This window comes from Periplaneta americana, chromosome 1 (genome assembly GCF_040183065.1).
Source record: "Periplaneta americana isolate PAMFEO1 chromosome 1, P.americana_PAMFEO1_priV1, whole genome shotgun sequence".
In the NCBI taxonomy this organism is placed as follows: domain Eukaryota; kingdom Metazoa; phylum Arthropoda; class Insecta; order Blattodea; family Blattidae; genus Periplaneta; species Periplaneta americana.
In genome coordinates, this window is record NC_091117.1 from 190,889,345 (window position 1) to 191,033,523 (window position 144,179).

The 144,179-nt window shown below is 34.9% G+C and overlaps 1 protein-coding gene and 15 non-coding genes across 16 annotated transcripts; 15 read left to right on the forward strand and 1 right to left on the reverse strand.

Annotated features, from left to right (window-relative positions):
* The first annotated feature begins 27,809 nt into the window (after window positions 1-27,809).
* TRNAV-UAC (transfer RNA valine (anticodon UAC)) lies at window positions 27,810-27,882 on the forward strand. The gene has a single exon. It is a non-coding gene; the product is annotated as a tRNA-Val (tRNA).
* Window positions 27,883-28,095: 213 nt separating this feature from the next.
* On the forward strand, window positions 28,096-28,168 carry TRNAV-UAC (transfer RNA valine (anticodon UAC)). The gene has a single exon. It is a non-coding gene; the product is annotated as a tRNA-Val (tRNA).
* Window positions 28,169-28,235: 67 nt separating this feature from the next.
* TRNAV-UAC (transfer RNA valine (anticodon UAC)) lies at window positions 28,236-28,308 on the forward strand. Its single transcript has one exon. It is a non-coding gene; the product is annotated as a tRNA-Val (tRNA).
* Window positions 28,309-28,374: 66 nt separating this feature from the next.
* Window positions 28,375-28,447, forward strand: TRNAV-UAC (transfer RNA valine (anticodon UAC)). Its single transcript has one exon. It is a non-coding gene; the product is annotated as a tRNA-Val (tRNA).
* Window positions 28,448-28,518: 71 nt separating this feature from the next.
* On the forward strand, window positions 28,519-28,591 carry TRNAV-UAC (transfer RNA valine (anticodon UAC)). The gene has a single exon. It is a non-coding gene; the product is annotated as a tRNA-Val (tRNA).
* Window positions 28,592-28,658: 67 nt separating this feature from the next.
* TRNAV-UAC (transfer RNA valine (anticodon UAC)) lies at window positions 28,659-28,731 on the forward strand. Its single transcript has one exon. It is a non-coding gene; the product is annotated as a tRNA-Val (tRNA).
* Window positions 28,732-28,927: 196 nt separating this feature from the next.
* Window positions 28,928-29,000, forward strand: TRNAV-UAC (transfer RNA valine (anticodon UAC)). The gene has a single exon. It is a non-coding gene; the product is annotated as a tRNA-Val (tRNA).
* A 67-nt stretch (window positions 29,001-29,067) lies between these two features.
* Window positions 29,068-29,140, forward strand: TRNAV-UAC (transfer RNA valine (anticodon UAC)). The gene has a single exon. It is a non-coding gene; the product is annotated as a tRNA-Val (tRNA).
* A 67-nt stretch (window positions 29,141-29,207) lies between these two features.
* On the forward strand, window positions 29,208-29,280 carry TRNAV-UAC (transfer RNA valine (anticodon UAC)). Its single transcript has one exon. It is a non-coding gene; the product is annotated as a tRNA-Val (tRNA).
* A 67-nt stretch (window positions 29,281-29,347) lies between these two features.
* TRNAV-UAC (transfer RNA valine (anticodon UAC)) lies at window positions 29,348-29,420 on the forward strand. The gene has a single exon. It is a non-coding gene; the product is annotated as a tRNA-Val (tRNA).
* A 67-nt stretch (window positions 29,421-29,487) lies between these two features.
* Window positions 29,488-29,560, forward strand: TRNAV-UAC (transfer RNA valine (anticodon UAC)). Its single transcript has one exon. It is a non-coding gene; the product is annotated as a tRNA-Val (tRNA).
* A 67-nt stretch (window positions 29,561-29,627) lies between these two features.
* On the forward strand, window positions 29,628-29,700 carry TRNAV-UAC (transfer RNA valine (anticodon UAC)). Its single transcript has one exon. It is a non-coding gene; the product is annotated as a tRNA-Val (tRNA).
* A 74-nt stretch (window positions 29,701-29,774) lies between these two features.
* TRNAV-UAC (transfer RNA valine (anticodon UAC)) lies at window positions 29,775-29,847 on the forward strand. The gene has a single exon. It is a non-coding gene; the product is annotated as a tRNA-Val (tRNA).
* A 70-nt stretch (window positions 29,848-29,917) lies between these two features.
* TRNAI-UAU (transfer RNA isoleucine (anticodon UAU)) lies at window positions 29,918-29,990 on the forward strand. Its single transcript has one exon. It is a non-coding gene; the product is annotated as a tRNA-Ile (tRNA).
* A 195-nt stretch (window positions 29,991-30,185) lies between these two features.
* TRNAV-UAC (transfer RNA valine (anticodon UAC)) lies at window positions 30,186-30,258 on the forward strand. The gene has a single exon. It is a non-coding gene; the product is annotated as a tRNA-Val (tRNA).
* A 19,816-nt stretch (window positions 30,259-50,074) lies between these two features.
* On the reverse strand, window positions 50,075-116,139 carry LOC138705843 (U-scoloptoxin(01)-Er1a-like). Its single transcript, XM_069834530.1, has 5 exons — window positions 116,048-116,139; window positions 64,617-64,666; window positions 58,175-58,215; window positions 53,665-53,888; window positions 50,075-50,673 (listed from the first exon to the last, which is right to left on the reverse strand). Exons 2-5 carry the CDS (start codon window positions 64,651-64,653, stop codon window positions 50,577-50,579), a joined length of 399 nt encoding a protein of 132 aa, XP_069690631.1. The 5' UTR covers window positions 64,654-64,666; window positions 116,048-116,139; the 3' UTR covers window positions 50,075-50,576.
* Window positions 116,140-144,179: the final 28,040 nt, after the last annotated feature.

Below are 144,179 nucleotides of genomic sequence, written 5' to 3' on the forward strand. Positions count from 1 at the left end.
ATTAATAAAGCAGCATTTTTTTATACGACAGTGGTTACTAGAATGAACGTTAAAATTATTTTAGTGCAAAATATTTCTAGTTCCTGTAATCATTATTTACCGATGATAGTTCTTGAAGTGAAAATAACATTCTTACACTTTTAAAAAACGGGCTTAGAATTTTTATACGAGATAAACCTCAAAAATGCTTTTAATGGACACATCAAGAACAAAGAATAAGGTACAATCATTAGCCTGATCTCTCTTACAATTCTAGAGATGATTGAAATGTTTTTAACTTACATACTAAAGAGAGAATGTTCGATGCAAACTGTTACATTTTAATTTTCAACAAAGTTACCTTGAAAGATCAAATAAGTTTTGTGTATTGTCGGAAAAGTCTTGCACAGTATATTTCACATCCGTGTCTCTTTGATATTTAATTCTAGTCACATAAGTTTTCAACTCAGGAAACGGTTGATAATTTGAAGAAACTAGACTTGGATATGAGATGATTTTGAACAAATTCTACTACACAACCATGAAAGTCTTTGACTGCAACTACAGATATCCGAAGCATTGTAATTACACATTTAATCTGAAGTAAAACAAATAGAGGCAAATAAAAACTGGGAGTTTCCATCGGATATGGAAAATTGAGAACTTTCCAACGAAACTTTTAGGCCTATAATAAACGTAATTATATACAGTAGATATCTGTAGCAAATATTTCTGAAAATGTTGTAGTATTTGTATGAATGTATATTCGGTCTCTACCAATAAATGATATTTCCTACGAGAATATTGAGAATTTCTCCTGTGAAACTTGAATAAGTAATTATGCCTTTTTGATTCCATGATCATGGTACTATGTCGAATACAGCGAAAATTTCCATACAAGTAATGCGTAAAATATTCGGCATATCCAAGAAAAGTGTTAACGTGGATTGGGGTAATTTGGGTATAAAAACAGTCTTTTAAGTTTAGAGACCCATAGCCTGTTGCCATAATAATAATTTTATAGTAATTTTTTTTATATGTTAGCACTGTGACTTTCTACAATGATTCTATCGTATTTTAAAGTATGTTGGCCTCTTCTTATCATAATAATAACCCTAAGTTTAACTATTCAGTTTACCCCATGGATGGGAAAATTTGGATATAATGTGTATTATTGACGCAAAACATACTTTAAGTTGTTATAAAATCAAATTATCCTGAACATAGGTTAATGTATATATTCTAGAACAGAATGCTGAGATTAGGTATGCATTTAAAAATTTTAGTTAGACCTAACAAGATAAAATATTCAGCCAGTACTTATGTTCTTGATAAGGGTTATTTTGTAAACTTAAAATATCTCGCATTAAAATCAGTGACAGAAAACACTTCGGCAATGTATTTGTCTTTCACCAATACATAATTTGTGTACGAAAACTAGATTATTTATCAATTAACCTATAATTATACCCAAATTACCTCACGTTTGTAAATCGTAATTTACTAATAAGCTATTAATGATACATTACTACACTTATTAAAAACATCTTCTGCATGAATTTGGTTGCTGAATCACACCTGCTTCCCCAAAAATATTGCTTTGCGAGTGATGTGTCATTTTATACACTGGTAAATAGAAAACATTTTTTACCCGGTAGTAGGCCTATCAGTGTGATCAACACAAACTTTTAACACTCCATGATAGATAATTGTGAAATAGATAATATGTATTAAATTGACATGTGTTTGAAGATTAGGTAAAGTTTTATTCAGTAAATTGTAACTTATAACAAAATTACCTCACTATATCCAAATTACCCCGACCCCCCTATTGATTCGTCCTCAAATCATCTGACAACTGTTTGTGGTGTTTTCTGTGACTGAAATCTGCATTGTCGCCGAATATTGTAAATGCCAAAACTAGAAACCAACCAAACAACCGCTTCCTGAGGACACCTAGAAAGCTAGAAGTACGCAAGTCGGCCATAGACCATCGAGGAGTCCAAAAACAACATCCTTTTGAAAACCAGCACCATTTCTATTGAGATGGAACGTGACAGGTTTGATCTTCCTTCCAGGCTGCCTGAGTCTCAACGGCGTAAAGTTGATTTCCTGCAGGACATAATTCTCAAAACAAGGACGTAACTGACTTTTTTCACGAATTGCACTATATAAGATTACTAATCGTGTGTTTGAATTTTTGTCACACTATAAATGTAACTTTTGTACTGTTGTAATTAAAACGCCCGGTCTTAACACTATGTATTTTTGCCGTAGGCTATACGAAATCCTAACTTAGAAACTTGATCGTTTCATTGAGTATTATTATATTATATAATTACGGACCAGTTCAAGAGGAATCCAATTTAACACACTCTAATTTGAAACTTCCAGTATGTTATATGAAACATCATTAACAGAATTTGGAGTAATTTCAACAATATTTTGATTTTTCATAGCAATATTAAGCTTTAAAATGTAGGTTTTTCAAAACTTTAAATTTTGAGTTGTTTCCCTTTTGAATTGGGCCGTCGTACAAGAGCAGAAATAACAATATGTAAAAAGAAATAATGATAGAAGTACATTACTCAGAGGATTTATCAAACAATCAGATAGAGTAACAATGAAGTTCAATATATGAATGTTGCAGCAAAATAAAGGTTATTTTATATTCTGAATACTTGTTTCAAAATGTTATTTTGAAAATAATGTTTTATATGTTAATATATGTAAGCAAGTTGTTATGATAAAAAAAAACAAATTGTTAATGTTGTGTTGCAATATATTTCGAGTAATAAAAAACATCCTCTTCCCTTTCCTCATTGAATTGTAGAGGACATCTACAGAACGCCTCGCTTGTACCTTTTAGTCTATATACCAAAATGATTTACTGTTAGTTAATACTCCAGTACTCCCACATTTCTTTAAACTATGGTATCTACGAAATTATGACCATAATATATATTTGAATTAGAACATTATACAGGGTATTTCATAAATGTAGGTACAAACTGCAGGGGTGAGTAGAGAACAAGGAAACAAGGCAAAATGTCCAAATAAAAATCGGTTCGGAAACCAGTTGTTTCCAAAATCTATGGGGTTTTATTATGTCTCCTCAACACAGGTGCTCTGGGGTAACGTAAGTTCCGATATGCACCGGAGGAAGAAACATTGTAACATGTGTTCAACATAGCCAGCGATCATTATAAGGCAGGCATCAGCATTGTTCCTCATCGACGATCGTACAATATACGAATATTCCTGGGGTGTTTCCACTGATTTGACAACCTTTGACACTGGATTCCCGGAGTTTGTTAACATTATCAACAGAACTGAATACACAAAATATTTCAAATAGCCCAAATATTGAAGTCGGGGGACCTAGGAGGCCGTGGTGTTGGTAAGCCTAAGCCATGACCTATACACCTGTTGTGGAAAATTTTGCGTAGGAACTCTGGAACGTTCAAATAAAAGTGGGCCGGCGCTCCGTCATACACAGCTATCCTTCCCGAAGAAGCAAAAGTTAGCGTAGTTTATGTTTGAAAAATAAAGGTACACACGACCAGTAGCTCTGTCAGGTAATAAACGACATTGCAAATGTAGGAAGTGTAGTCACTTGGTGGCCACAGTGATGACATCGAATCCCGGAAACGGTTCGCAGCATTTAGTTTTTTTTTTTTTTTTCAGTTCATTATTGTATTCCATAGATCTTACATTAACAGTGAAACTTTAATATGTGGAACAAGCCAAGAGTTACAAAATTTTTTGACGAGATTAGATGAGGTCGAGGATTCGCCATAGATTACCTTACATTTGCCTTACGGTTGGGGAAAACCTCGGTAAAAACCCAACCAGGTAATCAACCCAAGCGGGAATCTAACCCAAGCCCGAACTTAGCTCCGGATCAGCAGGTAAGCGAGTCTGCCGGCTGAAATACGCTGATGGCTCTACAAAAATATACAATACATAGCAAGTACAGAAGAATATACAATACATAGCAAGCAATTAAACTATACCACAACATACAATAGACAGCAGATTAATTCAATTTACAATCCAGAATTATTCATCAGCCGAGTCATACAAAATTATGCAATATAGGTCTATAGCAAGTAGATTAATTCAATTTCCGAGCATAAACAATTCAATCAATTCAATTATACAAAAATAGACAATATACTGTATATCAAGCAGACCAATTCAATTTACAAGTATAAAGAATTCATTAGTTGAGATATGCAAAAGTATGCAATACATAGCAATCTGATTAATTCAGTTTACAAGCATCATATAAAATTCACCAGTTGAGCTATACAAAAATATACAATACATAGCAAGTAGATCAATTTTCAATTTACAAGTATCGGTATAAACAATTTACGTAAAATATGCAATGTAATAGTAAGCATATAAATTAAATTTAGATTATACACAATACATCAGTTGAGCTATACAAAAATATACAATACATAGCAAGTAGATCAATTTTCAATTTACAAGTATCGGTATAAACAATTTACTTAAAATATACAATGTAATAGTAAGGATATAAATTCAATTTAGATTATACACAATACATCAGTTGAGCTATACAAAAATATACAATACATAGCAAGTAGATCAATTTTCAATTTACAAGTATCGGTATAAATAATTTACGTAAAATATGCAATGTAATAGTAAGCATATAAATTAAATTTAGATTATACACAATACATGAGTTGAGCTATACAAAAATATACAATACATAGCAAATAGATCAATTTTCAATTTACAAGTATCGGTATAAACAATTTACGTAAAATATGCAATGTAATAGTAAGCATATTAATTCAATTTAGATTATACACAATGCATCAGTTGAGCTATACAAAATTGTACAATACATAGCAAATAGATTAATTCAGTTTACAAGCAAAAACAATTAATTAGTTTTGTAGAGGTATGAGTACCGGTATGTAGAAATTTGGTTAATTCTGTTCTGAACCACCTCTTATGACCCTTCATAGCTTTAAGATAATTAGGCAGTGCACTGAAGACCGTAAGATGGAGATCTGATTTGTATCTTGTATTAAAATTATGAGGTTTTTATTTGTACTAAATTTATCTAGGTTTTTAACATAAAACATGATTAGGGAAAAATTTTACCCACAAGGTAAAGTAAGATTTCTGAATTTTGGAAAATCTTTCTGCATGATGTCCTTTTATGCACATTAGCCATTATTTTAAGCTCTCTTTTGTAAAACAAATATGTTTTGCTTTAGCTGAGTTGCCACAGAATATTAATCCGTATTTCATTATATACTATGAAAGTATGCAAAGTATGACATTTTAAGTATGTTTATATCGTCAATAAAAGATAAGGATCATAATGCATGAAAGGCAGAGTTCAATTTGGCAGTAATATATTCTATGTGTGTTTTCCAGTTCAAGAGATTATCCAACTCTAAACCAAGAAACTTTATGTTTATAGATTCTTTGAGATCAGTTCCGTTTAATCTAATATTGTAGGAAAACTGAGCACTAGTATGTGAATTAAATTTGATTGCACTGGTTTTAATCAACATTAAGTGCTAGTTTATTTGCCGAAGTCATTCATTCATTAGATTCAACACTGTATTAGAAATGTTTATAAATTGATCTTATTGTATACTTGAGACACTTAGATTTGTGTCTTTACCTCATATACATTATTTATGGCTAAAAATAAATCATTAACATGAACTCGAGACAATAATGGACCTAAAATTGATCCTTATGGGAACTCCACGTTTAATATTTCTGAATTCTGAGTAAGTAACTTTATGATTACTTGATATATTTATTCCACTTTTTGTTTTCTATTTGATAAGCAAGATGTAAATCAAACCAGGGTCTAATCTTTAATACCATAAACCTTTATTATCTTTTTACTAATAAATTGTGGTCTACACAATCAAATGCTTTAGCCAAGTCACAAAATATACCTCCGATATGTAATTTCGAATTTAAAGAATTCAGTACTTCATACACCAATCTAAAATCAGCATTCTCTGTCGATTCTTGTTTTCTAAACTCAAATTGCTCTAAAACTACTGTTGGATTCCAAATAAGTATATACTAATCTATTACACATCGTCATCTGGTTCGTGTCCATAAGAAATTTAGATTACATATTATTCTTCAAAGAAGAACTTTTGTTTTAATATTTAATCTGTTTGTTTACTATGTTTATTGTATTTTAATTATGTTTCTCTTTTGAGATCTTTCCTGTACTCTTCTCTAATTTCATTTTTTTTGCTCTGTGTGTTAGTAATGCCTTGTCCATGAGACAATCCCGTTATTGGGAAAGGTGAAAGAGTGTCTTTCTAAATATGAGGTAAATGCTTACTTTAAAGCTGTAACAGAAGAAAAAAAACTTATAGAAGGGAAATTACTTCTCCCTTGAACTTGCATTCATTCATTCATTTATTTTATTTCTTAGATCTTACATGAGCAATGAAGCTTTAAGATGTGGAATAAGTCGAAATTTTACAATATTACAATTACAATTTTTACTAATTTTTACAGTTTTACAATTTAGTAATTTTCTACAATTTTTACCATTTTGTGCAATTTTCTACAATTTTGTGCAATTTTTTACAATATTTTGGCGAGATGTAGTGAGATGAAGTGAGGTCCGAGGATTCGCCAAAATATTACCCGGCATTTGTCTTTTGGTTGGCGAAACAAGTTCAAGTGACTGTTGATATTGAAGTAGAAGTTGCAGAAGTTGATATAAATGTAGCATCAACCCTGAAATGGAGATAAGAAATGTGTGAAGGGTAATGTGGGGTTATAACTCATTTTCTTAAAATTTAGTTGGGGTTTAAACAATGTTGAATTTCATTTTTGACATATCGTCTTTTGACCACGATTCGACAAAACTGAGGGCATACAGAAAAGCTAAAGAGTATATTAATTAAAGAATGATTATTGCACTGGATAACGTAGAAAGCGAGAGCGCCTTAACAGGGTTTCACTGTACAGTAGAACTTGGTTATAGCGACCTCGTTTTGTGCGACACCTCGCCTATAACGTCAAATATTCTGTGGTCCCAACTAATTCCCCATAAGACATATGCTCTCCTACCTTGCTTAATACGACAAACGTATATGCGTCTACCTCGCATATAACGTCATTTTCAACCTCTGTTTGGAATAAGATTTTGTAAGAACCAAAATATTTTAAGAAATATTTTGTTGAAATCTGACCCTGACAAATTCTTTACAGTCTCCTTCTGTCACAGACCTCTGGAATGCAGGCGGATTCCCCACCCCATTGTAACCTACCCGAATTCATGCGGTATTAGATCAGTTTCGACAGGAAGTTTTCACTAAGTGCACGCAAGTTTAACGCAGTATGGCCACTAAAAGAAGTGAGTGACGCTTTAGAAGTCATTAGAATTATGAACATGTTCTATGAAGCTAGGGACGGGAGCAGTGAAATTGTAACTGAAATTATGAACATAGAACGTAATTTAGCCCTAGAAAGTGTGTATTGGGCAAGTAGAAGACAACAGAGTAAAATGACTGATTACTAAGTAAAGTAGTTTGGTGAGTACTAAACAAACTGTTTTAATACAGAATACTGTATTTATAATTGTAGACCTACGTGTATTTTATTATGTTCATTGTAGGCTTAAAAGTCAATACATAAATCTAAAATAAGTCTAATTAAGTTTGTTATTTTTCATTTTCCACCTCACTAGATTGATAATGTGAATCTCGGTTACTACGACACTCGTTTATAACAACATAATTTTTAAGGTCCCTTGGATGTCGTTATAACCAAGTTCTACTGTATTTATTATGTACTTATGATTATATGAATTTATTGTGTGACACATTTTAAAGTAAGGAACCTAATCAGAGACAATGAGAACAGAGAGCAATATGAGTAGAAGAATGATGAATAATTTGAATTGCGAACCTTCTTACAGTCGATACTTAACTCGAGTCTCGTAAGTTCATGGTGGTGAAAGCAATAAACTGACAGGCTGAAGTCTCAACACGTAGTTCCTAAAACGATTGCAGAGGCAGCATCGTGCGGAAAGAGAGTGGACCCAACCGAGTTATATGTTTTCCCGTGAGAGATCAGGGCAGTGCTGTGTACAATAGGTGTGGTACAATTGTACGAATTTGGTACAATTTTAATTGGTCTGTACCCTGGTACGTACAGTTGATTTTTTGGTACAATTTTATATAACTTGTTACAATCTGTACGTTGTATTTTAATATAATATTATAGCAGAGAAATAAAAAAATTAAATGTTGTATGTACTTTCAACGCTAAATTAGTACAAGGACATCATTTTATTTTTACTTTAATTTTTATTGTACCTGAGTTTTTTAATGTACTTCACTCCCACCCCCTCTTCTAGTAAGCGTCCAATGCAGTCAAAGTCGCCTTACGGTCATAGTAAACATGACTGAGTTAGTAAGTATAGTATGTTCCAGAAATATGTTCGCGTTTTCCATTGACGAAAGAGCTTTCAATATTGTAGCATATTTTCGCACAGGTACTGTTGTCCGTTTGCCTACGTCGCATCCCGGTTTCCCCCACTCGCTTCTGCTCGCCCCTCTGTAAAGGCTAGTGGATGGGCTGTCTTAGGTCTTTTCTGAAAACATTACTTTCTGTTAGGAATTGGACGTCTACGCACTATTATACAACTGTATAAAATAACTTAAATAAAAGGGCCTCATTAATTAACTGTCACGTGATTTCTCCTCTTTCTACTACCATGCGACAAAACCATTTGGACGGACAGTAGATAGCATGTCCGAGTAATTTCATCTTTTCGGATCGGGCAGGAGTGAAGACTGAATTTACAGTACGTAAGATACTTTTTTGTAGAGTATTTCAACATGAATTACTAGTACGAAGGACGAAACTGGTAATTGGAATTAGGTAAAATAGTCTATAGTGCGATAATATGCACAAAAGAACTGAAGCATGTATCGAAATGAACGGCCACCATTTTCAAAAATTAATATAACTGTTGTATAAATTCTAACTTTCAGCTCTTTGAGAGCAGACTGGATGACAGAAATTTCTCAACCGAATAATAACACTCATTTCTCATATTTATTCTGCGTTTAATTTCCTCCCTAGTGTGAAGATTGAATTTACATTACGTAAGGTACTTTTTTATAGAGTAGATACAGAATTATTTCAACATGAATTACTAGTACGAAGGACGAAACTGGTAATTGGAATTAGGTACAATAGTCTATAGTGCGATAATATGCACAAAAGAACTGAAGCATGTATCGAAATGAACGGCCACCATTTTCAAAAAGTAATATAACTGTTGTATAAATTCTAACTTTCAGCTTTTTTTTAGAGCAGACTGGATAACAGAAATAGGTTACTGTTACTGTTGCTCCAAGATATTTGAATTTTGCCGCCTCTTTAGAGGATAAATTTACAATTTTTATATTTCCATTTCGTACTATGTTCTGGTCACGAGAGTAATTTTTTACTTGGTTATTTAATCACGCTTTATCAACTACTGGATTATTTAGCGTCGATGGAATTGGTGATAGAAAGATGGTTTTTGGGGAAATGAGGTCGAGGATTGGTCATAGATAATCTGACATTCGCCTTACGGTTGAGGAAAACCTCGGAAAGATCCAACCACGTAGTAAGCCCAAGAGGGAATCGAACCCACCTCCGAGCGCAATTCCGGATCAGCAGGCAAACGCGATACCACCTGAGCCATGCCGATGGCTTTGTTCAGTAATTCCTTACCGTCGGAAATAGCTGTAATGGGTTGAAATAGAAATCGTCGAATGTGTACAAGACATGAATTTTCATCAGAAATTTCTGTTCCTGTGACTAATCAATGTTCATCCAGTTCTCATAAATCTGAGTTCTCCATTGTTCTCACGGCAGTATCACCCTCTAGGAACCTTAATTTCAATCCCAATGAATTGTTAATATTTTTTTTTGTTTAAAAATCATACTTAGCAATTTTCTCTATGCAATCCTTCCCTCATTCCGCTATTATACCGTTGATCCATTTGCTACCATCCGTAAACCGTAATAAGTAGAGCCCGGATATTTAGGCATTTATAAAGGTTAAAATAGGCAGACAAGAGAAGGCAATAAAAACGTAAAATAAAAGCACAATAATCTTTGAAAAAGGCATTATAAATCTTAAAAAAGCGTAATATATTTTAGCAATAAATTTAAATTATATCAACATAACTTATATATTTACTTCGAAGGTGACCATGTTGACTTATAAAATACTTTTTTTCGTGATTAACTGTCTTTTCACAAACCTTACATAACAAAACTGTTCCATCGGTTGAAAATACATGGGCACCAAATTCACTAACGAAAGCATGAAATTTACTTTTCAACGGTTTACTGAATTTAGGCATTCTAGCTAACCGATCTTATACCTTCTGTCACCCGACAATAACTGACTGTTCCTCACTCAAATTTCTTTCTCCTACAATAATAAACACGTGTAGCACAAAATTGTAACAGTAAGATTTGAAAGTATGAAAGCAAACAATTGGAAATGCTACGTGACAACTTCTACGAGAACGAGCTTAATATTTAAAATTATAAAGCTGATTGTTGGTACCGTGAAGACATGACAATATTATATTTGTAACTGTGGAATGTTAATGTTATGTTTTATTTAACGACGCTCGCAACTGCAGAGGTTATATCAGCGTCGCCGGATGTGCCGGAATTTTGTCCCGCAGGATTTCTTTTACATGCCAGTAAATCTACTGACATGAGCCTGTCGCATTTAAGCACACTTAAATTCCATCGACCTGGCCCGGGATCGAACCCGCAAACGTGGGCATAGAAGGCCAGCGCTATACCAACTTGCCAAGCAGGTCGACGTAACTGTGGATTGTCGAACATTATTCATATTACACCAATAGTATTAAAGCACGATTATTAGCAGATTAAGCACCGAAATAAATATTGCTTCTATTTACTATTGTTAGTAAAGTTAGTCAGTGCGTCAAATATTTAAATTTCATAAACATTACTTACTTACTGGCTTTTAAGGAACCCGGAGGTTCATTGCCGCCCTCACATAAGCCCTCCATTGGTCCCTATCCTGAGCAAGATTAATCCATTCTCTATCATCATATCCCACCTCCCTCAAATCCATTTTAATATTATCTTCCCATCTACGTCTCGGCCTCCCTAAAGGTCTTTTTCCCTCCGGCCTCCCAACTAACACTCTATATGCATTTCTGGATTCGCCCATACGTGCTACATGCCCTGCCCATCTCAAACGTCCAGATTTAATGTTCCTAATTATGTCAGGTGAAGAATACAATGCGTGCAGTTCTGTGTTGTGTAACTTTCTCCATTCTCCTGTAACTTCATCCCTCTTAGCACCAAATATTTTCCTAAGCACCTTATTCTCAAACACCCTTAACCTATGTTCCTCTCTCAAAGTGAGAGTCCAAGTTTCACAACCATAAAGAATAACCGGTAATATAAGTGTTTTATAAATTCTTTCAGATTTTTCGACAGCAGACTGGATGATAAAAGCTTCTCAACTGAATAATAACACGCATTTCCCATATTTATTCTGTGTTTAATTTCCTCCCGAGTATCATTTATATTTGTTACTGTTGCTCCAAGACATTTGAACTTCTCCACCTCTTCAAAAGATAAATTTCCAATTTTTATATTTCCATTTCGTACAATATTCTGGTCACGAGACATAATCATATACTTTGACTTTTCGGGATTTTCGGTGAATGTTACTTATGTCCCGCCGAATATAGGAGACATAGGCCAGTTTTACACTAATCCCAAACATTTAGTATAACTTGTTGCTTGTGTAGGCAGTCTTTTACATTAGATTTGCGAAAATTGGTTTATAGCGCAACATTGGCAGTGATAAAAGTGTGAAATATTCGGGTGAAACGAGCGTTGAGCGACTTCCGCCGATTTTGGAATAGACACAGACGCACTTGAACTGCCAACATAGAAAACAAAAAATCACACTCAATCGCTTTCACCTTCATCTTGACGGGATAATAAAAGCCTAAACTAACCTAACCTAACCTAACCTAAGTGCGTCCGTGTCTATTCCAAAATCGGCGGAAGCTCGTTTAACCAATATTCGTTCAGTGGGCGGTGGATACTCTACATTGACCGGATTTTCTTCCAAACCTATCCCTTTACTTGCTTCCAGTAAAATTCCCGTGTTTTCCATAATCGTTTGTGGATTTTCTCCTAACATATTCACGGTATCCACATAGACATTTCATTACAATTAATTAGATAATTGAAAATAAACAAGAGATATTGCTTTAAAATGGCAAAATATGCAAAATAAAAATTAGCCCTATCACTTTGATTTACTGCAAATCACATTTCCTATATCTCCTATGCAAATAATGATTTACTTCCACCCAGTAAGAAAGGCATTTTGCCAAACATTCGGGGTCTAGTAATAAGTAGCAACACAAACGCGTCTTGTTGGGCATGGAAGTTTCCAGTCGGCTTGCTTCATAAAAACAGCACATTTTTACTATCACTTGACTGTTAAACTGCCTAATTTATGCTGTTTGGTATGAATTAAGATATCTTGTCTCGCTGGTGGGCACGTCATTGTTGGCACACGTTCCACCCAGAGCACGAATTGTCTGACACGGCACGAAAATATGACGAAAATACGTGTAATTCTCTGTGATAAAACATGGGAGCAGCAGAGAGTATGTCGGCACGTGGCAGCTTTCGCCGTCTGAAAAGGTTTTCACGCCAAGGCAATTCTATATGCTCAGTTGTCTATGATTGAATTTCCTCTCGGTTTCTGTTGGAAGCAATTCGATCAAACTCTTATATTTATTAGGTTTATGATTTAATTAGTAAAATAGTACCAGACTCAGCAGTCAGTAGAAGTCTTCTCATCGAAGGAACTAAGGTTCGAATCTTGGAAGGTACTTTTATATTATGTGGATTATAAACATTTTCAGTCTGTTATTTAATGACGGCATATTGACTGTGTCATTTTCTTTCTATGAAATTGCTGATAGATATTTGACAAGACGGAGTCAAGGATTCAACATAGAATTACCTTATATTTGCATTATGGTTTTGGAATAAACTCAGTCCAATACAGTCAACTCTGGATATAGAGAACTCGGTTATAGTGAACATTCGGCTATAGTGAACCTAAATCGTTGGTCCCGACCCGCATACATTATAATAGTGCATTATGCAACGAGCCTATAATGAAGATAATTAAGAAGCGAGTATGGATATTTATGAAACGAGCGCAAGCGAGTTTCATAATTTTCATACGAGCTTCTTAATTACCATTATAGGCGAGTTTCATACGACTTTTTATGCTCGACCATATTTCTAACTTGATATTATTAATTTTCTTTGTATCTGACCTTGACCAATGTCCCGTATGATGTGAGATGTGCGCAGACGCGAAAGTATTGATTTTTTCCGAGGAACAGATGTGCACATTGACCTTACTAGGCCATAAGAACCTACAGAGATAACATTGAAATAAAATTAGACATTGAAAAACGAGATGACAAATTGAATTTATTTGAATATTATTTACGATTAACGCTAATTATTATAGTAACAGAACATAACCTTCTGCGACAGTATTGGATTTCCAGCCTCCGTGACTTTTCGCTAATTGTCTTTCGATTGCATATCCGAGAATAATCGATACTTGCGATTTTATAACGGTAGAAAGCTGACCTGTCATTGGCTGAACAGTTGTAACCTGAGTCGTCATTGGCTGAAAGACGTGACCTTTAATGAGTAGGTGTATTTTAATGACATGCATTAAAGGTCTGCTACCAGGTGTATAATTACTACATTTCGGCATGGTCGAGCATAAAGTACATTAATATTTCTGTTTATAGTGAACTCTCGCTTCGGTTATAGTGAATCTTCTATCCTGATAAATTCTTATTTGAAGTCAGACTTTCTTGTATGAAATTGAAAGAATGTGTTGAGGTTTCTTACTCCTTTAGTCAAAGGACAAAGGTAGGATCAGTGTTGCCATATTTAGCGATAAGTCGCTAAATTTTGAATCGGTCTCGGCGACAAATTTTCTAAAATACGATTAGCGACTTTTCTGCAGATTTTTATATTCTTCCACTTTTTCCTTTCTTCTAAGTTAAAACATTCAACTGAAGTCGAGCACTTAGTTTTAGAAGAGGCATGGGTGCGTGACTGAGTCGTCTAATGATTCATACGTGAAAGCCCTGATCTCATATATTTGTGATCAGTGATCAGGGGGGTCCACACCTGTGGAGTAACGGTCAGCGCGTCTGGCTGCGAAACCAGGTGGCCCGGGTTCGAATCCTGGTCGGGGCAAGTTACCTGATTGAGGTTTTTTCCGGGGTTTTCCCTCAACCCAATACGAGCAAATGCTGGGTAACTTTCGGTGCTGGACCCCGGACTCATTTCACCGGCATTATCACCTTCATATCATTCAGACGCTAAATAACCTAGATGTTGATACAGCGTCGTAAAATAACCCAATACAATAAAAAAAAAAGTGATCAGGGGTGAAAGATGCTCACGGGTTAGGTCTCTCTCTCAATGCTACTGCTCCAACACCGATAAACGGTGGCAACTTTGATTGACACGTGACGAGCCGCGAGCTCCAGCTAATGTAATCTTGGTTCTTTCCCTCAACGCGGAAATTTTCCACTCCGAACCGACCCGAGGCAGTTGAGTTTTGGAATTTTGTGCCGACATGAGACTGTAGTTTTTGCTGATTTTAATACGTTTTAATATATAAGTTTTAAAAAGTGTTAGATTTCACAAAAAAAAAAAAATGTGGTCAAACACTTGAATGAAAATTTCCACACTTACAATTTGCCAGAAAGTGTAGTGTCAATAATTGGATCAAGTGCAGTGTGTTCACAATCAGCTGTTCCCACACCTTTCACCTCAACATCACAGCCGTCAACAATACAACCAGACTCCGCAGAAGAGGATGACGACGAGGAAATGATATTTTTCCCCCGCATATGTATGTTTCTCTTATTTTTATTTAGTGATATTTATTATTAATTTTTAGCGACATTTCTGGGGATTTTTTAACAAACTTTGGAGAGACTTGGCTACTTTTTGTTGAAAAGTTAGCGAGATTGATGAGCGATATGTTGGCAACAGTGGGTAGGATTAATGATTCGTAGATAATGAGCTGTACTGTAAATCCAGGCGACCTTGCCTCACTCCATCGTCGAAGGGTTGACATTCTGTTCTCAGGCACTCTACTCTACTGTTATTTCTACTCCTCCACCGTCAAAGGGTTGCCTTTTGTTCTCAGAAACATTTCCATTATGACTGATAGCATCAAAACAACGGAAAATGAAATTGCCTTCTTTTATTAAAAGGGGACGAACATTATGTCCAGAGCATAAGTGAAGATAAGATTTCGATGGCTTTCAAACTCCATCAACCCTCTCTCAGTTTCCATTAAGTGAGCCGGGAAATTCCAAGGCTCAGTATGCAGTCACACCATAACAGCGTTTGTCATTTCTATCTGATCTAGTATTCCAACAGTGAATGTACTGTATAAAAATGTCGAAGCGTAAAGTGTTTTCTTTGGAAGATAAGACGAATATTATAAGTGACATTGAACGTGGTCTTTCGCAAGCGGACGTGGGTCGACAGCTTAGTTTAAGTAAATCAACTGTGAGTAACAGTATACAGTGTAATCCATTTCACAAAAATGAAGTATTATATTTTCTTGTTCACAATTTCATTCATTTCTGTTATTTAAGGGTAGGGGAGAGACACTTTGGATATAGTGAACGAAATATGCAAGTCCGCAGAGATTCACTCTATCCGGAGTTGACTGTATTTCGTTTATTTCACTAATTTTTCTAATCTTGCTAAATGTTCATCTCCCCTCTTGCTTAAAAAAGTCCCTTGTGCAAACATTTCTATTTCCCTATTTTGACTATGCTGACATTTTACTGACTGTTCTCTCCAGCGGCAACAAAACGAAACTTCAACGTGCTCATAGTTTGTGAGTACGTTTTGTAAGCAATTTTCGTAAATATGATCATATTACCCCATCCCTGGAAGCAATAGGTTGGCTTAAACTAGATAAGAAAATAAATTTACATTCTCTTCTCTTTCTCTTCGAAATCTTGAACTCTTCTATTCCTTCGTACCTGTCGTCTCGCTTCACTTGCCTTTCTTCCCACCATAATCTGAACACACGCTCTCGCCATGAAACAATACTAACAATACCATCTCATCGCACCTCCTCATACTCATCCTCTTTCACAATAGCCCTGCCAAGACTCTGGAATTCGTTACCTGCTAGCATCTGGGACTGTCGAAATAAAATTGAATTCAAACGCAAACTTACTAGGCGCTTGGTCAGTAATTGATTTCTTGTAAATAGTTTCCTTAATCTATCACAAAATATTTCAATATCCAGTAATTTCATCACAATACAATTTTGTTATTCTAGGTTTAATTTGTAATTCAGTAAATATAAAATATTCTTTGTTTTTCTATGATAAATTATCTAGCTTTAATTAGCCAGGTAATCTTTTCGTACTTTGATTTTTATTGTAATTGTAATTCAGGGGCGGCCCGTCCCTATGTACTACAGTGCTACAGCACAGTGATATTTTTTTCTCAAATAATGTATTTGTAATACCATAGTATCTGATCTGTCATTTAACAATTTCCCGTGGTTATATTCATGACGCATTATCGAGTGTTTAGTCTTCGCTCTTCGTTCTTTGGTGCCTCAGGGGGTTCGTTGTGCTACTCTGAACTTCATATGAGGATGTAGACATTTATGCGCATGTGCGAAGCTGAAATCACTGCTCTGATTGGCTATTTTTACGCTGGAAAGTGCTGTAGTCAGCTTCAGCACAACACAGCTTGGAGATTGCAAAAGTAAAGCGTAACGAAAGAATGCTTGTTTGTGGAAGAACTCGGAACTATTTACAATGTATTTGGTAATTCAAATATCAGACTGCTGCTGACATCTACCTGTAGGCCTATGAGGTTCCTCCTGAATCAGCTAGCAAGCGACGGAAAATGGAATCCCAGAAAATTGATGCCAAGGAAGTATGTGACCGTATAATTCAGGAAACTACTCAGCGTTTCCAGTCTTTAAGCTATCTAGACGCAACAAAATTGTTAAACAAAATTTTTGAGAATTTTTCGTATAATTTTCGTGAACGCGAACTTGAAGTTGCTGTCAACAGCTAGGGTAAAGGTTGGTAATATCGTGATATGAGTAATATTGTGATAGTACTTTTTGAGAATTTATTACAATTTTACTGAGCGAAAGGAAGATCGTTTTTTTGCGTCAACGTATTAAGGGAATGTTCGTGGACAAGTTGCTGCACAAAACCGGTCCTTCTCTCGCTCAGTAAAATTGTAATACATTCTCAAATAGAACTATCACAATATTACTCGTATCACAGTTTACCAACCTTTACCCTATACTATACTGAACAAAAGAGTGTTAAAGGAGTTCTATACGGAAAACTCGACTTCCAAAATATAGATGTCTTTTCAATTGTTACAATACATAGTCTCCAACAATTTACAGGATCCATTCCGTGAAGTAACGAAGTTGTTAAATATTTTGGTTACAACATCAATGGCCACTGCTGAGCCAGAAAGATGTTTTTCTTGCTTGAAACGCATAAAAACGGTTTTTAAGGAACACTATGTCCCAGGATCGTCTCACTGCTCTTACAATACTGTCAATAGAAAAGAGTATGATGTCCAAGATGGAGAGGTTTAACACCAGGGTAATTGACAAGTTCTGCAGTAGGAAGGAGCGTCGTATGGACTTCATATTTCGTCACTAGGCGAGTCTCAAATTAAGATAAATACATATAAGTGTGTACAGTAGGCAGATACAGAGATTGTAGCACACTCATTATTTTGACCACCAGCCGCTACTGTTGTAATTGTAAATTTAATACTAATTGTAATTTTATTCTTCATATTATAGTTGGAATCTCCTGGTAGAGGGGCAGAGAAGGCCTGACGGCCTTATCTCTACCAGGTTAAATAAATAAATAAATATTACTACTGCTAATTCAGATTATTTTTTCTTAATATAAATTATTTTTCCATTGTTGAGTTTATAACAGAAAGCGAAAACAGTAAATATTGTTTTTATGTGGTGAATTTTCTGGGTCCCTATTTTAGTAAGGTCAGTAAAAGTATGAGTAGGTCTAACATTTGCAGCAAGACGTCTTTCACTTTTTGGAGGAACATGAAGGCAGCCACGCGCAGTATACGCCCATTTCGTGCATTTTATGCAGTGGACCCAGTCCTCCCATTACGGTCATCTGAAAATAACTTCGATAAAAGCCCACGTGTCGTTCACGTGAAAGCACTCGCAATTTACTTATAGCGACGTTTTCAGGAAAAGCGTTGAAGTCACTCTTTCAAACCTTTTTGTCAAGAGCGAAGTGAAAGTCATATAAATAACGCTGAGCTTCTCACGATTCTTTAGAGAATTACTGGATCGGAGAAGACAAGTTGACACGTGGGTATTTTGCATTAGCGCAACTTCCTGTTTCTAATTGTTTCGGATAGTTCTTTCTTTGTTTCTTCAGGTTTGATTGAAGTATCACTCCTTCGGTACTAGGAGAACGTTTTAATCGTGCTGTGTGGGAGTCTTCCGACAACCTTTATCTTAATTAACATCAGCAAGTGATCCGAAGAACAGGATATTACTTTATTTTAAACTCTATTTTCCTGTAGTATATCAAGGCTTTAAACTTCTATTTCTCTTTCTATCTCGCCGTCATAACTCGGCTTTGATTCATCTTAAAAATAAAATGGTTTTCGTCTGGGAATTCTAGCATTGTATCCACCCTTATTCATGACCTTCCGCACAGTTCTAACATGAATGTTCTCGCCTACATCTTCCTTCAGCTGTGCTGTAATCTCCACTCCAGAAACCATTGGAGTTTTCTTTACTTGAGGCACTATTTTCCTCTGTTTCCTTGGCTTAGATTCGATGGTCTGCCAATAATTCTGGATTAATTAATTCTTGTATCGTTTAACAATGTTGAACACTGTTGTTTGGCTTCTTTGTACTGATTCTGCGATCTCTGCATATGTTTTGCCCGTTTGAATAGCTTTAGTACAAGTACGATTATTTACTCCTGACAGTCGCCGGCAATGTGCGCCTTGGTTAGGCGAGTCCATTAAGTTTACACCAAGGGATGTTCAGATTAGTCTGTTGCCTGCAGTCAGAGCGATCGGATGTCACGCATGCGGTATAGCGTTGTGTTTCCAGTACAGTTAAGCTGTATTGCATTCCTTTACCGACAGCCCGCCCTTATCTCTATCCGGAACTCTCCTCACTACTCCTATTACTTCCCCTCTTTCGCGTCGCTGAGCTGTCAGGACTAAATAATCGATCTTTTGTACTATAACTTATTTCTAATTTCAGGGCTGATCTTCGTTCCTTTACGTCTCATGTGCACTGTAATCGTTACTGATCGAGTAATGACGAAGCACACTTCGTCTCTATGACGAGGAGACAAGACACCTAGCAACTACTTTGTGTATTAATTCAAGGGGTTTGTTTAAAAACTGAAGGGAAGCGTTCCAATACTTTTGTCCTACCACAAAACAATCATGTGAAAAGGATAATGTTCTGTCCAATAGGAAGGGAGTTTTAGAATACCCTTTTAGACTCGTGTAAAAAAGGAAGAGGAAAATACACTTCATAATCAAACAAACCAATACCTCTCAATCTGTAGTAAATATAATTAAGCATAACTCATTTTCTAAACTCCCTGTTCCAATACTTATGTCCGTGACTGTAAGTATTAGTCAAAAACCATAAACATATAAACGTTATCGTCGGCCTAGTTGGCGCAGTTGGTATAGCGCTGGCCCTCCATGCCCGAGGATGCGGGTTTGATCCCGGGCCAGGTCGATGGCATTTAAGTGTGCTTAAAAGCGACAGGCTGATGTCAGTAGATTTACTGGTGTGTAAAAGAACTCCTGCCGGACAAAATTCCGGCGACTCTGATATAACCTCGGCAGTTGCGAGCGTCGTTAAATAAAACATAACGTTTAACATAGGGTAAACTAGGGTCTGTTTGACAGTCGGGCATGTTGGACACTCTGTACTTTAACGTGTTACCACGCAACTTGTGGGCACCACATTCTGCTAGAAGTCAATGACGAAAGTAGCCCCACTCGTCCCTACTTCCGTCATTGACTTCTAGCTGAATGTGGCGCCCACAAGTGGCGTGGTAACACGTTAAAGTACAGAGTGTCCAACATGCCCGACTGTCCAACAGACCCTAGTTTACCCTATTTATAAACGTTATCAGTGTGGGGAAATTTATTTATATTTATGTAGTATGGGGGCAATGTCAAGTTGTTTAATTTGTTGTAAGGTACTCCAGCATGTAACAACTTAAATTTAAAGCATCATCATTAGGGAAAGGAAGTTCATGCATTTTCATATTAATTGTTCTCTATCGTTATGTGAATATGCTGCAAGATTACCTACACGAATCACAAATTTATGAATACAATGATATTACTTTTGTTGTGGATAAAAGTGCATATTTTGCCTTTATTTATAAAAGCATAATATTTTAACATTTATGCAGGGAACTGCAGTTTATATATGTTTGTTTTTCCCTCATTTTTAAAAGTGTGTAACTTCGTAAAAACGACTAATTTATGTTTATGAATTTTGAACGTAACGATGACGCCCTCATAGGGAGCCTCTCAAGTTAGCAATTGGTATTCCTTTACTGCAGTCTTCATCAGATTTCGGTATAACAATATCCACTTTAACATCAGTTCCAGGAGATGTAGGAGATAAAGTGAACGAGAAAACAGCAAATATTCTTTCCTAAAACCCTGGCTATTATCAACTTCAAGAAATTCAAGATATTCTCGAAGGAAAAACACCCCAAAAACCAACAAAATTTTCTATAGAACAGCTCACAGCTTTTGTGCAAGCCCCTCTTACTTCTTGTGACGTAGAACGAAGTTTTTCGTGCTACAAAGCTATGCTGAGAGACAACAGGCGAAGAATGACAAAAGAAAACATACGTCACTGCTTAGTTGTGAATTGTAAGAGCATAAATGGCAGTGGCGTAGCATGAAATTTTGAGCAGGGGAAGCTAACTCAAGTTGTCTTTCATGCAATATGAGAAAACGTATTACAAAAATACAGTCTTAAAATAAATAGTAGTCAATTTCAAGTCAGCAGTCGAAGATTGGTTGGAACATCGTAAGTAACACCAATAAGGCATGACCTCAAATGATACGTAGTAAAATATGATTTCACGGTTTACACATATCTCTTAACAAATATACACGTATACGTATAACATTAGCTCACTCCCTGTCATACTTAGAGAAATCACAATATTAGTATCATTACGTAAGTATGCGTCTGTCTTTCGGTTGTGTCCTTCATTGACAGCAAGGGATTCGGTCATTTGTTTTTTAAATCACACTTTTGTTCGTAAGTCAGTCTTGATAATACAATTGTCCTAAAAAAAATTCAAGTAAATTAATGTCAGGAACTGTTATTTCGCTCATTATTTATTATATCAGCCACAATGCACACTAACACTTCAACTGAACACAACTGACGAAAAGGCATAACTCGGAAACAACTTATTTTAAATATTAAAGCTAGCTTCTTGCGAGCCTTACGACTAGGGTAGTTTAGTTAGAAAGGGGTGGAAAATCTGCGGGATGAATTACACACAAGAGGAGTAGAAATAGAAGAGAGGGGGTCAATCGTATCTATTCCCTGTTAATCGCTGTTAATTCTATGGCACTGCCACGATGAGCGCTAACATCGCCTCTTACCAACATTCCGTCACTGATTTTAGACTCCTGGAAATGGAGAATGAACTTGCGTGCTCTTGGTTTAAGTTGTTAGTCCTGGAACAATTTCTTGCCGTATTTCAAGAACTGAAGAAGAAGACATATTGAATTTTCTTGCCTAGGCGAGGGAAGGATGGCCAGACGAATTAATTGCGAATATCCGTACTGCGGAAGTAAGAAGAGTAGTCACCACTCGAAATGTTTCTTCAAAATACCTGGGATAGTGAGAGGTGAGTTTTCATTTACAATATATAGCAATGTTATCACTTATAACTAATTTGATATACAAATCAAGATATACTTGTAAATTTTGCTAGCCACGTGCATCATTTTAAATTATATAGGTTAGGTTATCAGATATTAATTCATACACACATATACAGAATTTGTAACATCTAGTTACATATTAACAAACTTTTATTATTATTTCTATTGATAGAATATATATATGTATACAAGATGCATTTTTTGTTTTTATTTTCGAAGCTTTTTATACAGTGCAGGAGAAACTTTGCTGTTTTGCGCACCACACACGGGAGAAAAAAAAAGTTATTTCAAACACTGAATATAACCAATAAATTTGCAGCAAACCACGTCGTGTCGTGTGGAGCTTGGTACCGGAGTTTCAATGTTCCGATAGAAAAAAATAGATTAATAGACCCTTTCCTTGAATATTCCCCGCGTGGTATTATTATTTGAGACTTTTACATATTTATAACATTTATTATAAAAATAATAGTAATATTTATAATAATAATAATAATAATAATAATAATAATAATAAAAGTCTATTTATGATATAATTAAATGTTATATAGGCTATACTGTATATGTGTATGAAATTACCGTAAGCACAGGAACGTGACTTCGTGGCACTTTATAAAATCACTCTAATAGCCTATAAAGTGAAAGGGAACAGCTGCAGTGAGCTATGATGATGTAGCTTATACTTAAACCATTTTATGACATATTTTATCCACCTATATTTTATTTTATTTTTTGTTTCGCCTACATTGTATTTTTACAAATGTTGTCTTTAAATACGAATTTTTTCCTGGACCAAAATTAGGCCTACAATAGAAATGATGAGGTAATTAGTATTTTAACGTGAAGCTGCCTGGAGGAGTTTATTTTAATTTTTCTTGGTTCTCAAAGTGATTTTATTAAGTGTCATGAAATGGTTTTCCTGTGCTCATAATTTATATTTATTTTACACTTTATTTCAATTTTTTTCAGATGCAAGGCATGCCTAGAAGCATTGGGCATATAAGATCTGATGGTTAAAGAGCCCAACAAACTGCACAACAGCTTTCGGGAGCCATACCTTGCAAAGTTGAAGCTATCTCCAATGGTCAAGGTAACTTACTTAAGTAACTGCAAGCCTTTTATATTATACAATTTCAGTGCTTCATATCTATACCTATAAATTCTGTCGTAATTGCAAATTGTGAATGAATACATAAAGAAAAGCCATTCACACAAATAGTGAAGTATCAGGCTAAGTAGATCCCATAATTAAAGCTTTGGGGCGAATAATGGTCTGTATTGCAATCTGCTAACTGGGCAGGAGGAACGAAAATGTTACATCGTCATTCCACTCATAAATAATTTACTATTGGACGGGCAACATACACCGTTATTCCATCAATATGTTTTGTACGCTAAGCAAAGTATAGATTGTATGTTACTGAAAGTCATATTACACATCGGAGAAGTTTATGACATTATGAACAGAATAATAATGAAGACAATGACAAACACAGTTTTTAAATGTTGACTATAAGAGAGTAACACATTTTAAACAGTTCCTTTCTGACATCAAGAGCAAGCTGTGAGCACATCTTGAAAGAATTTCCGCAAATCTGTTCCTGAAACGAAATAACTTGATAACATTCTAAGATAAAGTATAATGGCAAAAATTGTAACATAAACCATTATTCGGCCCAACGCTTCAATTGTAACCTCTATCCTTGGTGGTACAGGACTACTTACTCTTGCTGTCAGTTCATAATTTTAACCTTTTGGTTGTTTTATTTTGTACGGGAAGAAACAGAGGACCCCCGCCAGAGAGGCTGGTGAACCCCCAAGAGAGGAGAGGCAGTGAGAAGAGGCTGGGGAGCCCCCAAGAATGCAAACCACGGCCACACCGATAGTAACACTGAAGAGGAGGAAAATTTTCAGTCTTCGAGTACAACTGCATCATCTGAGAGGAAGAGTCCTCAAGACCACACAGAGAGATCTGAAGATTGACATTGCCCTTGCAACTTTAAGGAAGAAGGTTCCCGGGCCATTATATGAATTGGTAAAAAATAGTGTCTCCTCAAATGCAAGGTATGTACAGAGAGTTCGGTGGTCACCGGAATTGAAAGCAAAGGCTCTTAATATTTATTTACAGAGCCCAAGTGCCTATAGAATGATTAGGAAGTTATTAAATTTCCATTCTAAGGCTACATTGCTTAGAGTTTTGCGAAAGTATACCACTGATGTTGGTTTTAGTGACAAATTATTCGACATACTAAGGAATGCCTGTAGTAAGATGACTCACACTGACAAAGTAGGCTGCCTTATGTGGGATGAAATATCTTTAAAAGCAGTGTTGACAAGCAATAAATGTCTGCAGCAACTAAATGGCTTAATGTCCGTGTTGCACTATTGAACATATACCAGGAGTAGCAGAATTTGCTAAGAAGTAATTCATTACCTGCTTGTAATAAAGACATAGACCACTCACCATAGACACAAGCATCTGATTTGCAGGTTTACCTGACAAGTGTTTTTCAAATCTTTGAAACCCATCAACAAAATCATCATTATTGTTACAAGCCAAGCTGATTTTAGTGGTATTTCATCGCATATGAGACAGCACAGCTCATCTATGTCACTCATTTTGTCACAAGCATATTTTAGCTTATCCAGTGTTTTCTCACAAAACCCAACATCATTTGTATATAAGGCAAACTTTTGTAGAAGAGTGGCTTTACAAGGAATACTCAATAATTTTCTAACAATTCTGTTTCACTTGTACTGTGTAAGTAGATATTAAGGGCTTTACATTTGAATTCTGTTAACCAGGGACATTCCTGTACAAATCATGAACCAGAGGATTGTCTGCAGGATTGTATATGTAAAATAATATTAACATTACTTTTCAAATACAACTTTATCTTCGCTGGCACTCCTCTTCTTCATGTCAACGAGAACTGCAGATGTGAGAAGTTTTGCACCTAATGTGCTTGTGAAACTGGATGCAGAAAAGTGATGTGCACATTTACTGATACTGTGGTATTGTGGCCAAATGAGTATGTTTTCTTTGTGTATTTTTGATTTAAGATTTTTCATGTTTAATTTTAGTTACTATTTATTGCTATTTTGTATTGTTCTTGTATTTTTGTTACATTATGTTTCTTGTTATGATTTGGTATTTTTCTCAAACAAAAGAAACCTAAATTAACTACAATACGAAGTAACTCAAGGCAATAATAATTTTTTTTTCTTGAAATAACATCATAATATCAAACACAGGACCGATGTTGTTGGCATATTTCAACAAAGCCTGTGAAATGTACTGTAGACTCTATTTACCATAATCGCAATGTTGGAACATAAAGTTATTGTATTCTGCACTAGCATTTAGAATATTTTCATATTAAATGACAAATTATGCCATTGAGGAAATAAATACAGTAGTAGGTGCTACATATACGTTGGAATTCTTAAACCTGTACAACTTAACTGAAATCAACAAATGCTGAGTTTTTGGCAATAAACCCATTAACTCTCTTACTCTACTCTCTAATATTCCCCACAGGCAGCTTAAAATTTCATGTTGAAGTTTACAGACAAACTGGCATAATGTAATTAAATATTAATTTTTATTGTTTTAATTTTATGTTTATCATGTACTGTGTATGATTTTATTTCTTCGGTTTGTTATATTTGTGTTTCTCAGAGAAATGGAACTTAAATTAACTAACTACGACATTAATGTTCGTAATGTTTGAACACAAAATTACACTAGTGAATACAATATTTTCCAATATTCCCTACATATAGTCCAAAATGTAATGTAGAAGTTCATGAACAAACTGACATAATGTCATTAAGTGTTAATCTTAAAAAAAATATTTGTGCATGATTGCCTTCAATGTAACCAGAAGACTTTACACATTATAGCTACTTATTTGGAGACAATAAGAACACAGCATTGTAGACTCCAATTTCTACTAAGGGTGATTTGAAATTATTTTCCTTACAACACAATAATAACTAATGGTAGTATATCAGAAAATATCAGAAAATTAAGCGGTTAGCTGACTTCAAAGAGCAGAGATTACTTCATTAATAAATATGTAGAGTGTTAAGAATGTTTAGGTATGATTTTTTTCTTTGTGTAACATTTACTACTATGTTGTTAATATTATATATATAGTACCTATCGTGAGCTCACGATCTTTTCTCTATTACAGTAAAACGTCAAACAGTTAATTTCAATAAAGATCTTTGTGTTTATGTACAAAATGAAATATTGTTAATAAATAAATCTGATACATTCCAACATAACAGATTTGCTTGGTCATGTCTAAATCATTTCCAATTTCACAGTCCATTTCCTACCTATACTACTCTACTTCATGAGATATCTCGTTCTGAAAACACTTATGGTATTGTAATTTACAAAAAAAGGTTTCTGGCTAAAGATCTTAAAACAAAAAAAAAAAGGAATTGTAATAGGGATGGTTACATTTCAAACATTCATGTTAATATGAATGTAACGGGGATGTGCAAAGAAGTATTTTGAAATTCCCGCTATTTCCGGTGCAGGAAGTCGTTTGAAAATACCGCCATTTTTTGTGCATGTGGCGCTCCACTGCTGGTAAAAAGAAGCTTCTTGACAGATTACACTTAATCCGCCTCTTGAGCCCCTCTCTTCTATTCTACTCCTTCTATTCTACTCCTCTTGATTACACAGAAGAAACCAGTCTGCTTGGAAGCTGCTGTGTGCAGGCTTCTTGTTTACTGCTGCATCACAAATCATCCTGAGGTGCCGCATCACAATATTTAACGCGTAAATATAAATTCTATTAAAATTAATAAATAATTTTCTCCATAAACTGCAGGTTTATTATGAAATTATTGTTCACTGGGGAAGCTAAGGTTTTTAGCTTACATTGACGCTACGCCACTGATAAATGGAGAATTCAGCAATGAGGCAAGCTCTTCAAAATCCATAGACTAAACGTAAGTTACCTATGCCTTATTATTCTGTTAAAATAATCTCAAACTGATAATGCATATTTTGTAGCATATTTATCTATTTTTACGGCATAAATGCATACATATTCTCAACGTTTTTAGGACATGAACTTCCTTTCCCTGATCATAATTCAGAAAGTAATGTTAATGAATATGACAAAAATAAACGTGAGGGAGAAGATCGGCGAGTCTATTCAACAACTGAAAGACAAGCTGTTAAGTGCTTCTTTGCATTGCAGTTGCTACAGTAAATTCATTTGGTGTCCATAGGAATTCTACTGTCAATATGTAATAATTTTGAAGAATTATACATACATACATACATACATACATACATACATACATACATACATACATACACACGTATCGTTTCCACGAAATCAGAGTTATAGGACGTCACTGTAGAGTTCAATTGAAGCTTAACACTTATTTTTCACCACTCAGAGCTCTGCATGCCGATGTTCTTAAAAAAGAGCACGATTGCTCTGAGGGAAGGCGTCACAGAGTACTGATCTTGCCGATCTACTAAACAGCTGTGTTTACCTCCGCTCCCAGGATGTAGTGAACGGAGCAGTAACTGGAAATAACCACTTTACATAGGCTATTTACAGCCATAATGTGGTGTCGCTTAGTCGAAAATAGAGAAGGTTGAACAAAGATTAAGTTTGAAATAAGAATGTTGTAACTAACAGCAAGCACTCATCGGTTCCGTGGTGTAGCGGTCATCACGTCTGCTTTACACGCAGAAGGTCCCCGGTTCGGTCCCGGGCGGAACCAATTTTTAACAGTAGTAATAAGTAATTAATTGTTATTACAACGTTGTAACTAACAGCAAACACTCATCAGTTCCGTAGTGTAGCGGTTATCACGTCTGCTTAACACGCAGAAGGTCCGCGGTTCGATCCCAGGTGGAACCACTTTTTTTTTTTAACCGTAGTAATAAGTAATTAATTGTTATTACAACGTTGTAACTAACAACAAACACAAGTCGGTTCCGTGGTGTAGCGGTTATCACGTCTGCTTTACACGCAGAAGGTCCCCGGTTCGATCCCGGGCGGAACCACTTTTTAACCGTAGTAATAAGTAATTAATTATTATTACAACGTTGTAACTAACAACAAACACACGTCGGTTCCGTGGTGTAGCGGTTATCACGTCTGCTTTACACGCAGAAGGTCCCCGGTTCGATCCCGGGCGCAACCGCTTTTTAACGGCAGTAATAAGTAATTAATTGTTATTACAACGTTGTAACAAACACAAGCACACGTCGGTTCCGTGGTGTAGCGGTTATCACGTGTGCTTTACACGCAGAAGGTCCCCGGTTCGATCCCGGGGGGAACCACTTTTTTTTTAACGGCAGTAATAAGTAATTAATTGTTATTACAACGTTGTAACTAACAGCGAACACTCGTCGGTTCCGTGGTGTAGTGGTTATCACGTCTGCTTTACACGCAGAAGGTCCCCGGTTCGATCCCGGGCGGAACCACTTTTTAACGGCAGTAATAAGTAATTAATTGTTATTACAACGTTGTAACTAACAGCGAATACTCGTCGGTTCCGTGGTGTAGCGGTTATCACGTCTGCTTTACACGCAGAAGGTCCCCGGTTCGATCCCGGGCGGAACCACTTTTTAACGGCAGTAATAAGTAATTAATTGTTATTACAACGTTGTAGCTAACAGCGAACACTCGTCGGTTCCGTGGTGTAGCGGTTATCACGTATGCTTTACACGCAGAAGGTCCCCGGGCGGAAGCAGTTTTTAACCTTAGTAATAAGTAATTAATTGTTATTACAACGTTGTAACTAACAACATTAAAACATCGGTTCCGTGGTGTAGCGGTTATCACGTCTGCTTTACACGCAGAAGGTCCCTGGTTCGATCCCGGGCGGAACCACTTTTTAACCTTAGTAATAAGTAATTAATTGTTATTACAACGTTGTAACTAACAACAAACACACGTCGGTTCCGTGGTGTAGCGGTTATCACGTCTGCTTTACACGCAGAAGGTCCCCGGTTCGATCCCGGGCGGAACCACTTTTTAACGTCAGTAATAAGTAATTAATTGTTATTACAACGTTGTAACTAACAACGAAGTGTTATCGGTTCCGTGGTGTAGCGGTTATCACGTCTGCTTTACACGCAGAAGGTCCCCGGTTCGAGCCCGGGCGGAACCACTTTTTAACCTTAGTAATAAGTAATTAATTGTTATTACAACGTTGTAACTAACAACAAACACACGTCGGTTCCGTGGTGTAGCGGTTATCACGTCTGCTTTACACGCAGAAGGTCCCCGGTTCGATCCCGGGCGGAACCACTTTTTAACGTCAGTAATAAGTAATTAATTATTATTACAACGTTGTAACTAACAACGAAGTGTTATCGGTTCCGTGGTGTAGCGGTTATCACGTCTGCTTTACACGCAGAAGGTCCCCGGTTCGAGCCCGGGCGGAACCACTTTTTAACCGTAGTAATAAGTAATTAATTGTTATTACAACGTTGTAACTAACAGCAAATACTCATCGGTTCCGTGGTGTAGCGGTTATCACGTCTGCTTTACACGCAGAAGGACCTCGGTTCGATCCCGGGCGGAACCACTTTTTTTTTTTTAACAGTAGTAATAAGTAATTAATTGTTATTACAACGTTGTAACTAACAACGAAGTGTTATCGGTTCCGTGGTGCAGCGGTTATCACGTCTGCTTTACACGCAGAAGGTCTCCGGTTCGATCCCGGGCGGAACCACTTTTTTTTAACAGTAGTAATAAGTAATTAATTTTTATTTCAACGTTGTAACTAACAGTAAAAACTCATCGGTTCCGTGGTGTAGCGGTTATCACGTCTGCTTTATACGCAGAAGGTCCCCGGTTCGATACCGGGCGGAGCCAGTTTTTAACAGTAGTAATAAGTAATTAATTGTTATTACAACGTTGTAACTAACAGCAAACACTCATCGGTTCCGTGGTGTAGCGGTTATCACGTCTGCTTTACACGTAGAAGGTCCCGGGCGGAGCCACTTTTTAAAGGCAGTAATAAGTAATCAATTGCTATTACAACGTTGTAACTAACAACAAACACACATCGGTTCTGTGGTGTAGCGGTTATCACGTCTGCTTTACACGCAGAAGGTCCCCGGTTCGATCCCGGGCGGAACCACTTTTTTAGCAGTAGTAGTAGCCTATATCTTAAATAATTGCTATTACAGTGTTGTAAGTAACAATAATGATACATCGGTTCCGTGTTGTAGGGGTTATCATGTCTGCTTTATACGTAGGGGGTTCCCGGTTTGATCCCGGGCGGAACCACATTTTAACGGTAGTGCTTCTTAATTATTTCTGTAGAAATCGAGGGCATCATGTCAGAAGGGCGTATCAACAAAACTGCAACTTTACATTAGAGCCGTTTAAATATAGAATAATTTTTGCTATTGTTCTTTATGTATCTAGGTACTTTCTTCGATTCTTCTTCATGCCCATTGTAATTCTCAAACTTTTGCTTTCAAAGTAATTAATTTCTATTAAAATATTCCAATAATGCTGCATTTGGTCTTTTTAGTAGGTTATTTTACGACGCTTTATCAACATCTTAGGTTATTTAGCGTCTGAATGAGATGAAGGTGATAATGGCGGTGAAATGAGTCCGGGTCCAGCACCGATAGTTATCCAGCATTTGCTCATGTTGGGTTGAGGGAAAACCCCGGAAAAAACCTCAACCAGGTAACTTGTCCCAACCGGGAATCGAACTAGGGCCACCTGCTGCTGCTGCATTTGTTGATACGCCCTTCTGGTATGATGTCTTCGTTATCCTAATGTATATTATGAACCGTAAGTAATGCCATTATCATCAGGTGGTTATGTTTTTAGTTATTTCAAACAAAAAAATTTAATAGAATTTTGTTTTTGGAATATAGACTTTCACGGCCGACGTCCTAGAGATCGATGTTATCCGTGCTAAAGGGCCGTGGTCTGTTTGAGCTGTTGCTACCATACGTTTCGTCGTGCTGGTTTTTGCTTCCTTTTCGAGATAAAAATTATTTTATATGAAACATTTCATAGCGTGTTTTTTGAAAGCCATCGATTGAATTAACAATGTGCTCAGTCAATTTAAGAGAATAATGTATTATCATAATAAGTGCTTGAAAGAATTTTAGTCTTGTCCGTGGGTGGGCAACTCTTGCTCTCGAAGTGTGAACATAACCTCAGTGCAGGCAGAACGGACTCTGTACTGTAGATAGGCCTACAAGTTTGCTCGCGTCTGCAGTAATTGGCGGCTCGTTTTAAGTTGAAAACAACATAATCCCCAGATGATTTCCCTTTAGTGAGGAGTCGAAAGAGAAAGATTTTTTATTAAGAAGGGAGGTAAAGCTTGTATTATGTTCTATTATACTTTCTTACGCATGACATTTTATGTTACAAATGAACACAGCGAAGGTTTTAGTAAAGAAATACTGTTTAGATCTGCTTTGGAATAGCTAAAGGTAAAAATGGGATATAAACAAGGCGAGACTGATATCTTGTGCATGTTGTGCGTGCGAATTTCAGAATTTCACGACATATGATCGACTAGTCAGAATTTCCAAATATAGCCTACTCTTTGCTTCCATATATACTGTATGTGCTTGAGGCAGAGTTTAATACAAGAAAGAAGTTTATAAGCTGTAAATGTACAGAAAGAGCGCAGAAATAAGTTTATTTCATCTGCTGTGACATGTGAAAAATATTTCCTTGAATTTGTGATTGTTTGCGAATACAGACTGTTATCTTTCTGAGAACAGAGGAATACTCTTTAATGACTAAAGACTTGTATATTCTCGCGTTCTATGTTTAAAATAAGACATATAATAAAAAATATTAACAAACAATGTAATAATAAATAAGTGTTGCAGCTATATTTGTTGTATCTTGAAAAGGTTGTATTCAGTTTGTGTTTCCAGTACTAAACAAATTTACAAAGTCAGGAAATAATATAATTTTATTGTGTGTGCTTAGGTACAGTTTGTCTATTGTACCATGCGTCATTCTGAAATTCAAATCATGGAGTAGATATCACGACCACCTGCATGAGCCGCCAGAGCGCACCGTGGCAGTGAATTGCTTTTGGAGCGAAATTACAAACAACTTGTAACTGCTGCGGCTAGCTCCGTCTGTCTTTCTCTCTTTCAAGGGTTTTTTTTAGCACTTTGTGAGTACGAGTTGCCCATCCATGGTCTTGTCCTTTAAATGTGCAGAAATTTGATCCGAACAATGTAATATATAACAATTTATTTTCAAAACAAAAAGTTACTGAGTCTCAGTACGTAAAACTGAAGGTCCTGGATTCGATCCCCAGTGCCAGCGCGAATTTTTCTCCGTTAATAATAAATAATAGCTTATGTTCATCATCGTTGCAATCAGTGAAGAGTGAACAAAGGAGTAAGGTAGTGCATTAGGGCCGTAATATTCAACCATCTTGGGTTCATGGTTATTAGACTATATGAAAAATCAGACGATGTTATTTTCTGTAAAATATGTAAGGATGTTTTTTTTTTTTTTTTTTTTTTTAGAAATATCAATTAAAGTTTCGGAGCTACATACAATACATATCTGCTGCATCGTAAGGGAAGGACAACCTATCCGTGGGCTAGGATCCATCTCCAAGAGTTATAGGGTAAATTAGGGTCTGTTGGACAATCGTGTTGTTGGACACTTTTTACTTTAACGTGTTACCTCGCCACTTGTAGGCACCACATTCTGCTAGATTCAATGACGGAAGTAGCCTCACTCGTGGCTACTTCCGTCATTGACTTCTAGCAGAATGTGGTGCCCACAAGTGGCGAGGCAACATGCCCGACTGTCCAACAGACCCTAATTTACCCTACTCCAGGATTGGATCTATTTCATTATATCTTGTCACGATATCTGAAAGGAAAGCAAGAGAACAGAGAAGTTATGTTCGTTTACTTACGAGGTGTTTAAATTGCCGCGAAGTTATTAATAACATATCTTAAAGTTCAGTCAAGTCATATAAGACTTTCATAAACCAGTAGTCTGCGGTGCATCTATGTAGATAGGCCCCCTGCCAGGAAAAAGATTATCTCAAGTTACGTATGTAATTTTGTAATCAAATAAAAAATGGCCTACTGTCAGCAGTCTTAAAATGTAAAATGTTACACTGCAACTTACTGATGTTATATCTCTTCATCTATATACTCAAATACAAATCTCTCCGTTACGCCGTGATTCGGGTGATAGTGTTGCCCGGATTCGATCCCCGGCCAGGTCGTGATGAAATTTATGGTGGACAAAACTCACGCTGCGGTCTGTGGAAGATATAGACCAGGCCTGCAGAACGCGCAAAGTAGGGGAACTATGACGTCAGCCTCACTCCACTTCGATTAGGGATGATCGACTTCCGCCCAGAGAATGAATGTTGATGCAGCCGAGCGTAAAGGCTGGTTCACAATAAATCGGGAACGGAAACGATAACGAGAACGGAAATAATGTTAAAATAAATGTATTTAAGTGTAAGCCTTCACAATAGTTAATTGTGAATTCTCACATTTAAAAATTTGTATTTTAACAATATTTCCGTTCTCGTTCTCGTCGTTTCCGTTCCCGGTTTATTGTGAACCAGCCTTTATTAGAACGCCGTAACCGCACAGGTAGAAAAGGTGGATGGGGTAAAAGAGGGGAGGAAAGCAGTCGCTCTCGAGAGCTACAGTTCTGCAGGCCTGATAAAGACCTTTTGCTGAGAGAGATGCTATTGTATAGGGTGCAGCAGTAGGATATGAAGGCTTTTATAGCCCTGTTGTGGGACACTCAGAACGAATTAAAAGAAAACACGGATACTAGAAGTAATCCAGTGCAATGCAATTAATGTCTGATTACTTTTTAAAAACTACATTTCGTAAGTAGCATCCACGGCAACGAATACATTCCTGCAATCGGATCTAGGAATTCTCGTCATCGGAATGTCGTCATTATATGAGTCGTTCAGAGCCGAAGTTGTGTAAGTCAAAAATGGGTAATAAGGGTTAAAGTAAACATTCTGTAAAATACAGCGCAAAGTAGCAATTAATATTCAGTTTATTTAAACTATTAGTAGTCAGTGGATAGTAAGAAGGACATATTAATTGCTACTTTGCACTGTATTTTACAGAATTTTTACTTTAAACCTCATTATCCAATTCTGACTTCTGAACGGCTCATATCTTCTTGTCACCGATTACATTTCCGGCGTTCTGGCGACTGATTACACTTTGGTCACTGGTGTTCTTGTCACCGATTACATTTAATAATTTATTAATATTTTATTGGAAAAATTTAGGATTTACATAGAAGGATTAGTAGGATCACAGAACGATACCCTGATTACAAAGAAGATGAAGTCCTTACGTACCTCAGAGCCATTGGACACAATTTGGGTGACAATTTTGAAACATAAAATCATATCTTAAATCGTATCTTAACGACAGAATTCAAATAACGAAAATTGATAATTATTCAAGTAAACCTTCAATTATTAATATAGGTGTTCCCCAAGACACAGTTCTAGGCCCTATTTTATTTTTAATATATATTAATAACTTATTAAAAATTGACTTGCAACAATACAATGGTATTCATTATTCTTATGCAGATGACACAGTTTTACTTTTTGGTGGAAAAACCTGGTATAATGCATGTAATAATTCAAATAATGGACTTAAATTAATAAAAAAAATGGTTTGACATAAATTATATTTCTATCACTGAAAATAAAACCATAATTATTCCATTCTCATTATCTGAAAAATGTAACAAACCTCCTACATCTATATTAAGTATTAAATTACATAACTCTAATTGTTGTCTTATACAGTGTAAATGTCCGATCAAGGAGTCCTCTGAAGTTAAGTATTAAGGCATAATTTTCGACAGTTATTTAAAATGGAACCAACACATTAATTATCTTTGTAATAAATTACGTGAAATAATATATTATTTTGTTTTATTGGGGAATTACTTGTTAATAAGTTTATTATGCACAATATACTTAACTTTATTTCAATAGGTAATTATGCATGGAATTAATAGGATGGGGGTAGATTATTTAAATCCAGTTTTAATCTACTTTATTTATTACAGAAGAAAATAATTAAAATATGTCATCATTAACCTATTGAATTTACATCTCAAAAATTGTTTTTAGACTTTAATGATCTTAAAATAAGACACATTTATTATATTATATTAATAAAATTCATACATAAAAATCGAAATAATTTTGTATTGTATTCTCATAGTTATGAAACAAAAGGTATGAATTCTTTAAGATTGTTTGAACCAAAATACAATACTGCTACAGTATTTAATCATAGTAGTAATTTAGGCTCAAGAATATACAACAAATTTATATTTAAATATCCTAATTTTGTCAATTCTAACAGTCCTAGTACTAAATTTAAAAAGTTATGTATGGATTTTATAAAAATTGAAAAATTGTAAATTTAAATTTATATATTCTTATTGCGTAGTAGACATAAGACAAATTGTATTATATACTTCTTAATTTAAATTCAGGAATCCGCTCCTGAGCACGATTTCAACTTTGTCAGGGGCGAGCTAAAGTTTTTCTGTTTATATTATATTTTATGTTATAATTATTATTAGCAAAATAAATAAATTAAATGAATGAATAAATACATAAATAAGTAAATAAATGAATTAATAAAAATCATGTAACATTTTGAATCTCTAAGGATATTATTAGTTTATAATTTCATAATTATGTTCGAATCCTATATTGTGGTATCACAAATTACCTTACATACTTTTAACATTTTTAATACTTTATTTTTGTGTTTTTTAATATAAAATCTCTAGTTAATAAGTTCATATTTATTATCTTTCATAATTATTTACCTCATTATACTACCCAATTCAACATAGGAAGAATCGCTCATTTTTCAATTTTCCTATTTAATTAAATAGACAGAAAGTAATTTATAAATTGCCAATTTCATAAATCCGGTAATCTTTGTCTTGAATTCGTGAAATGAGCAATTTCTTTACTTCTTTCACAAAATAGACACTTTCATATATTCGGCGTAACACATACTTTGATGACGATAAGACGCTATTCAAGAGCAGCACTTCGTGTAGTTTCGTGAAAAACGAGAACTCTATTATAAACGATTGTACATCGCCCCAGATAGGAAAAAAAAACTTAAGTAAATAAAAATTCCATGCATAATGTATTACGACGTCGAAATAATGAGTAGCATGATTCTTCGTCACTTTTCAACACGCGAACTCTCTGTGTGCGTATGGTATAGTCTGTTAATATTATTATTACTTGTTACGCTGCAAGATTGAAACAGATTTCTTAGCTTTCTGATCAAAGCCGTCTTTTGATGAAAATGCCCAAGAGCTATAGAAATCTAAACTTCACACTTCAGCCCAATTCTTTGTATTATTGAACTTTTTAGACTAATTATTTTATGGATCTACTCATTTAAATATTATTAGGTTACCAGTAACTATGATCCCTTACGTGATTTAGGATCAGTATAACAAGCAAACGTTCTGATGGGGGCAGATAAAAAGTTAATTTTTTTCTTCCACGATGTTAATAATGTCAAAAAAGTGCTTATACCAATTTTGGTCACTCGACCGCAATTACGAGGCCGTCCAGAAAATGAATTTCCCTGGGGCCGTTTATAGAAAAGATCGCAATTGCATGGAAATATTTACTGAAACATATACAGAAATTGTTGCGCTATTTGTCAACATATACGCCACTGGAATTGAGACATTTGTCATACCATGGGATCAGTTTTTGTGTCGTAGAAGTCAGCCGCCTCAGATCGGAACCAGCGTTTGACTGCGTCTGCACCTCTCTCTGTCGATCCCATGATAAGAGAAATGTCTCAATTCCGATGAAAAATATGTTGAAAAATAGCTCAACAATTGCCGTGTCTGTTCCAATAAATTTGTCCAATGAAATTGTGTTTTTTCCTGTTAACGGCCCCTGGCGAACTAATTTTTTTTACGGCCCTCGTAATTGTGGTCGAGTGGCCAAAATTTATATGAGAACTATTTTTGAAATTTTTAACATGGTAGAAGAAAAAAAATAGATTCGATAACCCCTCAGCCACAACGACGGACTGAGAGAAGTCCTTAAGAAAAAAATAATGGTACTCTGCATTTGGCGCTAGCTTGAGTCCTCATGAGAAAGGAAGTTTTTCATGATATTTTGGCCAATGTATAGGGCTGGTGCCCACTCAGGATCTAGAGAATTGGGGAGATAGAGTGAGTAGCAAAATCTAATTTTGTAAGCCAGCTATAACGCTAGTTCATCGTGTTGATCACACGTTATCTCGTACTGGTTTGATGATCGTTTACCTCTGTTGAACGCATGTGAACGTGACGCCAGTACATTGGTCTTTCATGGTCTGGGTCCACAGATGATGATGATGATTATTATTATCATTATCATTATTATTATTATTATCATTATCATCATTATCATTATATTCATTATCATCATCATCTTTATTATTATCATTATCATTATTATTGTCATTATAATTATTATTATTATCATCATTATCATTATCACTATCATTATCATTATTATTATCATTATCATTATATTATTAATAATATTATTATTATCATTATTATTATCATTATCATCATTATCATTATTATCATTATCATTATTAGTATTATTATCTTTATTATTATCAATTGGCCTTATGCTGTTGTTTTGCATGTTAATATTCTAAAATAAATAAATAAATTATCATCATTATTATTATTATTATCATTATCCATCCATGGATCCATTTAATGTGTAGTATACACCTTATGAGTTTCATGATATATCCTTACTTGTTATTATTGTTAGATATTGCTATTTATTTTGTTGCATTTGGTCAAAAATTAATGATGACTATTATATTGATTGTATTCCATCTCACCATCTCACTGCCATTTCTATAATTCATTCTCATCATCATTTCCTATGTTTTGTTTTGTTTTGTATCTCGTGCTAAACTCAAATTGGCCTTGTGCTGTTGTTTTGCACGTTAATATTCTAAAATAAATAAAATAAATAAAATAAAAATAAATTATTATCATTATTATCATTATTATTATTATCATCATTATTATTATCATTTTCATTATTATTATCATTGTCATTATCATTATCATTATTATTATCATTATCATCATTATAATTATTATCATTATTATTATTATTATTATTATTATTATTATTATTATTATTATTATTATTATTATTATTATTATTATTATTGGGGATTGGAAGAATTTCAAACAAGTGTGAGCATATGATAATATTGAAGAAAGGAAAAATCACAACAAATTATAGATAACATTGGATTAATGGGACTATACCTTCTATGTAGAATGCAATTTGGACGATTCTGATTCGAGGAATTCTAACCAGCTTGTCGGTATGAATGTACAGTACGTAGACACGGTAGCATTGCACAACTATAGGTGAATCGTGACTGGGGGCATGCGCGCATATTGCAACAGATCCGCTTTCACAATACAATCACGCGTGTGTGTGTGGGGAAGTTTCCCAACATACCTTCGCCTTGTCGATGATTTTTCGGTTTTTACGCAAATCCATTAAAAACAACAATTGGTGTTATGTGAATGTAAACAGAACTTAAAGTAAACCACTGTTCTGCAATGCACGCACTTCAATAAAAAAACTCTCCGCTGCGTTCAGAAGTCTCACAGTATTGCAGTTCGATTGCAATGACTGATAGTGAAATAGGATACCGCCTTGTTCCTGAGATCTTACGTTTTGATCTATTAGGCAAGATTATCAATATATTCACAATTATTCTATAAGTATATTGCCATTAATTATGACTAGAGAGCGGATTTTTATGTGCTAAAAAATGTAAATATATTTATTTTTTATATGCTAAAAAGTACGAAAATATTTTCTAAAAATAAAAAATATATATATATATATTTTTAAATATGACAAAAATACCTTACTTAGCTTGAAAAAAAATGTTACTAGGTACTCACCAATCACACTTGAATGCTAGTATTTGGCCGAGAATTGCAGTGAACAACAAAGGTCATCTCCAAATTTTCCATCACAAATACATGCTGATTATCTCTGAACAACGACTTATACTGTGAAAACGATCTTTCCACATCGAAAGACGTCAGACGTGCATATTTAAATAGAGGAATGTCACGAACACAAACACCGTCAATTTCACCTACAGGCACACCCTCCAATACTTGAGCAACTTTACACATTTTTTATATCCACTGTTTTTCCCAAATACATTCTGGAATTTGTCCCTTAGTAGGCCTACTTGTACTTCTGAATTTGGTAGCGAGTCTAGTTTAATTTCCACGGCACGCACCTCCCTGTTTCAGACAACAGGTTTTTGGATGTTTAGAGTTTTGTATGGAGTCACACAAAAAGCTTAGATTTGCTAATAGGAAAGCCAATTTTTTTTTTTAAACAACCATCTTTCAGTATATCTTGAAGGATACCGATTGACGAAGCCCGATAACAGGGAATCACAACAAGATATATTGCCTTACTTTATAGACATGAGCGAGAGGCGAGAGATTTGTTTAAATTAAATAATGTTCATACCCGAGCTCTTAAACTGTTGTTTCACAAACAAAGCGTGGAATGAAATCATCTTCAGAAACAATAAACATTCCTAATTATGTGTTGCAAGGTCTCTCCTCCTTGTCCATGTTAATTTATTCTCTAATAATAACACTGATATGCTGCCTAGCAGTTCTCAGAACTTGAGGCGATACTATTACAAAAATAGACCATGGATACACCACACAGCGCTTAAAAACACAAATCAACAAGAATTCTTAAAAAGATAACGTACTTCTGAGTGATATAATTGATTTAGTTTTAAAATATTTAAAAGTTCTTGTAAAAAATTATTTAAATAAAAAAAACTCCAAGATTTATGCGTTTATAACAGATTTCCTGAAAATATGTATTTACATTTTTTTTGTGAAAATATGTTTTTATGTGAAATAAAATTCGGGTTTTAAACTTGAAACTTCATGTTCAGAATTTTTAACTTTGTTAATTGTGTTTTGTCACTTGCAAAAAGAATATTTAATTAGATAGGAATCCGCTCCTTAATTATGGCGTACAGATAAATAAGTAATAAGTATGTTTCTCATTACTAGATTACGAAAAAACTACAACAATAATTACCGTCAAAATTCAGAAGGCGTGTCTTGGACTTTTTCCAATATATGTCATATAAGTTCATTACGTTTACAAATTAGCGTGTTCTACATTTTAGTAGAGGGATTTGACGAGTATATTAAATTTGTAACGTTCTTGTTTTATAAGTTTCAAAGTTGATTTTTAAATAATATTTATACATACAGTGGCCTCTCCTAAGTTCGACAGAACAGAATTGAAAGTTCAGTCCAATAAGGTTAGTGGGTATGGCAGGTGAAATGAATACAATTTCTTATTGGTTGTCCATCAACGAATACAGTACTGTACTTGCATTTCCTGCTCGCCCCGAGACTTGTGTATGCGCTTCTAGTACCACATTGGGTTTCGACAGTTCCGTCTCACAAACGGCATAATTCTCAAATAGAAAAGGAAGAGTTCATTAATTTAAAATAAGTGATTAAATATTGATGTCCTAATCAATAAAACATTCTGTTTTCCTTCAACAAAAGTATCACTACAAGACACAGAACCAATTCCCATTCAAATGGCAAACCCATTTCTTAGTGCCCGTATAGCAGCGTGTCTAATTCTCCTACGTAAGCAGTCCAACTATAGGATGTCGAACTTAAGAACTTCCACTGTACTTTCATGGAATTTGAGATACTGGACGGTGTTATGCAATAATAGATCAACCGACAATTTGAAAAAATGGAGATGTTTGCAGTAATCTGTTGTTTTTTTAGTAGGTTATTTTACGACGCTTTATCAACATCTTAGGTTATTTAGCGTCTGAATGCCTGTGAAATGAGTCCGGGGTCCAGCACCGAAAGTTACCCAACATTTGCTCATGTTGGGTTGAGGGAAAACCTCGGAAAAAACCTCAACCAGGTAACCTGTCCCGACCGGGAAACGAACCCGGGCCACCTGGTTTTGCGCACAGACGCGCTAACCGTTGTCCGCAGATGTGGTCTAATCTGTTGTTGACTTGATTATTTAACTCTGGGGCGGGGGAAGAAAAAATGTGATATCTGCACTTTGCTGACATTTATAAGCAAAATTCTCTTATTGCATAAAATTCATTTATTTATTTTGCTTTGAAATATTAAACCAACTGCTAGTCTGTTAATAAAAATCGGTTAACCGTCTGTTATTTTTATTTGTGGGACTTTTTGTACGAAGGTTAGGTTTTATTAGTTTAGGTTTTTATTAACCAAGTCGGCGTATGCGCAGACAGCCAAGATGATTAGTGATATTAGTACCCTCTTTTGTTTCGCTTTTAAAATTTATACAAGAGAATGGAAATATAGAGTAAAGTAAGTTGAAAAACGACAGCTAGGTCTACCAAGTTGCTTCATAGTGTAGTGGTGAAGCGTCTGATTACAAATCGAAACGCTATCGGATCGAATCCCGGCGACTGCATATGCGGTAAGTTAAAACAAAAATCATCATCATCGTCCTTGCAGGTATTAGGCCTAGTGGCCTGTTACGGTCTCTGTCCATCTTTTCAGGGGGCGTCCCAAAGATCGTCTTCCATGCGGTATATAGCGGAGATTTGTCTTGGGAGTCTGAAACGGTCAATTCTATTGACATGGTTAAGCCGTTTTTGTCTATAGTGGTTGAGATGTTCATAAATAGGTGTAATTTTCAATTCTTTTGTAATTAGTTCATTCCTTTTGTGGTCAAGCAAGCTGTAGCCGGCAGTCCTCCCTAGAAATCTCATTTCCGCAGTTGTTAGGCGTTGAACGTCTGAGTTTCGGACAGTCCAGGCCTCACTACCATACATGAGGACAGGTCTTGCTAGAACTTTATATGCTTTTAACCTGGTATGTTTTTGGGTTTTCATGGTTGTGAAAACCTGGTTGATGGTTTTTAAGGCTCCATTAAAATGTTGAATATTTTCAGATATATCAGTAACAGGTAAATATGTCAAATTATAACCTAAATATTTAAATGAGTTTACCTGTTCTAACGTGTGGGTTCCAATGCAAATTTTACTCCTAACTGACTGTTTACCTTGGAACGCCATAATTTTTGTTTTGTTTGGGGAAATTTTCATATTTAAATTTTGTACTGTTATATTCAGGTGATGTATTGAGTATTGCAGCTCGTCTTCATTTTTAGCAAAAAGAACCTGATCGTCTGCATATAATAACGTATCTAGAGTAGAATTTCGGAAGAGCGGGATGTTTCCATGAATTGTTAGTCGCCAATGTCTGATGATGGAGTTGATGTATATATTGAATAAAAGTGGTGAGAGGGGGCATCCTTGACGAACTCCACAGTTTATCGGTCTCCACTCGGTATGTTCTGATCCAGTAGTAATTTTGATAATATTGTGGTTATATAATTCATAAATTGTTCTTATAATTGCGTTTGGAACTGAATCATCTGCCAAAATTTGAAAGAGCTTATTTCTGTCAACCCAGTCGAAAGCTTTTTCGTAATCAATAAAAGCCAATGAGTTTCTTTATTAAATTCCCTATGTTTTTCGATCAAAATCTTCAAAGTAAAATATCTATCTGCGCAAGATCTGGCTTTTCGAAAACCGTTTTGTTCTTCACCAATGAGATAAATAAAAATAAAAATGTGTAGTGGAATTAAATATAAGATAAATAAAAAAGGGATATAGAGAAAAAGGAGAAAGATAAGGTGAAAGGAAACAGAAGATGGGGAAGGAAGGAAGAGATAATAGAAATAATAATTGTGCTTCATTTTCTTATTGATGAGCACAATTTAACGTGAGTGCAAAAACAACCTATGTAACATCGACAGCTTATAAAAAATTACCAAATTTCGTACTTCCGTGCTCCAGCGACTGAGGTCTTAATGGACGTGGTTGTTGGGTGAGTCTGACCAGCCGGATGACTGATGCGATTAAGTGACGATGGTTTATTGCGAGCGAGTATTTATTATTTTGATATGGCAACGGACCTGTCTTCACGAATCAGGCAGTTCCTGGTTTATATCTGTAACGCATACGTGTATTCATGATGTGATTAATGCTGTTTTCGTCTAAATACAGAACAATATATTTTCGTGTGTTGCAAGTTTATAAAGTACGAATCTGCAGGAAATGTTAGAAGAGAGTTTCTTCGATAATTTGCCGGATTGCGATTTCCAACGCGTTCTGGAATTCATGAACTAGTGAATAAATTCAAAGCGACAGTTTCAATGCTGAAGAAAAACATCTACAAAATTCTAAAATGTTAACGCGTAGAATACTTCAGAATATTCGTGAACGTCTCTGGCAATCTCCTAAGTAATACTTATGAAATCTTGCACAGCAAGTCGACATTTCTTACTCTTCTGCCCATAAAGCAATAAAAAAAATATTAAATTTAAGTTAGATATCGTAAATGACTGAAGTGCAAGTTTAAGTCCTAGAGCTCTTGTTGCCAGATTCGGGTATTGAATTCCCCCCCCCCCCAATCAACAGAGAGTGGTGTCTTAAACCTTCAATTAGTTTTGTTTTCTGATGAACATTTAGAGTACCTTCTGTAATGTGGAAAGTTAGATTATTTTTTTGAAATACCATTTGTTTTCTTTCTGTGTGCCAGTGCATGGAGTATTCTCGGCGGAGTCAGCGTGCGGAATCAAGTGGACACTGCATTTGGCCAGAATAAAACAGTAATTCAAATACCTAAGCAGTAATGTCTACTGCATATGATTTGTTTTAGTGCATATTTAAGCAATTTGAAGTGTACAAATGCGTCAATCGTTTCTGATTTTTTGTGCATAAATCATCCGATTAGTTTCAATTAATAGGTTAATCGAAGACAAAGAAACCATTAAATCAATCAGTAAATTAATCAGTAAATCGAAAGAAAAGTCAATGAATTAATCATTGTAGACAATTAGAAGAGGCAGTGTGAATTTATGGTTGACAGAGTATTATGTATTTCTTGACTCTATAATTCGTTTGTTACAACTCAGCGCTCATTCATGTACTAATTGTTTAATCTTCTTCTTCTTCCTGCCACGTATTAGACTTGGTGGCCTGTTACGGTCTTAGCACAGTCTAGTATATACAGTCACGAAGCTCAATACGTAGTAAATATGCATCCATAGATAGTTGCTAACCACTAGGATCGCTAATATCGCCTCATTACAAACAATGCGAAATTATACCGGCATAGTCAATTGTTCCTAGCACCCTCACAACTCAACCTTCGTGACTGTGTATACTAGACTGTGGTCTTAGCCTTATAACGAAGAAGCTGGACTAATTGTTTACATTCCTCTAAAATGTTAGCTGCCAGTAACTAAGCAACTTAAAATAATTAAAACACGGAACATACCAACAGCCACAGTTAATTGTTTAGGTGCATACTTTTATTTTAATTTGTATTAATCAGCTGTAATTGATACAAAATGATTAACACTAAACTTTTACTTTTCAGCCTCTGAATCTCGTCTAGAGCTGGATCTCTTCAGTCGGCATGCTTGTCACCACGAACAACAGCCCATGATGCACCGTGTACCAGTAAGAGTCATGTGACTGTAGCAGCTAACCAGCGTCGTCACTGTTGAATCATTCTCTGGGTCTGCAACTCTTGTCTCGTGCCAACAAATTAGGTGAGTTAGAAATGTTTTGGTTTGATTGATTGTCTTTTGTTATATCACTTGTATAACATTAACATTAATGTGTTGACACGGCAGAATACAAACGCAAAGAACAAGAGTCACATTATCAAGTAATGAACTTCATTTATAAGGGAGCCAATCAACCTTTGTGCGTTGTTGTCAAAGGTTAAAACTGCATAACTTCAGCATGCGGTAAGGTAGAAGTGAGCATAATACAGGGACATCATTTTATTTTTACTTGCATTTTTATTGTACCTGCATTTCTGAATTACTTCACTCACACCCCTTCACTAATGTCCTTGCTCCCGTCAGACACACAAACTTACGGCCGCTGTTGCATTCGAAGTCTTAAAGCAGTGAAGTAAACACTGCAGTGTATAGTGTGTTTCATAAGTATGATTGCGTTTTCTATAGAAGAAAGAACCTATATTAATAATATCTTACTAAAAATTATATTCAAGAAACGATAAATTGAATTTCAGAGAATATGCTTCAAAATGTTTTTAATAATATGCGTACTGAATTGAAGCCTGCATTGTAATGAACGGCAACCATTTTCAGCAACTTGTTTAAAAATTCAGATTAGCTTTTTTTGAATTGAGGTGGCTAGAAGCAAAGGAATGCTAGTGACATTTGTAATAACATGAGTTAAGTGCATCCGGTGTAAGCAAAAGTATCTAAAATTTTAGTGGCAAAGGGATATTTTAATCGCATCACACATTAAAATTTAAATAAAAATTTCACCGATTTTACTAAAGCTTAAATATTTAAACCCCATTTTCTCAAAAGTAACTTAAGTGCACTTACAGCCCTTTACTTATGGCCCCTCAATTTAAATGCACTCACTCTCTATATTGCATGTTAACACCAATAATTAATATGCTAAATAAAGTAGACATTACATAACGAACATAGCCGCCTGAAAAGTTGAGTTTTTGAAAAAAAAATGTTACTACTCTACTGTATTTTGATAAATTCCGTAAAAGTGATGATCAAACTGAAAATCGTAATATCGTATTTCCCTACAACATAAATGGATACACTACTTTTCTCTCCTCCTATACCTAGTAAAATGATTTGTTTACATATTGCACTAGTAACATCAAACTCTTGTAATGGAAGGGGGGCAACAGTGTTTCCGAGTATAGCCAGGTTAATGTTAAAAATGTTGGTAAAAATAAAGTGATGTCCCTGTACAATTACAGTAGAACCCCGATTATCCGTCACCCTATTAACCGATCAGCGGATTATCCGACTGTCTTTCTCTCACTCTATTCTTTCTTTCTTTGCTCCGAAAAAAAATTATGTAGTGCTATTCCTTATATTAGTACCTATTCTTTTCTAGAGTTTATTATTATAAGTCTTTATTCTTACATATTACGATTAGTGTACTGTCAGCAATAGGAACAGTTACCACTTGAAGGTGTTTTTTTCCCAAATTGTAAAATAATCATTATCTTCTTTCAAAGAAATGGTCCCAAAAACTTCAAACAAAATTCAGAGCAAACTTGTGCAGCATTCAGTCTTTATTCTACTGTTCAAGTGCTCGTACTACATAATTTCTATCCAAAATATCTTCCACGGGTGTCAAAAGTGTTTCACTAAGTATCAAAATAAAATACAAATAAATAACTGATCGATTTTGGAAAAGACAAATCGCGGTTCCTCTCGCATCAGAAGACGAGATTGGAATTACAAATGTGCGCGATTTAATTCAAGACAAGAATGAAGTGTGTAAAATCTGTAAATCTACAAGAAACCTCTACTATTCCTATCTTTTCACAAAGAATCAACGCAAAGAATTTACTTGGCCCGTATAAAACCATTGTTGACAACCGGACTTATATCATTACCGGTAAACTTCTGATTCACTATCTAGCATGTTAAACACAAGACCACGGTGGAAATTATGAAACTGTGTTATGCACTTAATTTACGGATATATTTTATGGTATAGATTATCCGATTTTTTCGGTTAACCGTCCAGTCCACCCCCTTCATTACCACGGATATTAGAGGTTCTACTGTATAAGTCTTTTTTCATCCCTGCCTTCCATTTGCTATGCGTGGCCGACGGTAATTCTTCGTGACAACTACTTTATTTGGATGGTGAAGATGAAATGAAAAATTACTAAGTGGGAAGACTTAAGGTTGGTTCACAATAAACCGGGAACGGAAACGACAACGATAACGAGAACGGAAATACCGTTAAAATAAATGTATTCAAATGTGAGCATTTACAATAGTTAATCGTGAATGCTCACATTTAATAGTACATTATGCAACGAGCCTATAATGATAGTAATTAAGAAAGCGAGTATCGAGCGCAAGCGAGTTTCATAATTTTCATACGAGCTTCTTAATTACCATTATAGGCGAGTTTCATACGACTTTTTATGCTCGACCATATTTCTAACTTGAAATTACCGGTATTCAGATGTATACATTTTATTTGTATCTGACAAGATCGGAAGTGACCTTGTTCTAGGTCGTGAATTGTGAGATGTGCGCAGACGCGAAAATATTGATTTTTTCCGAGGAACAATAATGTCATTGACCTTGATGTATAATCCCGTTAAACTTGATAATATTATAATATTATAACCTTGATTATTGAATTCGACATTGAACAACGAGATGACAAATTGAATTTATTTGAATATTATTTACAATTAACGCTAATTATTATAGTAACAGAACATAACCTTCTGCGACAGTATTGGATTTCAGCCTCCGTGACTTTTCGCTAATTCTCTTTCGATTGCATATCCGAGAATAATCGATACTTGCGGTTTTATAACGGTACAAAGCTGACTTCTCATTGGCTGAACACATGTAAGCTGAGTTATCATTGGCTGAAGACCTGTACTTTAATGAGTAGGTGTACTTTAATGACATACATTAAAGGACTGCCAGCAGGTGTATAATTAGTACATTTCGGCATGGTCGAGCATAAATACATTTATTTTAACAATATTTCCGTTCTCGTTGTCATTTCCGTTCCCGGTTTATTGTGAACCAGCCTTTTAGCTTAAAGAAGCATATTGCAAGGAATTTGGAGAGAAAAGAGGTCGGGCTTCATGTGATCGGGTTCTCTGGATAGAGGTCAATAAATGTAGAGGGGCATCATTGAATTGCGAACCATAAGATTTAACTCCGAACAAAATGCATTGCCTACCTAATAATATGCGTGAATTCGAACGCAATGTCTGGTTGCCTCCAGATAAAGAAAGCGAACTGAACACCGATTCTGCTTAGTTATTTTTATTAAAGTAGTTTGTTGATGACATCTGCTAAGTTATTAGCTTCGATGTAGTAGTAGGTTAGTAGGTTATTTTACGACGCTTTATCAACAGCTTAGGTTATTTAGCGTCTGAATGAGATGAAGGTGATAATGCCGGTGAAATGAGTCCGGGATCTAGCACCGAAAGTTACCCAGCATTTGCTCATATTGGATTGAGGGAAAACCCCGGAAAAAACCTCAACCAGGTAACTTGTCCCGACCGGGAATCGAACCCGGGCCACCTGTTTTCGCGGCCAGACGCGCTGACTGTTATTCCACAGGTGTGGACGCTTCGATGTAACTACAGGGTATATACAGTAGCCTATAACGTATTTGATTGGGCTATTGAAAAATGGAGGTAAAAACCTACGACTAGTGAAAGAGGCAACATAACGCTTGTGGTTAACAACGAAAAGTTTTCAGAATTAGGCTTTTGGGTATTTCACTGTGTTCTAGAAGTTGACATTTCCAACGCTGCAGAAATACATTATCAGGGCAAAACGTAAGACCAGAGAGATCAATCTAGTAGCAGATATATATATACCTATTACTAAGATCATTACTAGATAAACAACCATTCTTGAAAAAAAAAATCTCTTTATGGAACCAGTACTTTATGGAACCAGTAACTTACATAATCATAAAATTATATGAAAGCATTGACCAGAGAGATGATTGAATAATTTCAAGGGCAAAATTATTCCGGGACCGGGTATCGAACGCGGGACCTTTGGCTGAGCTGGATAGCTCAGTCGGTAGAGCGTTGCCGCGCTTATCCAAAGGTCCCAGGTTCGATACCTGGCCCCGGAACACTTCTTCCCTTGAAATTGTTCAAGTCAGTTACAGGAAGCATACCTACCAGATTTGTAGACAGACAGATGATTTTTGGAACTCTAAAAAGGAAAGCGACAGAGGATAGTTGTTTTTAGAAAATAAGTTGATAAATTACAAGTCAATCTAATTGAAAGACTTAATACTGCAGAAGGCTTGGGTCACCTGAATTTTACAAGTTCAAGTTATAATATACTGCGCATGCTCAGTCGGCATACTCGCTGGGCTGCTGATCCGGAGCTGCGTTTGGGTTGGGTTGGATCCTCCTTTGGTCTCATTGAATGGTTTCTTCCGAGGTTTTCCCCAGCCATGGGACTGAACCGGATGGTCTATAGCGAGTCCTCGGCATCACTTCATTTCATCCCTTTGATTTGATTACCTGGATGGGTTTTTTTCCGAGGTTTTCCCCAACCAAAAGGCAAATGCCGGGTAATCTTTTGACGAATCCTCGGACCTCACCTCATGTCACTACATCTCGCCAAAATATTGTAAAAAATTGCAGAAAATTGTAAAAATTGTAGAAAATTACTAACTTGTAAAACTGTAAAAATTGTAAAATATTGTAAAAGTTTGTAAAAATTGTAATTGTAATATTGTAAAATTTTGACTTGTTCCACATCTTATAGCTTCATTGCTCTTGTAAGATCTATGGAATATAATAAATGAATGAGTGAATGAATGAATAAATGAATGAATGAATGAATGAATGCTCAGTACTTACAGTGTGTTATAACTGAACTTGGAAAATTCAGATGGCCCAAATTTTGTTTCCTGGATCTGTACGATATTCTTCAGTCGTGTTCCTCTACGAAGAGATCAATACGGAGAACAAGATTCTACTGACAAAGGATAAAAAGTGTGTTTATTGAGCTAGTTTAGTCACTTGTTAAGGGCATATTTTTTCTCTCAAATTCCATCTTGAAACTTAATTTCATCAGCAATGAAATACGTATTTTCTTCAAGGAGAGGAAATTTCCTAAAGACCAGACGCAATTCTCTCAAAATGACTTTACATTTGAAACTTCGTCTTTTCACGCATATTTTCAGTTCTCTACTAAAGGAATTAAAAAGAAAGGAAAAAGAATATTTTAATTTTATTTTTCTACACAAATTATTGTACATTGGCACATTACAGCACACAATTCTTTTAAAGCCGATTTGAGTTTCAATGAATAGATAAATATTACTAATGATTTTCATGAGTTTTACAAAGTTTCCTCTTATAAAATATATAAAAATCTTTTACATTATTAACAAAAATAACTGGCTTTTACGTATATATGTTTCGTAAAGACTTTATTTGTAACCTCTCTATGAGGACATATTGCAGGAGAATATTATTCTTGGTTTGGATAAGTAATATTCATTATATATAGGAACAATGAGAACAAAACGAAGCTTCTGTATGACGAACGGGTTTCGATGGTAACGGTGATGACAAATGAATATCTCTTCCTCCGACTTCACAGTCGCGTTGTTCTAGAATCGTATTTACATCCTGCCTCTTTTGCAGTCTTTGGAAGAAAATGGTGATAAGATTCAAATCTGTTTTTGTACTCTTCTTATCTTCTTCTTACTCTTATTGGAATGTCGATGCTGCTGCCGCTCTGCTGCCAGAATTCGGAACCTTTGGTTTAGGTGGGTCGGTCACATAGGTCAGTTCGTTGAGGTAATACCTGTAACAGAAATGTAAATTGTCATTAGGTATATAGCTTCCTCAGTTGCAAGTCAAAATGAATCTTTAGGAACATGAATTATCAGATTTTATAACAAATGGAAATCTAAATTAATTATTTTAGAAGTACACTGTGTCCTAAAATTATTATTAATCTGGTTTATATCAGAAAGTATGTAAGCTGTAGGAACGCAGTTAGTTTCAATATACTGCTAACATATGAAGAATCCACTGCAAGAATGATTGATGTCATTTGGAATACATTTTGCAGGAGAAGCAATTGAAAATTTGAAATGCTTAGCGCTCAAAGCTTAACTGTGATTTTCCGATTATTACTGGACAATGACTATCAGTGTTAATGCCATATAACTCTCTATGTACATTCTGTATGTCTTAAGCTATGCATTGACAGTCTTGGTTCACTTTCGACAAGAAAGTGACATCCATCATTCTAGCAGTAGACTCTTCATATCCTAGTTTATTTATGCTTACGGCTACCATATGAGAATCCGCTAGTTACTGTTGAAAAATGCCACTGTTATAAAATGGCGCTATCGAAACCTCAGAGATCTTTTTGTGTCCTAAATTTCGCAGCTCAAGGTTCTATTGTGACTATATGAAAAGGAAAACGAGCTTATTTTTTCAGAAAGATTGTACACCACATGACTGCATATCATGTGCGTGTATATCTCAACGTGCATCTCCTCCCTTTGACATTGATCGTTGTACTGCCGAGAATCCAACCATGATGAGATGGCCCCCGTAGTCACCAGACCTAACTCCTATGATTTTTTTCTGTGGAGGTATGTAAGGGGCAATGATTTTACGTTCCTCCTTTGGCCATTGACCTGCAGGTACTATGGCATCGCATCATAACTGTTGTGCAGAAGGTAGATCATGACACTGTGCAGAATGTAAGAGAAATTGAAATATCACCTAACTGTGTGCCATGTAATCAGAGGTTCACAAATTGAGAACAGATGTAAGGCAGCGTTGTCCAACCCGCAGTCCTCGTGCTGATTTTGCTGGCCCTCGACCCTTTTATACATTTTTAAATAAGTTTGTATTATTATCATAATGTATAACCAATAAGGGAAATTGTAAGTTAGATTTCAGTACAAAATTTTATATTCAAATTGATTAATAAGACCGTCAAAGATGGAGGTATTTGCCTAAAGTTGTGTTATTTCTAAAATTTTGTATAGTTCAAAATGGCGGAACCAGAAAAACGTGTTGCAGAAGAAAAAAGAGAATTTAAGTCCAAGTGACAAAATAGTCTTTTTTTAATGAATACAACGGTAAACCACAATATGTTATCGGTTCCCAATTCTTAAGTGTTACAAAGGAATACACTATAAGCAAACACTATGCTAGCTTGCACAAAACAAAATACGACAAATTCCAAGGAACCGCAAGGAATTGTGTGTTTTAATGCTTTGATCCAGAAGCTGACTAGACAGAAGAATATATTTTTTTTTTCCAGTCGGCAGATACCTCAGGAAGTGAATCGTATTTACATCTAGTTCTAATGATTTTTTTTAACAATTGAGGCGGTTAGAAGCAAAGGGGTGTAAGTGACATTTCTAAAAAAAGATATAAGTACATCCAGGGTAAACTAAAGCATTTAAAATTTCAGTGGTAAAAGGATATATCTTTTAACCACATCGCACATTAACATTTAAAATTTAAAATTGAAGGAATTTACAAAAGCTTAGTAACTTTTAAGGGACTAGGCACAGTTTACAGCAGTAACATTTTTGGAAATATTCAGCATTTTTTTTTCTCTATTATTTTATCTTGTACAATAATGAAAATTTGTATGTATAAAACACTGTCCTTCTGCTATATGAAAAATATATTTTTACGATCTAAAAAAATTATTTATATATATTTTTTTCAAAATTCAAAATATGCAGTTCACTGTGCAGTGATGAAACGTTTCTCTCATAACTCATTAACTTGTTAAATTTTTCATGTTTTCTCTCTTTTATTTTATTGCTGAAATTCATGTTTACAATATCATGCTCTTTCAACTACATTCCTTAATAAATAATATATTTTTTTATTTTGTGTTGGAAGAAAATACTGACATTTGACCATTTTGTAAAATGAATTTATTTTTTACCAGACGATTTATCAGATATAGAGAAGTGATCTTGCATCATATTGTACATATGACATGCATTAATACACACAAAAAATTTCATCACAGAATGCTGGATAGTTTTTGAGTTATGTGGGGAACTCTTCATCACTGCACAGTGAACTGAATTTTGAATAAAAAAAATGTATATAATTTTTTTTTAATTCGTAAAACTATTTTTTTTTCATATAGCAGAAGGACAGTGTTTTACACATGCCAATTTTCATTATTGTACAAGATACAGTAATGGAGGAAAAGAATGTTGAATATTTCCAAAATTTTACTGCTGTAAGCCGTACCTAATCTCTTAATCAGAGTTTCTCGAAAATAACTTAAGTGTATTTACACTCCTTTGCTTCTGACCGCCTCAATTTTAAGGTGCATAAAAAGAGTATATTGAAATTTCCATGTATGACTTTTAGTGTAAATGTAAAGTAAATGATAGGCAGATACAACTTTAAATGTAATATCCAGTAAATTCACACCTACATGATATACTTCTTTTTTCCTTCCTGCATTCTTCAAATAGATAATTGAAGTGATGGCCCTCACCCGTTCTTGTGTTTTCAAGTAATGAAAGGCTGGACCACCTTATGTGAGGTATGAGGCAAAACTTGGAAAGATTACATGTCCATTAGCACTTACTGCGTTGCTGTAACATTAATAGTTACAGTGCTAAAGTATTGTGAAATCGAAGCAATCATTTTGGGACACGTTGTGCAATGTTTATAATGCTACTTTCAGGCATTTCGTTATGTCTGTGTTGCGACACATTTATCCAGAGCGTTTCTGTTTATCTTTCAATAATTGCTTCGTTACCGCTATGTTATCGTAACAAGAAGGAGTTACCACTGCTGCGCCTGGCTGCAGTCGAAGTTGTACTCCCAGTCGCAGACGCGGTACTCCTGGTTGAAGCTGGTGTCATTCGCGCAGATGTAGGGGATGCGGCGGCCGTCCTCGTCGCACATGTGGAAGATCTGGCAGTGGTGCTCAGTGTCCGCATAGAAGCCCACTGCGCGGTCCGAGCAGTCGAATGTGAACGTCAGGTTCGGGAACTCCTCCCACCTCTTGGCCTGCGAGCACACGCACACAGCCATGTTGTTACAACTATCTTAGTATTCTTAGGCCCAATTGTATAAAACCCCCTGACTAAAGTTCAACTTTGATCGAAGATCGAAAAGTGAACCGAGTTCAGACACTTCTTCTATTGTATAAAACTTTTCTGCGATCAAATTACCTTGGTTCAAATGTAATCTAAGTTCACGTCAAAAGGATTTGGCAACATCGCATAAGCAGGTGAAATATGTGATGCGCGGACCATGTTGTACAGGTTTGTTCAGTGTTGCCAATCTAGCGACTTTAATTCTTTTTCTACAACAATTTCTTTTAACTTTCATATTGCTTAAATAGGGATTTAGCGACCTTTTTAGCACCCCATAGTGACAAAATTTAATCTTTCTTTGTTGATAATGAGAAATCTAGCGACTTTACAACTACTTTTTGGCGACTTTCCGTACACTCTGTTGGAGACACTGGTTTGTTTTGTGCAATGTAAATAATGGTGGACAATAAGAAGAAGGTTGACTGTTTTCCAATTGTTATCATCAGGGAAAGGGATTTGGAGTATTATAAAGAATGGTGAAACGTAGTATAGATATTCGTAGCTCAGTGACTGTCAAGCGAGCTGCGTCACGGCGCATGGAAGAGTACAGTCCACTTCATACAAACTTACACGCAACGTCTGTAAATATATTTCAGAATAAACAAATGGAATAGTTTAATGACATATAGTGACCTACATACATAATCTGCATTTCTTTTTGAACTACATGTGCTTTTCTTCTCAACGCACAAGACACCAATAAACAACATTACAAATATACATAATTAAATATGAACCTCTGCATCTTCGCGTGTCAGTGGACATATTGATGTTGATAGACAGTTGTCTTCTGTATGGAACTCGCCTCTGAATATGTAGATCCAAACGAAATGGCATTTTCAATTAATGCTATGCCTTGTTATAATAAATTGTAAATATTATTTTCAAATTTTCAAAATACAACTTTGCTCTGTTGCAAGGAAGGAAATTTTGTAACATGGAAAAACTCCGCTCTCCATCTGCAGGGACAATTAGAGAGTACTTGAAACAAGATACGTCAATTAAATTCACATGTTGAATGACGTCATTGGGAAACGTCGTTGTTAGTACATCTGAAATCCGACTAAGAATATCGTATCCATCATTTTTAATCAAAACTTTGTTCATTTTTTCACCAACACGTTTTCCTATTTCACCTTCTACTGCACTCAGTTTATTTACAATAGTCCTCATAATATTTATTTGCTCAACTAGTTCTACTCCTGACTTTCCTAATTGAATAATGGCACCCGGGAAATATCCAAAATTTGACTTAATATCCGTGACTTCTTTCTCGATTGTTTCATCATTTAGCAGTTCCTGGCGTATTTGAATCGCAGCCGCGTCATCGGTATCGAAAGACTGGACCACTTTCTTCACAGATTGGAGGTGACGTGCGTAATAATTGCAAGCTTCTAACCATGACCCCCCATCTCGTAGGAACTGGACATGGGGGAAGCGACAATTTAGGGAATTGTTTCCTGAATTTTGATACTTGATCTGGAGGTTTTACAAATATAGTCTTTCAATACTGTATTGTTAGTTGGTTTCACTTTCGGCATTGTACCTGCACTTCACTACTCTGAACTGCAAACCTGCACGTTCAAGTTCTTATGCGACAACTGTCCCGTTCGCCTGTTGTTGACGTGTAGAGACCTGCGAGTATGTCATGGAGGGGAGGACTTGGTATAAAGGGTTGTAAACAAATGACTGTGTAGATGCCAATACTAGCTTTTACTACTCCAAATTCCGTTCCCTAGTTATCATGTTATGGTGCTTGATACTGCTAAACATAATAAAGCTTTATAAAACGACAATTTTCGTTTAGTAATACAGTTAATTGAAAATTTATGAATGTACATATCATATCCACTAATAATTAATGGTTGTTATAAACATAATATAATTATAGGTTATGTTATTTGATACTGCTGAACACGATAAAGCCTTGTAAAATATAAGATTGTTTGTGTATTAAGGCAAGAAATTGAAAAAAAAAAATATATATATATATAAATGTACGTACCATATCTATTAATATTAATAATAATAATAATAATAATAATAATAATAATAATAATAATAATAATAATAATAATAATGGATATTTTATTTGCACAATCTGTCACTCGTATATTTCAAACAGAAAAGAAATAACTGAACTTGGATCATCTAACTTAATCGGAGAAATTTCTTCAGTCAAAGTTGACTTTAGTTTAAGACAAATTAATCTCAGATTAGACTTTATACAACACAAAATTCCAAGTTCAGCTAGAACAAGGATCAATTTAACCTCTGATCTAGGATTAAATGGTTTATACAATCGGCCCTTAGAAGTCAAACAACAACGAAAACATAAAAATAGTTTTACTTTTCGTGTGACCATGTGTGCGTACGATAACCTGTTAAAAAGTACATGGTTTTTACTATGCTGCATATCTTAACGTTAGGAATGCGATTTTTAGGTAATTTTTCTTTTTAACATTTATGCCACATTTACAATCTGTCTACAATAGACAATAAGTAAATATTATAAAAGAATATGACAGGAGAGGAGATGTTATCCCATGACAGCACTCCAAAAGAAAAATAACAATGTTTCAAATAGCTGTAGTAAAAATGAATGGAAATTCAAGAGCATTGGTCCCTTTTATGTAAATAAATGTTTTTTCTGCATGTAGATAAAGGAACGCAACAAAGTTTTAAACTCCGATCGAAGAACCACTATCATAAATATGAAATTTTATTTCAGATAAAAACATATTTTTAGAAAAAATTATGTAAAATAAATATTTTCGAAATTTTCTTTAAAAATACATATTTTAATTATTTTTTATGGCTTTGCGCATATTTATTTTAATTCCTAACATAAAGTAAATATTTTTTAAATATGTACATACTGTAAGATATAAATGTACTGTAGACCTTTATATGGGATATCCGTTAATATTTAAGCGTACAGTTTACTTTTGTTGTGTTCTAATTTTAGTCCTGAATGCACATAATAGCTTTATGAAGTCATACTTTGTATATTTGTCTTGTCTGTGGCATAAAGAAATGAGAGGAATAACCTACACGTGTTTTGATCTCCTGTTGATGACGTCAACTAGGATTCCCTTTGCAATGTGCAAATGTTCATATTTGTTGGCGTGCAAAGAAATGACAGCAACAAATCATATTACCATTACTAGTTTATTCAACGTATCTATGCAGTTAGTGATATTCCTCTCTTTAAATACGCCAGACTAACTTCATGTGACGTGGAAAGGTATTTCTTCCCATATAAGGCGTTCTTCCGTGACAACCGACACAGATTTCTGATGGAGAACTTGGAGAAAACGTTTATAGTGCACTGTAACTTCCAAGCATATGAAGATTAGCTGCGATTTGTGAGTGCTTCTGTACTTTTTTCTCATAAAAACTAGTATTAACAGAAAAACTCTTTAAGTTATAAAATATTTTTATGTTTTTAGCAAATATTTTTAAAAATTTTAGCACATAAAAATAAATATTTTATCACTTTTTAGCACCTAAAATCACATCCCTACTTAACGTAGAACTATGTGTGAGTTCGATCACCTGTCGACAGGTGCATAGCTTTACTGTGCTGCATATTTTTATATAGAACTACGTGTAGGCGCGTACATCTCTCGACAGGTGCATAGTTTTAATACGCTGCATATTTTTACACACAACTAAGTGTGTGTGTGCGATCACCTGTCGACAGGTGAGTAGCTTTACGTGGAAGGGGTTATTTTGAACAGCGTGCGCAGAACAAAGAGAATACAAGGAGTGCAAAGGGAATTCAAGGAATACAGGAGAGATTGAGACGGCTGTCACACACTGGTTCCGATTCCAGGCTGCAGACTTCTACCGACACAGGGTTATAAAAGTTGATCCCACAGTATGGCAAATGTCTCAGTTCCGGTGGGGAATATGTTGAAAAATAACTCAACAATTGCTGTGTCTATTCGAAAAAAAAATCTTTCCATGAAATTGTGTTTTATTTCTGTAAACGGCCCCAGGAAAGCTTACTTTCTGGACGGTCCTCGTAATTGCGCTCGAGTGGCCAAATTTGTATAAGCACTTGTCTTAACATTATTAATATGATGGAAGAAAAAACAACTTTTTCTGCACCCATGAGTATGTTTAGTAGCCTATGAGTGATTTTCCAAAGATGTGTTTTATTCTTATTATAAAGAGAACGAACGACCTTACCCTGTGAAGAACTGTCGGTTTCGAGTACACGTACGCCAGGGCTGAAACAAAGGAATACATACATCGTAATCATTCACTTTTAAATTTCCACTCTAATCAAAAGAATCCATGCTGTAGGAAAATCCTGTGTCATTTACTACTGTTTTTAAGCTTTTGTATGTATGAAATTGGTGTTTGTTAGTTTATTTTACGACGCTTTATCAATTGTGATGACTGTCTAGCACTTTTACTGTTGTAAATGCTTGTTGCTTTTGCACTGTGCCTGTAATTTCGTGGTAATTGGGGTCCAATCAGGCATTCGTCTTTATTTAACTGAAAATTGGTTTTATTAATTCGAGGAAAACTATGCGTTACCACTGAGCCGATTTGTTCGGTTTCCAGTACTGTTATTCATTAATAAAACTTATCATCATTATTATCAAACTACTACGGAATTGGATCATATGATCCTTTCCGACCTGTCGTCATCCAGAAGTCTCTTCAGAGGAAGCCCTTGACTTCTTCTTCCCTGTTGTTTTGTATTTGAGAATTAATTAATTGAGCAATTCTGTTCCTGTTTATTCTCCGTACTTGTTGCATCCAGTTAGTTTAGTTTTATTTAATTGAAGAGGTCAGAGTTATAGTGGGCCAAGCGCCATACATTAAAAACGGAGAAAACAAGGGTTAAAATTAAGTGAATACCATAATTTAACGAAACATAAAGCAAGTAATATAAAGTATGCACATTAAAACTAAATGATATGTCAGTCTTCATTAAACTATGGAATTCAGAACCATAATGGGCCAAGCGCCATATATTAAAAACGGAGAAAACAAGGGTTAACATTTAGTGAATACCATAATTTAACGAAACATATAGGAAGTAATATAAGTATGCACATTAAAACTAAATATATGTCAGTCTTCATTAAACTATGGCATTCAGAACCATAATGGGCCAAGCGCCATATTTTAAAAACGGAGAAAACAAGGGTTAACATTTAGTGAATACCATAATTTAACGAAACATATAGCAAGTAATATAAGTATGCACATTAAAACTAAATGATACGTCAATCTTCATTATACTGTGGTATTCAGAGCCATAATGGGCCAAGTTCCATTTATTAAAAACGAAGAAAACAAGGGTTAAATTTAAGTGCTTACCATAATTAACTGAAACATATAGCAAGCAATATAAAGTATACACATTAAAACTAAATGATATGTCAGTCAATCTTCATTAAACTATGGCATTCACTGAACTTTAACCCTTGCTTTCTCCGTTTTTAATAAATGGCGCTTGGCCCACTATAGCTTTGAACCCTTCAATTATTGTCAAATTGGGTTCAGTTTTTAATTAATTCTGAATATCTTCATCGCGTTTGTGACCCTATACCATGACAGAAAACAGAAAACAGAAAGTTGAAATCAATACAACTATGAAATCTGCATCGACATGGGGGGACTATTAATAATGGAATTCCTCAAGGATCAATATTAGGTCCCCTACTTTTTCTAGTGTTTATAAATGATCTTGCCCCCCCTAATAAAAGATGTAGGTCATCCCATATTATTTGCAGATGACACAAGTATAGTAATTACAGCCAATAACTCCAACACATTCCAATCTTCAACAGAGGAAATTCTCTTTAAAATATGTGACTGGTTCTCAGTCAATAAAGTAGTATTAAATTGTAACAAAACTAACATAATTCAATTAAGTCCTGTCCAAATTCAACGTCGCAAATTTCTAGCGCAATAATTAATAATAGATCCCTATTAGAAATAACAACAACAACCAAATTTCTTGGCTTAAAAATCGATAATGTGTTAAATTGGAAAAATCATATTAAAGAAATTACCTCCAAACTAAATTCAGCTTGTTTCGCTATTAGATCTATGAAAAGATAGTAAATATCAATACCTTAAAAACAATATACTTTGCATACTTCCACTCGGTAATGAGTTTTGGAATAATATTCTGGGGGAATTCCACAGATAGTAACAATATATTTCTATTACAAAAAAAAGTAATTAGAATAATAGTAGGTGCCAAATCTAGGGAATCGTGTAGGGCTATTTTCAAAAAAACTACAAATAATGTCCATGGCTTGTCAGTATATCTTTTCATTAATGATCTTCCTCGTATGTAATCGTGAAAACTTTGTAACTAATTCAACATAGCATAAATACGCGTCAAAAATGACTTTCATACTCCATCGGCAAGTCTATCGTGCTATCAAAAAGGAGTGCGTTATATGGCAGTAAAAATTTTTAATAGCCTTCCTATCGATATAAAAAATGAAACTCAAAACATAAAATTATTTAGGGCCAAATTAAAGAAGTACCTAATTTCTCACGCCTTCTATTCTGTAGGTGAATTCATGACATTCAATAACACTTCATGAAATTGATACTAAAACTTTGTGTTGTACTAGTAGACTATATTGTAAATCTCGTCTTAATTTATAGTCACAGTCTAGATGATATAGCCTATATATATATATAGCCTATATATATATATATATATATATATATATATATATATATATATATATATAGGCTATATCATCTAGACTGTGACTATAAATTAAGATTTTATAATAGTATTAAGTTTTTTGACTTGTTCCATATTCTAGCTGTAAGCATGTATCAATACCATGGAATGTTATTAAATACAATACAATACAATACAATGACGTGTATTTAGTTGTTTTTCTTAGAAATTTCATTTATGCTGCTGTGATTCTTGATTTGTCTCGTTGTTTCAAAATCCAGATTTCGCAAGCTTAAGAAATGTGGGTACTGCTAATGTATTATATAATTTTAAGTTAGGTTACAAATTCGTGAGGGTTTGAAAGTTATATTTATGATGCCTGTGACTTGCAGAAATTTGGAGAGATTTGTTGTAACATCTACCTCTGTTTCATAATATTGTGTGCATCCCAGGTAATTGAAAGTTTTGTTATATAATTTTGTTTTTCGTAACTGTTTTGGTTCTCATGGAACTTGGGTGTCTAAATTTTTGGTCTTTTTTAACCATTTTATACAGGGTGTTTCCGAGGTGATGTTACAAACTTTCAGGGATGATGGCGAAGGGCTCATGTATCAATTTGAGATAAGGAACCCTGGTTCGGAAGTGACCGAGTGGAAAGTTACAAGCAAAAATAGTTCTGTGGAAATTAAATAATTTTATTCCTCTTTACACCTTATTTATGTGTATTTATCTGTACATCTTACACATACTGTATTGATCTGACGTTGTTTACGTTGTCTACTAATTTTCATTATTGTACAAGATACAGTAATGGAGAAAAAAATGTTGAATATTTCCACAATTTTACTGCTATAAGCTGTACCTAATCTCTTAAGGAAAATGGTGCTAAGGACACAAAGAATTAATAGAACTGAAATAAATCCGAAACTGGATTAATTATTAAATTTATCTAAATGTAATTTGTAGACAATACACTTAAGAAATTGCACATACTCGACTACTGAAGGCGTTATTTAAGTAACAGTTCTTTGGCGATGTAACTACTGGTAGCGTGAAAGGTAGTGATCTTGACATTTTGAAATGCTGTAATAGCATGAGTTAAGAGATGAAGGCACCTGCTATTAGAAATGCCTAGATTACTTTTAAAAATAAATTGCAATATCTTTCCGAAGACAATAATGAGGTTTGCTATTAAATCTATAGATCAAACGTTTCCTTAACCTCCACACTGTGAGACAGATGGTTGTTATTAAGTTGCTTCTAGATAGTGCCACTTTTCTCTCAACACGAGGAATGAAACAATATGAGTAGGCAAGGTGACGTAAGCAATTTGCTCACAAGTGTGCGCATGACGAGTCGTATGGAGACGCAATTGTTTCTCATCCCAGTGGGGTGTCTCCTTGCAACACATCGTACAACCACAGTCTAGTAAGCCTATATACAGTCACGAAGCTTGAGTTGTGAGGGTGCTAGGAACAATACACTGTGCTGGTACTATTTCGCATTGTCTGTAATGAGGCGATATTAGCGATCCTAGTGGTTAGCAACTATCTGTGGATGCATATTTACTATGTATTGAGCTTCGTGACTGTATACACTAGACCAATGATGTCAAAACAAGGCGCGGGCAGCAAGCGCTAAGTATGGAAAGAGGAAGGATTGTGTATATGAATAAGCAACCTGTTGGATTAAGAAAACAGTGGTGCACAAACTTCAAACGGAACGTGAAATTTTATGTCGTCATTTTTATATGGCTTCTTTCTGTTTAATATTATCTATATTGTCTGTAAAACAAAAGTACTAACACTGATTTCTTAATATTGCACTTGTGTTTTAAATCTTAATAACATAATAGAGAGTTAAGAAGGAATATTCACTTATATTCCATAGTAGTATAATATTATACTGTATTAAGTGGATGAAACACATCATTCATAAAGAGAGTGATATTCCAAAGAAAGAGATTGAGTATGACACGATAAGTTGGAATTTATATTGATAGTATCTTTACCCTTACAAAAGTAATCAATAAACTAATCAAAACAATATTACAGTACAAAGCAAAGTTACCTAGGTACTGTATCTGTTTTAAGTGTAACTAACATTACATAACAAAACTCTTATCGCATTATGCTTTTAAGGTGATATTTGTAAGCAACTTCCTATCATCAGAATATTAAATTATTTTCTCGAAATGTGCTGAAGCGATAGAGCTGACATTTTTACAACACATGGGCACGTATCTTTTGCTTATGATGTAACAGTAGTTGCTTTGTTAAGTCATTTCCTTACAAACAATTTCCATGCGAATATTTTCAACATTTTCAATACACTATCTTCAGTAATACGTATATACGGTATATTATATTTACGAAAACATTCTGTAAGGCTACTAAATAAATAGGCCTATACCTGAAAATTTCACTTTTCTAAACGAAAAGTTGAGAAAATATTTCTTTTGAATAAAAAAAATCAAACTTATGAAAAATGAGCATTAAAATTAAAACTTACATTCTTATAATGCACTTATACTTCTCAGGCAAATCTAAAAATTAACATGGATACAGTTTTAATAAGTTCTCTTCCCTTTATCTATTGAATCAGTGCTGGCCATCCCTGAATATAGCTCGACCAAGCGGCATATACCATCTCTTTCGTCTGTCTCTTTCCTTTCCGCTGTAAAGCGCTCAGGCTCTCCTGGGCTCTAAAGCGCGCGCTTGCTCCTGTGGGCATCAATTGACATGCCTGCACTAGACTGTGGTACAACATATATTCCAGAACAAGAAGTTCATTAATCGCAATGGATGTAGCCTATTGTGTACAGAATGAAGTGAGCTACGGCTTTCAATTTCTTTCAAAACTATATCAATTCTCCAATGCTTGTGATAAAAAATTGAGGGATAAAGCGACATTCTCTTCAGAAATTTGGGGTTAAGGGGTTAGGTATAGCTTACAGCAATAGAATTTTGGAAATATTCAACATTTTTTTCCTCCATTACTGAATCTTGTACTATAATGAAAATTATTATGTGCAAAACACTGTCCTTCTGCTATATGATAAAATTATCTTTACGATTAAAAAAAATATTTATATATATTTTTTTTTCAAAATTAAAATTTGTGGCAGTTCACTGTGCAGTGATGAAGCGTTTCCCTCATTGCTCAAAAACTATCCAACATTCTGTGATAAATCTTTTTGTGTGTATTTATGCATGTCATATCTACAGTATGATGCAAAATCACTTCTCTACCTTTGATAGAGTGTCTGATAAAAAAAATAAATTCATTTTACAAAATGGTCAAATATCAGTTATTTTCTTCTAACACAAAATTAAAAAAAAAAAATTATTTACTAAGGAATGTAGTTGTAAGAGCATGATATTGCAAATCAAGATTTCAGGTATAACTCCCTGTAAAGTTGATTTGAATAATTTCACTGTTCGTTAACAGAAAACCACTTTCAGCCCACTTTGAGGTCTGTGGATATAGAGGGAAAAATTGGATCGGTGTCGGGTAGAGTTCCCGGGTAGCTCAGTTGGTAGAGCATTGGTACGTTAAACCAAAGGTCCCGGGTTCGATGCCCGGCTCCGAAACAATTTTTCCTCGAAATTACTCAGAGCATGATATTGTAAATATGAGTTTCAGCAGTAAAATGAAAGAGAGAGAGAATATGAAAAATTTAACAAGTTTATTGGCATAAAGCTCTTTTTCCTAAAGGTTCATTATCTGGCGTGATATTCTTATATGTGACATTATAAGAACATAAGATCCCTATTCCTATCAGTAATTTTGAATTTCCTCTAAAATAGCATCAGGTTTTATTAGCTTTTAAGTTGTAAGTTGTTAATTTGTGATTTGTTAACGTTGTGAAACGAGACCCAGACCAGTGTCATGAGCTTCACTACGTAATAGTTTATTACCTAAGTCTTTGAGAAACCATCGAGGAAAATTGGAGGTACTTACCAATAAAAACCACGGCCAGCAGAGTTTGGCGGATCATTTTCTAGGAGCACCTGCAAGAAAGCATATCAGTTAGTGTTAATTGAATTTGATGTGAAGAACCCATGCGAAACGTAATAGAAGTCGCAATATTAACAGGAAAAACGAAAGGAGAAGATCTTTTTATCTCACGTATTGCTATGATACCCATTCTATTTAATACAATTCCAATTCAGTGCGACTAGCATTTGTAATGGCCATATTAAAATGAAGCTCAAGGACAGTACCTCAAAGTTGCAGACATTTACTTAAAAACTGCGTGTTTTTCACATCCTCGACTATATTTTATACAAAGGAGTGGAAAAAAAAAAATTACACATATCAAAAAGCAATTCAGTGTTATTTCTGTCGTGTTGCTAATGTAGTATGTGAATGTACGTAAGCCGACTGAAAATAGCATTGTATTAATTCTAAAATATACGTCTCTCAAAATATTGTTGTTCACGTCCGAAAATATGTTACTGCGAAATTCTATCTGTATAATCACGTTGCAAATGTAGTATGCTATGCGTTGTGGAAATAACAATTTCTTAATTTCTAAAATACCGTTAAGCCTGTACGTCTCTCAGAATATTAGTCTTTATGTTAAAAAAATGACTTATTGCAAGTTTATATTGTATCTGGATTCCGTGTATAAAATAAGAATTAATATAATATGTTCTGAATTTGTGAGATATCGTTTTCCAAGTCATATTTAAAAAAAACTAGGTATGATGTAAGTGGGTGTACAGCGTAAGTGGGTGTACAGCGGTCAAGGGGTAAAAATTTTTCCAATATAAATTAAATTATATATGTACATATTGATTCGATGCTGAAACTGATCAGAAAGAGGAAAAGGAATAATATTTTCGTTGGGTTTTACTTTGTTCGTAATTTGATTTTTCTATTATTTTATTTGTATTTCTGGCGGTGTGGAAGAGAAGGCCTAATGGCCTTAACTACACCAGAATAAATAAATAAAAACAAATATATAAATAAAAAAAAACCTTGAACGTCAGGCACATGATGACATGTTTTCTTTTCGGTGCCTGATTTACAACTGTTTTAAATTGAGTTAACGCTGGCAGGCATTTCGCTAAGGAGTTCCTCAATTCATGTAAGTGACGTTAAGTAAAGATTAATCTTAGCTTAGTAAAGGCAATTCGTTTTGGTTGTCTATAGTTAGCGTTCCGAGATTTCCGAAAATGTAATAAGCAGTTTAATTAAAAACAGAAGCAGAAAGGAAAACCCGTGCAACGTCGGGTGCTTTTAGCTAGTTAACAATAGAAGATGGTGTGGGGTCAGAAAAGACCCCAGGTAAGTGTCGAGGGTAATTTGTTTTCAGCTCAATTGGCCAATCTGGTAGGAGGCTCTTACAAAGTTTCGCAGGATATATTTTAACAGTACTGCCGTCAAGGCCTGACATTTTCTCATGAGGTGAAGATAATAACTGATGATGGGTTGGCGCAGTTATAGTGAAGAAACGGGAATACTGTAAAAAAACAAGTAATGCGAAATTCTCGTTTAAAAAATCAATTCAACTATTTTTAATGTGAACCCTGGTAGGTCTATAAGTTATGTAAGTATGATTCACAGCTATTCCAATGTCATAATGAAAAGAAATTAATTTTACTTTCCTTTCAATGAATTATGGTTACGATAAAGTACAGTTCTCAAAATGTCTTCCCAAATTTTATATTTTAATTCTAAAACAGAATTTATTTCCTGAAGATTGTGTACATTCTTGAAGAAAATTAATTGAAAATGACGCCATGTGAAACCGTTTAGTAGAAAAAGAACAAATAGAACAAAGAAAAATTGCCTGCATAGAGATTCAGGTTTTGGATCTTGTTGAATACGGACCATCGGCTTTTAATTTCACCCGTAACCTCTTCCAGCGTGACGAATCAGGTACAGACAGGCATTGCTAGTTGTATAAGCCATTTCATAACGGCTGCAGTGCAAGTTCTAGGTTTTTAAAAGGAGAAAGTAACGTACGTAGGCAGGCCATCAATCTAGTCTCTCTTCTTTTCGGAGATAATATGACAATAAAAAAACAGAAGAGAGAAGATCCGCGCAGCTTTTACGTAACACGGGAGTCAACTGTTCGTAGTCATGGCGACCAGAGGAATGCCGCCATGGCCGCCTGAGAGTCTCGAACTCTCTCGCTGCCAACGTAATGAGAGTGAAAGTGCTTTCTCGGAGGGGAAGAAGAAGTAGTGATGATTGGGCTGACCTTTTTGAGTTCCCGAAGTGTTAATTTATCTGTATATTTCCGAGGGTTTCGTGTATCTACATACCTACGTGCTGGTCGTTTGACCTCTGCATTTGCATAATTCAATAGGGAGTCTGATCTGTTACGAAATAGTATTAATTTTGTTTCTTTTTAAACCGGCATCCGGAAGCGAGCTCTGCCAGAGTCTTCCTGCTCAGGTTCCAGCAAAGAGCAGAAGGCCAACCAGACTGACGGGACGAGCCGAGATGCCGTCAAATTTCTTACATCGTACGAGAACCACCTTCGTCCCCTTCATTGCATTTTCATTTACTAGAGATTCTTCTTCATCATTGAATTATTATTATTATTATTATTATTATTATTATTATTATTATTATTATTATTATTATTAATACATTTATGTTCCTTCCTTCAAAATACGTACGTAAAGTAACACACAGTTTTATTAAATGAATGCTGTGTAAATATTAACATATTGACATGAAAACAGGATATATCAAGAGCTGATTTTTCAAAACGTCTCTTGTCCACCTGATAACAAAAATGAGCTTCCTGTGTCCATGCATTCTTCAGATATAACTCTACATACAACTGTCATGATTTGGCTTCAGAACGCCCTCTAAGCCACAAAACCCTTGCGTTAAAAGTGACTATTGGATTCAAACTTACTCTTGTCCACAGCAAAATTGCGACAAAATATTAGTTCCAGCTTTGGAATCAACAGAAAACGATAGAAAACAGAGATTCGAAAACAAATGAATGAGATGTATAAACAATTGAAACCTCTTTCATATTTAAGTATAAAAATATAGGGGTGTCATTTTAAATTTAAAAGTGGGGGTGGCTGGGGATGGGGGGGTGAAATCTAAAATGTAATTAAGCCTGGTTTCAGACTTGCCCCTCAGTATCTAAATTGACGTGTTTTTTGTTTAAATTGAATTCAATTTAAATAGTTAGTTATTTAGACTAAGAAGTTTTGAAATGAAAGCCCTGTATATATATATATATATATATATATATATATATATATATATTATATATTTTAATAAGTTGTTTGAATAATTTGCATAAGTTGTTTGAAATTTTTATTTGAGTATTATATTGAACTTAATAATATTTTTTTCTTTTTGTCATAGTTTTTTAACTTCATCTGTCAACACTCTACCGAGTAAAGATCTATTAGTTCCACTTCTGAAAATTTTCACCAGTGGCATGACGATGTCAATCAAGAATACAGGTAATTATCCCTTTTAGTCCCTTTTCAGTTACTACTATGTCACATACATATATATATATTCAGTAACAACACTTTTATTTTAATGTATATGTGTCATTCATCGTTATCATCAAACTATACATGGATATGGACCATTTGTTGATCCGTTTCAGTTCCATTTGTCTACTAGCCGTATTAGAATTAATTAGAGATCTTCTTTGCCATATAATTCCTCTATGTTTATAATATTTAATTATTCTTGGGAGAAGTTCACACTTGAAAATCAATTATTTTTGTGTTCCTGAAGTTTGTCTGAAACTGGAATCACTTTTAATTTTCGGCATTTAGAATTCGTTCATTTTTTATAATCTGACCAAGTGTATTGTGGAGTTTTCCTCATGAATTTAAATTAAAATGCTCTAATTCTCGATTTATCCTTGGCTTTCAGTGCCCAGATTTCACTGTCATGCATTAAGATTGGAAGGACCAAAGCGTTATAAATTTTTGTTTGTATTCTTGGCAGATTTTATGGATTTAAATATATTAATAATTCCAGTTATTTTTAAAAACATTTAAATTTTGTTATGTATCCATTTTTCATTTTCATGGGGTAGTAAACACTCTGAATAATTAAATGAGCAAGTCTGTTCAGCTTTTTTGAGAGCAGACTGGATGACAAAAGCTTATTTCACCGATTTAAAATATTCTCTCCCAGCTTCCTCTCTTAAACTCGATCTCATTCTTTCAAGGTTTTTCACATTTACGTATCCCTAGTTTGGGAATTGACATTTTCGTGTTATGACCTTTGTCCGTGCTATTGATTTAGAATTTGCAGTTTGCAGTTTGTAATAATTTTCATAGTTATACGAGTAGGTTGGAGATAATTTCTTTTAATAGCTACTGCTTATGTATTTTTAAGCTAAGTTACAAGTTTTATGTTACTTCTGTTATTTATGATTTAATTATTTGAATGCTTATAATGTTTTCTGACTTTCAACGTTCAAGTAATTTTATCGTACTAATGAATTTCTTTCAAAAGCCGTTTTTCGAAGACTTTTGTGTACTCTGCTTACAAGTGATTTTAATAGTATTAGTTTTTTCTTGTCCATCAGATACTATGAAAAACATCCTTTTCTAGCCTTATGTTCCACAATTCTTATACGACAATTTTAATGTAAGTTTTTAATTAATCTTTTCCTAATTACTCGTACAATATCTTGGATTTTGTTCTTTCTTGACATTTTGTCTTATCTGATGTAATTCATTTAAATCATTAACGTTTGAGAAATTATTCTCTTTTTCTAAAGCCACACTTTTGGATCATAAGTAACTTACACTTTTAACAGTTTTATTCTAAATTATTTGTTTTAGTTTTATTTCTTAACTTTTTTTCCTCCATCACTCTATCTTGTACAATAATGAAAATTAGTATGTGTAAAACACTGTCCTGCTATATGAAAAAAATATTTTTACGATTAAAAAAAAATCTTTACATTTTTTTTTTCAAAATTCAGTTCACTGTGAAGTGATGAAGCTTTTCCCACATAACTCAGAAACTATCCAACATTCTGTGATGAAATTTTTTGTGTGCATTTATGCATGTCATATCTACAATATGATGCAAGATTACTTCTCTACCTTTGATATATTGCCTGATAAAATAATAAATTCATTTAAAAGATGGTCAAATATCAGCATTTTCTTCTAACACACAATAAAAAAAAATATATTATTTATTAAGGAATGTAGTTGAAAGAGCATGATATTGTAAACGTGACTTTCAGCAATAAAATAAAAGAGAAAGAACGTGGTAAAATTAACAAGTTTATGAGTTATGAAGGAAACGCTTCATCACTGCACAGTGAACTACCACCATTATGAATTTTGAAAAAAAAAAATAAATAAAAAAAAAAAAATATATATATATATATATATATATATATATGTATAAATTCTTTCAAATCGTAAAAATATATTTCTTTTCATACAGCAGAAGGACAGTGTTTACCAATTTTCATTATTGTACAAGATATAGTAATAGAGGGAAAAAAATGTTGTATGTATGTGTGTATGTATTTATTCACACTGCAAATGGGTATATACCCGGTGGCAGTGGTAACTAATTACACTCAATAATGATAATTAATAATAAACACAACTAATAAAAACAATAGGGTAAACTAGGGTCTGTTGGACTGTCGGGCATTTGGACACTCTGTACTTTAACGTGTTACCACGCCACTTGTGGGCACCACATTCTGCTAGAAGTCAATGAAGGAAGTAGCCCCACTCGTGCCTACTTCCGTCATTGACTTCTAGCTGAATGTGGTGCCCACAAGTGGGGTGGTAACACGTTAAAGTACGGAGTGTCCAACATGCCCGACTGTCCAACAGACCCTAGTTTACCCTAATTAATAATAATAATAATAATAATAATAATAATAATAATAATAATAATAATAATAATAATTTCCAAAAATTTTACTGCTGTAAGCTGTACCTAACTCCTTAAATGTTTCATCCATAAAATATTATTCAATTTCTAAATTGTGAACTCTTACCGCAGTATTGCTTTATCGTTTTAAGTTTATATTGCACCGATACTGCCGGCAATAGCAGCTCTCGTGTTCTTAGATCGTGACGCAGAGGATCTCGGAAACAGAGAGAGCCTTCCAGACAGGGCGTGTCTGGGTGCTTTCAATTGTTAATTTGTAACAGTGATCGATTGAACTTTCGCCGTAGTCGTACCGCAGCCTTGATCTTCATCCGAGTGCCTGTAAAGGCTGGTTCACAATAAACCGGGAATAGAAACGACAACTAATGTGAATACTCACATTTAAATACATTTATTTTAACAATATTTTCGTTTTCGATGTCGTTTTCGTTCTCGGTTTATTGTGGACCAGCCTTAACTCGCATAGGGCAGACGAATTACGTAGTTTTAAATAGTTTATTCCGGCTTTGATTATAAATATGTACTAACAGCCAAATAACAAAGCATAGAGAAGAAGTTCGACACTTACATTAGAGGATAGATTTTTATAATCTATACTAATACTCTTAATAAAATTGTAACCTACATTTTTCTGGTAATTTTCGCTTTTGCAATAATCGATGTAAATATACATTTTTGTTTGTATGTCTGTCTGTTTGTGTGTTCATTACTTTTTCACGCGATACTGGCCGAACCAATTTCTATGAAAATTGGTATATAAATTACTTAAAATTTAGGCTATATGGCATTCAAAATACTTTCTTTAAAAGGAGGTTATAAGGGGATCTGAAGTCAATAAATCGAAATATCTCACTTATTATTGGTTTTGTTTTAGAAAAATGTTACATTACAAAAGTTTATTTAAAAAGAGCTTCCGAAAAGTTTTATTCTATGAAAAAGTTTGATAGGACTGATATTTAATGAGGTTATATGAGCTTTAAAGTAATAATATTTTTTATATCAGTGCCGCCTCAAACTAATACAATTAAGGACAGAGTCATCATTCAGCAAACTTCACGAAATAGTACAACATTCCAGAATAAAATATCCACTACAGAATTTTAAACGTCAAGATCAAGTTATGATCACCAGATTGCGAGTTGGCCACACCAAAATCACCCATTCTTATCTTCTAGACAGAACTCTTCCTCCAACATGCACCAATTGCCACAATAGGATTTCTGTACGCCATTTAATTTCTGAATGTCCACTATATATAGTAACAGTATTAGCCGCATACTAGTCATACCAACACATAAGACATCATCGTATTCATCATCATACACAATCTCGCTTTCGCGCTTGTGTAATACCCTATCCAGTGACATCAGAGACTGTCGGAATTTAGTAGCGTTCAAAAGCAAGCTTATTAAGCATTTTCTTACTGCGTAGAGTAGGTTTAATTTTTACTTAATCAATAAAAGAAATGCTTCTCTCGTCTTAACTTTTACAATAAACTGTCTAGCTTTTATTAATCAATTAATCTTTTAGTACTTTGATTTTTATTGTGTTTGTAAATTTAATATTAATTGTAATTATAATTGTAATTGTATTCTTAATATTGTAGTTGTAATCCCCTAGCAGAGGGGAAGAGAAGGTCTGATGGCCTTATCTCTACCAGGTTAAATAAATAAATAAATAAATAAATAAATAAATCACCTTCATCGAGATCAATTCCATATATACCAATAGACTTATGAACAGTTCTAAACAACCCATCATTCAGTTCAAACCTAATTAAATTTCTGAAAGCTATCAACATTTACAAGTGTATCTAAAATGATTATTGTAATTCAGTAAACTCTATGTAAACTGTAAGAATTGTTTATGTATTGTCACGATATGACTTCCTAAGTTAAAGCCACATAAAATAAATTAATTAAAAAAAATACAATTTAGGAAAACAAATGACGCTGCGTTTATTTAAGACGGCCTTGCACAACAAACGATAGATGTTTAATTAACACTATTGTTATATGGATATCATTTTAATCTACATGCATATAAGTGTTTATCAATATTAATATGTAGAGAGAGAGAAAGAGAGAGAGAGAGAGTGTTTGTATGAAGTAGTCTCAGAAAATACTTAACCGATTTGGATAATTGTTTCACCATTGGAAAGTGTAGCTCCACTAGATGGACATAGTCTATAGATTATTACGGTAACTCCAGAGTGAATCGAGGACTGAGCACAAATGCGCGATATGGTAGGATTAAAACAGATCCTTATGCACAGAAAACTTTATACCCTATATTGTCGAAACATTTTTATTACTTAATTACGTATTTGAGTGAGCCACGGTAATCTATAGTCCTACTTAAACTTTATTTAGTCCACGTGAAGTGCTAATTTTATAGCCTACTACATTTTAATTTCTTTTGTCCATGGAACATAAACGATTTATCCTTTTACTAGTAATAAAACTGTAAGCTGAATATTTGTGGTAACAAGTGCAGCGCAGGACACGGGTATGGCTAATGGACAAATAATAGGGTGGTACGAGGGAAACGGGAATGCCATGACAAAATCAGCAACGAAAATAAGTGTGCTAGTTAAGAATTTTCATAATTCGACCAGTTATTTGAAATGGCAACTTGTGGCCACGAAAGAAAGAAAGAAAACAAGAAAGAAAAGGAAAGAAAAACAAGAAAGGAAAACAAAAAAGGAAAGAAAACAAGAAAGAAAAAAGTAAGAAAGGAAAAAAGAAAGGAAAAGAAAACAAACACGAAAGGAACAAAAGGAAAGAAAGAAAAAAAGAAAGAAAAAGGAAAGAAAACAAGAAAGGAAAATAAAAAAGGAAAGAAAACAAGAAAGAAAAAGTAAGAAAGGAAAAAAGAAAGGAAAAGAAAACAAACACGAAAGGAACAAAAGGAAAGAAAGAAAACAAGAAAGAAAAGGAAAGAAAAACAAGAAAGGAAAACAAAAAAGGAAAGAAAACAAGAAAGAAAAAGTAAGAAAGGAAAAAAGAAAGGAAAAGAAAACAAACACGAAAGGAACAAAAGGAAAGAAAGAAAAAAAGAAAGAAAAAGGAAAGAAAACAAGAAAGGAAAATAAAAAAGGAAAGAAAACAAGAAAGAAAAAGTAAGAAAGGAAAAAAGAAAGGAAAAGAAAACAAACACGAAAGGAACAAAAGGAAAGAAAGAAAACAAGAAAGAAAAGGAAAGAAAAACAAGAAAGGAAAACAAAAAAGGAAAGAAAACAAGAAAGAAAAAAGTAAGAAAGGAAAAAAGAAAGGAAAAGAAAACAAACACGAAAGGAACAAAAGGAAAGAAAGAAAAAAAGAAAGAAAAAGGAAAGAAAACAAGAAAGGAAAATAAAAAACAAGAGAGGAACAAAAAGAAAGAAAGCAGGAAAGGAAAAGAAAGAAAAAGGAAAGAAAACAAGAAAGAAAAGAAGTAAGAAAGAAAACAAGAAAGGGAAAGAAAAAAACATGAAAGGAACAAAAAGAAAGAAAGAAAAAAGGAAAGGAAAAGAAAGAAAAAGTAAAGAAAACAAGAAAGGAAAAGAAAAAACAAGATAGGAACAAAAAGAAAGAAAGAAAAAAGGAAAGGAAAAGAAAGAAAAAAGTAAGAAAGAAAAAAGTAAGAAAGAAAACAAGAAAAGAAAAGAAAAAAAAACATGAAAGGAACAAAAAGAAAGAAAGAAAAAAGGAAAGGAAAAGGAAGAAAAAGGAAAGAAAACAAGAAAGGAAAAGAAAAAACAAGAGAGGAACAAAAAGAAAGAAAGCATGAAAGTAAAAGAAAGAAAAAGGAAAGAAAACAAAAAAGAAAAAGAAAGTAAAATAGAGAACATGAAAGGAAAAGAAAAAACAAGAAAGGAACGAAAAGGAAAGAAAACAGGAACGGAAAAGAAAGAAAATGAAAAGAAAACAAGAAAGATATAGAGGAAGAAAGGAAAATAAATACAAAGAAGGGAAGAAAGGAAGGAAGAAAGAAATAATTATTTGCAAGACAATAATGATAGAGTGAGGTTGCGATTAGTCCTGTTTTTTATAACTACAATTCACAGCCAGAAGAACTATAATTTCGACTAATAATAAGAGAACATTATATCCTTTCTTCGCCTACAATTATTACTATTCGTTTGTTACTCAATTTTGAGAACAGATACGAAGGAAAATTTTCCGCTTCAACTCCAACGGATTTAGTGGCATCCTATCTTCAAGGCTGTTAACAAATCTCTCTCTCGAGATCATAAAGTTGTGTCCCGTGAGATTTATTATCATACCGTCTTTGGCAACCAGGAATTGAAATTATCTAATTAAAAATCTCGATTGTGTCCATAAATTTTATCGTTCACTGTTTCAGGTTAATGCTCGACCAGTTTAATCATAATGATAATAAAAGGCAAATACTACGACGTAAACTTAACCATAAAATTGCCGTGAAATTTCATCACTAATAACGAAAGTTAACCGCGAGCAAAATATAGGCTGGACACAAGAAGTATCCGCATGAAGCAATTGAGAGTTTCGTTAAATATTTTGATACCTGAGAGGCTTGGTATGGAATAATAAGTATTTTAATAGGCAAGGCTCATCCAATCCTCTCTCTTTAACATACCATCGAACAGTTTCAGGCCGAGGTGACTGGAATAAACAGGGACACTAAAACAATAGAATCTGGGTGCTCACCGGTTAAGAAGAGAAAGAAAAATACATTCAGAAGGACGCAAGAATCAATCGTATTGTGGATAATTATCAAAATTATAAAGGGGACAATAATAGTCTTGGCTACCTATAGCAAGCAGATCATCTGTATAAAATTATAAATGTTTAATTTAATAACCATATCTTGAAAAATAAAGTATTGGAAATTTAATATTGTAATTTTCTCTTCCATATATTACATTATAGTGTCAGAGAGACAATAATGCTACCTGTGATCAACTTAACTGGTGACAATAAAGTTACATGTGACCAAATTAAGCGGGGACAATAATGCTACCTGTGACCAAATTAAGCGGGGACAATAATGCTACCTGTGACCAAATTAAGCGGGGACAATAATGCTATATGTGACCAAATTAAGCGGGGACAATAATACTATATGTGACCAAATTAAGCGGGGACAATACTGCTACCTGTGACCAAATTAAGCGGGGACAATAATGCTACATGTGACCAAATTAAGCGGGAACAATAATGCTATATGTGACCAAATTAAGCGGGGTCAATAATGCTACATGTGACCAAATTAAGCGGGGACAATAATGCTACATGTGACCAAATTAAGCGGGGACAATAATGCTACATGTGACCAAATTAAGCGGGGACAATAATGCTACCTGTGACCAAATTAAGCGGGGACAATAATGCTACCTGTGACCAAATTAAGCGGGGACAATAATGCTACCTGTGACCAAATTAAGCGGGGACAATAATGCTATATGTGACCAAATTAAGCGGGGACAATAATGCTACCTGTGACCAAATTAAGCGGGGACAATAATGCTACCTGTGACCAATAATGTTACATGTGACCAAATTAAGCGGGGACAGTAATCCTACATATTACCAACTTAACCGGTGACAATAATGCTACATGTGATCAAATTAAGCGGGGACAATAATCCTACCTGTGACCAACTTAACCGGTGACAATAATATTACATGTGACCAAATTAAGCGGAAACAATAATGCTACATGTGACTAAATTAATCGGTGGCAATTTTTCATGTGGCCAAATTGATGGGTGACAAAATGTACTTTCTCTGAACCCATCTGTAGTAAACCTAAAATTTATTTGAAACGAGGTAACTCATATTGGATTGGAAATTAAGTTTAAAGACAATGTGAAAATAAATAAGTAGATCTAACCATGAAATTAAAATCAACTTTCCTTAGTTTCAACTAAAATATATCCATGTGAGCCAATAATAATTTGTGTGTATATACATATATGAAGGGATGAGAATGATCTAGTCCTAAGCCACATCGACAAAATTTTACAGGAGAGCATGTTAATGAGTCTCCAAAACTATTAGGTGTGGTATCATAATTTTTTTCGACGTATATTTACGTCATTTGTTGAATAATTTTTAAATATTTTAATAATAGCTTCTCCATATGTGTGAGAAATGAACTCGTACAAAAAGTATTTTTGTTGAAAGTGTGACTTTGGACTATTTCATTCTCACCTCTTTATGTATATAGTCTATATATACACAATGAAATCAAATAATTAAAAACAAAAATTGTAGTCGTCCTTCATGGTCATGCGATAACCACGCTGGCTATTCGATACACGGTTCGTGGGATGAAACCCGGCCGAGAATGATGGATAAAACGTTAGCACGGTTTCCTTCGGGAGGGAAATAAAGGTGTGGATATCATATCATAGATTAACTGCACGTAAAATAATCCTGTCCCTTATAAAGGGCTTCAAGCAAAATTCACTGTCCATTTATCTCTCACGTTGAATTTTGACGCTGAATAATATCTGCAATTTGAAAGTAAAATAGTACTACTACTGCTAACACTACTACTATTACAACAATACAAGTTAGCTGTAACTACTCTGCTAAGTACCTAAGAAAATATCATCTTCAAATTATTGCAAAAGCTATTAGTAAAGGGGAGACACCAAGATGCACCCCTGACCTTCGATGTGGTGTTATGTTGCCCACGACTTCCGGTCCGAGATAGTTTCAGGTACGCCACAATTTCCGGCTCGAGATAGTGTTAGATGCGCCACGATTCCCAACTCGAGATAGTGTTAGATGCGCCACGATTTCCGACACGAGATAGTGTTAGATGCGCCACAATTCCCAGTCCGAGATAGTGTTAGATGCGCCACAATTCCCAATCCGAAATAGTGTTAGATGCGCCACGATTTCCGACACGAGATAGTGTTAGCTGCGCTACAATTCCCAATCCGAGATAGTGTTAGATGCGCCACAATTCCCAGTCCGAGATAGTGTTAGATGCGCCACAATTCCCAATCCGAGATAGTGTTAGATGCGCCACGATTTCCGACACGAGATATTGTTAGATGCGCTACAATTCCCAATCCGAGATAGTGTTAGATGCGCCACAATTCCCAATCCGAGATAGTGTTAGATGCGCCACAATTCCCAATCCGAGATAGTGTTAGATGCGCCACTATTCCCGGCCCGAGATATTGTTATGCGCCACTATTCCCGGCCCGAGATATTGCTATGCGCCACGATTCCCGGCCTGAGATAGTTATGCGCCACGATTACCGGCCCGAGATATTGTTAGTTGCGCCAAGTTTTCATATTGTTTATAATTACACATAATATTTTCCTATCGCACTTTACCAGACTTAATAGAATAGAATGTTTTATTTTCGCTGGCAGAGTTAAGGCCATAAGGCCTACACTTCCACTCAACCAGCCTTAATAAATACAATAGTGACATACAAATTTAAATTTTGAATATTTACAATATACTGAAGATTCTCCAGCAATATTCTCCAGTCAACCCTTTGCAGTACAAATTAATTTTTTATGTTTTTCATTTCATGGCTCATAACAAAGCTTCGATTAATTTTATTCAACATTTTAACTCTGCACACAATTTAAAAACACAGATGGCATCTTTATATATACTCAAGAGGTAGTTCCTTGGTGGAATATCTGTGCCATAAAATTTATAAATAAAGAAAACGGTGGTTCTTCTGAACAACCACTATGCTGCAAAGGGTTAAATTTTAACGACTAGTACGTGTTTATTTGATTAGGGCTAGACTTAGGGCTGGATATGAAATTACGTAGGTGCGGTTAAAATTATCGTCAGCATATTTTGTCATTACTGGTTGAAATGCTCTAGCGAATATTTTTTTTTCCATATAGATATGTAATTTATTACTATTTGTACAATAAGTTTAGAGTAGTATCTATTTTCATGAGATGATTTTTTAATAAAATCTGCTAGTGTTATTCTGTTTTCAGAGTACTTCGCTTTTAGAATGGTGGTGGTGGTAGTGCTGGATAATTTCTGTTAGGAATCGGAGTACCCAGAAAGACTCCTATGTTGCCAGGTCCACTGCCTTGTCCAACACACATTATAAATTCAGGGAGGATCGACCTAGATTTGAACCCGTGCCCAGCGCGTTGTACTGAGCATCCGTATAATCAGCCAATGTAAGAGATAATTTCTTCCAGACTTCCCGAATGCTGTTTCTGTTGTTTCATAGCCTATTTATTATTTAATACATTTCATCTTTCATATATTTTAACATAGACTAATCATTTGATTTGTGCTACTTCTAATTTTTCTTTGTTAATTTTTGTTAAAAATTGGCATCTGCCTTCCGTATGTCAAAATTGCCTTTGATGTAAGATTATTTTAGTGACGTTTAGTTTATTTTCTATTCATAATTTATTTTTTTTAATTCCCCTTCGCTGTAGTCTTCCTTTTCTATCGACATCTCTCTTACAATCAATGATATTTCGCAAGATATAAAAAAATATGTTACTCTCTTATTTTAAATCTCAAGATAGCATTTCGTGTACAATAAGTTCAACATAAAGAAGGCGCTTGACGAAGACATTAAGTAACGGGACGGCACACTCGACATCGCTTGTGCCAGACAGGGCCCTCATTGTTATGCAAGCCATGCCGTAACTGTGGAAACCGGGAGCCTTGAGAGCCGCCGCTTGTTTGCCAAAGACAAACATTGATATCTTGACACATTTTCCAATGAACATGTAGCCTTGATCAAACACTTGTTATTACTTCCTCTTCGGCCCAAATGTATGTGGCGATTTTCTACTTGCATAGCATTTACTTTCTGTTCGTTTCGCAATATAACAAGTGCTAATAAAATTGTAATCTAGACAGGTCTCGAAATCATTATGATTTCATTGCTCGTGTCTTGAGAGACTGCTGCTTGCTAGATTGAAGACAAGATCTCTGAAAGTAGGATTGATAATGTCAGTTTTAAAAGTTAAACAGACGTCATCTCTTTCACTCACCTCTTACGAAACTTTCGAAAGAAGTGACCTTGTAAAATTTTCACTAAAGTATTATATCTTGCGAGAGAGAGGTAACGTTTTTGAGCGTCATTATTACTGCTCATTTTCTTTTCTAAAATTCAGCTGTATCTCAGATTTTTACCACACATCTTCTAACTAGGAATTTTACCGCTTTAACATTATATGTGTTGGACAAAATACCTTTAAATAAAAATGTATTTAAGTTTTTTTTCTGTACTCTTATTTGTCAATATTGTCGATTATCCTCGTGCCATTGTCTTGTCCTTCCCAATAGCTTTTGTAGCTGAAATAGAACATAAAATACCTAATAATACTTTTTTAGACTGTATTAACTGATTTTCAGGTACAGTATTTACATCGAGCTATAAAATTCATACTAAAGAATTCAAAGTTAAAATAGTCTTACACTAATATCTGCTTGGGTATTGTGAATCATGGTCCATTATGAAGAAAATGTTGAAAGATGTAATCGCTTCCACTTGATACAAATATACACTGTTTGCTTGTAAGTCAGATTATAGGATAAGGTTGTCTAATTCCGTGATACTTTTTTTTTCACTGAATGTCGCGGGATTGGGTATCTTGCTATAAAGTTCAACGATGTATCAAAAGTAGGCGAAAGATGCACTCTTTGGAGAAAGATGTCTGGCGCTATGGTTGACCGGTAAGCTTTGACTGACATTCAATTTTAAAAAAGTGTCACGGGATTACGGGTATCACGGAAATAGGCAACTTTACCCTCTATTGACATAAGTAAGTTATATTCCACAATGTATAAGACTTTTTTTATTCCCACAGCTGGCTGCTTCTTACTCAATTGTAAAGGTTTTGAGTTCGGCAATGACATTTTTGGTTACAGGGCAACGCTTTTCCGGAGGTCTTTGATCTTCTTTATAATTCTCCTTGTACCATTTCTCCATTTAAACAACGAACCGATTTATCATCTTTAGGGAAATCTTAGGCTTTGTCTCTTTATTAAGCCTATAATGTGGTACTTCTAATATTGATTGTGAATATGATTAGATCATCTGAAATAATCACTTGTTCAAACATCACACGACTTTATGAAGGTATTGTCCAACAATTATTGAACAAGATTTATTCAAATTACAAAATCTCTCATCTATAACAATTTTTAGGCTAATACAAAAAGAAGAAAGAAAGAAAGAAAAGAAAAGAAAAAAATGAGATATATCACAGGCGAAGTAAAGACGCATTTACACCGGCGAAGCACTGCTGACGATATAATGCCAAAAAAAGCTTTAAAAAGGAGTTCAACACTTTTGGAAATATTTCATGCTGGTACATATTGACAAGAAAAAAAATAGTTTTCCGTCAGTGAACGGTAAACACCAAAGAAATGTTGGAAACATAATATTAACATTGTTGAGGGCATCGTTGTTTTCAACATAATTTAGAACATTTCATTTGCTTGAGGCTCAAGGTTGTGTGCCTATAGTCTTGTGAATTGTATTTCTTGATTAGTACTTACATTCCAATATGAATTGTAATGGAGAAAGTACTTTAATGTACAGAGGTAGGCTGGTTTTATGGGATTTTAAGTGTGGGTGTAACAATAAAAACAATAAACATGATGCATGAAGAAACATTTCAGAAACATTAAATATGGAAAGAGTTAAGGTACGAAAAAGAGGACTATAACGACACAGTTTCACCGTGAATTGAAAAGCGTAACATAGAAACCATCAGGAAGTGGAATTGAAGTTGCTTTCTCAAAGTGGTTAAAAATGATAACATATATCCCTCTCTCAGCATCCGGAAGTCAACTAAATTCTGATACTAGGGTTGATTTTGTTAAAAAATACCTTGTAAAATACTTTTGCCAATATTAATATGATTTGTTACCAACTTATGTTGCCAACAATGTTACGCCGCTGGCCGGTGTAAATACTGCTTAAGAAATGTTGAATAATTTAGGGGCTCACAACTAGAGTAGACCAAGTCCACCATGGTCAGTTTGTGGGTTAATATAGTCTCGGATGAAGAAAACTTACAAGCAAACGTTCTGATGGGGGCAGATGAAAAAGTTAATTTTTTTTCTTCTACGATGTTAATAACGTCAAAGGAAGTGCTTATACAAATTTTGGCCACTCGACCGCAATTACGAGACCGTCCAGAAAGTGATTTTCCCTGGGGCCGTTTATAGAAAAAAACACAATTGCATAGAAATATTTATTGAAACAGATACAGCAATTGTTGCGCTATTTGCCAACTGGAATTGAGACATTTGTTATACCATGGGATCAATTTTTGTATCGTAGAAGTCAGCCACCTCAGATCGGAACCAGCGTTTGGCTGCGTCTGCACCTCTCTCTGTCGATTCCATGATATGAGAAATGTCTCAATTCCGATGGAAAATATGTTGAAAAATAGCTCAACAATTGCTATTCCGTCCCAATAAATTTGTTAAATGAAATTGTGTTTTTTTTTCTGTTAGCGGCACCAAAGGAACTTATTTTTTACAGCCCTCGTAATTGCAATCGAGTGGCCAAAATTTGTATAAGCACTTCTTTTGACATTATTAACATGGTGGAAGGAAAAAAAAATAACTTTTTTATCTACCCCCATCAGAACGTTTGCTTATTAGATTTATTCGAACAGATGCATTATAGGGGCCAATCTCCTTATTGGTTGAATGGTATGAATGCTACTATCGATATGTATTGTTGTTATAATCGACATAAAATATGTTGTCAACTTCTAAATTAACAGTCAGTTTTATATTGTTGACTTGTAGCCTACTTCAAAATGGAAATAACGGCAGTGATATTAAAATATATTTTCCCTGGACCAAAAATAAAATACAGACTGACTAAAATCACATCAGTAGTAACAAACTGTTTAAATTCTTTTTATTTAATTTTTTAATTTGGTAGCATTTAATGCTTATCGAAAATCAAATACTAATCGAACCATTACTTCCGCTAACCTTTTTTTTTTGCGTATAATGTGTTATAATCAGGCTTCGAAACTTTGGACCCGATACAATAAGTTTACTGTGCATGTACTATAGGTTGTTGACTCGCTGCAGGTAGTGAAAGGTAGAGATGTGTTGAGGTAACAACGTTGCTATTTAGAATAGAGTACGGTAGTATGGGGAAACGCACACATATGTACATTCTGAAAGTAAATATACATTACACAATGACAATGTCAAAAGAATGTGAAAAGGATTTATTCTCCTGTCTTTTATAAGCATTTTCGTTTAATTGTACACAGTGTTAATGGTGGAAATAAACATGTAGCAATTTTAATTTTTTCATTTATCCTTTTGGTCGTCTTCAGGAAGTGCAGTTACAGTACCGAATTGCAATGTACTACAAGATACATTTTCAGTGTCTCAAACGTAAATCTTTTTCAGTTGTCTACCAAACAGAGTTTGTACTGTGAAAAGATGCGCTCTACGTGGCATGACTTTATAGGGGCAAAAGGAAAAAACGTAACATCATTGCAGTCTCTAAGAGACAGTCTTTTATTCTCGGGTGACTCTATGTCCACTAATTTGCTGTTTATATTACACAATGTTCCGTATCCGCTATTTTTACATAAAATTGATTTCCACTTCTGTTTTACACGATCAGTAAGCGGTGTACTTGGTGTCTCATTAATTCTCTGTGTCATTTCCTCAATTAATTTGAAGGCTTCCGGCATCTCTTGCTCTGACTTTTCTAACCGTGTAATAGTTTCAGACACAGTTTGAAAATAGGTTTGTATGAAAACCAAGTTATTCATCGGAACCTTCAAATCCAGATCGTTTTCCTTTGCGTATTTGTTGTCATTCATTCTACAGTACCCCCACCCACTGTACGCTTTACCACTATACTCAGTACGCCGTTATGCAGATTTCCCACTGAACTGCTCTATCGGGTCCGAAGTCTCGAAGCCCAGTTATAATGCATCTGTTCCGATTTATCCATTGCCATAACAAGCCAAGTCCATAACTCATTTGTTACTCCACAGAGGGCAGCATTTCCTATGGAAGGTGAAGTTTGCTAAGCGTGAGCCAGGAACTTTAAGACTCAGTTTCTCAAAATTATTCCAGAAGGACTTGGTCCACTCTGGTTGTGAACCCCTCAATTGTTACAACACACTATAACTTGTCACATTCTAGTTCTTAAGGTATCAGTGAGATCATTCAGTATCTAAAGATAGAAACGACTGTCTAGTGATACAGATCTAACTTGCATATATCTATATTTTTATTGAAACACCCAATACATCCACCGCTGTAGAGTAATGGTTAGTATGTCTGACCATGAAACGAGCGGGCCCGGGTTCAAATTCTGGTTGAGACAAGTACCTGGTTGAGGTTTTTCCTCAACTCATTAAGAGCAAATGCTGAGTAACTTTCGACGCTGGACCCCGGATTCATTTCGCTGGCATTATCACCTTCCTGTCATTCAGACGCTATATAACCGTAGAAGCTGATAAAGCGTCGTAAAATAAAGCACTAAAAATCACCCAATGCATGTTTTGAAATACATTCTCATTTTTTTTGTTAAAACTATTATACCGTAGGGGAAAGTAGCCATCAATGCCACCTAATGATTTCCTATTACATCTAACAAAAACAAGGCCTTAAAATTCCGTTCATAGGCTTGAATAATTACATTACTAATAAGGATGATAAAATAAAGTTTCAGGGGCTATGTTCTATTTATATCTGTTTAAAGATTAGCTCATTTAAAATTCGGCTATTGGTTCAATGAAGGTGACAGGGTTCTATGAATGGACCGCCATGTTCCCACGAATGGACCAAGAGAAATATTTTAAAAATATCTCAAAATTATGTCCACAAATAACAAATAATAGCAATAAAGAAACATAGATTCGATTAATGGATGTTGAAGTTACTTTTAATCCTATTGTAATCGTATTTTGAAACTGAAAATAATGAAAAACACAGTCTGTATCATTTAAATATTTTAAAGTTGTGGGCTATTTCAAATTAGCTAATACATTAGTTAAAAAATATTAGCGGACAACTTTAAATTACAAGACAGAAATATAATAATGTGATTGTACACATAAAATTATTTTATGGATTCTGAGATTGTTCTCGTAATGTAGATAAAACCTGTGGCCGGGAGGAAAAAGGTCTTAAGTAAAAATTTTATACTTTTCAGGAGAGCAGTAGAAAGATTGAAATTGGTGTCAATTATAGAGTTTTTTAATTAAGAGTTTTTTCCTGGATATCATTTGTTTATATTTCTTCTAAAGTAGGTAATGTTGCTCATTTAACAATTTTCTTGATTATTTCCAAAAATAGCCGCACTTAAGCCCTTTTAAGATTAGAACCCAAACTGAGTAGAAGGGACTATTTAAACATCAGATCTTTTTCATGTCTACATAAATGAGAAATGTAAATTATTAGGAATGCAAAATAGGTCTTAAACAATTATAGGACTGTTTACCCTGGTGCTTGAAGTTTTAAAATGAAAGGGCATCGGTATGTGATGAAATGGCTAAAATACAAGTTAGACCTTTTTAATAGGGAAGCATGAAAAGTAAACATGTGATGTTTGTAAGGAATGAAGTCCTTTATTCTGTGTGTGCTCGATTCAAAAAGTACTTAGGACATTTGGTAATGCTCTATAAATCCAGTCAGGAGTCTTATTTGACTTTAGCCGTTTTACCAGATTGTAGAGAATTGCTTCCGCTTTCAGAATATTTAAAAATATCATTTTCATAAAAAAATTGACTTAAGACCTTTTTCCTCCCGGCCACAGAAACAGTCTTTACTTTTCAAGACACACATGCGACATAAAGTATCTCTTTTGACTCCGTCTAACATCTGCACAAGCTTCATGTTCTCATGTTCTGTAAGACATACACTGAATCATATTTTCCTCGATGGTTCCTTCACACATAAAACAAAAAAAGAAGTATTGATTTTGATTGCTTCCTGAAGGATTATTCATTGTCTTCTTTTTGGGTTCGTTTCTTTAATTTTATTCTCCAATGGAAGAAAGCGGCATAGAGAGGCTGAGATGGAATGAAATTGTAAGTTCTTTTCGACTGTCATTGGTTTCCATGATTGATCCATTTTAAAATGCAGTCAATTCATGGAAACTCCAGCTGGTCCATCTATCGCAACTTCGCCATTTTCTAATCACACTTCAAGAGCGCTGAAGAGGTTACACAAAATTTATTAATATACAACTAAAAAGGAAGCAGACAGAATACTGCTTCCAGCTATACTTATATTTCATATGCTGTCCTGGGCCCGTCTCAAAGAGCGAAGAACTATTCACTCTCTCACTTTACTCTTCAATATTCTTCAAACCTCTAACCCCAGCTACCTAGCTTCTCGTTTTCAACATTTGTCTTCATATCACGAAATAGATACTCGCTCACAACACCATATCACTCTCCATTCCTAAACACAGAACATCCATCTACTCTTCATGTTTCACGGTCTCTGCAGCTCAACTCTGGAACTCTCTACCACAACATGTCAGAGACTGTCGGATATTATCCAGTTTCAAAAATAAATTAAAATTCCACTTTTTCAATTCAGATTCCTTTCAGTTATAAGCCCTTTTCTCTGCGATAGTTTTGTAAAAATATAGGCTATATATTTCTTTCCTTCCTTTCCCCTTTTTGTTCTCTTTTTCAGCCGATGAATTTATTACCATAGCCTTTTTATTGTTAATTTTATTTAATATTCGTACTTCTTTTCTTTTTTATTATTATTTTATTACATTCCATTTTGTTATATTCTACCTTACGTTTTATATATTAACCATTTGTACTAAATGAGTTACTTTCACTATATTCCAATGTATTTCACTTTATTTTTTTCTATTAATGTATTATTTTCATGTTGTTTAGTGTCGATTTTATTAGGCTATTATTATTTTTTTGTAATATGTTAGTATTCTGTTCTTTAACTTTTTATTAAATTTTAACTGCTTGTATACTTTGTGACCTGGTAGAGTGTAAGAGAAGGCTCTATGGCCTTAACTCTGCCAGTATAAATAAAGTGTTATTATTATTATTATTATTATTATTATTATTATTATTATTATTATTATTATTATTATTATTAGTTTTAACATGAATAGGTTTCGTTTCCTAAATCCTCTTTGACAATCAAGAAGAAGACCATTTGCTAAAGAATTTTAATAATAATTCTTTGGTTTAATAATTTACTATGCATTTGTAACATACATTTAATAAATATTTAATAAATATATTTCATTTCATAACTTAATGTCATTAAGTCAATGTGCTCTGTACATAAATTTACTTTAAAATTACAGTAAAAATAACAAAACGTATCTGAGTTTCTTGTTCAGCCTATGTGCTGCCGCCACTAAAGATAACTCAGGAGTGACATATGCAAGGGGGAAGCCTTGAGGTGACATTTCACGCATACGCAGTCAATATGACCAAGAATGTGACAACGGTCCATCGATGGCTACTCTACCCTATGTCCTTTACTCCAGAGCAAAGTAGTTCACAGATGGCAAATGCGAGTAAAATCCGTGCAGTAATTTTTTTTTCACACGGCAAACTTGCGATAGAAGTTCGTCGCTTGGGTTAACTCACTCTTTCACTGAGGCACTCAATTCTCTCCGCCTTCCTGAGTATCCATTTACTTTTGAGACTAGAAAGCACGGATTCGCGATGCTGCGCTGTATTGATTTCTATAAAAAGCCATGGAGGTAATTTGTGGGTGCGAGACCGTCATTACAATGCACGTGCTTGACGGAGGAAGGCCTTGGCATACTCCTGCACCGAGGATACGGTGAATGGATGATTAGCTGCAGCTGACGCCAAAAGGTTAATGCCAAAATCACTCGTACCTTGAATGTTTTAGTAGGTACACAGCATCTTTTCATTTTCCTTATTACTTTCTTTATACCATGGATCCATTACTGTATCTTGTACAATAATGAAAATTGGTACGTGTAAAACTCTGTCCTTGTGCTATAAGAAAAAAATATTTTTACGATTTAAAAAAATTATTTATATAAATATATCATATATTTTTTCAAAGCGATGGCAGTTCACTGTGCAGTGATGAAACGTTTCCTTCATGACTCATAAATTTGTTAACTTTTTCATGTTCTCTCTCTTTTATTTTATTTCTGAAACTCATGTTTACAGTATCATGCTCTTTCAACTACATTCCTTAATAAATAATATCCTCTTTATTTTGTGTTAGAAGAAAATACTGATATTTGACCATTTTTAATGAATTTATTTTTTATCAGACAATCTATCAGAGATAGAGAAGTGATTTTGCAACATATTGTAAATATGACATGCATAAATACACACAAACAATTTCATCACGGAATGTTGGATACTTTTTGAGTTATGAGGGAAACGCTTCATCACTGCACAATGAATTTTGAAAAAATATATACTTACTTACTTACTGGCTTTTAAGGAACCTGGAGGTTCATTGCCGCCCTCACATAAGCCCGTCATTAGTCCCTATCCTGAGCAAGATTAATCCATTCTCTATCATATCCCACCTCCCTCAAATCTATTTTAATATTATCTTCCCATCTACGTCTAGGCCTCCCTAAAGGTCTTTTTCCCTCCGGCCTCCCAACTAACACTCTATAAGCATTTCTGGATTCGCCCATACGTGCTACATGCCCTACCCATCTCAAACGTCTGGATTTAATGTTCCCAATTATGTCAGGTGAAGAATACAATGCGTGCAGCTCTGCGTTGTGTAACTTTCTCCATTCTCCTGTAACTTCATCCCTCTCAGCCGCAAATATTTTCCTAAGCACCTTATTCTCAAACACCCTTAATCTCTGTTCCTCTCTCAAAGTGAGAGTCCAAGTTTCACAGCCATAAATAACAACCGGTAATATAACTGTTTTATAAATTCTAACTTTCAGATTTTTTGACAGCAGACTGGATGATAAAAGCTTCTCAACCGAATAATAACAGGCATTTCCCATATTTCTGTAGGGGTGTGAGCATTTATAACTACGATATCGTAACATCTACGCTTAAGTACTAAATAGGATAACCTGTCACTGATAAATTCGACCTTTTTTAATGCTGATTTTATTCTTTTATGTACAAAGAATCCTGTTCCTAATTGGTGATTACCTTAATAAATAATATCTTTTTTATTTTGTGTTAGAAGAAAATATTGATATTCGACCATTTTAAATGAATTTATTTTTATCGGACTATCTATCAAAGGTAGAGAAGTGATTTTGCACCATATTGTAGAAATGACATGCATAAATACACACAAAAAGTTTCATCACATAATGTTGGATACTTTTTGAGTTATGAAGGAAACGCTTCATCACTGCACAATGAATTTTGAAAAAAAAATATATATATATATAATTTTTTTTAATCGTAAAAATATTTTTTCATATAGCAGAAGGACAGTGTTTTACACATAGGACCTACTAATTTTCATTATTGTACAAGATACAGTAATGGAGGAAAAAAATGTTGAATACTTCCAAAATTTTACTCCTTTAAGCTGTACCTAACCTCTTAAGCTCGTAAGTGACCGAGTGAACCCATAGACCTTAAGGAAAACATAACGAAGACACTCCCATAGCTCACGGTTGGAATGAAACCGCAGTCTTTTGTTTCATGGCAGGCCAGCTAGCAACGTTAAATAAAGAAGAAAAAGTAAAGTACCGGTACTTGTCAAGATTAATTAAACAAGATATCATAGAACATGGCAAAAGAAGATTATTAACGACACCAAAACATGAATTTTGATGTAGTTTGAGGAAACATAGGAATATAACCATTAGAAAAAATTAAAATTCATGAATAGTTTAAATAAGAAAGGACTATTCTGACTAGCATCTGTACGTAGTCCTGTATCATTTGCGACCGAGATAGTAAAATATATAGATATCTTCAACCACGACTGGTTTGCTCTCTGCCCCAGGAAATTGAATTCAATATTAAGTTCGTAAGTGACCGAGTGAACCCATAGATGTTACGGAGAACGTAATGAAGACACTCCCCTAGCTCACGCTTGGGATGGAACCGCACTCCTTTCTTTCATAGCAGGCCAGCTAGCAACGTTAAGTAAAAGCGAAAAAGTAAACTGCTTATCAAGATTAATTAAACAAGATATCATAGAACACAGCAAAAGAAGATTGTTAAGGACACAAAAACATGCATTTCAATAGCTTAAGGAAACATTTGAATATCCATTAGAAACCATTAAAATTCAGAATTATTTTAAATAAGAAAAGCTTATTTGGTATTAATATAACGTTTGCAAAGTACTTTCGAGAAAGTTCACAGTTCTTATGTATTTGTTCTGGTGTAGTTAAGGCCATCAGACCTTCTCTTCCACAACACCAGGAATACAAATACAATAATAGAAATAAACAGAAAAAAATACACTACATACAAAGTAAATCTACACAAGAAATAAAGAGAGGGAGAGAAAAAAAAACACTATAAACAAAGTAAAGCCACACAAAAATATACACAGGTTGCAGTCACACAAACTTTAAATGAGTGATTAAGTATCATAATTAATTGCATCCTAATTAATTAACTAACATAAACAAGAAACTTGCAATTTTAATCTAGATTAAAAAAGAAAAAGAAAAAAACACAAATCAATACTTCTAGCAATACCTAAAAAACATTAACTAAGACAAAATTTTCCAATTTATTTTGAATTGTGATAAAGTCCGGCAGTCCCTGACGTTATTAGGTAACGAATTTCAGAGGCGAGGTATTTCTACAGTATAGGAAGATGAGTATAAAGACGTTCTATGGTGAAGGATAGAAAGAAGTGCTTGATGTCGGTTTCGAAGAGTTGTAAGAAATTGAAAGCGCGATAAGAGATAATTCGGAGTAGAAATATGCATGATTCTAAACAGAAGAGACAGTGAATGTATTGTTCTTCGTTCCTTCAGACGCACCCATGAAAGTAACTGGAGGGAAGGTGTTATATGGTCAAATTTACGAGTATTGCAGATGAATCGTATGCACACATTATGAACACGTTGTAGTCTCTCAGCTAAGAGTGAACTTACATTAGTTAGCAAGGAATCGCAATAATCAAAATGGGGCATTACAAGCGTCAGAATAAGATTTTTTAGTGGTATAAATTCTTTCATACGAAACAAGGAGTGAAGTTGAGAAAATATTTTTTGCAAATGTGTGTGTTACTTGAGTGTTCTTAAAAATGTTACAGAACAGTAAATTTATTCCAATTGTAGGACATGGAGATCGAGAGGGTAGTGGCACTTTAAGGCTCCCAACTTTGCAGAAAATCGGCATATAGTAGCAGTGGCGATATCAGTCCTGCGTGCCCGCCGCCTTTACCTCGAGGGAAACTCTCTGGTATTCATTTATGTTAAAGTCGAGCTGAGTAGCCCCAAGGTCATTGTGTTTCCGGAAAGATTAGGTTAATTGAAAAAAAGTACACGACCCCATCGGGAAACGAACCTTCTACCTTCAGCTTTCTAGCGTAGCGCATTAATTACTACGCTACTGCGTCACCCTCTAGAACACTAAGGCTACTGATAAATAATTAACATGTTACCGTCATCTTACCACGATAAATTTTAATAAGGATACTTTGAAAATTTGTTCTCACATGCTTTTGGTGTAACCATGGAAGGTTAGAAGTGCAGTAATCTCACTAGAGGTTTTGATTTATCTAGAGAAAATCAAAACTCGAATTTGAGTATTACACGATTAGAAGAACGTTATGAAGATTAGAAGATATAAAGTACTCTAATGCAAGAAAATAGTAATTGACTTACGAAACTGTCTTCAAATGTATTATTGTACCGTCTCATAATTACAAATATTCCGCTAGATGGCATTAGTCTGTTATGATCAGCTGTTCTCCTGTTACCAGTTGTGCCAACTCTACAATCTTCATTGAACTCTATGGATGATTGCTAGTCAAGAAGGCTTTGTTGGTGGTTTCATTTTTATTGAAACAGTTGCATTTCACTTCAATTATCAATATATATTAAACAATCTCTGATACGTAACTATCCATAATCTCATACAGCAGAAGCTTAATATAACCTAAATAATATAAACAAGATTTTAATTAAGGATGATGAAATAAACATGAATCATTTTAAAAGGTACAATTATTGAAAGTACAATATTGGCAAAGAAAGGAACAAATGCTAGGAAGATGATAAAAATTGTAGGATTGGTTGAAACATGTCGTTCCGTACCGTTTAATTGGTCAAAAGTAATATGACGTAGTAAAAGTGTAATAGTCAGGAAAAAATATATGTATATACAGGGACATCATTTTATTTTTACTTGCATTTTTATTGTACCTGCATTTCTGAATGTACTTCACTCCCACCCTTTCACTAATGTCCTTGCTCCCGTCAGACACACAAACTTACGGCCGCTGTTGCATTCGAAGCCTTCAAGCAGTGAAGTAAACACTGCAGTGTATAGTGTGTTTCAGAAATATGATTGCGTTTTCTATAGAAGAAAGAACCTATATTAATAATATCGTACTAAAGAATTATATTCAAGAAACGATAAATTCAATTTCAGAGAATATGCTTCAAAATGTTTTTAATAATATGCGTACTGAATTGAAGCCTTCATTGTAATGAACGGCAACCATTTTCAGCAACTTGTTTAAAAATTCAGATTAGCTTTTTTTGAATTGAGGTGACTAGAAGCAAAGGAATGCTAGTGACGTTTGTAATAACATGTGTTAAGTGCATCCGGTGTAAGCAAAAGTATCTAAAATTTTAGTGGCAAAGAGATATTTTAATCGCATCACACATTAAAATTTAAATAAAAAATTTCACCGATTTTACGAAAGCTTAAATATTTAAACCCCATTTTCTCAAAAGTAACTTAAGTGCACTTACAGCCCTTTACTTATGACCCCCTCAATTTAAATGCACTCTCTATATTGTATGTTAACATCAATAATTAATATGCTAAACAAAGTAGACATTACATAACGAACATAGCCGCCTGAAAAGTTGAGTTTTTGAAAAAAAAATGTTACTACTCTACTGTATTTTGATAAATTCCGTAAAAGTGATGATCAAACTGAAAATCGTAATATCGTATTTCCCTACAACATAAATGGATACACTACTTTTCTCTCCTCCTATACCTAGTAAAATGATTTGTTTACATATTGTACTAGTAACATCAAACTCCTGTAATGGAAGGGGGCAACAGTGATGTCCCTGTATAACTTATGGTACTTTACAATAATATTACAATTCTTTGCTCGCTTAGTCTTTATAATGTTTAATATGTATTTTTCGTTTCTTTTAGTTTTGATGTATTGACTCATATCTGTCGGTACGCTAAGTGTACTACTTTGTATAGCCTATTGCATCAACGACACATAAAGTACAAAATGCATCGATTTAGATACTCGCGACACAGCTGTGCGCAAGGCGATTCCCACGCCTGATGCCACCGGGCAGCAAACTCTCTCCAGTGGAAAATAGATGCGCTTTATCACATGGAATGTAATTATTATATCACACGTCGTTACGCAACAACACACCTGTGCCACATATATAAGGCTTTCCGCGTTTCTAATCAAAGCTCTGTAAAATGCAACCGAAGTGTCCCAAGTAAACCTTCGCCATGACCGCACTATCACAAATCTCATATGGTCTGCCTGGGGTCGAATTAGAAACCCCTTTTCGTGAGATGCCGTCAGGTTACGAGCTACGGTTAGACTCTGAATCTTGGGATAGCTTGTACAGGGTGTAAACCACATAGGCCTAAACTGCCAAAATTATATAGGTAGTACATTTCGGTCTACTGAACAAAATATCTAGCGAAATTTAATCGTTTTTTATAATTTAATTTTTAATTTTATAAGATACCATGTTTTTAAGACTGACAGTAGTTTAATTATGTGTTTACATTTCGACTGAACGTGAAAGATATTGTCAATGACCTTGCACCCAACACCCAACATATACCAATATACAACAGAGTAACAAACGACTGCTTCAGCCTATATACCAGGCAAGTAGTCTAAATGAGCCGTTCAGAGCAGAAATGGTGTAAGTCAATGAGGGTAATGAGGGTTAAAGTAAACATTCTGTAAAGTACAGAGCAAAGTAGCAATTAATATTCAATTTATTTAAACTATTAGTAGTCAGTGGATAGCATAAAGGACATATTAATTGCTACTTTGCATTGTATTTTACAGAATTTTTATTTTAAACCTCATTATCCAATTTTGACTTATACCACTTCTGCTCTGAACTGCTCAAATAATTACTGTCTATTAGAAAACAAGACTAACAGCCCCCGGAAAGCCGAAAACCCGCACGACAATGTTGTATACGTTGCGTCGTTGACGTAAAGACTGCTTGTGTTTCGAGACGTCGAGATTGATCACTCCCGAAGTCCCGAACGTCAAGCAGCCTTGAATCGCCACAGTTTATACCTGACTGAACTTTTATCTACTTTGGCAACTGTTACATATGTATAAACAATCAAGTAGCCTGAATAATTTCAAGGGAAAAATTGTTCCGGGGCCGGGTATCGATCTCGGGATCCTTCGCTTAGCGCACGAATGCTCTACCGATTGAGCTACCCCAGGACCTATATACGACACCGTCACAATTCTTCCCTTTATATCCACACAACTCAAATGGGCTGACTAGACGCCAGAAACCCAACTTTGAGTGCACACAATTCTGTGTCACTTAAATTTTTCCCTTGAAATTATTCAAGCCTGTTTCACAGGGAGCTTCTACCTGAAAGGCAGATTTCTATAATTAAGTAGCCTATTTGAAACATCATCTCTATCTTTAAGTGTATAATAATCCATTCCCCAGTCTTTATTTAATTACAAGGCCCTTATTAAAAGGCTAGAAATTTTATTTCCATATGTTTGAGATAAAGTGTGCAATCTCTAGTAAAAATTATATTGTGAGCAATAAACTTAAAAGATAGTAAGTAACGTTATGTTTTATGTTTCTTAGAAATGTAAATTTATTTGAGAATTGTTTTTTTTTCTATTTATATAACAATAGGTAATATATAACAGAACCAGAACATTTTGATAACTAACACGATACTGTTCTGTTTTGTCTTTTTGTCTCATTTAAACAGCTATAATGTTATTTATTTCAATGATATATGTTACGAAATTTTTTCACGCCGACCAAATGCTATTTAGAGAATGATGAGCGAGACTCGAAGCGCAGGAGAATGACGAGACGAGACGAGACTCGAAAGACAAATGCAACGAACACAGAAAGCGAGAGCGACAGTTAGTTTTGTTTATCTTTACTGTCTATTCTCTTTTCGAAAAACGTTAACTTACAAAACATTTTTTGTCTGGGAAATCCATGACAGTTACAGAAAAACATTTCACATTTTTCTTCAGTTTTTTATGCTCTACCACTACTGGGTGTTCATTTCAAAGTGTGTCATGACGTCACTGTTGTTGAGTCACCGATTTGAAGCGAGTTTCACCTTATATGTCAGAGAAGTTGCCTATTATTCAAGGCGTTCAATCTGAACTTGAGAACGTGTACGGTATAACTTGAACGTCGCAGCAACAGATGGCGGTCTGTACGGTCTGTGTGCTACCATAACCTCATAACCTCTTTCGAACTGTGTTTTTCGCGGGAAGGCCGTACGGAGGGTATTTGTTATCATCTGTTGCGTACGGCAACATTCCAAACACAAATCAAATGCTCCGTGTCCATGTTGACCGTCGAAATTAATGTCAACAAATACGTAAGTAATCGTCTTAACCCTCTCCCCATAACCCGATAGTACTCGTTTCCAAACAGTTCACATTCCTGCCACTACTGGCGTTACCGTACGTATCGGTACGTACTCTTCAGAATGAACGCCGTACTTGCTAGGCAACTTCTCTCGCTCATAGGTGATACGCCTCTGCGGAAGTGTAGGAAGATTGGATTCTCTAGGCTCATCGGCTAGCCACATGACGGCATACAGCGAGCCATGACACAATTTGAACTGAACACCCAGTAGTATTTTTAGGCAGTTTATATCGTTTACGCCACTTGTACATTTTTTTTTTTTTTTCAAATCTCACATTCCTCGTGAGTTTGCCTTAAGTCTTTCAAATGTGATGATAAACCCGTATTTTTTTAGTTCTGGGATCTGTGAATCAAGTCATGGATGGGTAAAGCGAAATCCCCACGATGAAATTAAAATGAAAAATAAGGAAGTTTACTATGCAACCTAAACTCTATTTGTATGAAGTGTTCTCTCTCATCTTACAAACTGATTTTGACAAATAAAAGAAACTTGGAAGTGGACAAATTGGAGAAAATTATTGTTATGAATTGCAAAGCAAATTATGAATGAAAGTATTTTAATTTTCTTATGCCGTAACTTGTGTTCATTAGCTTTTCATTTAATATATTAATATTGATTACTTAACAGTACAGAGGGTGCCGAAAAAATGTATACACACGTTGACAGGAGATATCTATTTCAAAGTTGGACCGAAAAACAACAGTAATGTGTAGTATAATGTCCTGTAAACAAATGAGACTCACATATGTAATACTAGCGTTGCTGCGCGACAGGTCAATCAACAGCAACAATAAAATGGAGCCAAGATTATCGTTTGAACAGCGGAAAGCAATTTTGAAGTGATAATAGAGAACCGAGAATGTTACTGAAGTTCAACGGCAATGGAGACGTGAGTACAGAACAGAACCACCAACGCGATTAACAATTGCACGCATTCGTGACAAATTTGAGACTCATGGTACCGTATGCGATGTTTACAAGGGCAGATCTGGGAGACCGTATCAACAAGCTTCGCGTCCTCGGCTATGGTTTTGGAACGTTTTGAGCACTCACCGCAGAAATCTACAAAGCAATGTGCACGTGAGACTAGGATTAGCAGAACCAGCATACGTCGTATTATTAAAACAACATAGTTGAAAGTTTGCATCTCAAGACTTCTGCATGCATTAAATGAAGATGATCCTGATCGGAGAATGCAGTACTGTGAGTGGTTTCGGAACATGGTGCAAGAGGATGAGGCCTTTGTAGGGAAAGTTGTTTGCTCCGATGAGGCACAATTGACCGGCATAACTGTGTCTACTGGAATGCAAACAATTCGCATGTTTTAGTAGAAAAAAGCTCTTAATTTACCTGGAATTAATGTTTGGTGTGAGTTGTCATCAAGGGGTCTAATTGGACCATTTTTTATGGAACAGTAACTGGCTAAGTGTACCTAAACATGTTACGCACATCCGTCTTACCCGCCATTCGTACACTCTATGGAAATGAGGAATTTTACTTCCAACAGGATGGTGCACCACCACATTACCACCGGAGATGTACGTGCGTACATTGATGACAGTTTTCCAGGGCGCTGGATAGGACGAAGAGGTCCGATTGAGTTTCCACCGCGTTCTCCGGATCTAACTCCGTTGGACTTTTACCTATGTGGGACTCTTAAGAATGTTGTATACCGTAGAAAACCAGCTACACTGGCAGTACTTGGGGAAGAAATTGAAACGGCATGTGCTGCAATCGCTGAGGACACTTTCGCAAACATTGCTCGAACAGTAGTTCAACGTACTCAGAAGTGTATCGACGCCCATGGTGGGCATTTTGAGCAACTTTTGTAACTGTAAAAGTCTATCTAAGATGATTAGTGCTCATCATTTTCTGTTTGTGTGAATTCAGCTTTGTTATGTTAACATAGTTTTTTTTTTTTGAAGTGTGTATACATTTTTTTGGCACCGTCTGTATTATCCCTTTAGTGTTTGGTGACTTAATTTAATTCAGTTATATATAGTTTTAATTTGCTTGCTTGCTTGCTTGCTTACTTACTTACTTACTGGCTTTTAAGGAACCCGGAGGTTCATTGCCGCCCTCACATAAGCCCGCCATTGGTCCCTATCCTGAGCAAGATTAATCCAGTCTCTATGATCATATCCCACCTCCCTCAAATTCATTTTAATATTATACTCCCATCTAAATCTCGGCCTCCCTAAAGGTCTTATCTCCTCCAGCCTCCCAACTAACAGTCTATATGCATTTCTGGATTCGCCCAAACGTTCTATATGCCCTGCCCATTTCAAACGTCTGGATTTAATGTTCCTAATTATGTCAGGTGAAGAATACAATGCGTGCAGTTCTGTGTTGTGTAACTCTCTCCATTCTCCTGTAACTTCATCCCTCTTAGCCCCAAATATTTTCCTAAGCACCTTAACCTATGTTCCTCTGTCAAAGTGAGAGTCCAAGTTTCACAGCCATATAGAAGAACCGGTAATATAACTGTTTTATAAATTCTAACTTTCAGATTCTTTTGACAACAGACTGGATGATAAAAGCTTCTCAATCGAATAATAACAGGCATTTCCCATATTTGTTCTGTGTTTAATTTCCTCCTGAGTGTCATTTATGTTTGTTACTGTTGCTTGCAGGTATTTGAATTTTTCCACCTCTTCAAAGGATGAATTTCCAATTTTTATATTTCCATTTCGTACAATATTCTCGTCACGAGACATAATCATATACTTTGTCTTTTCGGGATTTACTTCCAAACCTATCTTTTTACTTGCTTCCAGTAAAATTCCCGTGTTTTCCCTAATCGTTTGTGGATTTTCTGCTAACATATTCACGTCATCCGCATAGACAAGCAGCTTATGTAACCCGTTCAATTCCAAACCCTCTCTGTTATCCTGCACTTTCCTATTGGCATTCTCTAGACTCTAGAGCAAAGTTAAAAAGTAAAGGTGATAGTGCATCTCCTTGCTTTAGCCAACATTGAATTGAAAACGCATCTGACAGAAACTGACCTATACGTTTCACTGAGACACATTTTAATTAATCGAACTAGTTTCTTCGGAATACCAAATTCAAAAAGAATATCATATAAAACTTCTCTCTTAACCGAGTCATATACCTTTTTGAAATTTAATTTATAGTTTTAACAATTATTTAAATTCAGAACCATATTCCTAAATAGGAGAAAAAAATAAGGGTCTGTTGAAATATTTAAAGGGCCGAGTTGATTATTTTACTAGCCAATTTCTATGTTTTCAGAGACTGTTTTAGGCGCCTAAATCTTGTATATCACGAAACTCATGGTACCTGAAGAGAATATAACCGAAGACTCTTTGGCGGACATTCTACGACTGCTATGTCCTGAGCTAGAACGCCGCTTAACGTGTTAATATGTCAGAACGTCTGGAGTGCTTTCTCTAGACGACCTCGTCCCTGCCGAGCCCACAGACAAGGAGTCGAGTTTTACGGTGTCACCTCTCTGTTCGGAGCTTCTCGACCTTGGCTTTACCGTTTGCTGTTATGATGTACAGATTATAGTGACGTAACTCGTAGGTGATCGCAAATATCACGGTGAAAGGTGTACTCCAATGCAGTCCTTTCTCACATATCTTTCTGGAAAATTAACTCATGAAGTTGAAATGAAAGTGTAAGCGACGGTGTTTTTAAAGTGACAAATCTTTAGGCATGGTGGAAATCGAACACCATAAAACAAAATTCTGTGACAGAAATTGTAAGAGGATTTTAATTGTTGTTGATACGTAAATAAAATTGTTGATGGTTAAATTAGTGGGAGTGGTCTGCGTCTTCTTCATAGGATTGTGACGTTGTACAGCCGACGTCAGTGAGTGAAATTACAATGCTTACAGTTTTTCGTAGAAAATACGCAGGGGCAGGTATTTATGGAGATTCATTTTATCATTTGTGTTTTTTAATATTGGGGTCGGCGGAGATTGTTGAAGATTGATTTGTATTCTTGGCGGAGATTAATGGAAATTTTGAAAAACACAGTTATTTTGGAACTGGAATATTAACTCAGTATGAATATTACTTTCCAAATAATTAACATTAACGATTCATTGGATTCTGGTAAAGGTGCGGTATAGCCAATAGGCAATATTTGTTGGATTGAGACTGTACTTAACACATAGTCATTAAAAAAAAATTGCAGCCCTCAAATTAAGGGGTTAGGTGTAGCTTACAGCAGTAAAATTTTGGAAATACTCAACATTTTTTTCCTCCATTACTGTATCTTGTACAATAATAAAAAATTGGTATGTGTAAAGCACTATCCTTCTGTTATATGAAAAAAAAAATTTACAATTAAAAAAAATTGTAGTTTTTTTTTTTTTTTCAAAATTCAAAGTTCACTGTGCAGTGATGAAGCGTTTCCATATTTTATTGCTGAAACTCATGTTTACAATATCATGCTCTTTCAACCACATTCCTTAATAAACAATATTTTTTATTTTGTGTTAGATATTTGACCATTTTTAAAATGAATTCATTTTTTATCAATCTATCAAAGATAGAGAAGTGATTTTGCATCATATTGTAGATATGACATGCATAAATACACACAAAAAAATTCATCACAGAATTTTGGATACTTTTTGAGTTATGAGGGAAACGCTTCATCACTGCACAGTGAATTTTGAATTTTGAAAAAAGAAAAGAATATAAATATATTTTTTTAATCGTAAAGATATGTTTATCATATAGCAGAAGGACAGTGTTTTGCACATACTAATTTTCATTATTGTACAAGATACAGTAATGGAGGAAAAAAAATGTTGAATATTTCCAACAATTTTACTCCTTTAAGCTGTACCTAACCCCTTAACACTTTCAAATTATTAGTGAAATATTGAATTATCCGTCTTTTGAGTTCACTAATATGATCAGAACACCTGGAATACCATGTAGTGTAGCCTACTTTGATATATAACAGATTCAAGTGAAAAAAAATCCGAAAGAAACTCAAAATATGAAATTTGCTATAAAACCACGCTATAGTAATAATTCGCGAATGTGTTCATATTTCGCTATTAGAACTCTATTTCGCGATTTGTCGCGATCGTTTTATCGACCTATTATTAATCAGAATCTCTTAATTCGTAATTATTAACGACAGTCTATTGTGTATCTATGATATCGTGATTTTCGCGATCTCCATGAATACCCGGTCCTGAAAATACGCCAAAATCTGGAGTTAGACGAAGGAGAGCGTGACTTGAAAGAACACGTGCAAAACATATTGAAATCCTTCTAGTTGTTGAGAATAATGATCCCTATTGACTGCACGTCGCTTTGGAATAAATTCCCAATGAAGTACACCTTCAAAATTCCAATAGAAACGTAACATTACTTTGGAGGCGAACTGATTTTTTTCAGTGGCGACTTTGGAAGGCTGAAGGTGATCAAGCCTTTGTTTTAAGGTATAAGGGTGTCATCAATGGAATTAGCGATAAGCTGACGACAGATATTCACTCTGCATTGAACCTGTCCAGATGTCAATGCAACGTAAGTTTACGTTGATAAGGATTTTTTTGTTCCCTCAGCTCTTTACACGAATCCCCAGGGGGTCGCGACCCCTACTTCGGAAACCACTGGTCCATGACATCAGTGCGGCGCCAGGGTGTATAGGCCGTGCCACCGTTTTTGGCATGTGAAATAAGTAATGGGAACCTTAAGTGCGTGTGTCTTACATTTGTAGGAGAGTATGGGCGATAAAGTTGGCAATTATGATTGACAGATTGTTGATGTGACGTGTATTTAGGAGGAGGTAACGTTCTCAGCTGCAGTGGCAATAGAAACTCACTGACTGGACACTGTACTCAAGGACACATCGCAGGAACGCTAGCATAGGGAAACTTAAGTACGAGTATCTCACTTTTGCCACAGTCTGGGCAGCAAGACTGGCAACTGTGGTTGGCAGATTGCTGACGTGACTTGTATAGGAACTGGTACCATTCTCAGTACACTATCAACAGATGCTCGCAGACTGTGCATTGTACTCAAAGACACGCGCCAGAAACGCTGGCGTCAGTAATCTGGAGTTTGTAAGTCCGTATACTTCACACATTTGTATAAGTAGACAGTGAATGCAGGATGACTTATCGTTGAATGTAGGTGCACATTTACTATATGTTACATTTTTTTCATTCATAACATTGGCTCAACAGGTTTAAACGTAAACAGACGACGTCAACATGCTACTGTATCTCCGTACAGTCAGAAGGAAAAGAAAAATAACGTACATACCTTGCAAGTTTCAGTCCTCGTCATCATTGATGCAATTACCAGCGTTGCAGTAAACGACGATATATTCTCGTAAGTTGTCGAAGCTGAATCGTCTTCGCCTATCGCTTAAACAGTTTTTGTATCGAAAGAATTTCTGAAGAAAACCTCTAAAATGGGGATCACTCAATTTCTTTAGAGGAATATTTGTACTGAGCTTCATGTTGCACGTGTCTTTAGACTCGCACAACTAAATGATGATGATGATGATGATGATGATGATGGTGATGATGATGATGTAGATGGTTCCTCAGATTTCATTTCAACGCATTTCCTGTGCGATGTACTGTTGCAATGTTTCTCTATAGCCTGAGTTGTTCTGGTTTTTATTTAAATTTTACATACATTACACACGATATTGTCTTCGTTAATACGAGTACATAAAATGTCACTCTCATACTTCTTAATTGCATTTCGTATCTCTGAGCGAATTTAACGTTTTGCCATTATGAATGGATCAGTACAACACTATTCAACGCGTACTAAATACTTGGGCAGGATAACATAACTACACACATTGCGTTGCAATGTTACTATGAACGGACCGGGGTTCCTTCGTTTTGTACGCTACTGTACTCGCCAGGTACTCAAAAGATTGACGGCGCGGCACGTGCCATATACTCTGATACGAAACAACTTCACTTTTCCTTAAGTCATACCGCATCCACTGTCTATTTATAAGTATATTTCCTCCGAATACATTTGAAAATAACAAGGAATCGCGCTCTACACTGGATTAGAACCAACGGCCATGACTTCCACGCACAAAAAATGACGCTTTAGCCAGTTAAACCATTGTATGTATCACGACCGGCCGCTATGGCATATACTGCAGTGCTCTCATACACGCTAGGATGAAAGGAACAGCTCTTGTGTTACGACACCTTTAATGCGTGCTCGTACTAATTCGTCTTGTCTACTTGACTTCTGACCCGGACACAAGGCTCTTCCACTGTGGGAATTTTAGTACCGCTGCTTCACTTTATTGTCGGCAATAAAAATGTGAGAAATCTCTCTGTAAGCCCCTTTCCTTCCCAGTACTGCCAATATTTAAAATTTCGACTCCTATTATTGTGGATGTCGAGCGAACAGAAATGTATCTAATGTATAATAATCAAGATAAGACAACTTACTTACAAATAGTTTTAGAGAACCCGGAGGTTCCTTGCTGCCCTCATAAGTCCGCCATCGGTTCCTATCCTGAACAAGATTAATCCAGTCCCTACAATCATATCCCACCATCTTCTTCAAATCAATGTTATATTATCCTCCCATCTAAGCCTTCGCCCACCAAAAGGTCTTTTTCCCCCGAGGTCTCCCAACTAACGCTCTATACGCATTTCTGGATTCACGCATACGTGCTACATCCCCTTTCCATTTCAAATGTTTGGATTTAGCGTTCCTAATTATGTCAGGTGAAGAATACAATGCGTGAAAATACAATGAAAATGTGAAGGGAAATTTTGTTCAGCATATTTTTTGAGTTGATGTTTTGCCCGGGACTCAGTTGATGTGAGTTAGTTTGTCTTCTTGGGACATGGGACTGCGCCGGTTCATTTGTAGTCTGAAAACAAATAATGCCGAGGCCAAGGTTGCCATTTGACCGTAGAGCGATAGGTTGCAATTTACTGACCCTCCTCACCTTCTAAAGAGGCACAGAGAAAGGTAATGCAAAGGAAGATCTACTCGGGTTGGAATGTATGTGATTGCCTTGAAATAACAGGACTTTAGATTACGCAAACTCCTTACCAGTAACTCGGACAATAATAAAGTACTTTAGTTACAGGTATGTGAAACATGATTTTCACAAGACGCACTATTTAGCATTAATTATTAACAAGCAATTCAGGTGAGGAGTAAAGCTGATTTACAATATTTCAGTCACTTCTCTGTTTAATCACGCCCTACATTAAGGCCTAACTATACATTTGGTACGTATAATAGGCTATTAGACGAAAACTTTTATTTTATTTTGTTATCGAAGTTGACGTCGTACAAAATTTTGTCCAATATTCTTTTGAGAAGATTAACTCCATATGTAGATGAAATTATTGGGGATCATCAGTGTGGTTTTAGGCGTAATAGATCAACTATTGACCAGATATTTTGTGTTCGACAGATAATGGAGAAAATATGGGAATATAAGGGTACAGTGCATCAGTTATTCATAGATTTCAAAAAGGCATATGACTCGGTTAAGAGAGAAGTTTTATATGATATTCTTATTGAATTTGGTATTCCCAAGAAACTAGTGCCATTAATTAAAAAGTATCTCAGTGAAACATACAGCAGAGTTCGTATAGGTCAGTTTTTGTCAGATGAGTTTCCATTTCACTGTGGGCTAAAGCAAGGAGATGCACTATCACCTTTACTTTTTAACTTTGCTCTAGTGTATGCCATTAGGAAAGTCCAGGATAACAGACAGGGTTTGGAATTGAACGGGTTACATCAGCTGCTTGTCTATGCGGATGACGTGAATATGTTAGCAGAAAATCCACAAACGATTAGGGAAAACACGAAAATTTTACTGGAAGCAAGTAAAGAGATAGGTTTGGAAGTAAATCCCGAAAAGACAAACTATATGATTATATCTCGTGACGAGAATATTGTACGAAATGGAAATATAAAAATTGGAAATTTATCTTTTGAAGAGGTGGAGAAGTTCAAATATCTTGGAGCAACAGTAACAAATATAAATGATACTCGGGAGGAAATTAAACACAGAATAAATATGGGAAATGCCTGTTATTATTCGGTCGAGAAGCACTTAACATCCAGTCTGCTGTCAAAAAATCTGAAAGTTAGAATTTATAAAACAGTTATATTACCGATTGTTCTATATGGTTGTGAAACTTGGACTCTCACTTTGAGAGAGGAACATAGGTTAAGGGTGTTTGAGAATAAGGTTCTTAGGAAAATATTTGGGGCTAAGAGGGATGAAGTTACAGGAGAATGGAGAAAGTTACACAACACAGAACTGCACGCATTGTATTCTTTATCTGACATAATTAGGAACATTAAATCCAGACGTTTGAGATGGGCAGGACATGTAGCACGTATGGGCGAATCCAGAAATGCATATAGAGTGTTAGTTGGGAGGTCGGAGGGAAAAAGACCTTTAGGGAGGCCGAGACGTAGATGGGAATATAATATTAAAATGGATTTGAGGGAGGTGGGATACGATAATAGAGACTGGATTAATCTTGCTCAGGATAGGCACCAATGGCGGGCTTATGTGAGGGCGGCAATGAACCTCCAGGTTCCTTAAAAGCCAGTAAGTAAGTAAGTAAGTAGTCTTTTAACACTGTAGTACTACGCAATTTCTCAAGTCATCATTGTTGTCAAACACAAGACGTTAATGTTGTCATAATTTTAATCTTGAACAGCTTTTTAAATACAAAAAATTAAATAAAATTCACTTGAGATAGGCAGCTTCCATTAAGGATGCAAGAACTCAAGTCCCGATCTTTCATTTTTTGTTAGGAATCGGAACTTACTTGACGGTTGTACTTCATATTCATTTGTTTTTACTCTAGGCCTATTATGCAAAACCATTAGATGAATTCAAAACGACTTCCTGCGTTACCACTCAAGAATCAAATGATTAATTTTATTGATCGATGGGCAAAGAGATGTATGAAGACCGCAACAGGTCACATGACCCAATACTTGTCTAGAAGGTGATGATGACAGACGAACATAGAGGCTATTTTCTATGACCTAAGAAATAATTATAAAGTTATCTGAAAACGCAGAAAGATTATTCAAAAGATTATTAAAATGAAATAGAAAAGCTCTTAACTTTACCAGAGGTTGGGAGACAATAATAAAAGACTTCCAATATGAAAAATCATATGTGTTTATGTGACAGAATTGTGTACTATAGATGTTGAACGAAAGAAATGCAAATGCATGCAAGTTTGTTGTGAAAATTTGCTCACAGAAGCTATACAATAATATGGGATTAATACAATAATATTCTCTATTCTTATTTGCTCCAAAAAATCTTTCTTAAGGGATTAGATATAGCTTACAGCAGTAAATTTTTTGGAAATATTCAACATTTTTTCCTCCATTACTGTATCTTGTATAAGAATGAAAATTGGTATGTGTAAAACACTATCCTTGTGCTATATGAAAAAAAAAAATATTTTTACGACTTAAAAAACTATTTATATATTTTATCAAAATTCAAAATAGTGGCAGTTTACTGTGCAGTGATAAAGCATTTCCCTCATAACTCATAAACTTGTTAACCTTTTCATGTTTTGTCTCTTTTATTTTATTGCTGAAACCTATGTTTACAATATCATGCTCTTTCAACTACATTCCTCAATAAATTATATATATATATATATATATATATATATATATATATATTATTTTGTGTTAGAAGAAAGTACTGATATTTGACAATTTTTTGAAATGAATTTATTTTTTATCAGACGATCTATCAAAGGTAGAGAAGTGATCTTGCATCATATTGTAGATATGACATGCATAAATACAGAATGTTGGGTAGTTTTTTAGTTATGTGGGAAATGCTTCATCACTGCACAGTGAACTGAATTTTGAAAACAAAAATGTATTTTTTTTAATCGTAAAAATACTTTTTTCATATAGCAGAAGGACAGTGTTTTACACACACTAATTTGCATTATTGTACAAAATACAGTAACGGAGAAAAAAATGTTGAATATTTCCAAAATTTTACTGCTGTAAGCTGTACCTAACCCCTTAATATCTCTATATGATAGCCGCGAAACTAGGTGGCCCGGGTTCGGTTCACGGTCGGGGCAAGTTACCTCGTTGAGGTTTTTTCCGTGTTTTTCCCTCAACTCAATATGATCAAATGCTGGGTAACTTTCGGTGTTGGACCCCGGACTCATTTCACCGGCATTATCACCTTCATCTCCTTCAGACGCTAAATAACCTGAGCTGTTGATAAAGCGTCGTAAAATAACCTACTAACACACATCTCTATTTGAAATAATACAGTATAAGCTTTCGTTTTTCGTTTCTGGTTAGGGTCCTTGTTTCATAAAGCAACATAAATTGAGGTTTGGGATGATATTGATTTACGTAAGTTCAGCTTCCTTTTTCTGGACATTATCTCTCATTTTAGAAGATTAATGCAAGCATTTTGGATTTTTGCATTAATCTCATCTAATAATTAGGGCTGAAAAAGTATTGGTTATAGGTTACGCTGCATCGTTCGTACCTTTGCTTCGGCATGTGGGCGTGAGGCCAGCAGCCGGCAGGTCGATCTAGGCCCTTCACGGGCTGTAGCGCCACGGATTATTTTATTTAATGCAGCCCTTAGAAAGGATCCATGTAGGTCATTTTCGTGCTTCTTGATGTAAATGTATGTAAAATATTATTTAACACATTGACTCGTATGTGAAATATTTGTAGGGGTACCGTTAACGCAAGATGAACCATCTGTATGATACAGATTCATATAAACTTGACAAGGATGTTTCCTTACGTGCGAATCCAAGCAATATTTTAACGAATAAAGCTAACCAGAAAGTAAAACTTGAAGCTTCGTAGTTATCCTACGTCTTAAAATATCAAAGTTACATGTTACACTAATTGGCGGGGGAATGCGACGGGTGAAAACTAGCATTCTACACGGGTCTAGTTACAGGTGTACCAACACTTGGAGCAGAAGTGAAACTGAATCTGCTAAGACACGCCATATCTCTCTGTCCAAATAAGCCAAACAGGTTGAGAGTGCTTATGTAACTCGGATATTAGAGTGCCATCTTCTGTCCGCTGCTTGCCTCTGCATACCCAATGAGTCATGAAGATAAGTACATAATACAGCTTCTGCCGTTTCACTGAAATGATCGAGAATGCACTCTGATTTCACTCAAAACACTGGTTAGATACACTGTATTTCGAAGGACGTGTTTCATGACTAGTGCGTGAGATCGTTGTAAAAAATTAGCGAGTTTATGGAAAAAAGAATGAAAGCACTCTAAGAAAACTTGCCGTAACATATTGTGTATTAGAAATTTCACTTTCAATCGTAATTGAACACGGGACACCTACTTTGCAAGTTGACACACTCTCTCAGTCCAGCTAACGGTACGGAAATAACGTATGCTACTACAGAAGAAATTGAAACAGATGTAAGAAATGAAGCCAAATAAAGCCATGTTTTGCAGCCGAGGAGATATATAAAGGCGAAGAAATATTTATCATGAAAATCTTTAAAAAAGAGGGGAAGCTCAAAGTCGAAAATAAATTCTTCTAGTCGTCCTGCAAAGTAATGAATTTTGCCTTCCAAACGTTCTCATTGCAGCTATGAAATTCCATCTTACGAGATAAGTTGGTTCCAGAAAGATCTCATCTGATTATAAATTCAAAAAATTGAAAGCAAACAAACAGTAGGATATTTGTTCTTTTCGTTATTTTATTGAAATATTAGTCATCGATGTACAATCCTTGAGAATTGTAATTTAGCTCACGTAATTTTAAATGTAAAGCTTCAATGCTGATCCTTTGGAACAATAGAAGAAATGTGTACCACTTGGAATTTATAGTGTTGAATTCCACTACAATTTTGACCCATCTTGACTTCAATTTTGCTTCGAACAAAATTGGAAGTCTTCAATATAGTTTCTAAGTTACTGCAGTGCAGTAGGAAGAGTGTGCATTCTCTAAAAAGAAACGCTAATCAGTTCCATTATACAGGGACATCATTTTATTTTTACTTCAATTTTTATTGTACCTGAGTTTTTTAATGTACTTCACTCCCACACCTTCTACTAATCAAGTTCCAACTCCACACAGAGCCAAGACCGCAGATAGTAAGCAGTACTGAGTTACTGAGTATAGTACGTTCCAGAAATATGTTCGCGTTTTCCAGTGACGAAAGAGCTTTCAATATTGAATCATATTTTCGCACAGGCACTGTCCGTTTGCCTACGTCGCATCCCGATTTCCCCCACCTGCTTCTGCTCGCCCCTCTGTAAAAGCTGGGCTGTCTTAGCTCTTTTCTGAAAACATTAATTTCTCTTAGGAATTGGGCGTTTACGTAATATTATACAGCTGTTTAATTTAACTTAAATAAAAGGGCCTCGTTAAGTAATTAACTGTCACGTGATTTCCTCCCTTTCGACAATCCTGCGGCATAACCACTTGGACGGACAGTAGATAGCATGTCTGAGTAATTTTATATTTTCGGGTCGGGCAGAAGTGAAGATTGAATTTACAGTACGTAGAGTAGGTACAGAATTATTTCAACATGAGTTACTAGTACGAAGGACGAAACTGGCAATTGGAATTAGATGCAATAGTCTATAGTGCGATAATATACACAAAAGAACTGAAGCCTGTATCGAAGTGAAAGGCCACCATTTTCAAAATCGTGTTTAAATATTCATATTATGATTATTTTTCAAGTTAACTTCTTTCTCTATATTGTACGCTAATGTGCTGTAGACAGTATAATATACACCGCATAATGAATACGTTCGCATGGATAACTCACTTCGTGAGTAAAAACACTTATTCTTAATACAGTACTGTACTTTGATTAAAGAAAAACCTAATGAAAATTATCAAACTCAAAATCGCGATATTTCCTAGTTTACGTAAATGGATGAACTACTTTTCTTCCTTCCTATACCTAGTAGAGTGATTTGTGTTTTATGCCATTATCATCGAACTCCAGTCTTGGAGGGGGGAGCAAGCGGTGTTTCCGGTTCTCTAAAGGTATAGACAGGTTAATATTAAAAATGTTAGTAAAAATAAAATGATGTCCCTGTAGTTATTCTTCACAATTAGGGAAATAGTGAATCCTTTGACAGACCAATAACAATTATCCCGTTTCAACTGCAGTTTATGGTGGAATGAAAATAATGATTTTAAATTATAGTGAAGATTATTATCGAATTACAATCTTCTATGATGTCATATAATCTTCCAGAAGGAAAATGTGTTCCTCCTAAATGAAAATGATCCCCATGTTATAATTGAAGGGTTCAGAACCATAGTGGGCCAAGCGCCATTTACTAAAACCGTAGAAAACAAGGGTTAGAATGAAGTTATTACCATAATTCAATGGAAACATATAGCAAGTTATATAAAGTATACACATTAAAACTAAATGATATGTCAATCTTCATTAAACTGTGGTATTCACTTATCTTTAAACTTTGCTTTCTCCGTTTTTAATAAATGGCGCTTGGCCCACTATGGCTCTGAACCCTTCAATTTCCCTTAGCATTTTTATAGAAACAGAAACATCTGATGATGTGTTGAAAGGAAGCAACTTAAAACGTATGTAAATAATGCAATCAGTCAAAAAAGGCTATCAGAGATTTCAATCAAACAGGATATCAGAGATTTTAATGAAACGGGAGGTTCCTGTTGACATCAATTAAGTTCTCCATCTGAGTTACCAACGAAAGAGCCCGCTTAAAATTATGTAAAACAAAAGCTATACCATATTTGTTGGGTGTCATGTAGCTTGTACTTAAATACCTAAAAGGCACAGTGTTCTAAAAGGATTCGGTTATACTACATCTGTCTTCATTCCGTTGATTATTTTGGAATGAATCACCATTTAAATGCCAATTTTATTTTAATGAAAATGGATAATTTCGATGTTGTTCGGGTAAAGGAGGTTAAGTCATTTTTTGTGCAAATGGAGTTTTATTCCCCAGGTGAACACACAAGTTAAATTCCATAAGTTGGTGTGCAAAAAAACAAACAAAAACAAAATAATACTAGGATTTTATGTGTTTTATTTGTGTAGAACATTATTTGCAATAAGATTTCGAAGTATAATTTTCATTCATATCACAACTCATTTTTATGACTTATCTCCCTTTATCCAAACCCAACGATTTTTTGCCATCTCTCATTATTTTTATAGTAGAAATCTGACATGCGAAAGGTAAAATGCATCTGACAAAATTCTACGTTAAACACTGTTGCATTTCACTATTCTAATGTTGCTATGGATTATTGGTGTAAGTTATGTCATTTTAGTATTATTGCTTACGTGGAACAATCTTAATAGATAAATTTAATTGATTAAACATAGATAAAATAGAGCGCTTGGTATTACGTTTTACAATTTAGCAAATGTAATGTGCATATTTTTTGCTTTCGGTTCACATAGCTTCGTGTACAATCACTGCAAACTTTGATGTCTCACAATTGTTACTGAATTTATGCCCAACATAAAGATAATATTGAAAAGATCTAGAGTTATTTTCATTCCATATTTAGACGCAATCATAATACACAATTAAGTAATTATGTAATAATCATGACAATGATATTGACGAACATATTTTCAATTCTTGAGCTCTTAATTTTACGTAATTGAAAAATTACAACCTTATGCGACATGTTTAAAATCAGTTTCAAGTTCGAAATATGTCTGGGTTAAACATTATTATTATTATTTATTATTATTATTTACTATTATTATTATTATTTACTATTATTATTATTTACTATTAATTATTATTATTATTATTATTATTATTATTATTATTATTATATTGTTGTGTTTAATTGAAATACTTTTGTGTACATTAATTACTTCTTATAGGTTTAGACTTTGAATAATGTTACCAGAGCTTTTAGCGTACATATTACCTACGTACGTAACTTACTTTATTATCGTTTCTTTAAAGGATTATTATTTGTTATTATTCTGATTAATAACAACACAAATTCGACCTACAGACATCCATTCAGTAATAAGAATATAAAAAAAAATGTTATTAAAATGCTTCATTACACTGGTAAAACTATATTGTTATATTCGATATCAGAACTGAATAACAACGAAACCTATTACAAAATAAATATGAAAAAGTTATTCTTTTCCTGTAGTTGTGAAAAGAAATTAAAGTATTGAAAAAATTATTGTTTAGTTAACGACGCTCGCAACTGCAGAGGTTATATCAGCGTCGCCGGTTGCCGTCGACCTGGACCGGGATCGAACTCTCAACCTCGAGCACAGAAAGTCAGCGCTATACCGACTACGCTACCGAGACCGACAAAATGATGAATATTTTGTTGTCATTCTTTCACAGTATTTTTTCCAAGTGGTGATTAACATGATGATGATGGTGAGGATGATCATAGTAATAATATAATCATTCATAAACACCCGATAGCATGATCAAAGTGCAAAGAAATCCAATACTATTTAGGAAATCACTCACAGAAAATTTCAGAACATGAATTTCAAATTATATGGTCAGAGAAGTAATTTCATGAAAATGAACACAGAATAGATTGTTCGGACGTAATTCTTATGTAAAAAAAGACAAGACTGTATGTTAACGGCAGTTCAATTGACATGTGCATAAATTTTTATAATATTCCAAAATTGATTGAGGTTATCAAATAATGGCTATAATCGAATAAACCGGTCTCTAAACACCAAAAATTACACATTTTAAACTGAGACAAATTTTACACCTGCCAAAAAGTGACGCGTTTACTGAGTGAACAATATAATATCACAAAGATTATAACTACCAATTTCTAACAATTACTGAACAACTAAATTAAAATAAGTGGTATAAATTATAATTTTTATACTAACGAGTTCGGTTTAGTTAAGTGCTAACGATTTCTATATTTCAGTTAATGATATTACATTTCCGTCTCTATAGGCACTTAGTTCTGATTTCCTTAAACAGTCATCAATATTGTAATAATCAGCATATTATCATAATTATTCATCACTATTTACTCATTAGAGATCAAGAACCTATGGAAGTATATATTTTTTTAATATAAAATATTTAAGTTGACATAGAATAACTCATTATAGGAGCAAATGCATATACAATGTGGACAGAATGACGGAAGACCGTATATCAGAACTATATTGAAGTGGAAAACTATTATTGATGGGAAAAGTGTGAGACGACCAGCAAAAAGAAGGGCTTTAACCCTTAAATTGAAAATGTATCGTATAGGATACAACAGGTTAACAGGCTAATGCTATAATCTATATATATATATATATATATATATATATATATATAATTTGAACTGGTAATGGAAATTACGGGAAAACGGCTGAACGGATTTTAATAAATAATCCCTTATTTTGAAGCTTGGAACCCAAAGTTTTTCAGAAAAATAGTAGTTTTCAGTGAAATATCAATTTTCCTACATTATCTTCCTATTTTCCAAAGTCCATCTTTCTTCAGTTTTGAGAACTAATTGCATTTCAGGACGGCCGTGATTTCAGAATAAAACAAAACACACACTACAATAAACAATAGCTATTACACAAAGGCCATGACCTGCAGGATTGCTGACATATTTAGAGTTCAAATTCAATTGGTTATTAAAAATTTCAGGACTTACCAAAAGTAATTTACAGGTCTGATTCTGCGGTATGTAATTTTCTGAGTACAGCTATGTGTTGGATATTGAAATCTACAAACCTTGAGGTGGTTTGATGACATTATTACCATTATAAATGAAATTTCATTACAGTTAATGCCATGATGTGACTATTTTACATATTAATGCTATACTGATGATAAGAAAGTGAAACGTTTTGGGGTTATATAAGTAGATATAGAGAATGTGTTAAATTAGAACTTCTTTTCTATAATTTACTGAGTGGCGGCTATTATATAGTATATAAAACTACAAAACTTACGTAAGATAATAATATTGTTATTAAAAATAAAATATTTTTATAGTTATTAATCAAGTGGGGTTGGGACTTTTTCATATACTTAATGGCGGTGTGGTGTAGATACTTATATGCGTCACTCTCTTCGGTATTGGCTCGAGAGAGCGCAAAAATTATAGTTCCTAAGGAAAGATGGTATTACTTACTGATAAAATAAGAGGCCTACAAAATTTTGTAGTCTCTCGATCATTTCAGCAAGATCTCTTAGCAGGATAAAATGATTTTACCTCTACATTTCAAGCTCTACATGCAGCAGCTATACCAAGATGTTACGTATGTCTATTGTTCAAAAGCATAGCAAACCTGACTTTTACAATCCACAATGACCTGAAATAGTTATTGATTTACTCCCACATGAAACACCCACTGATCGCCCTGACATTGTTACTTGCGTTTTCGCGTTGAAACTCAAGATACATAGGATACATAGTTTCAAGAAAAAGTATTTGGCATAAAAACCATTCAGAGGGAGTATGATTTATTATTATGGAAGCAAATAACATTCAAAATGTCTGGTATTTTTCATTGAAAATAAATCTGAAAAAATTTTTATTTGAACTTCTAATGAACTTAGTTTGCAGCATTTGCTGCACAAGCCACTAGTTTTAATAGAACAATATAAAAAAAATTGGTAGGAAAATTAAAATTTCACAATACTATAATATTGTACAACATATAAAAATATGGACACTGCGATAGTTGTTTTCTTTACGGTCCGACAAGGTTTAATAAATTAGTGTGAGAAATGAAGCTTTGCCAGGGTAAGGGTTAACTATATTTCGAAACTCACTCGAATCCCGAACAAGCCCTTCTGGCTTAATCCTTGTTGTTGATGATAATCTCTTAGCACTCTAGACCTTTTTTTTTTACAATTAATTTTATTTTTAAATGTTTGTGACAGGATTGTGGTTTTCTGTTCAAGTCCTTGGGATATCCAAATTTCTCGGTTACCTTTTATTTCATCTTTTCATAAATTAAATTTTTCTCGAATATACTGTATGTCACTTTTCTAACACAATAATATCATATAGGCTACCTGCCACAATTATCATAAATATGATTTCGTTTTTTTAAATCTGGTTTTGTTTCTTTATATTCATAACTCATCACTAGGGAGCGGATTTTTATGTGCTAAAAAATTTAAATATATTTATTTTTTTATGTGCTAAAAAGTACGAAAATATTTGCTAAAAATAAAAAAAAATATATATATATATTTTTTAAATATGATAAAAATACCTTACTTAGCTTGAAAAAAAAAATGTTACTAGGTACTCACCAACCACACTTGAGTGCTAGTAGTTGGCCGAGAATTGCAGTGAACAACAAAGGTCATGTCCAAATTCTCCATCACAAATGCATGCCGATTATCTCTGAACAACGACTTATACTGTGAAAACGATCTTTCCACATCACAGGACGTCAGACGTGCATATTTAAAGAGAGGAATGTCACAAACACCTACACCGTCAATTTCACATCCTCCAATACTCGAGCAACTGTACACATTTTTTTATATTCTCTGTTTTTCCCAAACACATTCTGGAATTTGTCCCTTAGTAATTTCGCTTCTGAACCTGGTAGCGAGTCTAGTTTAATTTCCACGGCACGGACCTTCCTGTTTCAGACAACAGGTTTTTGGATGTTTCGAGTTTTTTATGGTGTTGCACAAAAAGCATAAATTTGCTAATAGGAAAGCCAAATCGTTTTTTAAACAACCATCTTTCAGTATCTTGAAGGATATCGATTGACGAAGCCCGATAACAGGGAATTACAACAATATATATTGCCTTACTTGATAGGCATGAGCGAGAGGCGAGAGATTTGTTTAAATTAAATAATGTTCATACCCGAGCTCTTATCTGTTGTGTTTCACAAACAAAGCGCGGAATGAAATCATCTTCAGCAACAATAAACATTCCTTATTATGTGTTGTTGCAAGATCTCTCCTCCTTGTCCATGTTAATTTATTCTCGTATGATAACAATGATATGCTGCCTAGCAGTTATCAGAACTTGAAGCGATACTATTACAAAAATGGATTACGGATACACCACACAGCCCATAGAAACACGAAGCAACCAAGAATTCTTAAAAAAAATAACGTATTTCTGAGTGATATAATTGATTTAGTTTAAAAATATTTAAAAGTTCTTGTAAAAAAAATATTTAAGTAAAGAAACTCCAAGATTTATGTGTTTATAATAGATTTCCTGAAAATATGTATTTACATATTTTTTTTTGTGAAAATATGTGTTTTTATGTGAAATAAAACTCGGTTTTTAAACTTGAAACTTGACATTCGGAATTTTTAACTTTGTTAATTGTGTTTTATCACTCGCAAGAAAAATATTTAATTACATATGAATCCGCTCCTTACTCATCACATACAATACTTTACGTGCTAAATTTAATTTCTTTTTTGTGGTTTTGTTTTGATCACATTAAAAGTTACGTTCATCAACAATTCTTTTGTTTGATGTATACTATCAACATATCAAACTTAATTTTATTATTTTAAGTGTATTGACGTGTTCAATATAACTCATATCTGTTAATAATTTAAATTTTATATTAGGCCTATACTAAAATTAATTTCAATTCTAGTGTGTAGTCCTATCATAAGTAAGCGAAAATGTGACTGTCTTTGGATAGATATGCTGTAAATGAGAAGAGTTGATGTAGTAGTGTAGCCACTGAGAAACAAAATAATTACACAGAGTTGGTAATGCACCACGTACCTGGAACTGAGAGAAGAAGTGAAACACCCACAAACAAAAGAGAAGCAACTACGAGAGTTATCTTGACGTCGATGATGCTGGCTGGATCTTCCTCATCTTTATATAGACAACCCCCTCCCCCCTCCCCGCGCCCCGCCGCGTCCCCACCCTGCTGATTAAATTTCCATATCCACTCGCACACGCCTGCCTATCGTCTTCATCTAGCTGCACCGTAGAGCATGGGTGGCGGAGAACAAATACATTTAGACATGGAAATCCGTCTGTCACCGAGCGTGTCTAGCGTGAGATATCGTTGTGTACCTGTGGTCAATAGGTCTGCAGTTCGATCTCTGACATCCAGTATATTTTCTATGATGAAATATAGGAACAGAATATACATTCGTATTTCCAGTTAACATTTACTTTTAGTACTAAGGTGGGTGCTCCTGTTATGGCCATGTTCCTGATATGGCCACCCCGCTATTGTGAGTTACCGTATTTGCTCGCGTAATTTGCGCCCCCGCGTATTTTGCGCACCCTAATTTTTAAGGGATTATTTTGAACTTTATTTTTGCTCGTTGTATTTTGCGCACACATTTTACGTACATATTTTTTTCAATGTACTAGGGATTACGTACATATTTTTTTCAGTGTAGTAGGGATTTTCCTTCCCTACAGTCCATCGTAGATCATTCACCAGCAACTGAAGTACCTGCTTCAGAAAGAAACCCCAAAGTCCCGCTACTTTAACAATGCTTGTCCTTGGTAGAGACAAGTTACGGGTATAGAAAATTAGCCCTACCGTAAATACTTACCTATACATATACTAATTGAGATAAACTCAGAACAGGACCTCTTATTTGAAAAATCCGCATATTTTACGCACCCCAATTTTTCAGTGGCCAAAGTTAATTAAAAAGTGCGCAAATTACGCGAGCAAATACGGTAGTTAACCAAAAAATCTGCTAAATTGCAGCAGCATCCAGTGAAAGAGCATCCTGGTATGTCACTTGATCGTTTTCCATCCAGTCAGGTTGAGCAATATGGCGTCAGTTGCCTGTTTTGCGGTTTTCATGTGACCTCTTCTTATTTTTCTCCGGTAAATCTCCTTTGTCTTATGCGTGTGTTTCAAATACTTGCTCATGAAAACCATCGTACTCCATTCAGTTTTTAATGTTCTGTTGATTGGTGTTGTAGTTGATGGCGTATCTTTTACGAGTTGTTCATAATCAAACGATTTTCGTGAAAGCTTACCTGCTCCTGATATGGCCATATTAAATGCACCATGGCCATATCAAGTTCATTTCACTTTTATTTTTTCATCTGACAAATTTACATGCCTTATAGCTGGGATTACGCAAAAATTTTGTATTTTAAGAAAAACAACTTAATTTTTTATGGAAAAACCTGTTTTGACTACACTTTTGAATTATAAAAAAAAAGATTATTAAGTGTCATGTTTATTCATTTTACACCAAAATTATTTAATTTTAGCGCAACTGCGCTATCAAACTGAAAACAATCACGATTTGTAGAACATGGAACAAGGGTGGCCATATCATGTGCACGTGTTCCTGATATGGCCAGTAGGTAGACTTTTGGAATTTGGGACGTTTTGGACAATTAAAGCTATTTTTATGGTGAAAGGAAATTGTTTTAAGAAAGTCCATTATACTGAGAACGAGTAAGAAAAAAGTGGTTTACATTTTTTTTCAAAATGGCGGCTAGAAAAATTCTCAAACCTTAGCATGGCCATATGAGGAACACCTACCTTATTATTACTAGGCCTGAGAAATATACGCCGTTATGCTACCATTGCGCTTCGTGCGCATCTAACTTTGAGTACGCAGTGTCATCATGCTTATCATCACGGTAAGTTAGCCCTCAGCATTTGAGTGGTTGAAAGCCACATCTTTGACTTCGAAACACAACTATCTACCAAAGAAAAATTTAAAGACATCATTTTCTTTGTTAAAGAAAAATTGCACTATTTTAAAGACATTTTTATTTTCTGTCTTTAGAAAATACCCCTAATATAACATTGACAAGTATCGGCCTTATTATTTCACTATGTTAACATGATGGTGTATTACGTTTTTTACATAATTTTTCATTTCATATAATGTTGCAGTGAATAACGAGTCACATTTTCAAATTTTCAAAGGAGAATGATTGCCTGTTGCTGGAAAACAGAGCGTTACATCAAGAAAAACTTCGTTCCACTTCTGTAGAAACAATGAGGACATATTTTAAATATTTTACACAAGCATTATCTATCTCAAAATCTGTATCATTATTATAAATTCCCTCATTTGAAATTATCACATACTTTACATAGAGCTAAATATCCATAATGTTTACCCAGTAATTTTTTCATCTTGTTTTGCTACAATTTTCCTATTTCATGTTCCAACTATTCGGTTCGTCACAATATCATTGACTACATGCTATTTATGTCTGTAGAAAATACATCTAATATGACATTGACAAGTATCAGCCTTATTATTTCACTATGTTAATATGGTGGTGTATTACGTTCTTCTTTTACATAATTTTTCATTTCATATATTGTTGCAGTGAATAACAAACCACATTTTCAAAGGTGAATGATTGCCTGTTGGTAGAAAACACAGCCGTATATCTAGAGAAACTTCGTTCCACTTCTGCAGAAACAATGGGGAATATTGGAAATATTTTACAAAAGCATTATTTATCTCAAAATCTGTATCATTATTACAAATTTCCTCATTTGAAATTAAGTCACAAATTTCGTCCTTGGCATCTTGCTATTATTCTTCTTTACAGGACGTTGAATGTTGCCTGTTATGAACAGCAGTAGGTATTCGGTCGTAATGTAACCGATCAACTGACGTTTACTACCGCTGAACGAAACACACTGAATTTCCCCACTTCAACGCAATTACCCCAACTGGTACCAAAAGTCAGAGGAGCTTGATGCGCAATGTAATGGGTTACAATTTCTTAGCCCTAATTATTACGATTCACAAGCTATTAATGCTATTATTGCTATTGTTATTTCTACCACTGTTTTTACTTGCAGCTCAAGAGATAGTGTTTCTAGCTCAGAACTTTAATCTATCCAGAGAAGTGGAAATTTCCCTCTTTTCCACAGAAACTGGGAGGATCTTTTGAGAGTTATTATTATTATTGTAATTATTATCATTATTATCGATATCCGATTTATCTCCAGTCTATTGTTTGGTCTCGGTGTTCCTTGTCATGTGTTGTCTTAGCGGTGGTCCTGCGTCGTGCTGACCTTACTATCAGGGAGGTCCGCAATGTGTATGTCAAATGTTGGTCCATACCTATACCCTCCTCTACACCGCATGAGTGTAAGTCTGTAGGAAAGGTGCATGTTAAATAGAAGAATAAGGAGAGAAAGAGACAGAGGGAGAAATAAATATGAAGAGTTCGCGGGAAAAACGATGAATGTCACAGTTTTCTTAAGGTTGATGTCATTATCCAATTCAATGGATCACTGCGAAATTTAATGTTGTTCTTATGAAAAATGGATTATCACCACGAATACAGTAATCCTTTCTTTTATTTTCTATAGAAACAGCACTACATCTTGCAGTTATAGACTCAATTAGATCATTATCTAATCCTTAACTGAAATGTGACATTCATCGTTTTTCCCTCGAACTCTTCATATGTCATCACTTCATTAACCATCATAGTTTCTCAGGATAAAATGTCTACACGAATAACAAATCGAACCATAGGCATTGCAAATATTTCTCATTGAGTCTTCGGCATTAAGAAATATCTTTATGTAATGTTCATTAATGTATGTTCAACATTAGGGGATTAGCATATACACGCTTGTTGATATTATTAGTGTAATATTAATATATCTGTAATTAATGTAATATTAATATATCTGTCCATTTTCAGAGGAAGCTTATTTACTGTAATCGTTTTGTGTATTTACTCATTCTTTCTGTACCCGTTGCGTGTATGTTGTTTATATTTGATATTACAGTATCAGTAATATGACTTATTGTTCTTATTAGGCCTAGTACATAAGTTTAAGTGTACAACCTGGCATATTATTATTAGCATACATTATGTTCCTCAGGATTATAATCTTAGCATTCAATATTCGCGGAGCTCTTACCTAAGAATAAGCAATGTTGTTCATTTATCACACACCCCCAGAAACTGTCTCATTCTATGTAGGAAGATGTACAAGTATTGCTTCTTTCTGCATCTCGTTGTGGGTGCTTTGTCCGAAACCAAGTTTCAAGTTGTCTTCTAATACCAGGAAATTATTGCTTGTGCAGATGGATATTATTATTATTATTATTATTATTATTATTATTATTATTATTATTATGCAGACGATTTAGCTCTGGTGGCTTCCTCAGAAAATTAATTACAACGTTCAATTTTTAATTTTAACAAAATTGGAATTAAATATGATATGAAAATCAATAAAGAAAAACTAAAATTATGGTCGTCTGCGGAAAATACCCTGTGCCTAGCAAAATATGTTTAGATTCAAAAATATTAGAAAGCGTAAATTATTTTACATATCTCGGATACACATTATCTTTTTCCGATGAAGTAGACATTTCGCAGAAAATTTCTAAATACACCAAAACAATGGGAATAATTAACAACATTATGAAACCTTCCCTAGTACAGAGGCATACTAGAATTCACCTATACAAGACCTTGGCGAGACCTGTACTTTGTTACGGCAGTGAGGTATGGACATTGAGGAAGAAAGACGAAAGCAGAATAACGGCTAATGAAATTAAATTTATGAGATATACAGCGGGATATACGAAATGGGATCACAAACGCAATGAAGATGTAATGGAAGAATTACAACTAGAACCTGTAATTAATCACGTAACACATTATCGGAACAACTGGATAAAACATCTGCATCGCATGCGTAGAGATAGAATCCCAAAAGTCATGCTCCACTATCGTCCAAACGGGAAGAGATCTCTCGGTCATCCAAAGAAGCGATGGATTGAAAATTCAACTGTGACATCGTAACAGACAATATAATCTAATAATTGAAGGGAAGAGGATGATGATTAGTATTATTATTATTATTATTATTATTATTATTATTATTATTATTATTATTATTATTATTATTATTATTACTAACAATGCAGCAAGTTTGCAGAATTAATTTTTTTCACAAGGAAAGATTTAGAAATTCTTTAATGGAAATGGATGTATTCAGAATATATACAGACTTAACCATAAATAATGTCATTAATTTCAGGGGGTTATTCCTTGAGGTATTTGAAACAAAATAGTTTAATAAAATGTTGTACGTTTTTGCTTCCTTTTCGAGAAAAAAATTGTTTTATATGAAATATGTAATAGCATGTTTCGGGAAAGCCATTGATTTAATTCCCAATATGCTCTGTCAATTTAAGAGAGATGTGTATTGTGGTAATAAATGAAGGGTTCAGAACTATAGTGGGCCAAGCGCCATTTACTAAAACCATAGAAACAAGGGTTAAAATGAAGCTATCACCATAATTCAATGGAGACATATAGCAAGTAATATAATCTTCATTAAACTATGGTATTCACTTAACTTTAACCCTTGCTTTCTCCGTTTTTAATAAATGGCGCTTGGCCCACTGTGACTCTGAATCCTTCAAATGATTGAAAGAATTTTAGTTTTGTCCTGTAAATGTGCAGAAATTTGATTCGAACAAATGAAACACTAAACAACCTTCGAGATAAAGAGTCTATTTAATTTATACAATATGAATTGTCATAATCTATATTCGGCTAATCTTAGTTACAGCTTTCTTTCAACTTTCCTAGACACTAATTTCAGATCATACTGTACCTCGACATCTATGAGCAGGCATGATTTCACTTTTAAATTACGGATTAAAGTCCCGGCCGGCTTGTAGAGGAAATTGAGAATGAATTAGTACGTCATATAGAAAAGTGTGATGATCAGAGAAATAACTGGTTTTTATACATGGTAAAACGTTGCCTCTCTCTCTCTTTTTCTTGTATATCACTTAATATATGAATAATGTGTTTCATCTACTTAGTACAGTACTGTTGTACTGCTATGGAATTTAAGTGAATATTCTTTCTTATCTCTTTATTATGTTATTAACGAATTAAATATATAATTCAATATTAAGAAATTGGTGTTAGTACTTTTGTTTTACAGACAACATAGATCATATCAAACAGAAAGAAGACATACGTCCCGTTTGAAGTTTGTGCACCACTGTCCTCTTAATCCAACAGGCTGCTTATTCCTCCTTCCATACCTAGCGCTTGATGGCCGCGCACGACGTCAAGGTCACTGGAGTAGATGAATGAATTTATTTTACTGGGTTATTTTACGACGCTGTATCAACATCTAGGTTATTTAGCGTCTGAATGATATGAAGGTGATAATGCCGGTGAAATGAGTCCGGGCTCGAGCACCGAAAATTACCCAGCATTTGCTCGTATTGGGTTGAGGGAAAATCCCTAAAAAAACCTCAACCAGGTAACTTGTCCCGACCGGGATTCGAACCCGGGCCACCTGGTTTCGCGTCCAAACGCGCTGACCGTTACTCCACAGGTGTGGACAGATGAATGAATCAAATCATGTATGTGTAATGGCATTAATAATAATAATAATAATAATAATAATAACAGATGAATGAATCAAATCATGTATGTGTAATGGCATTAATAATAATAATAATAATAATAATAATAATAATAATAATAATACGATAATGTATATATTTTTGTAGTTATTTTACGACGTTGTATCAACATCTCAGGTTATTGAGCATCTGAATGAAATGAAGGTGATAATGCCGGTGAAATGAGTCCGGATCCAGTACAAACGAGTAATATATGACCCGTTCAGAGCAGAAGTGGTGTAAGTCAAAAATTATGTAATGAGGGTTAAAGTAAACATTCTGTAAAATACAGCGCAAAGTAGCAATTAATATTGAATTTATTTAAACTATTAGTAGTCAGTGGATAGCACGAAGGATATATTAATTGCTACTTTGAGCTGTATTTTACAGAATTTTTACTTTAAACCTCATTACCCAATTTTGACTTACACCACTTCTGCTGTGAACGGCTCATATATGACAGGTTATAGAGCTAATGCCTCCTTCCGGTGCCTGGTCTTCTAAAGCCACCTATCAGTTGCGTTGTCATCTTGTAATAGGTGGCCAAATTATCGTCGTCGTTTGTCTTCAGTTCTCTGAAGGACAGTATAATTATGTAGCGTTCATTCGTTTTCGGACTTCCTGATTTGTAATTTGCTACAATCTTATTCCGGAGCTTCTAATAATAATAATAATAATAATAATAATAATAATAATAATAATAATAATAATAATAATAATAATAATAATAATAACAATAATATTTTATTTTATTTATTTACCTTTTATTTATTGTGCTGTACAACAGCCAGAGGCCAATAACAGTTCAGCACAAAGCATAATTACGAGTACTATATGACAAAATTGATAATGACAAAATAATAAAAAAGTGCATAAAAATAATTATTACACATAAAGACAATTACAATTAATGACAATAATGACGATGAATGGACAGAATAATGGATGACTTTAAAATACATAATCAAGAATACTATGAGAATAATAGTGATGATACAATGACAATTAAGTATAATGTCTGAAAGAATAGGTAAATGATAAATCATTGCCAAGAGCAAATTAAGTCTATACATTGAAAGGATCGAATTCGCAGTCATGCATATTGGCATTTTTAATGCATCTGGAGACTGGTGAAAGAAATTTCGAATTTCTGTTATAGAAAAGATTGTGGGTTCTTATATCTTTCGACGGAATATGTAAGGTAATATTGTTTAAGAAGGAGTCACAGGATATATCACCTTTGAGTACCTTAATTCAATTCAATTCAATTTATTTGGCCATTAGACATACAGTTTTAGGCTTCGTCAGAATACATTGAAAAACATATAAATACATTTTTAAAAAACACTAATAAAAGAAACAGTAAAATTTAAATAATACAATCAAAACATGAAATAATTTGAAACTTTTAAATTAAGGAAAACTAACTAAATTGCAATTAAATTTATTTATTAAAATACAATTTCATACAAATTTGTGTTGAAAAAATCAGCAACAGAATAAAAAGGATTATTTAATAACCAATTGTAAAATCTAGTTTTGAAGCTATTGATTGGTAAATTTATAATATTGACTTGGGAGCTTATTATATAATTTCATCCCCATAATTAAAAAGTTTGTGTAGCTCTTGTGTAATCTACAATATGGAATATTAATTTGTTCACTATTTCTAATTTCATGATCATGTATATTGGCCACTAATGAGTAATTGTCGATATTTTGTCGAGTGTAAAGTACTAGATCATATATATACAAATTTATGATTGTTAAAATCCATGATTGTCTGAACAGATGATAATCTAGCTCATGGTGTCTAGCATATAGGTTGTGACAATTAAAATATTCACATTTTCTCTCGTAACTATGTATACCCGGAATTAATGGGCAGAAACCTGAATGAACATAAATATATAAATTTTCTTTGTATATTTTCTAATTTAGCCGAATCTGTAGTTGTAATCGAGTTTCAAGCTACAGATGCATATTCCAGTTTCGATCGCACCAATAATAATAATAATAATAATAATAATAATAATAATAATAATAATAATAATAATAATAATAATAAGAAGAAGAAGAAGAAGAAGAAGAAGAATAAGGATGAAAATATGATTTGATATGACAAACACGTTCTTGATTGCAAACTCGTTTGGTTCAGCGTGATGCTACCATAGCTCTTACTTATGCAAAACCCGTAAGGCTTTTCCTTGCTAGTCGATCTGTGAACCTGCGTGTAACCTCTAGCTACTGTGCGGTCTGTTCTCACCGCGCAACAATTACTCATAACGTGGAACCCGGGGGTCCCGAGTTCGACTACCATATAATTTATATTGTAGGATTACGCATGTGAACATGTTGGTAATAACATTAATTTCATTTCCAATCCAACTTGCCTTCGGACAAGAATCCCTTTCTATGCTTTAATTTACATACTGGAGAGGAGTAAATCAAAAAGTAAAACAACTCGACATTTTCAATGATGTGGGATGAAAGTAGTAAGAGCAATTCTAGGTGTGATCCTAGTGTCGAATTCCAAAATGACGAATTATGAAGGAGATATCCTCAAAATGGTAGATATGATCACGTTAATGCTATATTGAGATACCATATACCAAAGGTACCAGGAAGTTAGAGACACGCCCTAGATTAGTTATTGTCGGACCATCGGATCTGTGCCCCAGTAAGATATGCGAACTGAACCCTAATTCCTTCTCAGCCTCGGTAATTCATTTCTCTCCCTGCATTCCTATCTCTCTCTTTTCTATCTCTCTCCCTTTCTGTCCCCCACTGCTCTCAATTTTGAGCCTTCTTGCGGGACAGTTTATGTCAACGAGTTCTCTTTCTAACTTGTTGGTTTATGTGCACTTGTAGTCCAGTGTTGTCAACTCAACATGAACACTGTAGCTCGGAGTGGCGAAAGAAATATTATTAAGCAAGTACGTAATAGTATTTTGCGGTGAAGAGAAACAAACAGGTCAATATCTGTTTCCTATAAATCAGGCAACGAAAAGAGTAGCTGCGATCACAGATGAGACTTATTTTATTTCAATTGATTACTTATTAAAATTATTTAACTAATACTAATAATACAATATTTTTATGTAATTTATATAGGTAGGTTAGAGCGCCTAATAAAGAAAATCGGGAGAGAGAGAGGGTCTCTGCAATAGATGAAAAGCTAGAACCACCAGGGAAGAACAGACCAAGGGAACCTTTAATTCTTGTAGATGATATGAACTGATGTATTTTAAGACGAAAGATACAAGAATTTTATACCGTACAGAAAAAAGTTCCGACATTGAAGAAATTACTGAAGGTTGCGAGAGAAGCAATAATTTCCAAGGTTGGAGAGAAACACTACGGAAAGTGATTCGAGACATGGAATTTAGGTTTTAAAAATGTAGAAATACAAGATGTGTTTTGATTGAAAGAAATGATATTGTAGCATGGAGGACCAGTTATTTATGACACCATTTGATGGAAGTTTGGTAACATCCCTATTCGGCAAGGTTCATGGCCTGCTGTTTGACGTGGTAGGATGAAAGCGGATGGAATGGAGTGAGTACAGGCGTTAACTTTACCAAGAACGACGACAGCGCTGAAGGGGCACAGATCCGATGGTCCGACAATAATAATTGGCTAAAGAAGCCACATTAATAAACTCGGTGAAGAGTTTCTTCCCCCATCCTGGCTGTGCATTTCCTTTTACCTCTATAAAAGAGTATTGCCTCACACTTTGTGGAATTAATGAAAATTGGCACTGGATGTCTTCAGAAAACAAAAGGCTGGAGTTCCCTGTAATGGATAGAATCAAGGCCAGTCTTTATATATTCTGAGAAATTTCAGTCGAGGACACAGCAGTGGCTCATATTTATGTTTGTAGACAATCATTCCTAAATGGGAAACTTCTAGTAGGCAAGCGTGTTAAACTTGTGTATTACAGGGTAGCATTCGAAAAGAATTTTTAACTTTGGGTCTCTGCTGTTTGCACCAAATGTCAATTGTTTCCCAGCAATCGCAACCGATCAACAAAACATTTCAAACGAAGCCAAGCCTACTTACCTTTCTCATTAAACTATTTTTTATTGTTTTTTTTTTAGGAATTAAGATTTATTTATTTATCTGTGTTATTAAAATTTTCTCGGGAGGAAATTAAATGCAGAATAAATAATATGGGAAATGCGTGTTATTATTCGGTTGAGACTCTTTTGTCATCTAGTCTGCTGTCAAAAAATCTGAAAGTTATAATTTATAAAACAGTTATATTACCGGTTGTTATGTATGGTTGTGAAACTTGGACTCTCACTTTGAGAGAGGAACAGAGATTAAGGGTTTGGGAATAAGGTTCTTAGGAAAATATTTGTGGCTGAAAGTGATGAAGTTACAGGAGAATGGAGAAAGTTACACAACGCAGAACTCCATGCATTGTATTCTTCACCTGACATAATTAGGAACATTAAATCCAGACGTTTGAGATGGGCAGGGCATGTAGCACGTATGGGCGAATCCAGAAATGCATACAGAGTATTAGTTGGGAGGCCGGAGGGAAAAGACCTTTTAGGAGGCCGAGACGTAGATTGGAGGATAATATTAAAATGGATTTGAGGGAGGTGGGATATGATGATAGAGAGTGGATTAATCTTGCACAGGATAGGGACCGATGGCGGGCTTATGTGAGGGCAGCAATCAACATGCGGGTTCATTAAAAGCCATTTGTAAGTAAGTTATTAAAATTTTACTTATTTATTTATGTATTTATTTATTTTTATTGTTACCTTAGGTGTAGTGGCACGTATGGGTGAATTCAGAAATGCATACAGAGTGTTAGTTGGGAGGCCGGAGGGAAAAAGATCTTTGGAGAGGCCGAGACGTAGTTGGAAGGATAATATAAAAATAGAGTTGAGGGAGGTGGGATATGATGATAGAGATTGATTAATCTTGCTCAGAATAGGAACCGATGGCGAGCTTATGTGTGGGCGGAAATGAACCTCCGGGTTCCTTAAAAGCCATTTGTAAGTAAGTAGTACTTTAAATGTAAGAATTTCAGTAGGAAAGAAATAGAATATTTAAATTTTTAAAAATAACTATTTTAGTTTAAGAAACGTACACAAATTAAATAAACTACTTCAGCTATTTTTGATAACCATAACATTTTACTACTAGCTATACATTTTCCAGAATTCATGGAAAGTGAATTAGACTTTGAGTGGGAAGAATCTCTTCGACGAATTTACCTTGAGCATTCTTTATCTTTCACCATTCCATAAACCTCTTGTATAACATATCATATTCCTTCCTTAATTTTACTAGTAATAATGTTAATGTGGTTTTCCCTGCAGCTCCCTGTATATCTTCCGATTCGAATGCTATTTTGAAACTCCAGTCATAATGTGTCATAAATTTACCGCCAGGTGGCATTAACAGTGACACGTGTCTTGTCGATCTGTACTCTAATAACAGTTCATAAATCTTCCTTCAGTTGGCTCTTACAACAATTTTAAATAATGTATGTGAATAAATTATTAAATCGAGGACATCATGCCAGAAGGGCGTATAAACTGAGCCATAAAAGGGTGGCATTATGTTTGCTCTCCTTGTCTACATGGCAATATACTTTCTTTGAATCTTTCTCATGTCGATTATAATTCTCAAACTACATAAATAGATTCCACTGAAATATTTCAGTAATGCAAAATGTGTTGATGCGCTCTTCTGGTATGATGCCCTCGAAATTATCTAATATATTTATAAATACTGGATGGCTGTCTGAAAATAGTGCACGACACACAGTCAAAATAATTTCATTTTGTTCACAGGTTTGCTGCACTCATCGTGTGGCCTCGTTTCGCAGACATTCCTACTCATTACGTAAAATGCCGTTTTTAACACTATTGTAAGTAACTATTTCAAGTCTCTTGTAAGTTACATAGCACTCTTAACATTTTTCTTACCGCTGAATATTTAGCATTATTATGCAATTTTTGTAAGTTTCTTGTGAATAGATTTAGGTCAATCGTTCTTCATAGATTCGTCTTAGATGTGACATTATTTGCTTGAAGCTTTTATGCACCAGCTAATGTCATTAAATAGGTATTCGTACATTAAATAGGTATTCGTATTAAATAGGTATTCGTACAATAGGTATCCCTAAAAGACAAAGGATATGTAGAATTTCCACACCCCCACAGGAAACAAAACAAAAGGCGCCAAGACCAGCAACAACCAATTCTGATGATGGCCGAAAGCAGGCCGAAACATGTTAACAAGGTAACAAAAATGTAACACGTGAAAGATATATAATACGTTTTCCAAAGTGATATATTGTTAAAAGTTGTGTAATCAAGATGTATAATGAAGACAAGACGTATCATATAACACACAAATACAGGTCAGAGCGGATAAAAGTCATAAAAACATCACACCACATATCGTTTCAAACACGTTACAAAGAACACATCACACTTACTTACTGGCTTTTAAAGAACCCGGAGGTTCATTGCCGCCCTCACATAAGCCCGCCATTGGTCCCTATCCTGTGCAAGATTAATCCACTCTCTATCATCATATCCCACCTCCCTCAAATCCATTTTAATATTATCCTCCCATCTACGTCTCGGCCTCCTAAAAGGTCTTTTCCCTGAGGCCTCCCAACTAATACTCTGTATGCATTTCTGGATTCGCCCATACGTGCTACATGCCCTGCCCATCTCAAACGTCTGGATTTAATGTTCCTAATTATGTCAGGTGAAGAATACAATGCATGCAGTTCTGCGTTGTGTAACTTTCTCCATTCTCCTGTAACTTCATCCCGCTTAGCCCCAAATATTTTCCTAAGCACCTTATTCTCAAACACCCTTAATCTATGTTCCTCTCTCAAAGTGAGAGTCCAAGTTTTACAACCATACAGAACAACCGGTAATATAACTGTTTTATACATTCTAACTTTCAGATTTTTCGACATCAGACTGGATGATAAAAGTTTCTCAACCGAATAATAACAGGCATTTCCCGTATTTATTCTGTGTTTAAATTCCTCCCGAGTATCATTTATATTTGTTACTGTTGCTCCCAGATATTTGAACTTCTCCACCTCTTCAAAAGATAAATTTCCAATGTTTATATTTCCATTTCGTACAATATTCTCGTCACGAGACATAATCATATACTTTGTCTTTTCGGGATTTACTTCCAAACCGATCGCTTTATTTGCTTCCAGTAAAATTCCCGTGTTTTCCCTAATCGTTTGTGGATTTTCTCCTAACATATTCACGTCATCCGCATAGACAAGCAGCTGATGTAACCCGTTCAATTCCAAACCCTCTCTGTTATCCTGGACTTTCCTAATGGCATACTCTAGAGCAAAGTTAAAAAGTAGAGGTGATAGTGCATCTTCTTGCTTTAGCCCACATTGAATTGGAAACTCATCTGATAGAAACTGACCTACACGAACTCTGCTGTACGTTTCACTGAGACACATTTTAATTAATCGAAGTAGTTTCTTGGAAATACCAAATTCAATAAGAATATCATATAAAACTTCTCTCTTAACCGAGTCTTATGCCTTTTTGAAATCTATGAATAACTGATGCACTGTACCCTTATATTCCCATTTTTTCTCCATTATCTGTCGAATACAAAATATCTGGTCAAGAGTTGATCTATTACGCCTAAAACCACATTGATGATCCCCAATAATTTCATCTACATATGGAGTTAATCTTCTCAAAAGAATATTGGACAAAATTTTGTACGACGTCAACAAAAGTGATATTTTCTCGAAAGTTACTACAGTTAATCTTGAAACGTTGGTCTGTTTTTTCTGTTACAGTTAGTAGCCAAGCGAGTAGAGCAACAAGTTATTATTAGAAGATTCAATATTCCGAAATTAAAGGACGAGGAAACTACGCAACATTATCAGGTCGAAATTTCAAATAAGAACACATCACACCCATAACAAAATTACAAAACACTTTCACATATGCAGAAACATCACAAATGCTATCCACACATACAGAGACTTCAACACAGACATGGAAATTCTACACATCCATCCAAAAAGCCAGAAACTAAACACACTAGAACAATACGAAATATACAAACACACAAAAACACATCCAAATGAAATTCTCAACACACAACTCAATTTCAGAACACACACACTCTTTGACTCCACATTACACTACACAAACACACCCCCACAGGAAACAAAACAAAAGGCACCGAGACCAGCAACAACCAGTTCTAATGATGGCCAATAGCAGGCCGAAACATGTTAACAAGGTAACAAAAATTTAACACGTGAAAGTCATATAATACGTTTTCCAAAATAATTATAAATCGGAAGATGCGAATGCGTTGTTCCATTAAATGTTTTATATCACACATGAAAACATATATATATATATATATATATATATATATATATATATATATATATATATATATTCTACATGCTGGCGTTTATCTCTGATTGAGGTTCTGCTGATATGTACGTCTGTTATCAGGCAGTACATTTCACTTGACGTTATGTGTCGGAGGAAGAAAAATTTATTGTATAGGCTAAGAGGGGGTGAATAGGACCACTAAATGGAAAATAATTGTCTGCAACGCGAACCAGTTAAGTTACTCAGTTCCAACTATGCTCTAGTCAGGTAGCCTGTTTCTTCCTCTATCTCACATATTAAACTTAGCCTAAATTCGTTGTTTTCAAATGTTAAATGCTGTTTTGAACCAAGTCGACATACTGCATGATCCTATTCGACCGACGTCGTGCGGGTGAATAGGTTCACTTGGATGGGTGAAAGGGAGCACTTCGAAGAATGTGAAATTATGACAAAACACGCTCTATTTATACCTAACAGACATGTTTAGCATTTTTTATAACTTGTTTCAATAATTTTACAATAATTAACATTATTACAAATACTAGGTATGATATGTAGAAGAAACAAAACACTGATGCGTAAAAATAGTAGATTTTATATTCTACAAAATTTAAGATAATATTACAATACTCCGAAATAAATTATATTTTGAACAGTTTCTATTGCCTGATCTATATTAAAAATATACGACGTTTCGAGACTTGGATCTGCTCTCGTCTTTAGCTCTTTTCGTGATAATGACACTTTATATTTTTTTAAAATTTCTAATAGATTATAGGAGGCAGGGATTTAAGCCTGACACTCTTTAACATTAATCTAGTACGTTAACCACTAGACCAACGAATTGTTAGCGGACTGGACTAATATTTAACTACCACAAAATAAAAATAACAACTATCAGATTTATGAAAGACACCTGAATAGGAGAGTAGACCCAACTCCTGAAACGTCGTATATTTCTAATATATCAAACAATGGACAATGTCAGAGAAAGGATTCACCAGAAATGGTTTAGTGACTTATTTCAACAGTTGGCAGCACTGACTCATAAGGCAGACATCCACTCACTACCCAAACAAGAATGTTATGTTTTATTTAACGACGCTCGCAACTGCCAGCAGTTCTTTTACACGCCAGTAAATCTACTGACATGAACCTGTCATATTTAAGCGCATTTAAATACCATCGACTTGGCCCGGTATCGAACCCACAACTTCGGGCATAGAAGGCCAGCGCTATACCAACTGTACCAACCAGGTCGACCCAAACAAGAATCTCTGTATCAGTTTTACTTATTATCTCACACAGAATAAGATTTTAAACAGCATTCACACTATATAATAATGAGAATATTGTGGAGGAATTTAGAAACAGCTGTATTTATGTCATCTAACTCCTTCCTCCTGCAAACAATGATTCATTTCACAAAGAAAGAAAGACTACTTCCGCGCGATTCCAGTTCTATCAGCTTCTAAGGGATTCTAAAGTAATCCACGAGATATTAGCACCTTACAAATCAGTGTCGATGACTCTAATATTAAATATTTTCTAAAATTGGCCCGATTGGCCCGCTGGGCCTATCATCCCCTCCTACCCTACATCCGAAGTCTAATTTTTGTAATATGTTACTAGTTAACGATGCATGCAATGGAGAGAGAAAGAAACTGGCCACACCACAGTCTAGTATATACAGTCACGAAACTTGAGTTGTGAGGGTACTAGGAACAATAGACTGTGCCGATACTATTTCGCATTGTCTGTAATGAGGCGATATTAGCGATCCTAGTGGTTAGCAACTATCTATGGATGCATATGTTCTACGTATTGAGCTTCGTGACTGTATATGTATACTAAACTGTGGCCACACTGTCCCATTATTTCCTGGCTTAGTTGTCCCATGAGTAATGCCTCATTGGTATCACTAATGAGGTTCAAACATGCCTTCGGACAGTTGACTAAACAACAGTTCATTCATTCATTCATTCTCCCATCCATTCACTTGCCTGTCAGTTCATTCGTTCATTCATTCATTCTTCCAACCATTCACTTGCCTATCAGTTCATTCGTTCATTCATTCTTCCATCCATTCACTTGCCTGTCAGTTCATTCATTCATTCATTCATTCATTCTTCCATCCATCCACTTGTCTATCAGTTCATTCGTTCATTCATTCTTCCATCCATTCACTTGCCTGTCAGTTCATTCATTCATTCATTCTTCCATCCATCCACTAGCCTGTCAGTTCATTCGTTCATTCATTCTTCCATCCATTCACTTGCCTGTCAGTTCATTCGTTCATTCATTCTTCCATCCATTCACTTGCCTGTCAGTTCATTCGTTCACTCATTCATTCTTCCATCCATTCACTTGCCTGTCAGTTCATTCGTTCATTCATTCATTCTTACATCCATTCACTTGCCTGTCAGTTTATTCGTTCACTCATTCATTCTTCCATCCATTCACTTGCCTGTCAGTTCATTCGTACATTCATTCTTCCATCCATTCACTTGCCTGTCAGTTCATTCATTCATTCATTCATTCATTCATTCATTCTTCCATCCATCCACTAGCCTGTCAGTTCATTCATTCATTCATTCTTCCATCCATTCACTTGCCTGTCAGTTCATTCGTTCATTCATTCTTCCATCCATTCACTTCCCTGTCAGTTCATTCGTTTATTCATTCATTCTTCCATCCATTCACTTGCCTGTCAGTTCATTCGTTCATTCATTCTTCCATCCATTCACTTGCCTATCAATTCATTCGTTCCTTCATTCTTCCATCCATTCACTTGCCTGTCAGTTCATTCATTTATTCATTCGTCCATACATTCACTTGCCTATCAGTTCATTCGTTCATTCATTCTTCCATCCATTCACTTGCCTGTCAGTTCATTCATTCATTCAATCTTCCATCCATCCACTTGCCTATCAGTTCATTTGTTCATTCATTCTTCCATCCATTCACTTGCCTGTCAGTTCATTCATTCATTCATTCATTCTTCCATCCATCCACTTGCCTATCAGTTCATTCGCTCATTCATTCTTCCATCCATTCACTTGCCTGTCAGTTCATTCATTCATTCATTCTTCCATCCATTCACTTCCCTGTCAGTTCATTCGTTCATTTATTCATTCATTCATTCATTCTTCCATCCATTCACTTGCCTGTCAGTTCATTCGTGCATTCATTCAATCTTCCATCCATTCACTTGCCTATCAGTTCATTCGTTCATTCATTCTTCCATCCATTCACTTGCCTGTCAGTTCATTCATTCATTCATTCTTCCATCCATCCACTTGCCTATCAGTTCATTCGTTCATTCATTCCTCCATCCATTCACTTGCCTGTCAGTTCATTCGTTCATTCATTCTTCCATCCATTCACTTGCCTGTCAGTTCATTCATTCATTCATTCTTCCATCCATTCACTTCCCTGTCAGTTCATTCGTTTATTCATTCATTCTTCCATCCATTCACTTGCCTGTCAGTTCATTCGTTCATTCATTCTTCCAACCATTCACTTGCCTATCAGTTCATTCGTTCATTCATTCTTCCATCCATTCACTTGCCTGTCAGTTCATTCATTTATTCATTCTTCCATCCATTCACTTGCCTATCAGTTCATTCGTTCATTCATTCTTCCATCCATTCACTTGCCTGTCAGTTCATTCATTCAATCTTCCATCCATCCACTTGCCTATCAGTTCATTTGTTCATTCATTCTTCCATCCATTCACTTGCCTGTCAGTTCATTCATTCATTCAATCTTCCATCCATTCACTTGCCTATCAGTTCATTCGTTCACTCATTCTTCCTCCATTCACTTGCCTGTCAGTTCATTCGTTCATTCATTCTTCCATCCATTCACTTGCCTGTCAGTTCATTCGTTCATTCATTCTTCCATCCATTCACTTGCCTATCAGTTCATTCGTTCATTCATTCTTCCATCCATTCACTTGCCTGTCAGTTCATTCATTCATTCATTCTTCCATCCATCCACTTGCCTATCAGTTCATTCGTTCATTCATTCTTCCATCCATTCACTTGCCTGTCAGTTCATTCGTTCATTCATTCTTCCATCCATTCACTTCCCTGTCAGTTCATTCGTTCATTTATTCATTCATTCATTCTTCCATCCATTCACTTGCCTGTCAGTTCATTCGTGCATTCATTCAATCTTCCATCCATTCACTTGCCTATCAGTTCATTCGTTCATTCATTCATTCTTCCATCCATTCACTTGCCTATCAGTTAATTCCTTCATTCATTCATTCATTCTTCCATCCATTCACTTGCCTGTCAGTTCATTCGTTCATTTATTCATTCGTTTATTCATCTATAAATTAATTTCCCCGCTCTTGGTCTAGTAGTACTGAGTCAGCTGACGACTTCTTACCGGAGGTCACGAGATTCGATCTCTGATAGGGATTTGGAAATGTTCCAGTCCATTATTTTACGACGCTCCTTACCAAAGCTAAGCTTGACAAACCTGGCGTTTGATAAGACATTTCGACAAATAACTTTATGACTTGAGTGAATTGCCGTTGGTCAATTTCTTGAAATGAGTAATAGTGGGAGTTTGTTGGAATGCTGTGCAGATGTCCACTTGATTAGTTAATCCCACATTAATTAATTGTAGTGTTTCAAAAGTCGCTGATGGACGAGCATCTGGTAATAGCAATGCAGTCACATCGATGGAATGCCACTCTGCCGCCAAACTTGAACAATCGCTTCCATCCCCACATGGGCTATTGCAAAGCAACGGTCACTGCCTTCCGTATCTCCCAATTCAGCCGTAGCTCATTAAATTAGCTTACAACTTCTCAACAAAGGAACTGATGTTCGCTACAAGATAGATCTACTTAGATTCGTGGTGGATGAAGCGGTTGTGGTTTCTTTCGAATACTTCAATTTATCCTGTCGTAACTTCACCAATATTGTCGCCTAGTTGTCTTTAAAAAATCTCTACAGTCAAAGAAGATACAATATAACTATCACTACTTCATACTCTTCTTCCTTCAGTCTATATGTTGTTGTCTTGGCGGAAGGGTAATGAATTGGCCTTCGTGTCGGAGTTCGGATTAGGCTCTCGTTTAGATTTTAATTATTTTTGTTTTTGATTAAATTTTTCCAACTTAGAAATATATTTTTATATCAACCAACTAATAATCGAGTTTCAAACGGACGTATAAACAGACTGAGAATTCACTTTTACTGATAACTAGACTTCGTGGAATTGCCACGACAATCGTTAGGTTTACTACGCACGCGGTATAGACTGTATGAGAAGGAGACGTGCAACGGATGGAGTATGCCTCTGATGTAAACACTGAGCAGTATACTGCGGTTACAATAAAACCTGTATCCTGCATTCAAGAAATATAATGAATGATCGTTGAAGTAGGAAAGGTCTAAACATTAAATACACAATTATTTTGTAGTGAGATATATTAACTCTTAAAATTGAATGTAATATACTCACATCATCCTTGAATATGTGCATTGCAGTGAAGAGTTACATACATTTTGAGCGACTGAAAAGTAACCTCCTCCGATGGTCACTCAAACAGCTTTTATATATTGGGAAAATGTACGTTCAACATCACACGATGTAATAGGTGCATATTTGAAGAACGGAAAGTCACTACTTTTTAGTACACCAACTTTAGACGTCTTGTCATGACCTGATAGTATTTAATTTATAATACGAAGTTTTGAATAGGCAGAACTTAGCAATAAGGTTTCTCAACTTACATTTCACTTTTTCTGAAATTAGTGAATTGTTATTTTGGATAACGGTTTGTGAGACTTTATCCACTATATTAAGGGCTTCTGAGAGTTGTAGTTTAGACGATTCTAACAGGATGATGCTTTTGGACACGATTTTAAAATTATAATCAATGAACAGAATATCTTCCAATAGCTGTTCAGAAGGCAATGATTTTACAGCTGCAACAGCGGAACTGTCTGTGCTATCCAATGCATCAATTACCTCCATTATTTTGCCGTAGTGTTCTGCATAATAATTAACAGCATCCAACCACGTTCCCCAACGGGACAAGACTGGCTGCGGGGGTAAGGAGCAATTATTTGGAACAGCAACACTCTCATTGTAGTGCGTTTGATTGAATTCTTGTCTGCACTGAACAAATGTTAAGCTTTGACTATTCCAACCACAGTAATGTAAAAACAAGTGCTTACATAGGTATTCATTAGCTGTAGCTGCTCTATCTATTTGGACCGGTCACAACTCTTAACATGAACTGCTTATACTACGAGACCGGGCGGTCGCTCACCTCCTCTATACTACCGTACATCGGCAACCTGATTGCATGCTGCGTGTGGCAATTCAACGAAGTCTACTGATAACTTTTCGGAAATAGATGAACAAACGCAGCTAGATTCCAATGTAGGGAAGAAATAGCAAGATAAAAAACACGGAAAAATAAAAAAGAACAGGAAAGTTGTGGTTATAATAATGCAGACAATGTTAAAGATAATGGTGTTGTTGAAAAATATTGCTGTAATGGTGGTGGTGGTGGTGGTGGTGGTGGTTTTAATTGAGTCGGGTTTTTAAGGAATCCATAAACCAAATTTTATAAACATTTATTTCATTGCTAATTTTATTCTTGATCTGCAGAAATGGATATACCATTTTGTATAAACATACCATAAATCAAGAGTTACTTCAGTTTTGAAATGTGCGGTGGAAAATCGCGCTTCTCAACACAGTGCTCTAGAAGTGTAGGGGAGGTCGGGGCAAGTTCGGCACGTTAAGCTAAACATTGACATGAGTACAACAAAAATGCAATTTATGTTTCAAAATTTTAATGATGAATCTACTTGCTATATTTATATTATATATATGTATTAGAATGTAAATAAGTGAAGCATTGAATTAAACACAAAAATAAATTAAAGATGCTACATTTGCCGAAGTTGCCCCACATTCTGGGGCAACTTCGTCAGTATTTGTATCCTCAACAAAAACTGTATTTCCAAGTTCAGATTTGATTTACAATATAACAAACTATCGTAGGGCTAAATTTAACACCTGCACATATCACAGATGAAGTGTCCAAATACAATTTCCATGTCTGTACCTATTCATGCGCCCATAACTTGCCTCTTTGCAAGTAATTCATTCTTCCTGTGTAAGTTCTTATTGTTCGCTGCAATATATACAAAATGTTTCTTCGTCTTCAGTGTTATGTTTAATTCTGTGTGGCTGAACTTGTATTTTTTTGTTTAGACAATTTTCTGACTTCATGAAAGTCTCTAGTCAGGAAGTTCCAGCCATCTTCTTGTTTGTGTTGAAAGGGTGCTCTATATCAGGGTTGCAGAACTGGGAAAGAGAAGGGTGGAAGCCTGGGGGAAGAGTTTGTTCCCCTTCAGTGACGTTTCTGTGACGTTTGGCAAGCGCACTGTATACATCTCTCTTCTCCCCTACCCTACAATTACGCGAGGATTGAAGGGAAGGGATGAGTTACGTGTTCCGGGTTGTGACGTCTACTACAATTTGTAGCACAGTTTTGCATTCCTGCTCTATATGAGTGAATTCTGCGAATTCGAAGGTTAAGTTAATCTTCGAAATTCCACTCCAGACTTTCTGAAAAACATTTTCTGCAGATTGGTTGCATGCTGCTTCAAATTGTCAGCCATATCTGAAGCAAACGCTCTTTTAAACCTCACTTTATTTTGTACACCTGATGCTGAAGGTCCTCTTTCAGCCAATATTGAAGTGTAGGTTGTGGCACTCTATTTTCGATAGATGACAGGCTTACCACTGCACACATCATTTCTTTATTCTTCGTCTTTCACTGTTGCCATTTCTCGTCACTGGAATTCTCTGCCGCCTGAAGTCAAGGGCTGCCGAACTTTAATTTCCTTTAAATGTAAATTAGAAAAATATCTTATGATGAGTTGCCAGACCTAACGTGTTGCAAATGTGTTCCACTGTATTTATTATTATTATTATTATTATTATTATTATTATTATTATTATTATTATTATTATTATTTTTCTTATTTTTATTATCTAAATCGTGTTTATTTATCACTGAACGCCAATATGTATCCCACTGTGTTGTTGTTTTTTATTATTAATCTATTTTTTGTGTACATTTTATTCAATTGTCGGTTTCTGATTTAATTATGTAAGTCGTACTTAATTGTAATCTAATATTAATATATATACTAATGTGTTTATTTTTATTTTTACTGTGTACATTTTTCTTTTTTTTTATTGAATTATCGGCTTCTGTTTTTATGTGATTCGCATTTGATTCTAACAAATTAATATGTATTTCACTATGTTTATATTTATTTTATGAGGTAAATTTTATGTAACTACCTGCTTTGATCTCATTATGTAATCAGTATGTAATTACTTAATTCTGATCAAGTTTTATGATCAACTGTGTAAGCAAGTTTTAATCCTGGTTGAGTGTAAGAGAAGGCCTTAAGGCCTTAACTCTGCCAGGTTAAATAAAGCCATTATTATTATTATTATTATTATTATTATTATTATTATCTTCCTTTGTTTATGCTCACGTAGAGCTTTCTTGAGTGCGTCCTGGTCATATTTGTTTTCAGTTTTCCTTTTGTAATTTCGAACCATTTTACCGGTAATAAATAGGCAACTGAAATGAATAATTGCTTTAAATTACTTTAAGTGCCATAATTTCTTATTTTATATAGTTTACAAACAATAGAGAACCCTATATTCTTCTTTCTTTCCATGAGGCAAGATCGGCAGCTTACTGCCGAAGTTGCCCCAATTGGCAGGAAAAAAATATTAATCAGCATTCCTATTAGAGACTTTCAACCGTCTTGCCAAGCTCATAATCTGATACAGATTTAGTCATTCTAAATAATGATGCCACTCACTAATATCGTCTATGTTCTCATTACGGGTTCCTTAAGACCTTCAATATCATAATTATAATAAGCCATCAGTTAAAAAAATATATTTGCCTGTCACAACTGCGAATATCTCTCCATACCACACAAGCGTTATTAACAGCAAGCGGCCATGGTTTCTCAACACGCTAGCCTCTAAACAAGCCCCTATTTGCTCAAGTCTTCGAAACAAATGCTATGACGAGGTTGCCCTAATGCCGAACTTGCCCCGACCTCCCCTATATGGATTCTTACAGTGGAAAGGAATCATTTACTGCTGAAACTACAAAGCAAGAAAATATTATGTGCTATTAGAGAATAAAAAGAATAAAAAGTTGTTTTTCAGAATCTTCATTTAGTTATTGAGTCAGCCAAATTTACTATGCAAAATAAAAAGACAACATTTTTTAAGTTGGTTATTTTACGACTCTTTATCAATTGATGTGGTTATATAGTGTCTGAGTGAGATGAAGGTGATAATGCTAGCGAGATGAGTCCAGGATCCAGCACTTAAAATTACCCAGCATTTGCTCTTAGTGGACTGAGGAAAAACTCCTGGAAAAACCTCAACCAGATAACTTATTCCAACCAGGATTTGAACTTGGGCCCGCTAGTTTCACGGTCAGACGTGCTAACCGTTACTTCACAGTTGTGGACTGAAAAGTCTTAATTAGACTATTATTTCCTTATGTAGCACCTATGCTTATATTACAAGTTGTTTTGAATGGTTTTGAAACTTGAACTCTCACTTCGAGAGAGAGGAACAGAGATTAAGGGTGTTCGAGTATAAAGTGCTTAAAAAAATAATTCGGGTTAAGAGGGATGAAGTTACAAGAGAATACAGAAAGTTACATAGTGCTAAACTGCATCCATTGTATTCTTCACCTAACAAAATTAGGAACATTAAATTCAGACGTTTGAGATGAGCAGGGCATGTAGCACGTAAAGGTATGTATTTATTTATTTATTTAAATATATTTATTTAAATTTAAATATACAGAATAAAGAATGTACGAGTAATTACAAACAAACAACAGAAATATAAATAAAATAATACAAACAATATAAAACAGGAGATACAGTAGTATTAACAAAATATGAGACCGAATGAGTAGCGCTCGTGTTCGGTCCCAGTTCAGATATAATATTAATAGGCCTATAAGAGAATATAAAATAAAATAAAATAGGAAATAGAATTAAAATTACAGTTACAGAAATTATATAATACAATATTAGGGGAGAGTCGGGTAGTATCGGACATCGGGTAATATCGGACAGTGAGTTCCTTCCATCTACCACACGATGATAGTACCTGATTGACATGGTTACGTTTTTGTGATGTCGCATAGAGAAACATAACCATGCCATTCAGGTACTACCATATGGTGGTAGATGAAAGAAACGCACTGTCCGATACTACCCGATGTCCGATACTACCCGACTCTCCCCTAATATAAGAGAAATATAGAAAATAAAAACTGATAATAATAATAATAATAATAATAATAATAAAATAAGTAAAATAAAATAGGAACTAAAATTTAAATTACAGCGGCAATGGAGAAAGTTACACAACGCAGAGCTGCACGCATTGTATACTTCACCTGACATAATTAGGAACATAAAATCCAGACGTTTGAGATGGGCAGGACATGTAGCACGTATGGGCGAATCCAGAAATGCATATAGAGTGTTAGTTGGGAGGCCGGAGGGAAAAAGACCTTTGGGGAGGCCGAGACGTAGATGGGAAGATATTATTAAAATGGATTTGAGGGAGGTAGGATATGATGGTAGAGACTGGATTAATCTTGCTCAGGATAGGGACCAATGGCGGTCTTATGTGAGGGCGGCAATGAACCTACGGGTTCCTTAAAAGCCAGTAAGTAAGTAAGTAAGTAAGTAATGGAATTGCACATGGAGTGTTAGTTGGAAGACCTGAGGGAAAAATATCTTTGGACAGGCCGAGACTTAGATGGGAAGATAAAGTTAAAATGGATTTGAGGGAGGTGGGATATGATGTTAGAGACTGGATTAATCTTCCTCAGGATAGGGACCGATGACGGGCTTATATGAGGATTGCAATGAGCCTCCGCGTTCTTTAAAAGCCATTTGTAAGTAAGGACTTCCCCAAAACTTTGTATTTCATTACATCGGGTTCATAAAAAAAAACTGATTCAGTTGTGGTGATGGTGTTAACGATGGAGATTATTATGTTCTTGATGATGGTTATGTTGATGATGATGACTGTGCAGTCTATGCTGCTGGCAGGCGGCGTCACCGTGCCGACAGATGTCCTCAATAAATCTGCAGCGCTTGACGGTGTCTCCGAGTTGCATAACAGGCCCCGTCAAACCGAGTTTTATCACCTGGCGGAACTGCGGCTTTTGTGTCATTTTCAACACATAGTCAAAAGTTGCTTAAATTTATTGGACAGAGATTTACGCAAACTACGCAGGAATTGAATACATTACGCCCACCACTGTGCATCGAGAAGGTCACCGTGAGAGTGTAGGGACCTTGCACAAAAGGGCTCAAGTACCTGGAATGTGGATTGAGAAAGCGATGTAATTGTGAAAGTTTCGGACACCTACGGCTCTCACAAGCAATCGGTCACGATCTGTTGAGGTGTCAACATTCGTATTTGTATCCTCATTGTGACTTTTCTGATTGAGGTAGCTGTTCTTAGCATCTCCATGCACGTACCGGAGTTTGGCGTGATCCTTCCTGATTAGCGTGCCCTAGCCATTAGATCAGAAGGTCTTTGATTTAACAGCGTCGAAGGGAGCGTTTGATTTTAAGAGCAATAAAAGTCAGTAGGCCCACCTTAGTGTCTATGGAAAGAGCGATAAAGACTGGCTTGTATTATTTGCAGATAAAAAAAACGGTATACTCTAGTTTAGAACAGTGGAATGTTATTTCATAATCACTAAAATGTTCTAAAACTTCTATAAACTACAAACATACCTCCAGAAATACAGAAATTTATATCAGAATAATCACTCCAACTATACAGGGTGTAACTAAAAGGTATGTAAACATTTTAGGAGTATATTCCTCTCCCATAGTGTCAGTGAAATGTGTTATAGAGTGTCAGTGAAATGTGTGCTAAAGTGTCAGTGAAATGCGTCATGGTGTCACTACAGTGAGTGATATGAGAGTAAAGTGAAAGGCTATTGAAACTTATGTAGGGCCTATACATAATTATGTAGGTTGTATTGTAAAATTAGGCATTTTATTTATGTTTTATTATTATTGTGTTAAATTGTATTGTGTATTCTTATTGTATTGTGTATAAAATTGTATATGTATTGTAAAATTGTATTGTGTACTGTAAATTTTATTGTGTATTGCTTATCATTTTATTGTGTATTGTTTATATTGTGTATACCACTGCCACCGGGTGCTTGCCCACTTGCAGTGTAAATAAATACATACATACATACATACATACATACATACATACATACATACATACATAGAGGATGAAAAAATGTTATATGAACATTGGCCCAGAAACTATTTATTTCCTTGTTATAGCTCTTTTTCTACAACCCTATTTACATTGTATGACGCCGTACATTTTCAATTAAAAATAGCGTACCAACTGGAAATCTGTCTTACAAGAATAACTCAAATTGGCCACGTTAGCATGGATACATACACCAATCGTGGCATTGAATCCCGAATGCGTTGAAGCATCCCTGGAGAATGTCGTTTGATCTCGTAGCCTTCCAAAATACGGGCTCGGAGGTCTCTCTTCATCTTGCACCGGGATTCCATACACGAGCTCTTTTAAATGACCCTAAAATAAAAGTCTAGTGGGTTTAGATCCGGAGAAGAAACTGATCCACCTCTACCTACCCCTCTGTTACGGATCCTTTGAATGGTTTGTTCAACAGTGTGTTAACCCTGGGTTCAGCGCAACTGTGTTATTACTTATTACAGGATATCTATGATGCCATACCACACAAAAATGAAATCCGTGTTAATAAGGGCCATTTTGAGCACTTCCTGCAAGACATGTTGTATGCTATCTTTATTTAATAATATACATACAGTGTAGGCAGTGTTGTAGAAAAAGGGCTGTAACAAGGAAATACATGATTTTCGGACAAATGTTCATGTAACATTTTTTTCTCCCTCTATGTGAGAGGAATATAGGTATAGGTATCCTACAAGCAAAACTCAGCTCGAACTCCTC

Coding starts and splice junctions, on each gene's coding strand:
- LOC138705843 (XM_069834530.1), bottom strand. CDS start 64,653: ATGATCCGCCAAACTCTGCTGGCCGTGGTTTTTATTG. Junction 58,216..64,616: donor GCTGGCCGTGGTTTTTATTG/GTAAGTACCTCC, acceptor CCTTTGTTTCAG/CCCTGGCGTACGTGTACTCG. Junction 53,889..58,174: donor AACCGACAGTTCTTCACAGG/GTAAGGTCGTTC, acceptor GTGTGCTCGCAG/GCCAAGAGGTGGGAGGAGTT.